The sequence below is a fragment of the Arvicola amphibius genome, chromosome 11 (genome assembly GCF_903992535.2).
Source record: "Arvicola amphibius chromosome 11, mArvAmp1.2, whole genome shotgun sequence".
Classification (NCBI taxonomy): domain Eukaryota; kingdom Metazoa; phylum Chordata; class Mammalia; order Rodentia; family Cricetidae; genus Arvicola; species Arvicola amphibius.
In genome coordinates, this window is record NC_052057.2 from 93,644,135 (window position 1) to 93,788,313 (window position 144,179).

Sequence of the window (144,179 nt, forward strand, 5' to 3'; positions counted from 1 at the left end):
TTTCAGCCTCACACTGAGTTGTATCAGCTCCCCTGTTTTTGAAGTCTGAAGACTTGGACTGAGCCACACTACCACATCACAAGGTCTTCAGCATGCCGATAATCTGTGACGAAACTTAACAGCTGCCAAACCGTGTGAGCCTATTCCCCTCATTTCCCCTCTCATTCATCTGCGTGTATATTCTACCATTTCTGTCTCTTTGGAGAACCGTGACTAATATGCTATTATTTGTAGTGAGCATTATTTATAGTGAACTTTTGAAAAAGAAATCTATTTTTACCTCTTACTAGTAAGAGGGTCAGATAGCCCTGGTGAAATTGGCCCAAGGTTGGTGATTCCCAGTCCTGGGTGGTTGGCTACATCACCTGGAAATGGTGAATGAGCCGAGGCTACATGCCATGGGCTGCCCACAATGGTCTCCAGATGTTATCTTCAGTCCAGACCCGTGTCCTGACAGCAGCACAGACATCAGCGTTATGGTGATGTGCAGCATCAAGCTCCCATTGTGTCTTCGCCTCTCCTCGCATCTCTGACTCAAGACAGTGACAGTGACGACCTTGCTTTGCCCTGAGCTCGGGAAGGATTTCAGAAGATTTTCTCAAGAATGACAGCAACGGGCAGACTCTTTCAGGATGCAAACATCTCACTTAAGTCTGAGTAGGCACGGTGAAGGCAAAGCCTACCGAGAACTCCAAAGAGTCGTTGATGTCAGAAGATCTCAGACAGGAAGGGAAGAGGCACCATCTTAAACAGCCAGCACCAGCCGTAAAAACAGGCGAACTGTAAATTCTTCCAAATGTGGGACTCCTCAAACAGCAGAGGTAGAAATCTTCCTAAAATCCTCATACATGAAAAGTCACTCAGATAAATCCTTCTTAGGGGACTGGATGAATGGAGGAAGAGCATTTGCTGGCTAAAAGCCCATAACACACAGAGGTTGTCTCCTGACAGGGTACTTGTTAAAAGAATCCATTTGCAGCTCCCGTATTCAGGGTCAGTAATTTCTCAGAGAAAGGTTAATGGAAACAAAACAGAATTCAGGGCACATTTTTTTTTTTAACCAGTGTGCAGAAATGTAGGCCAAAATGCACCCTGTTGGCATATCCTCAGGTGATAGACTGCAAAATTTTTGAGATATTCTTCCTTTTGTTGGCAATGGATACAGTGGAGGTGAGAGGAAGTCTGGTGGGGGAGGGACCTCTGAGTGTGTGGTTAAGCAAATGGACTCAGTAACTTCCAGTCACTTCTTACCTGGTTTGCGATGGTTCCTTGTTTGAAGGAAGAAAGCTTGGGTGTGAATAAAACAAGTGGCTGGAAGAAAAAAATACTTCCTCAGGTCAGTTTCTAGCCCCAAATACTGTTCAGAACATAAAGTATGCTTGTCACAGACTGACAGACACTGGGGGGCCATCTAAGGATAGAGCCATCAAACCTGAGAGTTGAGTTCTGACTGTGTTGTTTTGTTTTTTTTTTTTTTTTGGTTTTTCGAGACAGGGTTTCTCTGTGGCTTTGGAGCCTGTCCTGGAACTAGCTCTTGTAGACCAGGCTGGCCTCGAACTCAGAGATCCGCCTGCCTCTGCCTCCCGAGTGCTGGGATTAAAGGCGTGCGCCACCACCGCCCGGCATTCTGACTGTGTTGAAAAGGAAAACTGGTGTGGGCAGTAGTGGTCTGTAAAGGCTTGGGGCAGTAAGACCTGGCTTATGCTTTATGGCCCAGAGAAGCCATAATCTCTGGACCTCAGGAGACAGCGGCTACCCAAGCAAGATGGCAAGAGAGAGATCGGAAGAACCACAGGACACTGACATTTTGGAGGTATGGAACAGAACAAAGAGCAAGCGTGAGGCTGGGGTGAGTCTTTCCAGAAGGAAATGACAAGGTGAGCTATTTAATTCACTTTTGAAAAACACACCAATGTGCTGAACGGATTATACACAGATGTCAGCTTGAGTCAACCACAGAAGCCAGCGTGTGTCATTTGACTGAAGGCGTTGATAGTTCGGGATGAGCCTGGATAGCTGTTATTGATCAGGGCTAAATGTTGTGCAGGTGACATAGTTTTCAGTCATCATAGCATCCCTCTGTCTATACCAACCCTCAGTTAAAGAAATAATATCAAAGGCTGTGGAGACGATTCAGTTGGTATTATAATAATGATAATAATAATTGCCATACAACCATGAAGGCCTGAATTTGGATCCCTATCACGCATTCAAAAATTTTGGTGTGGCCCATGCCTATAATCTCAGCACTGGGAAGTGGAGATGGGAGAATTCTGGGTCTTGTTGTCTAGACAGTCTAGCCAATCAGTAAGCTCCAAGTTCAGTGAGAGAGCCTTTCTTTAAAAGTAATAAGTGGAGAAGTGATTAAGGAAGACACACGGTGTATGTAGCCTCCACATATATCCATACACGTGTATGTACACAAACACACACCCATGTAGGGTGGGTGGAGATTGTCTGCCAAGCATTGATGGATTCTAAATTGTTTCTATTGATTAAACTACAGAATCATAAAACTATACATGTCTAAAAAAAAAACTATACATGTCAAGGAGCTGCTGAGATCCTCATGCCTACCTCTTGAAGAAAGTGTCTGGGGTGCATGGTGTTCGCCTGTCCCATTTACCTGATCTCCTTTCACGAACACTGTGGGGCTGGCACCAGCTAAAACTGTAAGAGTTAGTCACACGAGAAGTATGGGCATGTTTACTATGAGGACACTGTTTGTTATGTTACACCCTATAACTTCCTCATGATTTTTAAGGGGTATAATTTCTAGTCTCAGTACTATCGGTTGTATGACCCCTTGTCTTTATGTACAGACATGGGACTGTACCAATGGTACTGATCCCCCACTGATTTCCAGGGAGTTCCAATACATATTTATTGCCCAACTTTTCTTTCTAAACTTAGTTATTTGGTTATGTTTTATCTTTATTATAGTATAATTTTTTTTGGTTTTTTGAGACAAGATTTCTCTTTGTAACCCTGGTTGTCCTGGAACTTGCTCTGTAGATCAGGCTGGCCTCAAACTCAGAGATCCACCTGCCTCTGCCTCCCAAGTGCTGGGATTCAAGGTGTGCTCCACCCTTACCTGGCTATAGTATAAAATTTTGTACAACATTTTATATCCCTTTTATTTCAGGCCAAGTAAGCATTCATATATACATACGTATTCACAATCAAAAGTGGAATGGCCAAATTTCAAAAACAGTATAAGCAATAAGAGTTTCGTGTACACTTAATTGAAATTAGTGAAATTCTTGTCCCTAGTTAATACTACTTCTTGTTAAAATTTATAAGTAACCCAGTTTTTCTACTTCTCATTTTTATTAAGGAAATTATTTCAACTTGCCAGAAACCTAAATTTCTTTATTCCTCAGAGAAGGAGCCAAGCTTTCTGTTTTCTATGGAACAACTTCTCCATCTATTGGTGTGATTTAATATAGCAAATACTATCTTGGAATGAAATGTTCCCTTGTAACTCTATGGAGACAGGTTCTTCATCGCGTCTCTCAAAAAAAAAAAAAAAAAAAAAAAACTCCACTGTCAGTAATTAAATGCATCTCCCAGCCTTAAGCTTTTCTGCCTCTGGGAGTTTATAAATCTATACTCAAAGCCAAGGAGCTGCTTAGATCATCACCTTCCTCTTACAGCCAAGCCAGATTTTCCCCCAAATAAGATACAAAAGCACGAAACAGAATGGTGCATAGATTTAATGGAGAATAACTTAAAGTGTGATACTCATTTAAAATCATGTCTTAAAGGCTTAGCAAAGTATTGGAAATGTCAACATGCCAGTCCTCATTTTTGGAACAGGTTCTATGTGACGAGACCAATGGGAAGTCAACGGGGCCGGTAGGTTTCATGATTATGCATCAGAAACTAATGTCACATGGGGAACCTGAGCCACTCTCACCACTCCGCCCCCAACAACAAGGCTTCACCTCGAGGGGACTCACTTCTTCTGACAAGCTAATCCTGTGTTCTCTAAAGCAAAATGCTTCACCCTTGAAAAGTATCAGACTGGAAAATGTTCTAGAAACTCCTGTGATGTTTGAGCTCTTAGTGACTCTCTCTTGTCTGTGGTGTTATATAGGATACATATACTCTTCCTACCTGAGGTTAAAATCCATCTCTTCAGAGCTAGAGATACGGCTCAGTGATTAAGAAAGCTTGCTGCTCTTGCAGAAGGCTAGAGTTCTGTTCCCAGCACCAATTCACACACACACCTCTTTGCACTCCACCCCATCCTCCCACCCATACACACACAAATAAAAATAAATCTTTAAAAAAACAAACCCAAGCCAGGTGGTGGTAGTGCATGCCTTTTATCCCAGCACACAGGAGGCAGAGGCAGGTGGATCTCTGTAAATTCAAAGCCACTAGTTCCAGGACAGCCAGGGCTGTTACACAGAGAAACCCTGTCTCAAAAAATAAGCAAGCAAACAAACAAAAAACAAATCCAGCTCCTTGATTAGTGACTAGCCTTGAGCTGGTCACTTCTCTCTTCCTCATGAGTTTCTTTCTTCATGTAGTAATTGTCTTACTGTTAAGTCAGATAATATTTTAAAAAATAAACACCACTATATAGGCACTCAACAAATGGTGGCTTTCTACCGGGGGGTTATTGTCATTATAAGAAGAAAAGGTTTTGCTATGATTTTCCATAATTCCCTTCTTCACGAAATCTCTGGCCTAAGGAGTCTAAGAGGACCAAAAGAGCAGGGAAGTTCACAACAGAAAGAATTAATAAGGCTCCTCAGGAAGACTCTGAGGACAGAAGCAACAACAACTGAGAAGGAAGCCCCTTCCTTACCCAGTCTTTCCAGCTCCACTAAGCCCCACAGGCTACTGGTAGAGCCTCACAAAGAGCAGCCAGCACACCAGAGATGAGAACAATGGGTCCTGGCCACCGCAAAGCAAGGCAGAAGGATGGCCCTGCAGGGCAATAGGACAGGTTTGTTCCCATAGAAAGACCAATAAGATACACCTGGAGACTGGGCTGAGCATGTGAAGAACTAGGAGTCATGACTCTTTCCTAACAAGAAGCTAAGAGTAGCAAAAGAAAAAACTTCAGGGACTCCTCCTAGATCCTTAGAGAAATAAGGGCTCCAAGCAAGCCATGCCCTCAAAACTAGAGAGGCAGATGGACAGGAAGATTCAGAGAACTGCAGCTTCAGGGGAGCAGAAAGCAGAAACTGGCAAGCTGGAACCTCCCAGGGAAGCAGCCTAATGGGAAACCTGAATTTTCCAAGGTGGCAGCTGAGTTATAAGCAACTATGGGGTGCAGTTGGTCTCAGAGGGTCTCAGTTTGTCACTGTGTTGGTCAGTGAACACACTCCATGAGCTTCCAGCAAGGAGAAGGAAAAGATAACAATTTTGAAATATGCCAAGATTTGCCCTCAAGGAAAAAGATATTAAAATATTACCAGCTTCTAGACTGCTTGTAGGTTATCATAGCTAAACCTTTATAGAGAAGAGATAAAAGACCTCTGTCCAATCATCCAAACCCACTCACTGCAGAAAAGTCCTAAGAAGCCCTGGCAAGATGCCAGCCATGATTTCCTAAGAGACCAGAGCCTGACCATGGGACTGCAGAAGCTTCCCCTCACCAACACACTACCAAAGTCCTGTGTCCTCTATGTTTTTAACCCAGTCCATCAGACTTACCATTCAGCCAAAATGAACTAGGAATGCTATAAATCAAATAAAATAAAGTAAAATACAACTTGAAGAAAAAAAGTGTGAATTGGTTGAGGTTTTATAATCAACAGATTCTAAAGTTTGTATAGCGTGGTAAAAATTCAGAAGAGTCTACTTAAGGGTGAACAAAGTTGGAAGCATGGTAGTACTCAAACTCAAAAGACACTATAAGAAACAGACAATGAAGACGAATGCATGAGCAAATCAAACAGCTTGGCAAGACCAGAAACAGACCCAGATGCACCTATTCAAGGGATTGAGACAAAGGAGCAAATGCAAACCATGAAACAAAGGCAGCCTCTTGAAAACAGTGTCAGAAAAACTGGACATCCATATGCAAAATGTGACTCGAGCCACACCTTAGACCTTCAACCAAAAATAACTTAAAGTGGATCATAACAAGAAAACCAACTAACCTTAGGTATGTTGGTGACCTTTTAGATACACCGAAGCCATGGTCTATGAAATAAATAATGCAGAATTGGACTTCATTAAAATTAAAAAGTTCTTCTCTGTGAGAGATAATGTCATGATAATGAAAAGCCACAGACTGGAAGAAAATATTTGCAAAAAAAAAATACTTTGGTAAGGGCTGTTAACAAAAATATACTCGAAACTTAATGATAAAAGAATAGCCCAGTTTTTGGAAAGGAAAAAGACCTGAACACCCAGGGATGAATATGAGCCTGGAAACAGCAAAATGAATCCCATTGTTTTTATACTAATTATTATTTTTTAAAAAAATCCTGAACAATGGGACTGATGGATCATGCGACCAAACCCGTCTCTCTGAGTGTGGCCAACAGCGGGGGCTGACTGAGAAGCAAAGGACAATGGCTCTGGGCTCTGATTCTTCTTCATGGACGGGCTCTGTGGGAGCCTTCTCAGCTTGGTCGATCACCTTCCTGGACCTGGGGGGAGTTGGGAGGACCTAGGTCTTAGCATAGAGTGGGGAACCCTGATGGCTCCTTGGCCTTGAGAGGGAGGGAGGGGAGGTATGGGTGGAGGGGAGGGGAGGGAAGGGGGAGAAGGAGGGGAGAGAAAGGGGAGAAGGAGGGGAGGGAGGGGGGAGGAGGAGGGAAGGAGATGGAAATTTTTAAATATAAAAAAAAATAAACCATGAGGAAAAAAAAAAAAATCCTGAACATCACAGAACATACACAAAAGCTGTGCAGGGCTGTCCAACATAATATGTCATTAGGGGGTTACAGGTTAATACCAAAGTGAAACACTATAATACAAAAGGGAAGCACATTAGTACAAAAGTGGAACAGTATAGTATGTGTGTGAATTGTGCATTCTTGGTGTGCCAGTGTTTGATCATGGATGGCAACAAAGGCAGCATTGTGGTGCCAGATGTCAGTAATGAGGAGGTAGTTAGGGGTGACACATGACACCTGTCTGTATTTTCTACTCAATTTTATTGTGAACCTAAATGAAGAATAATAAAATTACTCTTAAAAGTTCATTATTATTAAGTTCCTGCTGGTTATTCTAAAAGGTGATAATAAATCAAAAAAAATCTTTTTTTTTAATATTGTGAGATGGATCATGAGGGAAATGGCAAAGAAATCATATAATCAGTTACGCCTGGGGTCACACTGGAGGAGATCAGAAAGGTGCCCAGAGCCTGCCATGTGAAGAAGAGCAGGAACCTCAGGGTGGACCACGAACCAGGCAAGAGTGAGCATCAACGAGACAGGCAAAGCCAACGTGCCAGGAAGAACCATGGCATGGGATATATCAGAGCAAAACTCAGATGCTGTAGGAGCTCACTGAAGACCAAGCATTTGGACTGTATCCAAACACAAGCAAAGCAACAGGGAGACACAATATGAAACAATGCAGCCTGGTTTATATTTTAGAAGGAAAACTCAACGTTTCATGAATTGTAGTGGGAAACGGATGGAAGCAGACCGAGCAGGTAGGATGCTATTGAGTGGATAGAAAGGACCTATGGGTGGACTAAGGGAAGGAGGTAGTTGTAATGAATAAGGGGGAAAGTAAACAGATGGGGAGATAGTTTGGAGGGGAAACTAACAACCCTTAGACAGATGGGAGGACTCTAGGAACAGATGAGACAAGAATGGTTCCTAGGCTTCAGCTCAAGCAAGGGAGGGCCACATAGTTTCTGGAGATAATGAAGGCTGGGGAGATGTAAGAGCAGGCTCCTGAAGGAGGAAGGGGTGAGGGTCTCCTCTGGACCCATTAAATGTGGGTGTGATTTTAGTTCCTGAGAGAAGAGCTCGGGTAGGAAAAGATCACATGAATTTGGAAATTAAGAGAGTCTAAATTTGAGAGATAATTTTGGCAGTAATCAATAAATACTCTGGATAAGATCACCAGAGAAAGAGAAGGGAAGAAGAGAAGCCCCATAGAAGTATCCTAAGACTCTCCAATAAGCCAAGCAGATGTCAGTGTCAGTAACAAACGAGGGAGAATCTCCAAACACAATTCATTTATTTGGGAATGAATCTTGTAATAGAAATATATGTAGGAATATCCAAAGAGGCAAAATAAATCAGAGGTTTTAAAGATAAGACAATGTGGTACTTTGAATGTAATTGGCACCCATAAGCTCACAGAAAGTGGCATTATCAGGAGGCATGCATGGGTTTGTTGGAGGAAGTGTGTCACTATGGGGATGGGCTATGGGATTTCCTATGCTCCAGCAACTCCCAGTTCTCAGTTGACTTCCTGTTGCCTGTGGATCAAGATAGAGGACTCTTAGCTCCTTCTCCAGCACTATGTCTGCTGGCATGCTGCCATGTCCTGCCAAGATGATAATGGGATAAACTCTGGAACTGTAAGCTATCCCATTACGTGTTTTCCTTTATTGTCTTAGTTAGGGTTTTTATTGCTGTGAAGAGACACCATGCTCATGGCAAAGAAAACATTTCATTGAGGTGGCAGCTTACAGTTTAAGAGGAATCCATTGTCATCAGGATGGACAGCATGGTAGCTTGCAGGCGGATGTGGTGCTGGAGCTCAGAGTAGTATATCTTGACTCAGAGGCAACAGGAAGTCAACTGTCATATTGAGGGAAGCTTGAGCAAAAGAGAGCTCAAAGCCCACCCCCTCAGTGACACACTTCCTCCAACAAGGTTACACCTCCTAATAGTGCCACTCCCTTTGGGGGCCATTTTCTTTCAAACCACCACATATATAAGAGTTGCTGTAATCATGGTGTCTCTTCACAGCAATAGAAACCCTAACTAAGATAGAAGTTGGTACCAGGGACTGGGGTATTGTTGTGATAGGTCTGACCTGTGTTTGTTTTTAGGAATCTGGACTTTTGGGTTAGGATGCTTTAATTATGGACCATATTAGTGAAAGACAATGAAAGACAATGGTGTTGACCATGAATTGATGAACTATGGAGGGCTTGTTCGAGAAGTTACAGAAAAGAAGAATATTAATATGACGCCTAGAGATTGTTCTTGTGATATTTTGGAGAAGAAAGTGGTCACTTCTTTATCCCAAGAGTCCTCCTGAGGCTAAAGTGAAGAGTTTTGGATTAAGTCCACCGGCGGAAGAAACCTCAACATAGCCTACTATAATCCCCTCCGTGTGGACCTTAGTGATAATTCTAATGGAAAAATTATAATGAAAAGTAGCAAGCTGAGCAGGGCAAATTACAAAAGTAAATTTTGAGGAGAAAAAGAGCACCATAAAGGGAAACGGTGTTAAATCCTGCATTCAAAGAGATGAAAGGACTAAGAAATGGAATAAAGGGAATGGTGACCTCAGGGGCAAAGTTCCACCGAGATCCCCAGAGACCCCCATAGGGACCCCAGACCCTGAAGGTTTATTTTGATCGACCGTGGTAAATCTGTGATAGAAGTCTTGTCTGTCTGTCTTCCATTTTTGTCAGCCCAGATCTTGGAATCTGAATATGAATCTGAACAAGTCAATTTGCCCTGGCAGATGTGTTAGAGGGCCAACCTGGAGGAATCAGGAGACATCCCCTTTCCTCATCTGGATGGGGGTCTCTCATCTGAAACCATCCCATCAGGGACCCAGTCAGGCCCCATCTGTGACTCTGAATCTGAAGTCTCTGGTGATCAGGTACCCTTACCATCCCCGTGGTTTTGGTCTTGTCAAGGCTGAATCTCTGGTCTCTCAACAAACTGACCATCTGGTATCCTCAGGGGTATGTTTTGGGCCCTTTGACTAACTGTTGTGTTTGTCGGTCTTGTGTGTTTTGTCTTTGTATCTCTGTTGATGTCTGACTTGACTGGACACACCATGGGGACTGCTCCTTCTTCCCCCTTGGACCTCACCTGAGCCCACTGGAAAGATATAAAGGACATGGCTCATAGCAACAGTGTTGATGTAAAGAAGTGTAAATGGGTCACTTTCTGTTCTTCCCAATGGCCCTCTTTCAATGTGGGCTGGTCCAGGGAATGACCCTTCCACCTGAATTTGATTCCTAAGGTTGAAGACATTGTTTTTCAACCTCACCCAGGACACCTGCATTAGATTCCTTACATGATGAGACCTGGCAAGGTCTCATCCGCAGAGTCCATGACCCCTCCCGTGGGTTAAGCCTTTCCTTCTGCCTAATCCAACTGCACACCCTTTGCCTGTCCAGATTTTTCCCTTAAAACCCTGAGAAGAGGCCAAGCCTGTCCTCCAGGGAGGATCAGATGACTCAGATGTCTTCCCTCCTCCTTACTCTTCCCTTAGACCTGAAGCCCCCCCCCCCCGGCTCAGCCTCCCCACAGGCAGACCCACCTGCACCCACAGAGCCACCCCAAGGACCCACACAAGCCACTAGGAGCCAGAGGGGGGCAACTCTACAACCCAAGCTGGTTGCCCTCCCACTCCAGCCAGTAGGTCCTCCTGATGAAGATGGGAACACCCACCCTTCCACTATTGGCCCTTTGCCATCAGTGATCTTTACAAGTGGTGCACCCAGAATGTCCCTTTCTTAAAAAAAATCTCCAAGATCTTAACCTCTTAGAGACTGCTCTATTCACCCATCAGCCCACGTGGGATGATTGCCAGCAACTCCTGAAAATCTTGCTCACCACCAAGGAATGGAATCAGATTCTGGAGGCCGCTCAGAGCAAGGGGCCAGAGGAAAGCCCAGCAGTTTATTTAGAGCGACTTCTAGAAGCTTTCTGCCAATACATACTGTATAATCTTGAGAGAGAAGAGTCAGCCCAGATGATAATGTTCGCCTACATAAACCAGGCAGCACCAGATATTAAGAAAAAGTTACAGTCTTTAGAAAGGTTAGGGGAAAGAATCTGAGGTGGAAAAGGTGTGTAATAAGAGAGAGACACCAGAACAAAGAGAGGAAAAGAAAGAAAAGAGACAGGAAAAGAGTATTGCCAGGATCCTAGAACAACAGCAAGCTCAGCACAGGGAAGACTTGAGAGAAATCCTCATGGCCACAAACTCCAGGAACATGAAGCCAACTCAGCGGGATGAGAGAGAACAACACCACAAACCAAACACAGGAAAGAATCAATGTGCCTGTTGTAAGGAAGAGGGACACTGGGTCAAAAATTGCCCAAAGAAGAAGGGACCTCCCAGACAATCCAAGTCCTGCCAGCCTACATGGGAATTGAGGACAGCAACTAGGGGAGACAGAGCTCAGATCCCCTCCCTGAGCCTAGGGTAACTTTAAAAGTGGAGGGAAAACTAATTGATTTCATGGTAGACACAGGGCAGAAAACTCAGTGTTGCTGAAACCAGGAGGACCCATGTCCTGGATTCTTTCAGAGACGACCTGTAATCTGAGAGTTGAAAGATCATAAACCATTTGTTCTCCTAAGTTAAGTTTGATTAGTGTTTTGTCAAACTACAGAGAAGCCTACCTAAAGAATGCACCTATACAGTTTTATGAAAGTACATAATCAAAATGATAGGTGTATCTATCACCTCCAGAAATACCCTCATGACTCTTTGAAATTCATTCTTCTATTGTGTTTCAGTCCCCCAAATACTCCAGATCAACACATTGGTGCTGCCACTACAGACTGATTTGTATTTCCTGAAATTTATGTAAAAGAAACACACAGAATGTACTCATGTGGGACTTTTTTACTAAATAATTAGATGGAAATAGAATTCATGTTGATGCATGTATTGAAAGTGTGTTACTTTTCATTGTTGACGGGTATGTTATTATGTGCCCATACCACAACAATGCAAAAATTGTGCTTTCAATTAGATTTCAATCACCCAACGCTTCTGATACTATGTGTGCTGACTTAAATAAGAATGACCCCCCCCCACACAGGTTCATATATTTGAAGGCTTTGTCATTAGGGAGTGGCACTATTTGGGAAGGATTAGGGGTGTGGCATGTGGCCTTGTTGGGGGAAGTGTATCACTGGGGGGTGAGCTCAGAAGTTTCAAGCAGCAAACCCAGGCTTTCTCTCTCTGCCTACAGATCACCATGCAGCTCCCAGGTGACTGCTCTAGCACCTGCCTCCATGCTGCCTTGCTTCCCACCATGATAACAATGAACTAAGCCGCTGAGACTCTAAGGAATCCCCCAGCTAAATGCTTTCTTTCATAAGAGGGGCTCAGTCTTGGTGTCTTTTTACAGCAACAGAGCACTGACTAAGACATTACGTTTACTTAAACTACCGATTATGTATTCCTCACTTAGAGAGACAAGCTGAAGCAAACGTTTTGGCACTCATAGGTCATCGATGGAATATAGGATTGTGCGTAGTTTTGAAGAGTGTGTGTGTGTGTGTGTGTGTGTGTGTGTGTGCAAAGTCTTTTTCAGTAAATATGTTTTAGTCCTGTAATGACAGAGTGCTATGCAGAATTGCACCTAATTTCACCTCTGTTCAAACCCACTCTTACTACGTACCAATAAATGTCTCCTTCAAGAGTACTTCACTTTTTTTCCTCTCTAAAAGTTGCAACAACAACTAAGAGAATGAGCAGTTTAATTGCAGTAATAATTTATTGGCTCAGCTTAGGGAATCAGCTCACAGAACTTTTCCCTGTGGCAAAATAAAAAATGCCATGCACAGAGGCATCGTGGTGCTTATGCTAACCCTGGCATTTTACACATTTGAGCTCATTATTGGTCTCATTAATTTTGTGACTGTTAATAACACTGCTATTTATATGTAAGTTAGCCTTTACAGATTTCCATCCAACACAGCAAAACCCAGTGGGCAATATATCTAGAATGTTAAGCATGTGTCTGAATAATTTTCCTCGGCAGGAAATATTCTTTGAGATTTGACATATGTGAACTACTGGGACGCCTAAGAAATGTTTTAATTTACGTTTTTGACTCTTAGGGCAAGTCTGCTGAAATGCATTGGTTTCCTCCACTAAGAATAAGGAAATCTATATTTTCTAAGAGGATATCAAATTGAAGAGCAGATAACACATGAGTTAATTTTTCTACTGTGATTTTTTTAAAACCCCAATGAAAGCAGTTTAAGGTGGAAAGCAAACAGGTTTGGTTTTGCCCACAGTTCAAGGTTAGTTTATCAGCTAGTTGTGAGCCACCTTATGTAGGTGCTGGGAACCGAACTCAGGTCCTCTGCAAGAGCAGCAAGCCTTCTTAGCCACTGAACCATCTCTCCAGCCTTTGGTTTATAAATTTTCAAAAAGATTAAAAAAAAATAAAGTTTCTGCACGTTTTATGTTGAAAAGAAAGCATGGCTCCCCAGAAAGTGTCTCTGTCACTTCCACAATCGAGGGTTTAGCCCATCTTGCTCACTGACAGAGTAACTTGTAATCGCCGTCTCTGTCAGCTGTGTCTCTATATAGTTGTAAAGTTGTGAAGAATAAACATTCATTCCATGTATGAGTAGCTAAAACTATTTTTTGTTATTATTCTATATTGTCCAACCATGTGTAAAAGCAGGACAATTACCTATTGGCTAATGGCAAAAATCTAATAGCTAACAAAGCATTAATTGGTGATGGAAATATCTATATTCCATTATTCCATTATTCCATTATTCCATGATTGGGAATGTTTTTGTTTTACTCTGGAGAGACGGAAGATATTATTTTGTTTTTAGTAGTGGCAATTGAGCCCCATGTCTTATGTATGCCAAGTATGCATTCTGCCCTTGAGCCACATCTCTGATTCCTTTGGAGGAAACAGACATCAATTATGGAAATAGTATGGCATTTTCCCCCCAAAAAATGGAACTATCTGTGATTCAGAAATCCCAATACCAGGTATATTCCCAATAAATTTGAAATAATTATGTCAAAGACATAACTATATTCTCACAAAAGGGAGGACTAAATTAAAGAGGTCTATTTATGTGTTGGTGACACGCTTAAAATTTCTCAGAGTAATTTTAAGTGTTTGTATCACCAAGATATACATGAATAATCTATATTACATGACTTAATTATCTATTTCTCTGTCATACATAGTGTATTCATACATCAAAACATAAGGGTATAACTTTATATACAAATACATACTATTTTGCTTATAAATTAAAAAATATTACTTCATATGGAGACTTGTACCTGTGGAGATTAAATTGTTGCCTCTCAGATTCAAATCTATTATTTTATACCCTGATTTTGGTGTTGAACTACAGTTCTGTTTGGCCAGATACCTCTGAGTTAAACTCTGTTTAAGCAAAGAAACAAACAAAAGCCAAATGTATTGTTTCTATAGAGATCAACTAGACAGCAGTGAGTCCCACAGTGCTCAGACTACAGTCTTTAAAAACCATTTCCCACTAAAGGGAAACAGGGCTTCCTGGAGAATTGGCAGGTGCTATGTCTGGGAAATACATCGAACAAAACGAGTGAGAGACGGAAGCAATTAAAGGTGACTGTGACATCAAAAGGATTCAGGAGCCAACCTGAAAACAGTCCTACTGAGTAAAACTAGATTAATTTAAGCATCAGTCAAAATGATGGTGCAGCTATTTGAAGCCAACATGCCTAGATTCATGAGTTCATCCTGCTAAGAAAAGCACACTGGTCTCTTCCAAAACTCATAGGGATCCAGCTTATTATTCTGAAAACTAGCAGTATATGAGTAATTATGATTGATGAGAATGATAAAATGTTTATTTGTCTTTTCTAGAAGAATTAGACCTAAAGAGAACCAAGTAGTTAATAAAAAGCTAAGAAGCAAGTAGCTAATAAAGATATTCAAGTATTGACGAAGAAAGAAATAAAATTCAGATGCCCATCAAGGTTTGGTATTTTCTCCTCTTGCAGTTGATAAAACCTGTTATTATTTCATGAATCTTGAAGAAGGTGCAAGATGTCTGAGTCCTGGGAGTCTTTACAGGAAGGTACAGAAAGCAGCATGGATATCCTATTGCTCCGGCTCTCTTTGTCTGTGATGAAGTGGAGGGATCTAGGAGAATACAGCACATGCAATGGCTCTGTGTCTCATCAGGAAGCACTGAGGTGACCACACTTAACTTGGCCAAAGGAATCACATAGCTGTGACTAGAGTAGATCAGGAGGGGTGAAGAATAAGGATAATCTCACTGGCATGGGTCCAAGTAATCCCAGAGAACCTTATTATCAAAGGAGAACAAGAGAGCCAGAGCTGAAAGAAGATGTGGAGAGAGCGAGGTCAGAGATGATGGCCACTGCTGGCTATGAAGGTGGAGGAAGGGGCCACAGCAAAGAACACACGGGGTTACTGGCGGCAGGAAAGGAAAGGGAGTGGGTTCTCCCTGCGCACTCTCGATGGAATATAGTTCTGCCAACAATTTGGCCTCAGCCTACTGGTCCCATTTCACATTTCCACTGCACAACACATAAGACAAAAATTAATAGTGTTCTGACCTTCTAAATGACTGGTAATTCATTACAGCTTTAAGAGGAAACTACTATAAAGAAGCAAAAGGATTTTTTTTTAATTTTTGAATAATCACATGTCTTGTCCCTTAACCCAGGAAATGTCAAGGAAAGTAGGTCATTATTGTGAACTCGGAAGTATACCAGACAGATGTTTACCGTCTTCATGTCACATGAAGAAGATTTGTTCTATTTTGGTTTAGTTTTTGGTTTTTTGAGACAGGGTTTCTCTGTGTAGCCCTCCCTGGCTGTCCTGGAACTTCCTTTGTAGACCAGGCTGGCCTCAAACTCACAGAGATCCGCCTACTTCTGCCTTCTGAGTGCTGGGACTAAAGGTGTGAGCCACCACCGCCTGGCTATGAAGAAGATTTTCAAACCTTATGAATATTGTCATAGTTAACTTCTGTCAACATGACATAAACCTAGATATAGCTGGAAAGAGGTCATCTCAGTTGAGAAGTCGCTCCCATCTTATAGGCCTGGGGACAGGTCTCTGGGTCATTTTCAGGATTGCTGATTGACGTGGTAGGGGCCCAGACCACTATGGGCAGTGCAATGCGTAGGCACTTGGGTAGCTGAGCCAGTCTGGGAAGCAGGTCTGTAAGCAGCATTTCTCCCTGGTTCTCCCTAGACACGTGATTATTCAAATTTTTTTTTAAAAAAAATCCTTTTGCCTCTTTAGTTTCTTTTTAGAGCTATAATAAATTACCAGTCATCTGACCTCCCCAAGGAAGGACTGTGTCATGGAAGTGTAAGCCAAGTTAACCCTCTCCTCCCCACATTGCTTTCGGTCAGTGCTCTACCATAGCAACAGAAAGCCAACTAGAATGGACTTCCAGCAGAAAAATTAACGAATTCTTAGCAATGTCAAACTAAACAGGGAAATAAGACAACCGATTATTAAAAATATCCCAGAGAAATTAACCTTCAAAGAAGGGAGATTTAAACTAAGAGAAGACTTCTCAACAAACACTATGGTAGCCAGAAGGTCTGGCCATTTTTAAGAGCTGAGGAAAAAAAATAATCGGGGACTAGAGTTGTCATTCAGTCCATAGAGTGCTTGCCTGGCACGCATGAGGCCCTGGGTGTGATCCCTGGCACTACATAAACCACAGTACAGGCCTGTGATTCCGACAATCGGGAAGTAGATGCAGGACTGGAAGTTCAAAGTCATCCTCAGCTACGCATTGAGCACCATGTTAACTAGCCTGAGTTAATCCTGTGGAAACAGAAAAAAGGAAGGGATGAAGGGAGAACAAAGATGGGCAGAGGAAAGGAGGAGGAAGGGAATTACTCCTCAAAGGAACCCCGTGAAAGACTGCTAGCAGTAAACAGATATTAGAGAAAATAGTAAGAAATATTATTAACTGCATAGGAGCCAAGAACCTCTGAAGGAAGCTGGGCATGAATGAAGAACAAAGCTAGACAGTATGTGTGTAAGTCCTAATAAATATTAAGCACATAAAACAATAATAATGCCTTGAAAAGTTAGCATCTAAGGGCATAACATACCAGGCAATGATGGCACAGAAATGAAAAGGGGAATAAAGTGGTTAGGATGTGGCACAAACCAGGTATTACCAGGAAAAAACAAAAGTCACAATCAACGTTAGATTTTGATATGTCAAAGATGAACACTGCCCAAGCTTGAGTAAACATTGAAATGGTAAACAAAGGATGCAGGGAAGATAATAACAGCAATAACTCTCCCAGTTACTAATTAATGTAGTCATAATCATTCTGGGACCCACAATACCAAGCTCTTAGCAAAGTCAACTTGCTGACCAAATGTTTTTATCTCTAGTCTGACCTTTGGGACAGTCAGTGAACAGTCTTAAGGGACAGAAAGTTCATTAATCTGTTAATATCTATTCTTTTTAAACAAGTTTTTTTTTTAGTGTGTGCATGGGTGTGTGGGTGCATGCATGTACATTTGGCTGAGATGTGTCCATGAAGGCCAGAGATGTTGGATCCTCCCAGTATCTGGAGTAACTGGAGCCACTCGACGCAGGCGCTAGGAACTGGACTCAGGTCATGTGCAAGAGCAGTATACATTCTTAAGCATTCCCCCCAGCTCCCATTAACGTTTTTGTTTTAGTGTTACTCTCTTGATGCTAAAACTACACTCGGCTTTTCCCCATGGCAATGTGTTTACCACATGTTCACATTCCGTCAACAGAGGGCAGCAGATGACCGTGCTGCTGTTTTCTTAATCTTGGTGGCTTCATGGATGAACTTGGAATAGACGAGATGTTTTATTCTGTACTGCAGTTGTTACTTCGTGCCACCAAGAATGGGAGGAGAATGATGAGAAGGTCCTTCCATGTCAAAAATCACTCTGCTAACTGAGCTGCACGACCAGCCCCCAACTATTTTTTCTCCCAGCACTTAAACCTACATGTGGAAGCCATTTTTCACGAGCTGGGAATAGAAATGAGCCAGGTAAGCAACAAATTTGCCAGGTGTTCTCTTTTTATTTGTCAGTGCTACCAAATTATTTCATTGGACACATAAATCAGTAGCAGCTGCCTTGGGTCATGGCATTGTATCTCAGTGCCTGGACAGATTTGGTAGATCAATCCTGACATTTTCCTATTGACATTGGAAAAAAAAAAAGACAAACAAGCATGCATTTACAAAGAATCTAGCAAATTAACACACATGAAGGATACTAGACACTTAGGAATATATAACAATCCTGAGATTCACAGTTGAGCTGCCCTTCGTTTCTAACACCCCACCACTCAGGAAGACTATCTACCTGGGTGCCCCTAAACTACAAGACTACGGCTAGGTTGTCTCTACTACAGTCAGAGAACAAGCCTGAAAACAGGTGAATAAGGTATTGTAGATTGCATGGTGACTGAAGTCCATTCCCAGTTTATCTGATGCCTGCCTGTTTCTATAAGTAACGGTGGGAATTATAATACTCCACAATGCCAGAGCATCTGACTATTTTGTTTCATAAAGCAAAGCTTTATTTTGTTTCATAAAGCAAAGCTCTGGAGTTAAGATGAGTCTTCATGCAAACGGAGATCACCAGGAGGAGTTTGGGGACATGAAGCACTAGCATGGCCACCCTGAACCTCAGTTTTCCTTGTGAAACAGTGCTGGTAGCCACAAACAGCCGTTGTTTGAATGGACATCTAATAACACTTTTTTTTATTAGTTATATTGAGGGAAATGCTGCTCTATTATCAGTTGCTGGCCGGGGGGTTCTGGGAAGGCCTCACGAGGTTCCAGGGACTTAGACAGTAAGAACGAGTACATGGCAAATGGGGGGTCAGGGTTGAATTTGAATGGCACAAAGATGACGCTGAGCCCTGCCTTTCCTTAAGTTTATAGCTTTTTGGGTTTTAGAAGAACAAAAAATAATATTCATTTTTTTTTCTGGCATGAAAAAGACATACAGAAAAATGAAAAAAATAGATATTCTAGTCTCTTCAGATAAAGAAGGACTACTTTATCCTTCATTCATTGGCAAACAGATTTCATTCCTCTGTGTTACACGAGAAAAAACTGAACAACGTAGAGGCCAACAAGAGTCAGAGAGCAAGCAGTGGAGAGACAGACCGCAGGCCAGAGGCAGCAAACCCTTGCTGGCACGTGATGGATGGGTCAAGCTCCATGTTGAGGAGGAAGAACAAACTACCATGGCTGCCTGGCCTCATGCAGTATATCGTCCTAGGTGGCAGGACCCTGGTGCCAATCTACATATATGCAAGAACAGAATTGTGGGTGGTAAATTTTAGCCTCCTCAGAATCTGAGTGCAGACTCCACCCCCACAGGGATGAATCAGATACTTTAGGACAGGGTACCTGGAAAGCTACATTTTTAAGGTGTCCTCATGATTCTGAGAAGTCAGAATCTCCACCAGCGCTTCTCAAAAGGTGAGCTTTAACTACCTCTTGTGTCTACTCAGCCTCGCTGTGAGTGTAGTGTGTGTGTTTTCAGGGCACTCTGAGGCTGGAGAAGCAGCATACACTTTCTCTGATACCCTTCCTTCCTACGAAAGGGACGTGAACGTGCACAAAGGAAAGTGCTCTATAAACTGAGAAGCATGATGCCACGTCAGCTAGATATAGTTCTTAGGATCCTTCAGCAAACTGAGAAAGCCCTGAGTGCACACGTCCAGTAATGCGCCTTGTAACGTTTTAACCCTCAAGAGGCTGTATCCAACAATGGCTGCATACCATCCCAGCACCTACTGATGTTCAAGAGATCTGAGGGGTGCATTTCTCAGTATGTGTCCCCAAGTCAAATGTCACCGCAATGAAATCCATGTGTAGTTGTTTTTTTTTTTTTTTAACTCTTGTGGGGCCCACCACCCAGCTCCCAAATAAATACACACGAAGGTTTATTCTTTCTTATAAATACCTGTCCTTGGCATGGCTTATTTCTAACCAGCTCTTCTTAACTTAAATTATCCCATCTACCTTTTGCCTCTGGGCTTTTTCCTTTTCTAACCTCTGTGATCCTGCTTTCACTCTTGCTCCATGGCTGGCTGTGTAGCTAGCTGGTAGGCAGGCCCCTGGAATCCTCCACCTTCTCTTGTTTCTAGATCTTCTCTCCCCAGATTTCTCTTCCTAGTTCTCTCTGCCTGCCAGCCTTGCCTATCCTTTCTCCTGCCTTTATTAGATCAATCAGGTGTTTTCAACAGGTAAAGTAACACAGCTTCACAGAGTTAAAGAAATGCAACAAAAAAGGATCCAACACATCTTTGCACCATTAAGCAAATGTTCCACAGCATAAACAGATATAACACATCCCAAACTCATTCATAGTCTACAATATCTGTGGCGAACACAAAGAGGCAGTCCTTAAAGCTTAACAGGTGTCCGGCTGGGCTATTAGTTTTTGTCAACTGTACACAAGCTAGGGTCATCTGGGAAGAGGGAATCTCAATAGAGATAAAGCCTCCATCACATTGGCCTTTATGGAGGACTGTGGGAGTATTTTCTTGATTAATTATCGATGTGGGAGGGGAGCCCACTGTGGCTACCCTAGACAGGTGGCCCTGAGTTGCACAAAAAAGTAAGTTGAGCAGATATGGGGAGCAAGAGAATAAAAAGAATTTCTTCATGGCTTCTGCTTCAGTTCCTACCTCCAGGTTCCTGCCTTGACCTCCTTCAGTGACGAACTCTTACCTAGACTTCTAAGATGAAGTAAACCCTAGCTTGCCCAACTTTGTTTTGGCTAGTGTTTTATCACAGGAACAAAAAGCAAATGAAGACACCCATAAAATCTTTATTACTCCTCTCATATAGAAGGCTCTGGAAGGTAATGTTCCTCCCAGGTTTCGCCAGGCATGCTTACCTGTCTTCTTTCTCTTTACATCTGGGATTGGATTATTTCCTTCACTGGTGATCACTTATATCCATATTGTCACAGAGCCTTGAGATAAGGCTGCCTCAATACAAGTAAAGCCCGCTGGACCTGTCCTCACCCTACTCCCAGCCTTCCAAACACACTCACCTTACTCATACCCTCCTTGATTCCCTGGAGGATGCTAATATTATTTTCTTTCAGAGGTTGTGAACATCTAACATCCGGTGGCCATTCAAGAAAAACTGTTCACTGAACAAATTATACCTCCCCTTCAAGATGAAATACAGTATGGGTAACACTGTGTAGCATGATAGGAGAGGGGTGTATGGAAGCACAGGAGTCAGATGCATTGAGGACTGAATCCACCGTGGCACATCTCATACCTGCCAGCTCTTCAGTGTGGGTGGAAGCGCTGAACTGAATGGCATGTATAGATTCAACCATGGGGTTCTATGCCATTGGACACGGTACATGGTAGCAGTATTACTGAAGGGACACGAGGCCACTTGAGTATGTGACTCTGGTATGCCTTGCCCTTCACCCCAATTCCTTCTGTTTTGCTAAGAAACCATTAGATTGCTTTTCTTAAGCTAGCCACCAAGTTCTATTTCCTTATTTGCGGCCACTTCCTCCTACTGAGGCTGACTACCAAGGTCCAGCTATCAGAGTATTGGGGTCTAGCAATCAGAAGCCTCCATTTAAGGGCCCAGTTAAAAGTAAACATCTCATCCTAACACGGGGGTTCCCCCTTTGCTTTTATAAACTACCCATTTGCCTATGGGCCATGCCTGTCTCCTCTCTATCCAGAGACAGTCATTCGTCCCTCTGGACAAATACCCCTGCCCCCTTCCCACTGTTCCCTTCCCCTTCTCCCCCATCCACTGTCTCCCCTACCACAGCATCCTAGGTCATTCTAACACAGACCTCCCCTCTTTTTTTCTGCCCTTCAAATTTACACTTACAAGGTCATTTTCTGCTGTTTCTCTGCCACAGTTAGAAAGTAGCCACTTTAACTTTCTTCCTTGATTACTAGCACTGTGTGGGAGTCCCCTTCAATTACTGTATAGACTGGCCAGACAGCTGCGAAGGACCAACTCTTCCCCCATGGACACCTGGCTAGAGTTGAAGCACGGTTAAAGATCAATTTTATGACTTTATCGCAAGCACTTTTCAAATGCTTACTTTCCCTAAAGTAAAGCTGTTAAGGGCCAGAAAGCTTTGATCTTTCGACTGACAGCTATCAAACATGTTCCTTTGTACCCAGTTACCATGGGTGGGGATCTACCTACCAAGCAACTCATCTCAGCAACTGACAGGCTGTCCTCGAGGCATTGTGGCTGCTTTAAATGCACCATAGATGCCACGGGAAAATGCTGAGACACTATTCCTGGGCAGATGAGAACAAATGCCTACTCATGCCAGACAGGAAACTGATGAGAGACCAAAGGGCAGATACCGTCAAAGTCCAACTTGGTGAACCAATTAGTTTTATTTGTGTTACTTACAAAGATATGTGAGGGGTTACTTATAGGAGCAGAAATGACTCAAAGACAGCTGCATCACCAAAACCCACCCTCACATGGATGACAACTCACAAAAGCCAGAGTCCTGGAACACAGCACACAGCTTACAAGCAATTCAGAGGTTTGGAGAGTGTCATTTCTAGGTGGCGTGGCTGGTCTGAATCTCTGCTGGTCTTTGCTTCTTCCAGGCAGCTTGGCTTGTCTGAGAATGACTTTGAACCATTTTTACTGCTTATATATGCTGGTGTGTGAATCTGCTCAGTTTCGGGGACTTCCTGAAGCTGTTCTGAGTTGTCTGCTACCTGTCTTAAAACACTCCCTTTCAGAGTTGAGTATTTCATCTCCCTGTAATTATCCTGTTGTTTTGCCTTCCCTTCTATTATCTTATATCTTAAGAAGTTACTCTCCAAAGTGCAAGGTTAGGGAGATATGGCTCCTCAGTTGGTAGCTATTCCCCAGCTACAAGGAGTGCTGCAACCATTGGCTGTTGTTGAAGCTACGATTTCTGCCCTGGGAGGCCCTGCTCCTGTCATGATCTTTTCAGCAAACCACACTGGCTTCGGAAGACTGCAAGACAAAGCCAGTAAACCCTAGATGATCCTGCTCACTGGGAAGCTATTCTTTTCCAGACTACAGAGGAGAGTAACTCTTTACTGGCTCCAGAAGAAAAATAAACTGTGATTGGTGCAATGTGAGGCTTATGATTAGTTTGTAAGTGATACTTGTCATTCTGTTTATACAGCACTCGTGATTGGTAGAACTATGCCCATGCAGGGCTATAATTGGTGGGTTTACAATCCATACACAAGCATGCCATGCCCCTCTTCTGGCTATGCAAGCAGACTGTTTCCCTTAATTGTCTCATTAGTCTGAAAGGATTCTCTCCTGTGCACTGCCTCCTGGGATTGTGATATTAGGCACAGTAACAGCACCTCATAAATAATCTCTTGCCTACTTATAGCCTTCATCAGCCTGTGCAGAGGGAAACTAAGACTTCGAAACATCCATATCTGATGGCAAAGGCAGCAGCACTGGCGCCGGCAGAGAAGATGTAGCTGAAGAGCCAGCCCCAGAGAGACACCATGTGCCAGGGAACTCAGCCAAAGCTCAGAGCACTAACACAGAAGGCAGTTAAGAGTTTCAGAGCCCTCCAAGAGCTCTGAGCCATAACACTAGGGAGTGGCTAAAGGGTTCCAGGTCAGGGAGGCACTGCAAAGCTTGGGTTCTTTGACAGCAATTCCTTACACTGAAATTCAAGAGTTATAAGTCTACCTACTGTTTGCTGGGCACTCTAAATCCTAAGCAACGGGCCTCTGCCTTGAGTACCCAAAGCGATAATAAGCCTCCAGCTTTGACAGCTTGGAACTGAAGCCCAGCCTAAGAGTTCCTGGAACTCCCGGGTCTTCAACACTAAGGGAGCAACCTAGAGCAGCGGAACACCCATCTCTGGCCAGGTGTCTGTCCTTAGATCCTAGTCATTTACTCTATATTTTGCTCATTCAAGCAATACTACAAATTAACTTTATACATAGAAATTGTGCCTTTCTGAGTAAGCCACAGAAGTGTTGAGGTCCTATTTCTACAGATTATTCCTGGTGTTCACTTCCCATGCCTTGTCCAAGTAAAATACAGGGAAACCGTCTTTTTCAAGGGTTGGGCATGGTGGGGGCACACCTGCAATCCAGCACTTGAAAGGTAGGTGTGTGCAGGGAGTTCAAGGTCACACTGAGTTCCAGCAAACAGTGAGCTCGAAGTCTGCCTTGGCCCCGTGGGATTTTTTTCTCAAAAATATACCAAAACCCCAAAACAACTAAAATCCCACGAAGAACCCTAAACTAAACAAGAATTGGGGTGGGAACAAGAAATTAAGGACAAGGGAGACAGGGAGATGATTGGTTATGCAGTGTACTGAAGCACTCAGAAAATGAAGTCTGTACTGACCGCCAAGCTTTTAAACGAAAGGCAGGGAAAGGATACCTTTCTTCTTCGGACTCCCTGTGCCAGTCAGGCAATTACACATTACACCCTGCGCCACGTGAGCGACAGTCAGCCTTCTCCACGCTCCCGACAAGGAAAAGCCTTCTAGTCAGCTATGCACTTCCTGGGACTGAGCCACTAGCAAAGCTGCTCGCAACCCCAGGTCCAGTTTCTCCCGCCTATGGGGCGGAGCCGGGAGGTTCTAGGGTCAAAGCGCCTGGGCCGTCAGTTTCAGGCCCTCAGGTCTGGACTGTACGGAGCTGGGCGGAGCAGGTCCAAGGCTCTGCCCCCGCCCGGGGCCCAGATTCTCGGGATCTGAGAACTGGGCCGGGCGGGCTCAGGCTCCGCTATTCAGCAACATCTCTCCGGACCGGCCCTCGGGGCGGGGTAGATCCCAGGCCCCGCCCCTCGATCATGGCCTGTCTTCGGGCTCTGGGAAGAAGAGGTGTCCCAGGCTCTGCCCCTTGGTCTCAGCTTCAAGTTCAGGCCTTTGGGGCGGGATAGGTCCTAGACTCCGCCCCTCTTCCTTGGCCCTTAAGGAAGGATGGGGGTCCAGGCTCCTCCTGAGAGGGAGGAGGTGTTCGGACCCCGCCCCCTCTGGGCGTGGCGAGACCCCGGCCCCGCCCCTCGGGTGCAGCAGCTGGTTCCGGCCCGCTCACTCACGGTCCCGCCTCGCTGCTGCAGCGTCCGGAGGACCGCTCAACGGGAGGAGCGCCGAGTCGGCCGGGGTCCTTGGTAGCAGCCGGCTGTGTGATTGCGGAGCCCCACTGTGAGCGGTGAGTACCATGCGGGCCCGGAGCGTCCGCGCAGGCCTTTTCACGTTGCAGACCGCGGGGACAGAGGACGAGCTGGGGGAGGCCGCGGAGCTCGTTCCTGGGGTGACCTCTCCGCCCGCTCCTCAGCTAGCGTCGCTTTGGGCTGGGAGTGGCTCTACTCGGCGCCCCGGGAGTTCTCGCCTTGGCTGTGTGAGCCGCGCCGGGGAGTCTGCCAGGCCAGGCCTATGGGATAGAGAAGGCTGCTTGTGCCGGCAAATGAGGGAGTGCCCAAGAGGGGGCGAATGGAAGTGGCGTGAGGGCGAGAGATCCCCTCAGTGGAATGGTTGGGCTCAGAACCCATGGTGATTGATTGAGAAACCCAAGGAGAACGGGACTGTACTAGCCGGCCAGGCCTGTACACTAGAACCGCACATCTCCCTGAAGCACGCTTGACAGCCTCTAAGCAGAAGTTGCTGAACTTTTGGACTTAGGACCTTTTGAGCACTTAACAGAACCTTTGTTATATGGGCTGTACCTATTGATAATTGCCGTGTATAAATAACACTTACAGACACTTAATATGCTTAATAATTCAGAACATAACACTTTCTAAAATCCTATATTTTCCAAAACCAAGTTATGACGAATAACATTGTTTTACATTTCTACAAATCTCTGCTTAGAAGAAGACAGGTGAATGTTTTTTTTTTCCCCCAGACAGGGGTTCCTCTGTGTAACAACTCTAGCCGTCCTGGCACTCACTCTTTGTAAACCAGACTGGCCTCGAACTCACAGAGACCCACCTGCCTCTGCCTCCGGAGTGCCACCACCCGGCCTACAGGTGGAGTCTTATACCTGTCTGCTTCTGCTTTCAGTCTGGTGCAGTGTGGTCGTGTCATGTAGCTGCTGGAGACTTTCAAGTGTACTCCTGAAAGTGTAGCATCTCCGGTTGGTTTGGAAGTGTTGTTGGCCTTGCGGATCCCTAGATGTTCTCTGCCCCACACATCGAGTAGCTTGGGAGGCATAGTTCACTAGGTTCATTACCTTGTTTATGAACCTTCCACCCAGCACCATGGAGAGTGTTCAGTGTTCCATCTCTGATATTCAGGGCCACTCTTGGCCTCACTTTGGAACTAAGTACTGGATCCCCACACTTGATGGTGGCTGCGGCCTTCTGCAAACTCAGTAATGTTCATGCGTGCCTTGGTTGTTACTGTGCTTGTGGAGTTAACCCATGTAAGCATCAGGATTGCAGGACTGATGTGGCAAACTGGACCTGTGGGTTCTCAGAAGTGTGTGTAGAGAGACCGTGCCAAATGTATAGGGGTTGGTGTAAGATTACCAAGTAGTTGAGAGCTCATTTTTAAAATATCAGCGTAGTGAGCTGGATAGTGGTGACACACATCTTTAATCCCAGCACTCGGGAGGCAGAGGCAGGAGGATCTCTCTGAGTTCAAGACCAGATACTAGGTATGGAGTGTTAGTCAAGTCTTCCAAAATGTTTGATAGAAAAAAACAAAACAAAACAAAAAAAACCCTGTGTTTTGAATATGCTAATATGGATCAGCAGATTTCTTGCGTAAAAGAGCAGACAGCAAAAATTACAACCATGCAGTTCTCATACTGCTGTGTGTATGTAGCCATAGGCAATATGTCAGGCCAGCTCTGATCGACAAAGCTAGTTCCAGGACCACCAGGGCTACACAGAGAAACCCTGTCTTGAAAAATCTAAATAAATAAATAAATAGACTAACAGGATGACATGCTTTTGCAGCTCCCCCCTGCCCCCCCCCGCTGTGTTCAATTCTGTTTGTAGTTTCTAGCCTTCGATTTCTTGAGCTATGCTTCCCAGTCTTTGAGTTCTTTCATTTCCATGTTCCTGGCTATCACTGTGAGTGGTCTTCTGTTGTTTCTCATTAAATTCGTGATTGTGCCTTAAGCAATTGATATCCTAATTGCCAATTTCAACTCCATTGCTACCAGTAGGGTTTGGCTACACTGGCTGCATCCAGGTGGGAATTCTGTTTCCTCAGGCACTGGTTCTATCGGCTACTAAAGGGAACTTTATATAGATCTCTATCACTCTATAAAACTCAGACTTCAACGGTTGAGGTGAAATCCGGCTGGCTTAAAGAGGCTGAACAAGTAGCTAATCTTCTCTCTTAGCTCGCATCTCCCCTCAATACAGGGTGTCCTTCTGCTCCGCCCCCACTTAAGAACCCTAGGTACTCATGGTTCCTCCTTACCACTTCCTGTCAGCTAGTTGCTGACTCAACCTCCTGACACCAAGTTTATTTTATTTAATCAAATGTAAAATGTCTTTGCATCATTAAACGAATATTCCATAGCATAAAGGAATGTAACACGTCTCAAATTAATATGCCACAACAGTTCTGTCTCTGCCCCCACAAGAAAGCTGTTGTCCGGAGCATTTGTGTGATGGATAGAATCCTTCATTAGACTCTTTCCTTTGCTTTGTGTTCTGTCTATACCAGTTTGAGATAGAAGTTGTATTCGTATTATCAACTACACATATCAAAACAAAGAGATTTCTGTATCCTCTACCCAAAGAGGCTTTCGTGTTCTAATGGAGCAGCGTCAACACTTGGGCTGATAGAAGTGATTTGTGCACGACTGTAGTTCCCACAGGTGGGAGAAGGAGGTTAGGATCTAAACTTCCAGCACTTGTGTTCGTTGTCTACAACTCGACACTGCTGGTGGAGCCTCCCCTAATCACCCCTTGAGAAGGTATTTATCTTGTTCCCAACTCTTCTGGACCTTGGGAACTTAATGGGTGTAGAAGATGCAAGGCCTGTCTGGAACGTCCAGTCAAGAGCATAGGTAAGGACTGTCCAGTTGAGACAGTGCCCTGTCTACGTGTGTACATGAAACACGGTCCTGAGAGAAGAACAATACCCACTAGTAAAGAGCACTTCAGACGCATACGCGAGGGAAACCAGAGGCCTACACCGTGAAGCTGACAAAACCAATATTTATTACCATGTGCCTGGCAAATAATATCTTTCATCTTATTTCGTCTTTTCTGTCCTTTAGGAGGAAATACCTCTTCATGAGGCCGCAGGAGTCTGGATAGGAAAATCCCTTCCAACCTGATGTCAGTTCTTGGACTAGCCTTGTAGAGCATACTGGATTTCTCAGAGCTTTAGTGTCTCTGACTTCACAATTAGGCTGTTGTTAGTAGGTGTCCCAAGCACTCCTGATTTTCTGAAAGAGATTTATGGTAGCTTTTGTGCACGTTTCTTCTCACCTCTGTGCCCAGCAGTGTTGCATTTCTGCAGCTTGAAATGAGCCATGATGACAGTATCTACACCATGGAAATCTTCCAGTGCACCATGTCTGAGCTTTTTCTACCTGGGGAACAAATCGCTAGACATTTATCAGCACATTGCTGCTGTTGTTGGAGCCAAGGTGCATTTGGTTTGTTTGGCTTCTTTTCTGTTTTCTTTTCTTTTCTTTTTTTTTTAAGCAAAACCAGACCCTTTAGCCTGAACAAAGATACAAGGTATGGGATGTGTTATTTTTTTAAGAAAAGGAGATTCTTCAGGAATTCTGAGACTGGAATCTCCAAGGTGGATATATGTGGAAGTAGAAACTACAGAGGACTTAGAATCAATCATAAAAAAAATCCAAAGTAGGCTGTTCACATGGCATGCCCAGTGAATGCGAATCCTTCCTCCCGACTCTCAGGAGGCATCATACACTGGGTGGATGGACCTGCCTTCTAATGCAGTGTGGATTTGGACTGTGAGCCCCAAACAGTAGCATCTCTAACACCTATCCTCACTGCAGGGGAGGGACAAATCTTCCTTATACATGTGTGTATGTATAAATATAATTATAATCATTATTATATGTTATATATACATATATGTACATATTTGTACACATACTATAGACACATGTTATTTGTTACCTGTATACATGCATAAGTTGTATTCATGCGTGATCTCACACCCGTGAATTTAAAGTTGCCCCAGAATCGTAGAACAGAAATACCAAGCCATTAAGAGTAGCTATTGCGGAGTGGTGAGGCCGGGTGAAAACAAGTGAGGAACCCTTTCCTTCTTAGTTTTGGTATTAGATGCTCACCCATCCTGTAACACAGGGTGTTTTTACATCCCAACAGCCTATGCCTGTAAAGGGAGATAGGTAATTTATTTAGTGAAAGGGCTGCTCCCCACAAATATCTATTCTTGTGAAAAGACGTCCGTATGGCCACCTCAGAGGTTTAGTGTCAGAAGTTTGGTCCGTTATCACCATGGCAACATGGAGACGCTGAGGGAGACGTGGTGCCGGAGACATAGCTGAGAGTTCTATATCAGATCCTCGGGCAGCAGGCAGAGGGAGACACTGGGCCTGGCTTACACTTCCTCCCTCAAGGCCACACTTCCTAATCCTTCTTAATAGTGGCACTCCCTGATGACCTAGCATTCAAATATATGGGCCTATCGGGGCCATTCTTATTCAATCCACCACATCACGTGACATTGTCACATCACATTTCTGAACTAGTATATGTGATGCTGGTATAGACTAACTCAGAAACTTCATTGCATTCCTAGTGTTTGACTTAAACTCTTGCCGGAAGGTAGAAGTCCTAAAATCAAAGTGTTCCTTGACAGGCCCTTTGCTACCCCTTGCACTAGTGTTGCAAAAATCTGCTGCGTGGTTTTTAAAATTAAAGGTCTGAAAAGACTATTTCCCTCTTATTCTCTGTTTCTGAGGCAAGAAAATGTGTGTTCACATGCATACATAGATGTGTGTATGTGTTCAAGTGGGTGAACATATGCATGTGTGCATGTGTACGTGTGTGTGTGTTCAAGTGGGTGCATGTGCACATTTGTCGTATGTCTGTGCATGTGTTCAAGTGGGTGAGTGTGTGCGTGTGTGTGCATGCGTGTGTCTGTGTATGTGTTAAGTAGATGAGTGTTGCATGTGTGCGTGCATGTGTCTGTGTGCACTCACCTGGGTAAAGATACTAGGTTGCCACGGTACTGAGTGGGTCTCTCTTGGTGATACGGTTAACTTGGGTTTTGGATTTTCCTCAGCCTCACTTTCAGCACTTTCCAGTACCGATTCTAAACTTGCTTAGATCAAAGCCAGCCTCTCCAGTTGTTGGAAAGAGCTGCTCCACCCTTATGCTGAGTTACCTACAGCCTGCCTGGCAGCAGAGCTTCACAGATCTTTTTCCCAGTGGGAAGAGGGGAAATAAGAGCCCTAGGAATGGGGAACTAAAAGCAGGCACGCTGCCTGCTGGAGTCACATGTGCTGTGTGGACTTCCCCCTGGAATCTACTGTGACCCTTTGGCCTTTTGTCTGAGAACTTAGAAGGCTCTTCATAGGTTTAGTGCCATCGGCTGACCATCTTCCTGTCAGGTGCTCCCCCGCCCCTGTCTCTGCCTCTGCCTCTCTTTCTGTCCCCCCACCCCTGCCCTCTGTCCTACCCCCTTGTTAACTCATGCTCTCATTTTTGACTATTTTATTAAGACATCTGCGGCACACGGCATCTCAGGTTCTGAGCATTGCCTGCTGGCCTGTCTCACTTCCATCCATATCCTCTTCGCCTCCCTCCCTTCCCTTTCCTCTTCATTTCCAGGTACTTAGCAGCAACAAGAAAGAGCACAGTCCTTGCTGGGTTCTCTGCCATTTGTTTGTTATTCTCCTTAGACTGCCCATTGTGAGCCGGGTGCAGCTGGTGACTTCTTCAGCCCTGCTAGCATTCTCAGTTTCTGCCTTTGCTCTCCCTCTGCCCTAGAGACTCTGCCTTTCCTAAGGCCTCCCTCAAATCCCAGCTGTAGCTATTTTTGTCTGCTGATCTTTCTCCTGGCCCTCATCTTGCTGTAATGAAACGTGTGCTGGTGTTATTCTTTTCTCTTAGGTTGTACTCCTCGTAGAAGAGGTGTGTCTTTTTGTTTTCTTTTCTCCTGCACTACCTAGTAATTACCGCAAAGAAGATACTGAAGAAATACACACCAAACCGCGATGGCACTGATAAGACTCCCTGGAAGGGGTCTGGAGAGGTAGCGACTTAAGAGCACAGGCTGACCTTCCAAAGGACTGGGTTCTGTTTCCAACACCCACATTGTAGCTCACAACCACCTGTAACTCCAGCTCCCATGCCTCCTCCTGACCTCTCCAAATGTACCAGGCACCCAAATGGTGCACATACGTACATGAAGGCAAAACCACTCGTGTGCGTTAGGAATATTTTTGCAGTGCAGTGGTGGTGCATACCTCTAATCCCAGCACTTAATAAGCAGTGCCAGTTGGATCTCTGCGTTCAAGGCCAACCTGTTCTGCAGAGTAGTTCCAAGACAGCCAGGGCTACCCAGAGAAACCCTGCCTCCCAAATTATTTATTTATTTAAAAGTTGGTTTTTTTTTTTTTTTTGTAAGAATCATTGGAGAAAAAATGAGTATAAAAGATACATTTTCAGACATTGCCTACTGTAAAGTTTCTCCCATCTGCATAGATTTTTGAAAGTTTTGAAGAATTGTAATGGACCAGTTGTTTGCCTTCTTTGTTTTTAAGAGTTTTCTATTTTTTATTTTTTAACATCTGTCTAGCGCCTTTAAGTATCCGACCTTACAATGCTTCTTCCCACCACAGGAAAAATGCCTAAAAATGTATCTTACTGGGTCACTTTTAGATAAGAGTGGTTCTTGAGTCTGCTTAGTGAATGTGTTTTCAGGTGTAGATTCAATCTTTAGTAAAGGGAATAGTCTACTTTTCTAGCCTACCAAGCTCTAGGAAGTAGACATTGGTAGGAGATTGGGTGACAATCTCATCAGTTACTGCTACTCATGTCATAGAGTTCCCAGAATTCACTGTGCTCAGTGTGGTAACTCAGTTATCCCAGCACCCCCTCCATCCGAGCAAAGATGTACAGACAGGCATTGTGACCTTAAAATATGCAAAGAAGCAAAAGGAGGTTTAACAAGCTAGAAAGAATTCTTGTCTATAGCCCTTAGGGACCGTTGGGCTAATGTGCAGATTAGAAACCAAAGAATTGGGGATTAAATGTTGCAAACTTGCACGGACATGAAACCACCTTGCTGAGCACTATATGTCAGAGCAACTCAGCACTGGTTCTTACGTCTAAATGCGTTATAGCTACAAGCTGGCATCTCATTCCCTGAGCCAACTGTTTCTCGGACTTGGCTGTCAAGAGTTTACCTAAGTACTCTGATGACTTTGCAATCAAAAGTTTACCCAAGCTCTCTGACGAGTTCGCAGACGTAGGTGAATGCACCTACTCCAGTTCCCTCTCATTCTCTCCTGACCTCTGAGCAACTGGGCCAAGCTTGTCTTTGTGTGGCTTGCCTTGGACCATTGCTCCAAATGACTTATACAAGAACACTTAATTATTCATTGTCCTCTTCATCCTTCGTTGGACCATTATAGAATTACAGAACAGGTTACAGGTTGTGGCATGGTTCACGAAAGTGTGTCTCCCATTAGTTGATTTACTAGTTTGAATTTTTGGTTGAGAAGAGGATAAGGGGATAGACTTGGTCTAGAACTGCCGAGAATCTGCCATGTTTGCTGTAAGGAAGGCGAGAGAGCCCGTGCACGTTCTGTTCTCCAGCCTTAGGACTCAGGAAGGTGTTGCCTTAGTGCTGATGCGGTTATTGTCATGTCAACCCGTCCTTTCAAAGTTAGGTAGTATACAAGTTTTGCCCAAAATTAAGGACATTTGAGGGAGCTTGAGGCTGACTGTCTAGTCTTCACATCGATGCCTTAGAGTCTGAAGATTATTTGTGAGTTTAATTTTTTTAAGCACTATTTAATTTGGACATGTGCATGTGAAATGACCCTGCTGGTAGCTGAGAGGTTGTACCCTAGGTGCAAGAGAGTTGACCATAGCTGAGTTTAGCTCTTAGCTAGGTTACCACCCAGAGGCCTCAGCCGGTGACCTGACCCTTCTTACTGTCTTATCACCTATAAAATAAGAGAGTGGCACCTTTGTGGATGGGTTGCTTAAAGATTTTATCAGCACTTGTGAGGTGCCCAGTGCTGTGGTGGCAGCCTGCACATCCTCAGGTAGAAGCTGCTCTGGTCTGTAGTTCTGCAGGTTGTTAGCGTTCTTCCCAGCTTCCGCTCTGGCCCCACTCACCTCCCCGGCTCCCAGCCTACCAAGATACCTCTTAGGCTTTAATCAAATAAGGGACAGTAATGACCCTGGACCCATCAGCCCTCCTCGCCGATCCTGCTCCAGTTTTGTAGCTCTCCTGGATCTTACCCTCCTGCACCCTACCCCCATTTCCAAGCTCAGTGTTGTAAAACACCTGTCTGCCTGACACCAGTCTGGCATCATGGCCGAGAGGATCTGCCCAAAAGCCTCCAGCATCGCCCGTCTCCAGTGTGATTTCGGACCTTTGGGCGGGGTCCCTCGTGACCTAGACCTTGACCCTCCCTTTCTCTCAGTCTTCTCCCTGTGCCCCCATACTTCATTTATACAGAAGGGCTTTGTGATTCCGACGACATCGCTTTTTTGTGTCTCTGCCAGTATGTGCTGTCCTCACTCCCCTGCTTTGGTGGGAGTCTAGAAGGTGCTTGGTGTCACCTGTCCCTAGGAGCCTTCTCCCACGACAGACTAGATGCTTCTTCACCACCCTGTACACACTGCTGTAGAGTGGGAGACAGGAGATTCTATACTGGCTGTTGTGCTTATTCTCCAGCCTTTCTTTGACTCCGAGGGATGGGAACTTCCTTACCCCTCTAAGTAGCAAATGCTTGAATGAATCCCAACCATTCCTTCTCTCATGGCAGAAGGTGTTGTAATATGGTGGTGATATCTCCAAACGTACTGGGCCACATTCCTAGCTACCCTAAGACACGTGTGACCCACAGACCACAGGTTGGGCATCCTTCTTTAGCCATCCAAAAAGGCACCGATACCAAGGTTTAATGTTACTCTATTGCTTGTCGCATCTTTGTAGGTGAATTTTGTGAACTCACAAAAAATGACATGGAGACATTATTAATTTTGAAAGCTTGGCCTATATCTTAAGCCTGTCCCACTGTTTTGCCGTGTGACTTTTTGCCTCTTTTCTATCTTGTACCTGCTGTTTCTTTCTGTGTCCTCTGGCATCTCTCTCATGCCTGGATTCATTTCCTCATCTCTCTCTGCCTGGAAGTCCTGTGTAGTCTCTTCCTGCCTAGCTATTGGTCATTCGGCTCTTCATTAAACCAATCAGAAGGCACCTTGGCAAAGACACCAGGGTAAAAGCGTCCCTGTGAGATGGCTGGAGGCTGCACATAGCCTTTTGGGGTGATACCCTTCTCATCATACAATTTAAGTCTAAAGGGCATCCCCACATAAACTCGGGACTTGAGGAAATCATTCAGGTTTCTTAAAGAATGAGTCTGAGCGGGCACTACTATGGAATGCTCTCCTCTGCTCTTTCTCGGAACTCACACATGAGCCGGCGTGGCACAAATAGCCTCAAATTCTAGCATTTGGGAAGCTGAGGCAAGAGGATTGAGAGTGAAAGGCCAGCCTGGGCTGTGCGTCAGCCTGTCTCAAAAGACCACACGCACACATGCACATTCTCTCTCTCTCTCTCTCTCTCTCTCTCTCTCTCTCTCTCTCTCTCTCTCTCTCTCTCTCTCTCTCTCTCACACACACACACACACACACACACACACACTTCTCTAACTCTTTCACACACACTTTCTCACACACTTCTCTCTGTGACACACACACATTCACACACACCTCTCTCTCTTACACACACACATGTACACACACTCACAACTTAGATGCAGAAGAATGTTGTTGGAGTCTCTGTAGGTATCACTAAGTCCACTAATGACCATAGAAACTACAGGGTGGAAACCCACATATCCTGAGGAATTGAAGGTGACCTTACCAATCAGAGAATGAGGCAGGCTGCCGAGAACCTGCGGAGCTCTGCCTCAGAGCTTCCGCTTTCTGGATGAGTGATCTATGTCCCAGGGTGGCTGTTTTTCTAGATTGTCTCAAGAGTCTATAAATGCTGGAATTCGGCTGCATGTTGTGAAAGTGCTATTATCTCCTCTCCCAATGATACTAAACGCAAAAATGAGTCTTCTGTTGTCTTGATTCGCTTCAACTAACTTAAAATGAATTAGCTGGGTTAACTATATGTCTCTGAGACCTGAGTATGCACACTGCTCCCTCCAGGACTGGAAAGCCCCCAAAAGGAGAGAGCTTGACAGGCACTGCTAAGGCTTGTCCTGTCTCCCAAATTCTGACAATATTTGTGGAGCCTGTGCACATCGGCTAAGTAAGACATGATCATTTCTGTGCCATGTCAAAAGAATTTCAAGAGTTACTTAGGAATGAGCTTCAGAGAAACAGAGGTTAGGTTAGATTTAGGAAGGAGCCACATTTTAATTATAATCTAATATTTTCTTACTGAGTTCATGTCTCATCAAATTTTAAAGAACTTTTATGCTGAAAGCCTATAATTTAAACCAGCAAGACAGCCAGGAATGTCTTTATCAAAGCCCTTCTGATGGCTGAAAACCCTCAGGTAGCCCCTGCTACGTTCCCAGTTTAGTACTGTCATAGGGCCTTTGCATGGAATCGCACCTTCTTGCAGACTGCTCAGACCTTGAATTGAGAATTGCATGTAGGAGCTGGTGGCTTCAATGGAGACTCTCTGGTCACCTGACCGTCTTTCCATTGCCCCTGAGCTGCCTGCTGTCCTGGCTCTATTTACCAAGAACAGGTCCCTACCCTACATTCCGTTTGCACACTTACTTACTTGTTTACTCAGTGTGTATACTGGTCTATAACGGTGGGAACTTTGTCTCTGTCTCTTTGCTGGTGTCTCCCGGGGACCTATCACAGTCCCTGATAGGCGTTAGATAATTAATATAAGTATCCATTGATTGCGCAAGTCAGAAAGTGTTTTTCCTTAGACATGACTTTTCAGCCCATTGGCCAACCTTATTTTAGATCTGCAGTCTACCTTATTTTATGAGTTTTCTATGCAAGTGAAGCACAGGGATGTTCGCTGCCTAAATGAAAACTAATTATTTAACTAATTATTATAAAACTAGTGAAATATATTGTCAGATATCTAGGATAGGCCAGAAGACCGAAAGGAAATAGATCAATAACTTCTAAATGTAACTAGAAGAGACCTCCTGGGGGCCAGGCTTTCTGAAGATACATGTTCACGTCTATGGCCACCCCACACCTGGCATATAGTTAATTAATTAATGCTCAGGGGAAAGCTGCTGCCAGAGCTGATGACTATTTTATTGGTTTTGTTGGTTGGTTGGGTTTGTTTTTGTTTTTTGGGTTTTTTTTTTTTTTTTTGAGACAGGGCCTCATTGTGTAGCTTTGGCTGTCCTGGAACTCACTATGTAGATTAGCTGGTCTTGAGCTCATAGAGATCCACCTCCACCTGCCTCTGCATCCCAAATGCTGAGATTAAAGGTGTGCACTACTACACCCAGCATTTTTTTAAAGATTTATTTTTAAGTTTATGTGTATGTGCACATGCATGTGTACGTACGTGTGTGTGCATGCGTGTGTGTGTGTGTGTGTGTGTGTATGTGTGTGTGTGTGTTGGTATGCAAATCTGAGTGTATTACCTGCAGCGAGCAGAAGTGGGCATTGGGTCAGCTGGAGTTACAGGTGGTTGTGAGACGCAGTTGCTGGGACTCAAACTCATCTCTGGAAGAGCAGTAAGTGCCCAGAACAACTGAGTCCTCTGTCCTGCCTCAGCCCTGACTCTTGTCATAGAGCCACTGCTTCTCCAAGACTTTGTCTGCTCCTCTCTAGTTTTCTATTCTCTCCCAAAGTAGATAATTGTGTTGGCTTCTCTTCCTGGTTACCAGTGTCCTACACAAGACCCATGGTCTTAGTTCTAATTGAAAGGGTTCCGTTTGGTTGATATCACTTTCACAAATAGCTGGAAAGATCAGAGCTGCCCTGTCACAAAATCCACCTCCCACGGGCACCCACGGGCACCCATGGGCATCATGGGCACCCATGGCCCAAGGAACAGCAAAGCCTTTCTAGAGCTCGGCTTGTAGAAGAGCCCGGGGCGAGAGACGATAATTTTGCCTTCCTGGACACATCTGAGCTCCGTTTATTCTTACATAGACATCCTTGGAATCTTTCTTTTAACACAACAGCAACAACAACAAAGTTGTTTTAAATAGTATAATGTTTAAACACAGGACCATCAGTTTGGAAATAGGACCAATTAATTTCTCTTTAAATAGAAAACAGAAGCAGCAGCAGTGGCATAACTGTCTTCCCAGTGAACTGGAGTAAACTCTAAACACGTGCTGACTTTGACCTTGGAGTCGAGAGCTGTGGATATGATACTCAGGCTGTGTGCTTCTAGAAAGGGCTAGGAAGAGAGGAGGCCACACAGCAAGCAATTTTGAGGAAATCTCTTCCTGTTGTCACATAGACCTTAAGAATCTGCAATCTGCTCTTGTTTTTCTCTGGGTGTCCCAAGTGAGCAACCCTGAGGGTGTGTTGTCTGTGCTTCAGACCCCAGGGGGGTGATTCCTACCCTATCAGGCTTGTACAAAACATGCAGTTCCCAGGAAGTGGATGCACTGCCCCCCAACAAAACCCCAAAGCCCCATCTCTGCCTTCACCCCACTACTAATGGGGCTCTCTTGTGCAGGACCATTTCCTCTTTCTCCCCCTCTGAGGGTGCAAGTGCAGTGTTGGCTGTCGGGCCTGTTTAGACACGAGGAAGCTTGACTCTGTCACTGGGATGTAACACGGACGCTGGAGTCAGAGCAAGAGGAGGCAGTCTTTCTTTTTTCCCTCTAACCCTGCCCATCGGCAGTTAGCTGATATGTCACCTGTTCCAAACAAATATGCCTTTGGTGGACAGCATGTGCCCTTTGGTATCTAGAGTATGACTCAGCTTGCTTTTCAAGCAAAGAGTGATGGTTTGGTCTCCTCTCATAAGCAATACTCAGCCTTTCTCATACAGCCCTCTTGTGAGATTGCTGCTTGGGTAAGGGACTTTGGTCTGGAGACACACAGAGCATAGCACCTTGGCCTAGATAGACAGGCATTTGGCCCACATTTTAAACTGATGAGCTCTTATCTTGCTGCCAGCCATGAGGATCTCAGTTGTTCAAGTCCAGAGTCAATTGTATAACACATTTTAGAGCTTCTTTATGCAGGGAAATCTAACAGAGCTTGGGGCCCAAGTCCAGAGAAGAGCAAGGACCATTCCATTCTCCCCATACAGAACTGACTCTTGCCTGCATTGGGTTCTCGCTTACATCCCTTGGAGATGAGAGCATTTGGTGACCAGAGACCATCTCAGTTTGTCACGCAGCTTGACCTTACTTACTGGCAGATAAGCAGTTTACTTCATTCATTCATTCATTCATTCTGGTTTTGCAGGGCAAAGTTTCTCTGTGTATCCCTGGCTGTCTTGGTACTCATTTTGTAGATCAGGCAGCCGTCAAACTCACAGGAAATCTATCTGTCTGGGACACACCCAGCTGAAGAAATCCACACATCGAACAGACAAATGGGAAAGATTCAATTTTACTTGCTGTTAAAGAAATGTAAAGATTAGCTTCTTATCTCTCCACTTGGCGAAATGTGAGGCAATTATCTTATGTGATTTGTGCCCCTCCTTTCCCTGCTCCGAGAGGGACAGCCTTTCCTGGGTGCTTGGGGAAAAGCAGAGGCCCACAGATCCTTTCACCTAGCTGTCCTGCTTCTAGAAACTAACAGCCAACAGTTTATTAAGTGGATTGGGGCCTGCTAGAGTTCTGTGGACAAAGGTGCAGCACTGTTTGGCGGTATGTGCAAATAACCAAGATCAAGGTGTGCCTAGGTTGTGGGGAAGCTTAACCCGTGCTGGATGTGCACAAGTGAAGGCTCCAGATCCCCACAGCTATCCTACAGTGAGGCCGTAGGGCAGTTACCAGAAAGACTACGGAGCCCAGACTCAGAACTCCTCACCTGCATGGCTCCCCCTTTCGATGTCAGATTCGGCTTCTTGTGCCTGATGTTTAGGTTTTAGGTTGCCTGTTTTGTGACTTCCTCTAAAACTCCGTGTCTGTACTCCACTCTCCTGTGTAGACCAAACTGTGAGAATCCTGATGTGCAGTTCATGCGGCCATCACTTCAGAATAGGCTAGCTTTGAACCACCCTCCTACCAGATAATTATCTTTACATTCAGAATGTGGGGACAGGGAAGGGCTTCCCACTTAGTGCAGGCATCCCTTTGTAGAATCCCCTTGTGTAAGAACTCCTAGCACTTTCTCTTGACTATGCAGCCAGAGGTGAGTGTCCTATAGTCCTAAGTATTCAGCTAAGCCTCCAAGGAGGGGGGTCCTAAGTGGTTGCTTTAGCGTTGCTCTTAAAGATAGTGTTGCCCATGCTCTCTCTTTTTTTCTTCTCACCTATTTAATCATTTGCTTTTCCTCTTGCCTCTACTACCATCCCATTCTGTGAAACGGAAATGGCAGCAGTCTACATATGCTGCCTTGTGTGCTGACTCTCCCCACCTGCCCAACAGAAGAAACTAGAATAACATGCTGGCCTCGCCCCCAAATTCACAGTTCACTCTCTGAGTCCAGTCCTGTCTTGCGGTATTACTATATGCAGATTAGCTAGATAAAACAGAGAAAAGAGGCTGAAACACAGCCTCAGGGGAGAGGGCACAGAGAAGAAAGCTTGGGCCTGTGTTTGCTAGGTAGGGCCCCCTGGCTGGCTGGTCAGCTTCCTTGGCAAAGCTGCAAATCGTTGGCAGTCTGGGAGATTGTGAGAGCATGGTAATCCTTGACAATTAGGAATGAGTTAGCGTTTGACCAGGGAAAGGTGCTGACCTAGAAGGCATTGGCCATGCCTAGAGCCTGTGCTAGATCTGGACCTATTCCCAAGCCAAAGGACTTCTCCCTCACTTCCTCGTTGAAATGTGGTCATTTGAGATTTCTTGTGCAATTACCAAACCACTGAGACCGCCTATGCGGAGGTTTGCACCAAGACCGGTAGTGTGGGTGGAGCCTTGGAGTGCCCCTGGATTCTTGAGTCCTCCAGATTTATGGAGAGGGATTATTTCCCAACTTCTAAGCAAAACCAGTTTTTAGTTGCTAAAACACAGTTACTATTGTTTTTGACCTATGGCTCAGTAAAGATGGGCAGTGACATGTAAGACATGGCTCAGAATAGGTGCCAGAGGAAAGAATAACTCCGCCATTCAATACTGAGCTCGTCCTCGAAGATTCTGATAGCCGTCTTCAGCTAGGGGCGGGTAGGTGGCCTGGTCACGCCAGCGTCACTGTCGCAGCGGGAGTCCTGGTTCTACCCTTCCCTGTGATAAAGACACTGTGCGGTCCCTCAGAGCTGCCTTTCCTGCAGACGTGAAACGGAAATGGCCACGTGCTCCTCGGATGACGCTCTCGCCAGCAGTGCAGAAGGCAGTAGAAGGGGTGCTTGACGATCTCTACCTCCAGGCCCCTTTTTGCTTGGGGGATTTTTACATGACTTTGAATATAGGTGTAGAAAAAGGCATAGACTCTAAACACTTACTTAAATATAAAGAAATGCGGTTTAAAATAAATCTTTGATATTATGTGTATTAATTATAATTATATATAGATAATTTTGGTATCTATTAAAGAAAAAGGAAAATTTTCAACAGTAATGGGATGGATACTTGTTTTGTTTATATAAAGAATTAAATTTTGGCTGAATATTTGATACTGCAGAATTAGAGTTTCATTGGTATCCTGATTTTATAACCGTCAGTGCTAAAAATGCTGCTTCACATAAACGCAGACTATAAAATGGCAAACACGTGCTTAGGGACACTTCAGAAGCTGTTAGACACTCTTGAAATCCCAATCCAAAATTCATTTAATGTTTTTTTTAAATGAAATTCAAGTTAACAATCAAATTGTACTTTTTAAAATCAAACATTTTAATACAATGCTGCTCAAAGATACACTAATTAGATACTTACAAAAATGATGGTAGGAAATATAAGGAGTCTTTGTTTTCCATAATTAAATCACTATGTTTCTATAAGAACAGAAAAATTTGACTGCAGTTCATAATATACGACAGTCGAATCTGAGCTGAGGTACCAGGCAACACTGGTGTTGCGTGAGGTAATGACGTATGCAGTGCAGCGAGCACACGTGTGTTCAGAGCCAAGGTTGCAGAGAAGTCACTCAGTGCAGCTTGGGTGAAGACTGCCAGAAACACCTCAGATTCATTATGCCAATGCATAATTTTGATTTTGAGCTCGTTTTCCGTAGTTGCATTAAATCTTTCCTAACCACCACGTATAGTTATGAGACCCCACGCAGAACTGCAGCCCACTGTTTGAGAAGCTGGGGTTCTCAGCTTGGTGCCGTGGTAGGAAGTGCTTCCTTTCTCCTCTACTGTCTACAAGTAGGGTTTGCTTTGTGGCCATGGTACTATCAGAATTGCCAATTTCCTAAAGTAAAAGGGAGGCAAACAATAAAAGTTCTTCATACAAGCCAGTTTCTGCAAGAGCTTGGTCGCTGCAGCCATCCTGAGATACGCTGTGGCTGTGAAGGGTGTGAGAAGCAGGAATCCATGAGGACTAGTGTTACTCCCGGGCATCTGAGAGCAGTGCTTAAGAACAGCAGCTGATTGGCCCGCACTGAATGATGGGGCCATTTAGCAGTTGATTTTTCGAGACCAGCCTGGTCTACAGAGCTAGTTCCAGGACAGGCTCCAAAGCCACAGAGAAACCCTGTCTCGAAAAACAAAAAAAAACAAACAAAAAAAAAAAAATAGCAGTTGATTTAATTTATAAACTTCTTGCTGGTTCCAGACATCTTTAGGAGTTGACACGGAGACAAAAACAATTCAGAATTTAAGACTATCTGAAGAAGCGGTGACTCCTTTTGCTCAGTCCTTTGAGTGTTTGCCAGCACTTCCTCCAGCTGTTGCCCCTGGAGATGCTCTCCTGTTGGTCCAGTTGTTTTCTGGGCAGGAAAAACAATAACTATCACTGCAGTTGCTACCGTGAGGCCAATAGCAGGGACAACAGATCCAAAGGATGTAGCAGTGTGGTGTTTGTAAATGGATGCCTTCTTCAGATCGATCCATCTCATTTTCAGGGCCCAGAGACTGGCAACCTTCTTCTTTAGATAAGTTTCCATGTTTCTTATTTAAAAAGAATATTGATGGTTCTTTAGACTTGGTTGGTATGATGGTTTTTTAGACTTGGTTGGCTCCCCACTTACTAGGGCAGGCTAACAAATCTGTTGAATTTGTGTGATACTTTATCTTGCATGTACCCTCACTTCGAAAAACAAAGCCACAAGGCTGGGTGTGGTGGTGCATACCTCCTTTAACCCCTGCTCTCAGGAGGCAGAGGCAGGTGGATCTCTAGAGTTCAAGCCAGTCTTATCTACTTGGCAAGTTCCAGACAGCTGGGGATTAACAGTGAGACCCTGTCAAGAAGAGCAAATACCAACAAAAACGAAAGCCACTCTCCCTGTCCGCTTCTTGTACAGACACCTTGGCATGTGTGCTAGTTTCCTGTCAGCTTCTTATACACTAGAGTTATCTAGTCTGTTAGCTACTTTTCTCTTGCTCTGCTAAAACACAGAACTGGGGCAACTTATAGAAAAAAAAGTTTATTTGAGCTTCAGTCTCCAGAGGAATAGGAGTCCATGATGACAGTGTAGAGACATAGCAGCAGGATCTGGAAGCTGAGAGCTTACCTCTTGAGCCCTAAGCAGGAAGTAAAGGTGGCTGGAGAGGAGAGGAGAGGGCCTGGAAATGGCCTGGGGCTTTTATATCTCAAAGCTTTCTCCCTGTAACATACTTTCTCCAGCAAAAACACACCCCCTAAACCTACCCAAACAGCACCACCAATGGGGGTCAAGTATGTAAGCATCTGACCTCTGGGGGGACATTCTCACTCAAACCATTACATCTGGGAAGAGGGACCCTCAATTAAGAAAATATCTCCAGCTGGGCGGTTGTGGCACACGCCTTTAATCCCAGCACTCAGGAGGTAGAGGCAGGTGGATCTCTGAGTTCGAGGCCAGCCTGGTCTACAAGAGCTCCATCAGTTTGGCCTGTAGACAAGTCTATTGCTGGGCAGTGGTAGCTCATGCCTTTAATCGCAGCACTTAGGAGACAGAAACAGGTGAGTTCAGTGCCAGCCTGGTCTACATATAGTCAGGGCTGTTACACAGAAACTGTCATTGTGGGTGGTGCCCAGGCTGCTGTGGTGGTGCCGTCCCTTGGCAGGTGGTCCTGGGGTGTGTAATAGAGGAAAATGAGCACACCATGGGGAGCAAGCCAGTAAGCAGTACTCCCTTTGGCCCCTGCTCAGGTCCTTCCTTTAGGTTCCTGTGCTCATCTCCTGGGTGATACACCATGACCTCCGAGCTGTAAGATGAAAGAAACAAGCTCTCTGTTCTCCCAACTTAGTTTTGGTCACTGTTTTGTTGCAGCACCAGGAACCCAGTCTAAGACAGTGTGCCTTGTCCCTGCTGTGTTGGTAACTCTTAACTGCTCCCCAAGACTACCTAGTCCATTTATAAAATGCTTCAGACCAGAAGTGTTTCAGACTTTACATTATACCTGGGCAGGGTGGCATATATATAATCCCAGTACCTAGGAGTCAAGAGAAGGATTGCTGGCCAAAGTACGAAGCTACCTGCCTTGGGCTACATGGTGACTACCAGGCTAGCCAGGGCTACATAGTGAGATACTGGTCAAAAAAATTTTTTTCAGAATATTTTGAGTTTTTAAATATTTGCATATGCACAATTAGATCTCAGTCATGAAATGAAGTCTCAATATGAAATTCATTTATTTATACTTCATATACCCCTCACACACATAAATCTAAAGCTAATTTTGTGCATTATTTGTTAGCACACCTGGTTTTAGTTGTGCCCAGTCATGCGAGTTCAGTTATGAAATCTATGGCATCCTCTTGGTACACAAAAGTTACAGGTTTCCAGTCTATTTAAATTTAAGATTTTCTTGTTTGGGCATACTAGTTCTGTGTTAAACTTTGGATAGTTCAAATAGTATCCTGTCCTGAACTTTGGGTAGTTCAAACTTTGAGTAGCACAAATAGCTGTTTCTCGTAAAATTTGTAACTAGTTTTTTTACTAAAGCATGAGAATTGCATACACGAACAAAATATGTTTTGATAAAATTTACCCTTCCCTTAACCCTCCCAATTATTTTGTTTCTCAGGGACACGTGACCATCATTAACCATGAAGAACCCATTTGCACACCTTGCTGAACCCTTGGATCCTGCACAACCAGGAAAGAGATTCTTCAATTTGAAGAAATTGGAAGACTCACGATATGGTGGGTGCATCGCTCTGTGATAGACTTGCTCTGGTAGCAGCTAATTCCACGTTTGTATAGTTGATATGAAGCTAATTTCCCTGGGGGAGGGCGGCTGGAAGAGATCATAGAAGACAATGGTGAATGTAGGTGAAACACACACACACACACACACACTTCTCCAAATAAGCTTCTTCCTATCTTTTCTAGTTCGTAGTAGTAATTTTTATATATTTCAAGATAGAATTTTTATTTTGTAAGTAAAATAGATTTTTTTAAAATAAATTATTGGTTATATACAGTGCCCATGCTACATTGTGTTTCGGATGTTTAAGTATAAATGGGTCATTTTCTCATTTCTTAGGAATTAGTTTCTTAAGAAATACTATTCTACCTATAAAATTCATATTACTTGAGACATACCATGCAGTGAGAGTCCAGACAGATGGTGAACTGCGGTGACTTTAATGGGAACTTTTTCCTGTTACTGAATTCAAAATAAGCAGCCATTTAACATCGATAAATACTAATTCTTTTAGCCTAGTCTTTGAGTATTTTCAATTTCCCGATGTCTCTGAAATCCATCCCCTGTACATGGTTTTCACCATATGTGCATTTTAAACTGTCCATCACTTTACCTTCTTTCCCTATTGGAAGAAGAATCCGATGTCTTGTGCCATGTTTATCTACAGATTGGCTTTAAAGGAAGCTGAACAAGAGGTGTCCAGTTTGTTTTTAACATTTTCTGCCTTTCCTCCCAGGGCGCCTGCCGTTTTCCATCAGAGTTCTCCTGGAGGCAGCCATTCGGAACTGCGATGAGTTTCTGGTGAAGAAGAATGACATTGAAAACATCCTGGACTGGAATGTCATGCAGCACAAGAACATAGAAGTGCCCTTTAAACCTGCCCGCGTCATCCTGCAAGACTTCACGTGAGCCTGTCACTCCCTCTCCCACCCCCCTGTCAGCCTCTCGCGAGAGTCTGTACTTTAACAAAATGGTATCCCCAATATCCGGGAGACTCTTACCCAGGATAAGAGTAGATTGCTGTGTCTCCAGCAGTACTCCCCGCTCACCTTGAGAAGGCTACCTGGGCCTGAGGCCTGAGTACCCCGGGGTGGGTAGAAGGCAGCATGCAGGAGGCCTTGTGGCGGGTTCTGTACAGGAGCCAGTTTTAGGCTGCCGTGCCCGCACACACCTGTGCTGTCTGAGGAGAGAAGGGCGCTTCATGAGGCCTGGCTTGTCACCCTCAGCTCGCAGTCTACCGCTTCTGAAATTCATGCCACCAGTTAGGGCACAATTTCTCAGACGTAATCGTCCCATTTTGCAATGATGTTCTCCCATTCCCTTGGTGGATCCAGTTTCTCTGTGTAGAAGAAAATCAATAGATCATATATGTATGTATGTATGTATGTATGTATGTATGTATATAATATTATATATATAATATTATATATTATGTATATAAATTTTACGATCATTGGTGTTTTGCCTGCATGTATGTCTGTGTGACAGTGTTAGAAGCCCTGGAACTGGAGTTACACACAGGTGTGAGCTGCCATGTGGGTGCTGGGAATTGAATTCTGGAAGAGCAGCGCTCTTAACTGCTGAGCCATCTCTCTAGCTCCCGGACTTTTTATTTTAACGATAATAGAAGAACTGACTCAGTTATTATAAATCTGATTGGAAGCCCATTCTTCTGAATTCTAACTACTACTTTTTTCTTTTTAAATTGTGTGTAATCCCTGTAGATGGTCCATTGATACATAAGGGAGTTTTCAGGTAGTAGGTAATTGAGCGTGTTGTCTCCAGCCTCCCACTGCTCCTTTTCTTATCCCTCCCCACCCTGTAGTCCGCTTTGCTCTCCTAAACATCTACTCTCATGTGATATGCACGTAGATAACTTCATATATCTACATAAAATTTAGGAACCACAAATGAGAGAGGGCATATATTTGTCTTTCTGACTGGCATAGTTCGCGCCATAGATTATTTCCAGTAGCATTCATTTTCCTGCACACGATTTCATCTTGTTCTTTCAGGCTAAACGTTCATACTGTGTGTGGTGTGATGCTGTTCCTATCCACTTCTCTTTCTTAGACACTCAGCTGCTGGCGCAGGGCTGCAGTGGACACTGGAGTGCTGTGTCTCTGCATAATTACTTACCAGGAGGGTTTGGCGGGGACATGGTATGTGGGACATCTAAAACTCATGGAGTTTTTAAAGAAATCCCCGTGCTGACTACGATTGTGGATGGACTAATTTACATTCCCACCTGCTGTGTCCCTTTCATCCATGTCCTCAATATGTGCTAATATTTTTCTTCGTGACTTCCTTTCTGACTGGAGTGAAATGGAATCCCAGTGTAATTTTGATTTGCTTTTCTTTGGTGGCTCATGAGGAATTACACATTTTTATGTCTTTATTGGGCCTTTGTATTTCATCTTTTAAGAACTCTTTTTGTTTTATTATTCTGTTTATTGATTGGGTTGTTTGCTTGTGTAGTTTTTGAGACCTTTGTACATTCTAGATGTTAGTTCTTTGTCCACTGTATCGCTAGCAAAGATTGTCTCCTGCTGTGTGAGCTGCCTCTTCACTTAATAAACTATGGCCTTTAGCATGCAGAAGCCTTTTTGGTTAAGGAAGTCTTACTTGTCAACTGTTGGCCTCATTTCCTTCCTGGATAGACTGGAATCCTACTGGGAGATGTCTTGCCCACGTTTAAATCTTAAAGTGGTTCCCCCACTTTCCTTCTAATGACTTCAGAGTTCCAGGTCTTACGTTAGGTCTTCGATCCATCTGGAGTTGGTGTTTGTGCACGGTGAGATGTCGGGACCTGGTTTCTCTTTCCTGCAGACAGCCAGTTTCCCCACAGTTTCCCCAGATTTGTTTATCTTTTCGTTAATGTAAGGCGGCGTTTTCCCAAAAACCAGGGGGCAGCACTTTGTGAATTTATATCTGGGTCCCCATTGTGTTTTATTGATCTCCGTGTCTGTTTGGGGGGCAGGGCTGTTACCATCGCCCTGCAGTATGACTTGAGATCCGGTATGATGAAACCCCCAGTGTTAATTCTGTGCTCCGTGTGGTGGTTGCTGTTGTCAACTTGACAGAACCTAGAATCACCCGGAAGGAGGGTCTTTGAGAACATCTGTGGTGGATCGTCCTGACCACATTCATTATAATGATGACAGGGGAGACTGTCTTCACTGTGGGTAGGACCATTCCCTTGGCAAGGAATCCCTGTGTGAGTGCTTCAATCTCCTGCTTTGACTGCCCCACTGTGAAGGGCTGCACCAAGGACCATGGGTTACAGTAAGCCCTTTCTTCCCTAGTAAATGGCTTTTGTCAATAACTTACCACAGCGTTGAGAAAAGAAGCTAAGATACTGGGGGTTGCTTTGGCAGCCTGGGGTCTTTTGTGCAACCATGTGTATTTTCACATTATATTTTTCTCTTTCTGTGAAGAATAGCATTGGAATTTTGATGAGAATTGCATTGAACATGTAGATGATTTGGTAATGTAGCCACTTTTAGAACACTGATCCTTTTAATCCATGGGTATGGAAGTCTGTCCATCTTCTAGTGTCTTCAGGTTCTTTCTTTGGTGTTTTGATGTTTTCATTATAAAGACTTTTACTCCTTTGATCAGTCTTATTCCAAGGTATATCTATTCCTTTAAGTTTGGTCTAAAGTTGCAGGGGTGTTCTTGGAAGCAATCAGGGTTCCTGGGCATAAACATCCAGCTTCCCCATGGTTCTTGTGTTCAAGTTAATTTACCGGTGGAGTTCTACTCAGTCATACCGCTTACCTCCTGTGTGACTTATGCTCAAAGGTATATGCTTAGAAACTTACACTTTCCTAAGTCACTCATCGCTAACAGCTCTGATGAGATGGTCGCTTGTCAGTATTAGCATCAGCAAAACCTGCCAAATCCAGCCACGCACACTTAGAGCTGTTCCCTGCTTGCTTCTTTCGTCCCTCAGGGGTGTGCCAGCTGTGGTTGATTTTGCAGCTATGCGTGATGCCGTAAAGAAGCTGGGAGGGAATCCAGAGAAGATAAACCCTGTCTGTCCCGCTGACCTGGTAATTGATCACTCCATCCAGGTGGATTTCAACAGAAGGTGAGGAGGGCTGGGAGGGTTTCCGCGGTTTTCTTCCTCGTGCAAAATCTCGGAATACACTTTATAAAAATATGTGTACGTGTTGGTCCAATGATAGCTCAGCAGGTCAGGGTACTTGCTGCCAAGTCTGAGGACCGGAGTTCCACCCTTGGGCTCTACATGCTAGAAGGAGAGAACCTTACATACAAGAGTCCCATGGCATACACGTGCCCACACTTACCTACATACAGACTAATAAGTGAATCTAAAATAATTTTTTAATATGCATACGTATATAAGAATATCTGTAAAAGTGTTGCCAAAAAAGTTTTTCCAATGATATTGGGAGAAATGGATTGTGTAAACCCTGTCATTGCTTGTCTGTTTGCTTTGAATGTGTGGTCTGCATCTAGTAGTTTGACTCCAGCTTGAAGAATAACTCAGGACACGTGTGTGCACCGTGAGAGCTTATCAGTGCAAGTGCATGCCTGGCTTTGGGGTGTTTTAATCCACTGCACCTTTATTCCTCTTTTTTTTTTTTTTTTTTTTTGGTTTTTCGAGACAGGGTTTCTCTGCAGCTTTTTTAGAGCCTGTCCTGGAACTAGCTCTTGTAGACCAGGCTGGTCTCGAACTCACAGAGATCTGCCTGCCTCTGCCTCCCGAGTGCTGGGATTAAAGGCGTGCGCCACCACCGTCCGGCTTCCTCTTTTTTTTTTTAAATCACAAGTAACCATTCTGTGTCCGGCTCCCTGTGCCCGGCTCCCTGACCTAAGCATAATGCCTACACTAGTTTTGCCCTCCATCTCTTCTGTCTGGGATAAATCCTCACCCCACTCTCTCCTGCCAAAGTCCTAGCCGGTCCTCTTTCCTAGCCGGTCCTCTTTCCTAGCCGGTCCTCTTTCCTAGCCGGCGTGAATTCCCGCAGGTCAGAAGCCCTCATCGTCTAGCCTTATCTCGTGATCTTGCCAGATTCCGAGTGAGGTGCCCAGTCCACTGGACTGGAGCTGTGCATGTCATAGGCCTTTAACATAACTAAAGCAGGGGGCCCTGAAATCACGCCTAGGTTAAGTGAGAAGCTAAGTTAACATGACTGAGATACCTGCACATGGGGACAAACCGAATCCTTTCACCTGTCTCTCCACCTTTGGCATCCAAAGGTGTGGGCAGTACGGTGGCCTTGTAAAGAAATGGACATACTGCTTTACAGTTGCAAACTCGCAGATTAGCGATGACTTCTTAATAAATATTTAAAAGGTCAATACTTCTTAAGCAAACTATGTGTTGCATTTATAATTCTAGCTTGTTTCACAGATAGCTAAGATTTCTGTTTACAACTCAGGTAGTGCTGGTCAGTTTTCCCGAGCTATTTATTTCCATCTTTATTCTCGTTCTCCAAAGCCTTTGCTTAAATTGGAATCGTCGAGAGTGAGCCTTTGAGCTAGATGGCATCCAGACAGTAAACATCGCTGTGCGTTTCCAGTCACTTTATGAAGTACTGGAAGTTGCAGAACACATCCTGCACCACAGTAGAATCCAAGAAGTGCACTTGGCACATCATGCACTCAAAGAACATTTGAAAAACTTAAGCAGGAGAAAAAAAAGAAACTAGTTGCCTCTGTCCTTTGAATCAAACTGGTATGGACAGGCAGGAAAGGGGTAAGAAGAAATGTGATTATTTGTTCTTTTCTCCAAAAGGCAGAGTTTTATACCTTCAAACTATGAAAGTTCTCATGCAAAGATAAACAAAAAACAGCTATTGTTTCTGGCGGTGGTGGTGCACACATTTAATCCCAGCACTCAGAGGCAGAGGCAGGTGGATTTCTGTGAGCTCAAAGCCAGCCTGGTCTACAGAATGAGTTCCAGGATAGTCAAGGCTACACAGAGATACGCTGGCCTGCGGGGGGCGGGGGGGTGGTATTCAACTATTGTGTGAAAATAACTCAAGCATCTCAGTGACAGTCAACATGAGAATTCCTTTCTGACATGTCTGCAGGTTGGTTGGCTGATGAGCTGACCCTGATAAGGGCAGTTGGGCAGTTCTGTCTCGTGGCAGTGGCTGGGCTGGCTGGGAATACTGAAATGCAGGGTAGCTGTGGCAGCTCCATTCCCCTTGTTTTGAATAATAATGAAGTAAATTTTAAAATTTGAATTCTAGGTCTGTTCATTTATTCTAGAAACCACAACAAGGCTCTTTGAGCCACTCTTAGGACGATATGGTTTTGTTTTTATAGAGTTAGGGTTTTACCTGAAATCACTATAGCTTGGAACAGCCTGCGCATTTCTGGCTTCTTATGATTTTGCCCACCATATTTGGGGGCATGCATCCTCTTTCATTCCCTCCTTGGGTTCCAACAGCCTCCTGATGCCGGAGGGTGAAGTCCAGAAGTTCTCGTGTGTCACAGAATAGATGGCACCAGCCACACGAGTCAGAGTCTCACCTGCACTGGTAGAAACAATGCTTGGAGATCCCTTCTCTGGTGTTTGGTTTGGTTTTCTTTTCAGAATAAATTTAATAGACCTGAGTTGTACACATATTTATTCAATAAACTGGTAAATTTCAAAGGGACAGTTTAATCACTGTATAACTTTAATGCAATTGCTCAGTGTGGTCAACTCGAGAAGGTGCAAACATCCTGACTTGGGAACCAGAAGGCTCTCCAGAGGCCACTTGATCAGGGTCCTGAAGCACACAGATCAAGGGCGGACGAGCCAAAGAGTCCATCCTAAGGGGGCAGAGTCAGCATCATGTGAGAGCTGCCATGTGGCCACCCTGGGAGCAGAACTGGCGAATATGAAGGTTGAGATCAGGCTGAAGAACTTGGGGTTTTGTAATAAAGGGCATATAGTTTATTGGAATACGGCGCTGGTAGTGATCTGGGTTTGTAGAAACCTCAGTGCTAGTGATGCCCTGAAAGGCAAGTTTAAGGAGCTGAGAAACTGGCGGGGCTGTTTACGTAGATACTGCTGTGGCTGTGGGGCTGCATGGGGGGAGGAGAGGGCTGGGGGGAGGGAAAAGATGCAGGAAAGAAGGCAGATGCACCAGGGCCTGGAGGGACGGCAGGAGCCAGAGGCCTGGAGTCCTCGGGAGGAACAGGGATAGGTGGGGGTGAGGAACAGCTGCATGCATCCAAGGTTGCCCCAAACGGCATGCTACGCCATGGAACATGAACACCTCCATGAGCCAGCGCATTTGCCATATAAACTGGCAGGGTCATCAGATAGGCAGCTAACAAAAAGCAGAGAACTCTGATGTGCTTAGCTTTTTGGATGGTGGAAGCTAGTGGTCTGTTAATAATACATCCAAAGGCTTTACTTGATAGTCAGAAGAATGTCAGGTCAGAAACAGGGGGGTGATGTGTAGCTGTTAGAGGAGCTAACACTGGCCTAAGATGGTCTTAGCTCTAGGTCTGCAACATTCCAGCTCTGCCTGGTCAAAAGTTCTAAGCAGTCTATCACTGTGCACATCCTTCAACACTGGTGGCTTTTCCATGGAACTCCAGTTCACGTCTTCTTCCCAAGGAGTGTCTGTCTGTCTGATTTTCCCTGGCTGGCTCCCTTCTTCCTTCTACCTGGATTGATGCCATTTCCTTTGAGAAGCGTTGCTGATCTATGGCCCTCTCTGCACACTCCTGTGACAGAATGTCCAGAGTTAATAACACATCATTATTGCTTGGTTCCTTCTCTTTCCCGCCAGGCCCTGAGCCCCACCCCAGCCATGAAAACGCAGCCTTTGCCTTCCCAGTAGCTGATTTGTACGGGAAAGGAAGGGCTGAGCATGAAATGGGGACTCCAGGGACAATCTGACTTGTTAGGAGGACAGCCCTAACTGGTCAGCCATACGACCAGGACAAGCTGCCAGCTTCCCTGTGTCACCGCTGCTGCTGCAGGTGGAGGGAGGAGAGTTGTGATGGTGACATGGGGAGATGATGGTGACATGGTGAGATGATGGTGACGTGGTGAGATGATGGTGACGTGGTGAGATGATGGTGACGTGGTGAGATCATGGTGACGTGGTGAGATGATGATGGTGACGTGGTGAGATGGTGATGGTGACGTGGTGAGATCATGGTGACGTGGTGAGATCATGGTGACGTGGTGAGATCATGGTGACGTGGTGAGACGGTGGACACAGAGCTGAGAGTCTGGGCACTGTGTGCCCACTGCTGTTACTGTGGCAATAGTTGCTGTCGGAGGCGATAGTGGAGGAAGAGTGGACTCTGATCTAGATGCCCAGATTTCAGTTTGCTTTTCCCCATTTACTAGCTGTGTAGCGCTCAGCAGCTTTCTTAACTTCTGCTCATCTCATTTTGCTGATATGAAAGTGTATATTTCGTAGTGCCCAACTCAAGGTATCATTATGGAGACTTGATAAGAAAATTAATCAAGCAGTTAGAATAGTGGTTGTGTCCTAGGAATGTCAATAGTTAGTGATTATATAACGAGTGGAGCTTGACTTGGGTTTTAGCTGTATATTTAGTGCCTCCTCCATCTGTCGTGTGCAGATTATGTGCACCTTCTCTCTGCTGCACTTGCAGAATTGTGCCTGTGCCTTGTTCTACCTGGATTACCTGGAAGAAACTTCTGCATGTGCTCTGGGTTTACAGTTGTTCATGGAGAGCAGCCATCTTCATAGATCCCCGTCTGAAAGATAGGAGGCTGAGATTCTGAAAACAATGGGCCCTTGGCCTAGCTGTTCTCTGTCTCCAACATAAACACAGGAGCATGCCTCCCATGTGTGGCTCAGCAGAGAGACTGATGGGGCCACCGATGAGAAGCAGATGCAGAGCAAGGGTTCCCTTAGTGTCTCCGCCGCTCTTGCTATACGTGTAATGAGTTTGTCCCGAGAGTCAGACTTGGGGGTGAGTTTTCAGTGGAATTCAGCTCATGTTTTTCCACTGTACTTAAGGGCTTTGAAGGAATCATTCGCATCAGGTAATTTGTTACGTGTTTTCTGCAGCTTGCCTCAGTTTCCCATCTGTAAGAGTGAAGTGTAGACCAGCCTGCAAGCTTGCAGGTGCCTGTGCTGTTGGCTTGATTCATCACCAGCAGATTGGATGGGTCACATGGGAAGCCTCACAATTTATACATTTAGTTTCTCTCTCTGACAGGACAGACAGTTTGCAGAAGAATCAAGATCTGGAATTTGAAAGAAATAGAGAACGGTTTGAATTTTTAAAGGTATGGGCCAGAGTTTTGTTGCACCATTTGGTTTTCCATGTGAAGCTTAAGGAGGTGTGCAGATGACCAAGTAAAACTGTCTTCCCTGTATCCTTTTTGTTGTTCAATCCTAGTGGGGTTCCCAGGCCTTTTGCAATATGCGGATTATTCCTCCTGGCTCGGGAATAATTCACCAGGTGAATTTGGAGTATTTGGCAAGAGTAGTGTTTGATCAGGATGGATGTTACTACCCAGACAGCCTCGTGGGCACAGATTCACACACTACCATGATTGACGGTCTAGGAGTCCTTGGCTGGGGTGAGTCTTCTCGTACATTGCTGTCATGTATGTTCTTTGGGAACACATACCACGTTCACTGCACGTGTCTGCATGGTCGCAGAGTAGGGGGGTTCACTGCACGTGTCTGCATGGTCACACAGGATAGTGGGTGCCATGTTTTTCATTGCCTAGAAAACAAGACCCTTTCTATCTGGAAAACTAAACTGAATTAAGTTTAAGGACATTTGCATAAATGAAAATCAGCTAGGTGTTCATTAACAATGGAGCCTCCTAAACCTATTCTCTATTGAGTTGGGCACTGAAAAGATTTGGATCCAGGTACTGGGGGAGGGCACAGTCTGTAGAGGGAAATACTGCTCTGTGCCAGATGAGTGTGTGGCTGAGGTGAGGGCTATGGAGCATTGCTCTGCTGTGCTGTTCACTGCAGGTGTAGGTGGCATCGAAGCAGAAGCTGTCATGCTGGGTCAGCCCATCAGCATGGTGCTTCCCCAGGTGATTGGCTACAGGCTGATGGGAAAGCCCCACCCTCTGGTAACGTCCACGGACATCGTGCTCACCATCACCAAGGTAAGGATATGTGTATGTATATGCGTAATATATGATACACACACAAACACACACTGCATACTGGAAAGCCAATGACAAACGGAATAAACTTAATGGAGTCAGTGTGCTCTGAAGAGGCTAGGATATAATATGTTGATAGATTATGAAAATAAAATAAGATTAAAAAGAGTTCTTGTGGTTAAGTTTAGTTGGTTATCTTCATTCTTAATTTTTAAAATTGTGACATAAAGTACCCAAAAATTAAGATCATGTCCATATTCCTGTCACCAAATTTTTCTTTTTTCTTTTTTTGCCCCAGGACAGGGTCTCTTTATGTAGCTCTGGCTGGCCTAGAACTTACTATGAGGACCAGGCTTTCCTCAAACTCACAGAAATCCTCCTGCCTCTGCATCTTGCCTGGCTCCTGTCACCGAGATTTAAAGAGACAATAATGTCCTGTCAGATTTGTTTCTGAGGCTGTTTTTATGAATTAGCATGTATTTATAATTTGTGCATGTCTAGAATTAGCACGTATGTATGGTTCAGAAGATCCTATCCCTCCCAGAAGTAATTGTTCTCTTGAGGTTGAAAATTATTCCCACACATATTTTACACTTTTGCTAGTTTTTCCACTTGGTTGTTTTTCTCTTGAGTTTTATTACGTTTTTATCTCTCTGTGAGGCATGGCATGTGTGGAAGACCAAGGAGAACCTTTGGGAGTTGGCTCTATCCCTTCCACTTTCCAATTTTATACTTCCTTCTCTTATTAAAAGTTAAGTTATTGAGGTAGATGTAACTACAACTTACAAGTTATTATTAGGGCTTTCTCTTGAACTCTCGCAAGTATCCTTAGGTGTGTAGATGTGCGTGATTCACTTGCTTTACGAAAAGTACTTTCACCTGGGTTGTGGTGGCCCACACATTGAATCCCAGGACTTGGGAAGCAGAGGCAGGCAGATCTCTGAGTTCAAGACCAGCCTGGTCTACAGAGCAAGCTCAAGGACAGCCAGGACTACACAAGAAACCCTGTCTTGGGGGGAGGTAGTTTCATGGTCTTTATTCTAAATAATTTTTCCGTTGGTTATATAGTGTAGAGGCCCTTTGTATAGACCCCATGCTGAAAAGGCCAAAAGGTTATCTTTGATTCAATCTTTATGGAATTTAGAATTGGATTTATTAAATACCACAGATTGTCACAGTAGTTTTCAAAATTGCACTAACAGCGCTCACCCCAAAAGTGTGGTAGAATGCAGGTAGCTGCAGGGCTCCCCATGCCCTCAGCTGTCTGTGAAGCCGGCTTCTTTGTCAAGTTAACTGACCGGTCCTGGAGCTTCAGGCCTAGCTGAGGCATATTGGGGAGGCAGGAGATGTGCAGTGTGTGGCCTTGGTAGTAGTGAGAACTAGGTGTTCACTGTGTCTTTAAAAAGAAATCCTTTATTTAAATACTGTGGTTATAGAAGTACTAAACTTATCTAGGTTGAAAGAATGTAATTTTTTAATGCCTTCAGTGTTTCATTCTAACGGTTGTCATTTAGAATAACGCATCTTGGTGTAATTCGTATTTTTGGCATTCTTTTCCTTTCTTTTCCTGTGACTCTGAGAGTGTACCTTTTTGGTACACTCTCAGAGTCACAGGAGAGTTGTGGAGAACTAATAGAGTCCCTCCCCTTCTTCCCAGTCTCCCATGTCCACGTCACACCGGCCTTCTTAGTGCTGCTACAGCATCCCCCATCCCTGGGGATGTCCCTTTGCCATCCTGGAATCCAGTCCTTTTAGAGAGCATTGCCAAGAGATGGCTGTGTTATAGATGTGGACTTTCAGCCCTCAGACTTTCCTATTGTTTCTGCTGTATAGCACCTCCGGCAAGTTGGGGTCGTGGGCAAATTTGTGGAGTTTTTTTGGGCCGGGAGTGGCCCAACTGTCGATCGCTGATCGAGCTACAATTGCCAACATGTGCCCAGAGTACGGCGCGACCGCGGCCTTCTTCCCAGTGGATGAAGTCAGCATTGCGTACCTGCTGCAGACAGGTACGTGAAGGGCTGAAAGCAAAGCCCCTGAGCATCTGACCCTGCCTTCCACCTCTGCCCACGCCATGTTCTTGTGTTAGACATATTTTCCTCTCTGTGGAGACAAAGTATGTTGCTGGATTTAAGGAGGTGTGGAGTGGACCTTGATAGCCAAGCAAAACAACTCTCCTGGCACCCGGAACCCAGATGTGTATACTGCTCTTCAAACGCTGATTGTTGTCTGTTGACATAAGAGGCCTTGTTGGTAACAGGAGGGCCTGTCAGATAGCAGGCACTGGTATCCACTTACTGTGTCCCCCTTCAGGCGTTGATTGGGTAAATTGATGGGTTCCTTGTTTAAATAACAGGAGAGAAAAATCTAGAAACAGAGCAGTGTAATTACCCAAGGATAATTAGTAAGTAGCACAGTCAGAATCGAAGCCTGTGGCCATCATATTCAGAACAGCAGTGAGTTCAGGGTTGTATTTCTGGCAATAGGGCGCTGAGGAGTAAGACTTTAGACTTTGGGTGCAAATTTGGGGTCTTTGTTCTGCCCTGTCCTTGCTGTATTCCTTAGAGAGTTACCTACTAATTTTCCTTCACTAGCATTTCCTCATCAGTAAATGAGAATAATAATAGTACTTGTCCCGTGGGATCATGATAAAGACCAGGGTGTGATGTATGTAATTCATTTGAAGCATTGCGCACACAGCGCCAGGTTCACCAAGTGCTTATGGGCCAGAAGTTTGAGGCGGTTGGTAATTATTTTAGCAAAGTAGTGCCAAGAGTGAGTGTGGTAAATTGAGGACAGATGAATGGGTGCCCTTGAGCAGGGGGCTCAGGCTTAGGATGCTGTTGAATAAGAGCTGTCACCAAAAATGTGACGCCCATCTGTAAGGAGAGCCAGGATCTGTTCTATTCACATCACTTTGGCAGGAATAGCAGATGGCGCCCGATAAATAGCAGCCCAGGAGCTGAAGGGGCAGGGGCGTTGGTGACGGCATGACCTACAGAACCGCAGGTGGACTCTCACCCGGAAATCGTAACGTGTTCCCCTGTTACTGGTGCCCTTTAGGTCGCGAGGAGGACAGAGTAAAGCACATTAAAAAGTATCTGCAGGCTGTAGGCATGTTTCGAGATTTCAGTGACCCTTCTCAAGACCCAGACTTCACTCAGGTACGAGAGCACCTTCCAAACCACGCTTCTTCTCTCCGAGGCTGCAGCTGTGGTTGTCTCTTTCTTCATGGTGGTGCAGTGGTGGGAAATTAGTCCCTGGGTTGCCATTGTAAAGGAACAGGTGAGGTAGTGGGAAATGAATAGGTTAAAGACATAACGTATCAAAATAATTCTAAATGTGACTACTGACCTAAACTTTGTGAGTTGAGTGTTCCCTCCCCCTACTACTACTGGTTGACATTTACACGTGGTAGACTTTATGAGGTAGCTGGAGCTATTTAAAAGCCAAGCTTATCATTGTTACAGTCCTGGAAAGACGTGAAGACATGAGCCGTCAGTAGTTCTGTTTGCCCCATGGTTTGCTTTATTTTCGAGAGTAAACCAGTCTTAGGGGTCCCCGTTTTCAGGCATCATCAAAGAAGGAAGTACTCATATTGAGTTGACAGCGTATCTTCCGCAGTGATGGCTTGTGGCTGCATCCCTCAGTAGAAAGCCAATCTCAGCCTAAAAGCCACGTGTTAGCTTCTCTACAGAGCAGCAAGTGGAAGATGGCAGACAGCCGGTGTCTACCCCATCCCTCTAAAGCAGCAAAGAGTCCTGCCAGTCCCATGCTACTCCCGTGCCCATCTTAATATTGGGGAGTTAGTTTTTAACGCGATGAAAGGATCACTCACTCCCCTGATTTAGAACGTGGCAACCTGTTCAGCTGTTTATTGTTGGGATGTTCTAAGGTCTCTGGTGTGGTTGTGCTGTATCTTTATGGATTCTGTTATTGCTTTTGGTTTGGGCCAACAGGTTGTGGAGTTAGATTTGAAAACAGTTGTGCCTTGCTGCAGTGGACCGAAAAGACCCCAGGACAAAGTTGCTGTGTCTGACATGAAAAAGGACTTTGAAAGCTGCCTCGGAGCCAAGGTAGGGCCTGAACTCTACCCTGCACTTTTGTGCCCAGGCTTCCAGCTTGTTATAATGCTTTCTGGACCCCGGTGTCAAGGACATTTCTCCTCCTTCCTAAACTCCTTCATGAGGCCCCCATGAACTATGGGCCCAGCAACTTCCCTGCAGCCCATGCCTGTCTATAAATGAAACCCCTGTTCGTGCATATATCCTTTCCTGCACCTCCTGCAGTGTCAGTCCTCCTGATTGCACAGGCTAAGTCCCCGGACTTTTGTGCATGCCTCTCTGCGCGTGCATGTCTCTGCTTCCTCCCTGACATCCCCTTCTGCCCGATCCTCTAAGTTCTATCAGATACTGTGTTCTGTAATATGGCCCCTAGCATCTCCTAGCAGGAAGACCTCTTCCTCTCGCTCCAACTCCATGGCACTCTCTAGGTATGTGTGAAGGCGATGCTCAGATTTTCACAGACTGCCTCCCAAATGAGAGGCTGACAGGGAGTTTACCCATGAGGCCTCGGCTGTACCAGATGTTTAGCTGCATCTTACATTACTGGTCAGGTTAGTTGAAAGTGATATTAAGACAAGTTACGTTTCCCCAAATCTCCATGAGATCAGAATCCACAATACTATATGCTTTGCGGGCTGACTTTGAACTGCTAATAAAAAGAAATAGATGTTTGCATTTTCTGTTTTATTTCAAAATTTACTCATAAAAGCATTTGTTCTGTTAATAATTGGCACTTAAAATTGCTATCACGCTTCTTCCAAAGTGAGGAATTTTGATCACGCATATTTTTTTCTTCTTTGTGTGTGCCCTATTTTCTTTCTTCGTGCATGTAATATTTTCAACCTTCTCTTCCCACAGCAAGGATTTAAAGGTTTTCAGGTTGCTCCAGACCGTCACAATGACCAGAAGACATTTATCTACAATGACAGTGAATTCACTCTTACTCATGGCTCTGTGGTCATCGCTGCCATCACTAGCTGCACAAACACCAGCAATCCATCCGTGATGTTAGGAGCGGGTGAGTGTATCTGGTTCCGTCCTCCCGATCTCCTGGATGGGGGAAGAAAAATTTTCATTTTACAGATGTACGGAAAGATTGGCCCAGAACATTTTACACAGCCAAAAGCATCCAAAGCAAAATATTTGAAGTAATATTCATAGTGTATGACAGCCTTTCCTTTGGTAATTGGCACAGAAAATAAGTAGAGGAGAGCAGAGGAAGCGCCTGGAATCCGGGGCCCACCTGAGAAAGGACAGAAAGAGAGCCTCTTGTCCTGTCACAGGCTTTGCCCCTGTAAGCCGCTGTCTTGTGCACAGGCAGTTGTGGCTGGACCAGGGCCCAGGGCCCTGGCGGCTGAAGCTCGGCGTGGCAGCTGTTGTGCAATGCCGCAAGGTGGTTAATAGTTACATGGAAAGTTCCATGTTGTAGGATCCTTAATTCCAATGTTTCATCACCGTCGAGAACGTCCCTTGGGTCCAGTGACCAGGGTCTGTAGTTCTTTCTTCGTGGGCCTATAAGGAAAACCTTTTTAGAGCTCATATTTGCCATCTGAACTTTCCCTACTTATCTGGAACAAACCTTTCTTCAGGGAGCGCCAGCAGCCGCCGTGGCCTTTGTACCCTTGTTCTCTCCCCTCTGCCTCATTTCTCCCCCTCAGTTGTCATGCTTCCTGACTCAAAGCATGAGCGGATCCATGACGGTCCTAACCAGTGCCCAGGGCCACTGACCTTCTGCTTTGGGAATGTCTGTGGTCCAGACGTGCTGTAGCCGCCTGTGGTCCAGACGTGCTGTAGCCGCCTGTGGTCCAGACGTGCTGTAGCCGCCTGTGGTCCAGACGTGCTGTAGCCGCCTGTGGTCCAGACGTGCTGTAGCCGCCTGTGGTCCAGACGTGCTGTAGCCGCCTGTGGTCCAGACGTGCTGTAGCTGCCTGAGTTCCTTTCCGGTCAGGACACAACTTATGTATCTCAGAAAAGGCCCTAACCATCATGATTTTCATCTAAATCCAAACAGTTAATTTTAGAGAATTTTCCTTCTAAAAATTAAAAACTCACAAGATATCCCTAAGTGGTTTGGGATTTATTTATTTGTTTGCTTGATTAGTTTTGGTTTGGGGAATTTGCTCTGTAAGCCCAGGCTGGTCTAACTCACAGAGGTTCTGCCTACCCTATGCTGGAATTAAAGATGTGAGCCACCACACCAGGCTGAGGTTCATCTATTAGGAAGAACAAATGCCCGCCTGCCCCTTGCTTCATTTCCATGACTCATTTGGGTTTGCTGCATACATGAATTGGCTCTGGGTAGTGAGCTTTCTATCTGTTGGTCGAGAAACGTAGCTGGGAAAACCCAGGCCTTTCCTAAAGTAAACGCTCACCCGCTGTCTCTTCCCCATCTCGCAGGACTGCTAGCGAAGAAAGCTGTGGAGGCGGGACTGAATGTGAAGCCCTACGTCAAAACTAGCCTGTCTCCCGGGAGTGGCGTGGTCACCTACTACCTTCGAGAGAGTGGAGTCATGCCTTATCTGTCCCAGCTAGGGTGAGGGAGAGGGGTTTTTGTTGTTTGTTTGGTTGGTTGGTTATTTCATTAACACCTTCGCCATTCATTAATGCCTGGTCCCCTGGCACCTGTGTCCTTGTGTAGCAAGCTGTCACCCGATCCTGTGTATTTACACAGCATTTTATCATGTGGCAGACAGACTTAAACCCTGGCTTTCCGATTGCAGGGGGCCCCTGGGATGGTTGCACTAGTTGTTCCTTTTACAAGTGACCCCTATTCCTTGTGGCAATCTCTCCTTTCCCCAGAAGAGGGCGCCTTTCCTCGCTGGCACTGAGAAGAACCGTGGCCTGGCGGTGGTGAATGTGCAACTGAGTCTGCCTTTTGGCCTGGGAATAATGACTTACGTGGCTGCAGACATTCTAGTCCTTGAGGCAAATGCGTGATTAGTCCCCATAGCAGTTTCTCCAGTTGCTGTGTAATTTCCTAGTTTCCATAACAGCTGCTTCCTCCATGTGTCTCATAAAATCCCGAAGTCTTTGGGAATGCACAATGATAGGAGATGGAGATATTAAAAGGCACATCGAGTTTCAGCTTTTAAATATTCTAGATCATTCAGTTCCTTATGTTACAAGTTTAAGAATGTGGGTAGCATCCTTCTTAGGAAAGGAAACTCTTCGGAATGGCCCTGTCCCAAACTCACTCCACTACCCCTGCTTTATGTTCCGTGGCCTCTGGGAAGTGTTCCTGCAGAGGGGCTCACTGAGACAGCCTTTTTCTGTGCTGTGTTTGACACCTAGGTTTGACGTGGTGGGCTATGGCTGCATGACCTGCATTGGCAACAGCGGACCCCTTCCTGAGCCTGTGGTGGAGGCCATCACTCAGGTACTGTCAGGAGCCTGCGTTCTGCGGCCTCTAGTTTGGGTTTCCAAAACACTCGGAAGATTCTGGAAGCTGTGAGACCGGTCGGTGCTCAGAACCTGGATGTGGTAACAGGGGTGTGCGCTTAGAACTAAGATTCTAAGTCAGTGCTCGGAACCAGGGTGTGGTAACAGGGGTGTGCGCTTAGAACTAAGATTCTAAGTTCTAGAAACCACGCGCCGTGTGACACTGGGCAGGTAAATCAGCTGGTTTGTGCCTTGGTCTCCACAGCTGTGAATTGGAGGTAATAGTGCCTGATTCTGAGAATTGCCACAGTAAGTGGAAAGTGCTCTGGGCAATGTTGGCACCCAGGCAAGTGTTCAGTGCGTGCTAGTTCTAACTGCAAAGGGTCCTAAAATTGTGTTTTGCTGGTCATTTGAAACCTGGTTCAGATCGGACAACGAATGCAAACTGCATTGTGCTGGCTTGGTTTCTGTAACCCGGAAGAGTACTCTTGGATCTGTCACTGCGGCTTCCCTCAGCTCGCAGCTTCTGGTCTTTCTGGGTGGTCTCTCCTGGTCTTAGACTCTAGCAGCAAAAGCTATGATGTCATATGCTGACCTATCTGGTATTGTCCCAAGACCAGAAATCACTGACCACTGCTCTCTGACTTGACCTGGAGCATCTCCCCCTGGGATGCCGCTCCCTTCTCTCCTCCCTGTAGCAGGAGACGGAAGGGAAGGATGTCTGAAGGCTTTGTCCACGTGACGCGGAAGCTGGTTAGACACGAGAAGTCTGGGCAGTGCCTTCTTTGTGAACTGAGGACTGTTGATAACCGTGAACTCTTGCCTCACCAGGGAGACCTCGTAGCTGTTGGAGTGCTTTCTGGGAACAGGAACTTTGAAGGTCGAGTCCATCCTAACACCCGGGCCAACTACTTAGCGTCTCCCCCATTAGTAATAGTGTATGCAATCGCAGGGACCATCAGAATTGACTTTGAGAAAGAGCCTTTGGGTAAGAGTTTGGTTTTCTAACTGCTTGTCTTCTTCCTGTGAATTGAAAAAATATGACCAGAAGGAAGTTGCTGCTTTGGTTAATACAAAATGAAATGCAGAATCCAGAGAGTCGGACATGGTGGCACATGTCTTTAATCCCGAGGCCTTGAAGGCAGAGACAGACAGATCTCTAGAGGTGGGCTCCAGGATAGCCAGAGCTACACAGTGAGACCCTATCTCTACAAACAAAGACTCTAGAGAGTGTTAATCCCACTGATCGAGAATAAGACCACTATGACGATTTAAAGCCAAATTTGAATACTAGCCAGGTGGATGGGCTCTGGCCAGACCCATTTCTGGTTTCTCAGAAGAAAATGGCCCCAAAGCCAGGCAATGTTGGCACACGCCTTTAATCTCATCACTTGGGAAGCAGAGGCAGGCGGATCGCAGTGAGTTCATGGCCAGCCTGGTCTACAGAGTGAGTTCCTGGACAGCCAGGGCTACACAAAGAAACGGTCTTGAAAAAAAAAAAGGCCCAAGTCACGGTTTTCAGTGACTTAAGTATTTCCCATCAGGTCCAATCAGAGGCAAGCATACATCCTGACATAGTTCCTGCCTGTGTGTGAGCCTCCAGCCCTCACATGATAAGCACATCCGGTGCAGATGGGTCAAACAAGCTGGTTTAGGGGAATGAAAACTGTGGCTTGTTCTCCCATAAGCAGTGGCCTCCAGCATTTCGGGAACTATCTGTCCTTGGGCAGGAGGCCTGCAGATCAGAGGCATTTTTGTTTCATGGCTCTCTAAGGTGTAGTAATTAAAACTTAAAATGTAATTTTGGCTCTCAGAAGAGGAGACAGAGAAGTCTTTTAACTGTTCTTCAGTGTACACCCAAAACACAAAGGGAAGAAACAAGATTCTCTGGGGGCAGTAGGCGGCAAAAGGACACAAGGTCCAAACATATTAGCAGTTTGTCGTTCTGGGGTTTGCTGAGGTCCCTGCCCGTTGCCCCCTTCCGAACTCCTGAGATGGGCTTCACTTAATGCACACCCTGTAGGAACACGCTCCAGGTCAGATTCTCTCTCAGTTGAAAGTTCTGTTTGTCTGCATCCCCTGGGCTTTCCCCTTGATGCCTTCCTCACTCCAGCCCAAGGATATTAGATAGTGTGAAGGGCACCCCTTAGATTTGCTTTGAAGAAATTGGACTCTTAACTATCCTGCTGACCCTTATTGGTCTTGGATCCTACATTTACAGTTATGCCTACTCCCTAAAATGTGCTTGACCCTCAGTCAGTGTTCCTGGTGTTGTCATGGCCCTTCGCAGACATGAGCACAAGGTGGCAGCTGGGTCACCCAGTACACATTCCGTCTGACACAGTCAGACGAAAGCACCACTCTGCCTCCTTGTCCGTACGTCCATAAGTACGCAAAGGCCCTTTTCATCGCTTAGTGCCAGTTCTTCACTTTTTATCTACTTTTTGTGACAACTTTGCTCTTTCAGACGGGCCTGGAGCATAATACTGAAATACATACATACATATATATATATATATATATATATATATATATATATATGATATCCCTGGCATTGACCCAGGCTTCATTCAGTTAGGAATCAGTGTGCTGTTGGCTCTGAGTCCCCAGTTAATGACAGTATCATACAGCCTTCCCTGGTGTCCATTGGAGCAGTGACATCAGGGACCTTTGAGGATACACAGTGACCCCTGCGCCTAACAGAAAATGAAGAAGTATTTCATATATGCACAGACCGTCCCTAAGTCCCCTTTACACCTGTGACGGTACCAGTGCTACATAATGCTATGTAGGGAATAATGAGAGGGGCAGGACATATTCGATACGGACACTTTCTTTTCTTCTGTTTTCAGGATGTAGTCAATTGAATTAACAAATACAGAACCTGTAAGTTGGGGACCAAACTGTCCATAAATGCCTTTAAATAAGAGAGCACACACTACCAGGCTGTGTTAATCCACTGATGGAAATGTGACCCATAAGAAGAGGTTCAGTCTTGGTTTTCACAACCCTGGGAAGAACAGACCTGACTGTGATAATGAAATGGGTGTGAGAGGCAGTTTCTCACTGGTCACGTGTTTTCCCAGGAGTGAATGCACAAGGCCAGCAAGTATTTCTGAAGGATATCTGGCCAACCCGAGATGAGATCCAGGCGGTGGAACGGCAGTATGTCATCCCTGGGATGTTCAAGGAGGTGTATCAGAAAATAGAGGTGAGGCACAGCACAGTGCACACACGCACAGCACAGTGCACACACAGCGCAGTGCACACACAGCGCAGTGCACACACAGCACAGTGCACACACACAGCACAGTGCGCGCACACAGCACAGTGCGCGCACACAGCACAGTGCGCGCACACAGCGCACACAGCACAGTGCGCGCACACAGCGCACACAGCACAGTGCGCGCACACAGCACAGTGCGCGCACACAGCACAGCACAGTGCACACACACAGCACAGTGCACACACGCCCTGGGAGATGTTGGCTTTGGTCATCTCTGCAGACCTGAGGCCAGCAGAAGCGTGGACCAGAGAGACATTTATTTACTCCTCTGCCCAGGGCAGGGTTACGGGCCACTCGTCTCCCATGACTCACGTTTTTACAAAACCCACTTGCTACACAGCCTCAGTAACGGGCTTCAGACCCATCTCTCCCCCATGGCGGACATTGTGTTTGTCACTGGGGTGCAGTCAGTTGGTTGAATGTACCTCTCAAGAGTCAGAGTCATTTGAATGTTAAAAACAAAAAAAAGGATTAAGATCAGGATGTGCCAACTTGTTGGGATGAGAAAAGTTGTACATTTTAAAATAGGAAAAAAGCCAGGCATGGCCACTCATGCCTTTAATCCCAGCACAGCACTGGGGTAGGGGGCGGGGGCGAGCAGAGGCAGGTGAATCTCTGGGAGTTGGAGACTGGCCTGGTCTACATAGTGAGTCCTAGGACACCCAGAGTTACATAGTGAGACCCTGTTTCAAAATAAATGAATGAATAAATAAATGGGAGAAAATGGGTGGGGTTCAGTCCCCTTTCCCGAGCCTCCGTACACTCTGCCCTGCTGGCCAAGGTCTTCTGACAGGGTGCTGGTTTGCAATGAGAACAGGGCACTAGGACAGGGGTCGTGGGCATGGGATTGTCCGACTGCGCACTCCCACGAGCTGCTCACTGGGAAACAGTATCCAGGAGCTTGTCAGCCATCTGACGGAATGTTGCTGCGAGGACCGAGGTAAAGGATCTACAGAGAGAGCTCAGGCCACCTTAAATACATAGCGGCTGGCATTTTGCTCTTCAGTGTCCACGTGACCCGGAAGTTTACATTTTAAATGTATATATTCGTTATATTCATTATCCTTTGGTTCCATCACGAAGAGGGGCAGGACTCACGAGGCCCCGTGCCTTCCTGAGGAGCAGTTGGCGATGACTAATGCTTGCTTGGGGAAGAGGGGCCACTTCCTTCAGGAGTGCAGCCAGGTAGCCAGGCTCCAGTAAATCAACAGACCCACGCTCGTGCGAGCAATGCTGATTAAACTCAGCAGAGCAGAAAAGAAAAGTCATGAGGACAGAAGTGGGATTAGGTGGGAAGAGGGGGTGCAGTTAGAGTTGGAGGAGCCGCGAGAAGGGACACTGTATGCATGTATATGAAATCATAAAGAGGAATGTATGCAGATATATTGGAAATGGAAGTAACTAAATTTTAGCAAGTTGAAACAAAAGCATCTCGTGTCCATGAGTGCAGAGCCAGTGGGGGCCTCGGCCGGCACAAGCAAAAGTCATCCCCTCTGGACTGACATCATCTACTGAGGGCCACCCTGGGGACTGGACTGAGGTCCCCAATTCCACATTGGCCCTTAGCTGCCGGCTTCCCACAGCTCTGCCTCCATGGCTTCCTCACAGTCTCAGGGCAATGGTGAGAAGACCGTGTCGTCGTGGGAGGGGTCATCTGAGGAATGAGTCCTGGGGTGGGGCGCATAGAGGGTTTCTGCCTTTCTACCAGGCTTGCTGAAGGTTCCTGTCACCTAGCAAGACAAAGGAACCAGAAGCCACCTTGTATTTCTTCTTAGAACCAAAGTGACTTTTAGTAGACCTCTTTTGAATGCTTTGTATTTGTATATGAAGTTTTTCCTGGCCTGTATATGGTTAATTCTTTCCCTTTTCTTATTTAAGACTGTAAACAAAAGCTGGAACGCCTTAGCAGCCCCCTCAGACAAACTGTACACATGGAACCCCAAATCTACATACATCAAGTCACCGCCCTTCTTCGAAAACTTGGTAAGATTTTTATTATATTTTTAGATATTATGTTTTATATATGTAATAATTTTCATTATTCTGCATATATGATAGAGTGTGAGCATGGGTGTGCCGTGACACAAGTGTGCAGTCAGAAGACGATTTGCTGAGTCTGTTCTCTCCGTCACACTGGGCTCCAGGGTCAGACTCAGGTCACCAGGCTCGGTGCTGGTGGCAAGAACGTTTACCTGGGGCCATCAAACTGGCCTAACAAGTTGTTTAAATGTGACGAGTCGTTGGCTCGCATGTATGTCTGTGCACCACAAGTGTACAGTGTTGGGGGGGGGGTCAGAAGAAGACATAGGATCCCCTAGACCTAGAGTCACACAGTTGTGATGGAAATTGGAGAGCAGTTGGTGCTCCTGACCTCTGAGCCACTGCTCCAGCCCCTCACTTTTTATTTTTTAACATAAGTGCTTTAAAAGCTGTTTTTCCTTGTACAGTCTTACCCCACAGCCTTGTGCTGGCTGCCCACTACAGTAAATCCTTTGCGTACTCAAGCATACTTTGCTGGGAGTGTTGCATGAAGCTGGGAGGTTTAGCTGCAGCCACTGTTTCTCTGGGCAGGGGTTCTGTGTGGCAGTGCAGAGACCTCCTAGTAGGTAGACACCACCTAGAGGAGGACCAGCTAAGATCCTCAGGACCTGCCGTATTTATTTGAATCTTATACTCCATGATGGATTGCTATGGAGGGGGCTGGGAGGAGGAGTCAGCAGCCCAGCTGTCCTTGGCATGTGAGGGATTACCTGGAGATGCAGCAAGGATGTCCCTGCAGCTGCGTTCCCATCGCCTTTGAGGGTCAGTGCCAATACGTCACCTTCTGTCCAAGGTTCAGACGTGAATGATCTGTTTACCTTCTTCTACTTGTGAACACCATCACGCCATCGCTATAAGCCAGCAAACTAGAATCTTCCTTGCACTGATACAGAGTTCTCAGTCTGGTGCCCCTGGATGAGCTCAGCTGGTGACCTGTCGGGAAATCCTGGGCAAACGCTGACTTATGCACTCTTCTGCAGACTCGAGATCTCCAGCCACCCAAGTCTATAGTGGATGCCTATGTGCTGCTGAATTTAGGAGACTCAGTCACGACAGACCATATCTCTCCGGCGGGGAATATTGCGAGAAACAGTCCCGCTGCTCGCTACTTGACCAACAGAGGGTAAGCATGGGGGAGGCGGGAAGACAGACGGCAGAGGGAGGGAACACGATGAGGCTGGCGTTCTCTTTTCACGGGCCACCTGTGGGATCACACTGCTCATGAATCACAAGTGGCCAGGAGCGGAGCTTCCTAAGCAAGTGTATGTCTTAGGCTCAGCATCAGCCCCCTCCCAAGCCATGGCAGAGCCTGCTTGAGGGCCAACGACAGCGATAAAACCTGACATTTATTGTCACGTCCTGTTGGGACAGTGTGGACAGAACTGCCTCATGACTGTGCAGCTCATTCCCACTCGTCCTCTCAGACCTGTCAATATCTATAGCTTCATCTGCATCATCTGCCTGCTGAATATAGATGAGTTCGGGGATTCCCTGAGACTCACGTGAGGAGAAAAAAAGTCCTGATTTCTGCCCTCTTCCAAATCAGTTCCCTCGGAGAGAGGGCTCAAAGCAAATTTGAGAAGCAAAACAAGCACTTTTTTCTCTGGGGGTGATTGTCTTGACATAGGAGCTGTTTAGGGAAATGAATGCAAGCAATTATAATGTCCTCCTCCCTGCAGTGCACAAACCAGCAACATTTTTGGACAGGGTTTCAGAGAGGTCCTGAGGCATGCTTGCCTGCTCCTGAAGCCCGACCAGAAGCTCTCTTAACCACCAAATACAGGTCTAACAGTCCAGTGATGTTAGCACCCACCAGCATTGTAGGAAACAGGCCAGTGAGCTGGCGACTGTGTCCATGAAACTTGCTGTCCTGGGCCTGTGAAGTTCCTTTCCTTGGTTCTCACGCACACGGTAGATACGGGATTAGACATTCTCTTGTGCCTCATTGGCCCTGCCATGATTCTTTTCCTCTGGACGGTTGTGTGTCATCTTGCCACCACGTTGCCTCACTTTGCATTGAGGCCCTGATTGTTCAGGGACAAATTCAGGCCACTCCTGGTTAGTTTATGGAGCATATTTAGTCGTCTCCCATTCTCCGGTCCACCTGGCTGCCCCCCTATTTTTTTTAATATTTATTTATTTATTGTGTATGAAATATTCTGTCTGCATGTATGCCTGCAAGCCAGAAGAGGGCACCAGACCTCATTACAGATGGTTGTGAGCCACCATGTGGTTGCTGGGAATTGAACTCAGGACCTCTAGAAGAGCAGGCAATGCTCTTAACCATTGAGCCATCTCTCCAGCCCCCTCCCTATTATTATTATTATTATTATTATTATTTTTTGGTTTTTCGAGACAGGGTTTCTCTGCAGCTTTTTTAGAGCCTGTCCTGGAACTAGCTCTTGTAGACCAGGCTGGCCTCGAACTCACAGCGATCCGCCTGCCTCTGCCTCCCGAGTGCTGGGATTAAAGGCGTGCGCCACCACCGCCTGGCTTCCTATTATTTTTAATTCAGTTTTGACCTTATATGTAGCTGTGTGAGCTTCCTCCTGTGTTAAGAGGATAAACACTCCTTACAGAATTCCTTCTAATTTTCTATCCAGACCTGAATGGCTCTTGAGTTGGCCCTGGAGAGCACTGATCCCTCCCTTCTCTGCCTCTGGTTGGTTCTCCCAGCTGAGGCTTTGAGAACAGTCTGCAGAGCAGTACCTGGCAGGCTCGGTAACATGCTGGGTTCATAGCATTTTCTCGCCTGTGTGTAAGCTAAGTTTCCTCTTTACTCATGTCACTAAAGATCTCCCCCGCTTCTGTTATCAGGCTGACGCCACGAGAGTTCAACTCTTACGGCTCCCGCCGGGGAAATGACGCCATCATGGCACGGGGGACATTTGCCAACATTCGCTTGTTGAACAAGTTTCTGAACAAGCAGGCTCCTCAGACTGTGCATCTTCCTTCAGGAGAAACCGTGAGTACAGTCTCTCTTCTTTCAGAAACCAGTGTCTGTCAGGCTTCGGAGCCTGGCTCTTCACAGTGGCTTTCCTTGTCTTCACAGCTGCGGCTTGCCTGGTGTAGGAGTGGGGAGGCTGCTTGTCGGTTTCCGGCTGCTTAGTCATCCATTGTGATAGATTCTGGGTTAGGGATGTGGACTTGTGTGCATGTTCCCTGTCTGCACTGGGACTCTATCTGCTGCAGGCTTTGTGTGTGTTTTCATGGTCTCTCTGAGTTCATATGTGCATCCTTCCTGCTGTGTTTCTAAGCCTTGTTCACTTGGTGTCCTCCAGCCCCTCTGGCTCTTACACTCTTCCGGTCCTCTGTAGCGTGTTTTGTTCTTTTACTCTTTGGCTTTTGGGACTTTGTTGGGGGCCTGCCACCCAGCTGCCAGATAAATCATACATGGAGGCTTATTCTTAGTTGAGTGCCTAGTCTTATCGTGGCTTGTTTCTTGCCAGCTTTTCTGAAATTTTCCCATCTATCTTTGCCCTTGGGGCTTTTATCTTTCTCTATTCCTGTATACTTTTTCTTTCCTTCTTACTCAGTGTCTGGCTGTGTAGCTGGATGGCTGTCCCCTGAAGTCCTCCTTGTTGGAAGGACCTGCTTATTAAAACACTTCTTGGCCCATTAGCTCTAGCTTCTTATTGGCTAACTCTTATATTTATTCATCAGCCAATAAAAGCAACACATAGACAGAAGGCCCTCCCACACCACCTCCTCCTTCCTTTCTCATTCCAAAATCCTCAGATCCCTTTCTCCCAGATTTCTCCTCATAGTTACCCTGCCAGCCCCACCTGTTTCTCTCTCCTGCCTCACAATTGGCCGTTCAGCTCTTTATTAGCCCATCAGGTGTTAGTCAGGCACAGCTTCACAGAGTTAAACAAATGCAATATAAACAAAAGTAACACACCTTAATAATATTCCCCAATGATTGTTCTCTTCTGCAAGCTTCCCTAAGCTCCGAGGAAGGGATTTAATGGAGATATCCCATTTAGGAATGAGTATTCCAAGGTCTCTTACTCTCTGCATTCTGCCTAGCTGTGGGTCTCTGTTTTTGTTACCATCTACTGCAGATGAAAGCTTCTCTTATGATGACTAAGCAAAGCACCTATCTATTAGGACAGCAGAAGGTCATCAGGAATCATTTTATTATTACATTTCTTTAGCAGAATAGTACTGTTTGGTTTTCCTCTCGGTTTCTGAGCCATCTAGTCGCTGGGTGTTGATCATAAAACCAGTGTCAAAGATGGGTTCCATCTCATGGACTGCTCCTTAAATCAAATCAAATGTTGTTTGCTGTATTAGTCAGGGTTCCCTAGAGGAACAGAATTTATAGAACAAATATTATATGGGGGATTTATTAAATGGCTTACAGGCTGTTGTCCAAATAGTCCAATAGTTGCTGTCTGTGGAAGGTCCAAGAATCCAGTATTTATTCAGACCACAGGCTGGATGTCTCAACTGATCTAAAGTAAGAGCAAGCAGGCAAAGAAAGATCAAGCTTTCTTTTTCTGTGTCCTTTTATATAGGCTGCCAGCAGAAGGTGTGGTCCACATTAAAGGTAGATCTTCCCACCTCAAAGATCTAGATTAGAAAAAGGTCTTCCACTTCAAATTATTTAATTAAAAAAATACCCCACAGGTCCACCCAGCCATTTGGGTTTTAGTTGATTCCACATGTAGTCGTTGACAACCAAAAACACCCACCACAAGAACACCCATCTCAACAACTCCTGTCCCAAGAACACCCATCACAAGAACATCTGTCACAAGAATATACCCATCACAAGAACACCCATCTGTCACAAGAATATACCCATCACAAGAACATCTGTCACAAGAATATACCCATCACAAGAACATCTGTCACAAGAATATACCCATCACAAGAACACCCATCACAAGAACATCTGTCACAAGAATATACCCATCACAAGAACACTCATCACAAGAACACCCATCACAAGTTCAGCCCAGGTCAACTTGGCAGGCAATGATATGTCATGTTAATCCACAAGCTAGTAATTGCAATGGTGGCAGGTAGCTTGTTTCCTTCTGACCCTGCCTGTTTGCTTGGACAGAGAGAGTCACTTCCTCCTATGTAGCAATTTCCATATTCATGAATTGTATCTAATCAAGAGATACAGAATCTTTCCTGATTTCAGTGGTAACAAATGAAATTAATCCCAGGCCCAGCCATCCACCAAGGTGTTAACATGTTTAGGTAAACCCTGTTTTAGAGTTTAACCAAAGTCTTGTCTTGAGCCCCTCCCTCAGTCACCAGTGTCCAATCAGATGTCTGGGGAATTCTCAGCTCAACAGACTATCCTGTGAAAAGCAGATTTGTGGAAGATGTTTCTCATTACTAAATTAGCTGAGCCCTCCTGGCCTGCTGCTCCATGCTTCTGCTGCATCTGCCTGGGCTGTGTGGAGAGGGCAAGAAGACTTTGCATTTGATGTCATTTCTAAACATACCACCTTGTCTTGCTACCTTTCAGAACTGACCCCTGCTGGGCTTCTACTATTGGGCCAAAACCCAGGCTTCATGGGGTTTTGTCTTTTAAGTTCCAAATGGTTTAGTCAGTAGAAGAGAAGGAAAAGAGAAATGGACTTGGTTCCCTTTGTTCTCTGATGCCCTCAGATTTGAATTTATAATACTGGGCAGCAGTAAGGTTCAGTCTGGGAGAAATGAGTAGATGAGAGCTAACTGGGGACTCATACCCTAGACATGGCCAGGTTTTCAGTTGCTCATTGACTTAGCTGTCTTTCTTCTTCCTCAGCTTGATGTGTTCGATGCTGCTGAGCGGTACCAGCAGGCTGGATTTCCCTTGATTGTTCTGGCTGGCAAAGAATACGGTTCAGGCAGCTCCCGAGATTGGGCAGCCAAAGGCCCTTTCCTGCTGGTACGGATGGAGCAGAGGCTTCCTGGTGGGGCAGCCTCTAGAACCAGGGCGGGGGTGGGGAGGGTGCCTGGGAAGAAGTGCTATGGCTTTGTTTCCAAGACATGAAAGAGCAGGTTGTGGACGCCCATGATATTCACCCAGCCTGCTTCTCTGTGCATCTAGACTTTTCCACTCGGAAGAGAACAGTTCAAGGAGAACTGGCTCACATGGATTAATTAGGTGGACTTGGGACCAGCAGCCATTGACTCTGGGTATCTGTAGATAACTTTGGAGGAGAGAAAGCCTGTGAGGGCTAACACCTTCAGAAGTGTGTGTGCAGCTGTAGAATTGTCACCGCTCTAGAGGGAGTGGGACATGGAAGAACGGAGCCAATAAATGAGGTAGATTAAAGTCCCACCAGACAGTTTATACTCTGAAAGTTAAGAAGGGTCACATTGGTAAAACTCCTATGAGTTCAAGCTGTATTCAGTTACGAGGACAAGCCGCATGTGGCAAAAACATGTTTTCTCATAGAGATATATAAAGGATAATTTAAACATTTAGTTGAATTGAATCATAAGAGCAAGCAATAATGAGTAATCTGAAATAAACTCACTCCTATCCAGTGCGCCTGGGAGGAACAGAAAAACATCCCAAGAGCAATTCCATGTTTTAAAGAAACTGAGGTCACAAGACTCTTGTGTTTCTTGGAGTGTTCTCACAAGCACTCAGAACTCTCCTCACGTGACTCCGTTCTGGGACCATGTCCCGACACATAATTGATTAAGATTATTGTCCTCGGTGAATATAAGGCACGAACGGCAAGCTGTACAGGAGCAGTGAGGAGTGGGCTCCTTTAGAGGCTAGGTTAAAGTAAGAGTGGATTCTTTTCTTCTAAATGACATGTGCTCAGTCCGTTCATTCATGTGTATGTGTACGCAGGTGCACACGCGAGTACCCATGCAGCCACAGGTCAGAGGACGGATAACTTGCACTTGATTCTGCCTTGTGGAACCTAGGGCTTGATGGCAAGAGCCTTAACCCACTGAGCTACCTCACCAGACAAAGGAGATGTACATTTTATATCCCTGAAATCCATTCTGACAGTGTTTCTTGACTTTGGAACATTTGGGGACATTTTCGGTGTTATGCTTGGAAAGTCCACTTCAAAGGCCTGGATACTGGGATTTTAAAAACCTCCCTGGTGATTCTTACATGCAGCGGTTCAAAACCTACTGCTTTACAACCAGGTTCTTGAAACTCAGATGAAACCTCTCTCTCTCTCTCTCTCTCTCTCTCTCTCTCTCTCTCTCTCTCTCTCTCTCTCTCTCTCTCTCTCTCTCACACACACACACACACACACCTACACCTCACACCCCTGCAAGGTTCTGGTGCAGCAGATCTGAGATGATATCTAAGAATTTATACCTAGAAGGAAAGCCTACCTATCCAGTTCTCTGCTGTATTGGTTACTGTTGTATATTGCCAAGTACACCCGAACAACAAAGGTCCTTCAACGGAAGCTGCATAGCACACTGTTCAGAGCAGTTGGGTCCTGGAACAGGAAGCGTGAAAGGAGTGCACACCGATCATTCGCTTGGGAGTCCATTTTCTCTTGATTAGACCCCCTTGGAATCTGCTGATGTGTGCCCACAGTAAAAGAAAACCCAAGGGAAAGAGCGACTTTTTATATTGTGATATGCATTGCAGATACAAATTAGCTGAGGGATTTTGTTTCTCAGTGGCAAACTGCATGGTCCAACAGCATGGGTTCAAATACTACATCAAATACTATAAAACTCCTTTAATAAGAGTGGCAAGTAATAGCATCTGCTGCTCCCAGAGTTGGTGGAAGGCAGGAAAGAATCCCTGATTGCTGTATATTGTGGGCAGCCAGATAAGACTCACTGCTCAGTTATTTGTAACTAGAAGGTAGCAGCACTGTAGATGATCGGCTAGCAGGTACTCAGAATCCAGCTGTGAGCATTTCTGAAGAATTTGTGTATCTCCTAAAGAAGAACTTGGAGCTGTGTCCAAACTTCTCTCTTGCCTCACTAGGGAATCAAAGCTGTGCTGGCAGAGAGCTATGAACGCATTCACCGCAGCAACCTGGTCGGGATGGGGGTGATCCCCCTTGAGTATCTGCCCGGCGAGACTGCAGACTCGCTGGGACTCACGGGTCGGGAACGGTACACTATCGACATTCCTGAAACCCTTAAGCCACGCATGAAGGTTCAGATAAAGGTGAGCAGAGCGTCTGCAGGCGGGACCTGAAGCCAGGGCCTGCTGTTTGTCATGAGCTGCTAGGTAGGAAGAAATTGATGGAGGAAGGGGCGTTAACTCTGGGCGACATCAGATGCCAAGCCTGCTGGTGCTGCCCACCTTCCTCCCAGCAGAGGGGCTCTTGACTCACAGCGTTCGTCAGTTCATTCTGAACTCCCGTTCTCTCAGTTTCTTCCAACCCAGAGAACAGCGATGCGAGTCCAGAGGTGATACTTCTCCTGTTATCAAAATTTTCCTTTTTTTTTTCTTTTTTAATGAAAATATGATCAACAGATCCTGTATGCACTCCCTCCATGAGCATCATCCGAGGCTCCAGGCTTTAATTAGCCCCGTGGTTGTGGTTTAGTTGAGAAATGTCCCCCAGAGCCTCTGGTGTTTGAACTCTTGGTAACCAGTGGCGGTGCTGTCTGGGCCATCTGTGGCCTGGTGGGGGAAGCGTGTTACCACATTACCGGGGCAGAGCTTGAGAGCCCAGAGTCTCACAGTTACAGTTCCCTCCCTCAGGTAGTGGAGGACATGAGCGCTCAGCTTCCTGCTCCCGTAGCCGTGCCTGCCCCTCGCTGCCATGCCTCTCCCCCCCTACCCCCGCCGCCGCCCCCCCCCCCCCCCCCCCCCCGCACCATGATGTCTTATCCCTTTGGAACCACAAGCTGTGCTAACGGCGTTTTTTACAAGGCAACAGGAAGTAGCTAATATAGAGGTGGTGACACATCCTAAGGGGAGGCGAGAATAAAGTGCCCAGCACCAGAGTCCCAGGGGGATTTAGCACTACAGAGGCCGCTGCTGAGGTCGCCCCCCGCCAGATGACCCCAGGCAGCAGCTGGAGCAGCTGCCTAAGGAACAACCTCAGTGAGACCCCTGCTGTGCAGAAAAGACTTAGGAGAAAGCACCACAGTGTCAGTCATACCTGCTGTCCTGGGAGGCTACCTTGTTCCCGCGTGCCTCTCACCTGCATTGTTAATTCTGCATTAGTCCTGCAATTCTCAACCTTCGGTGGGCACATAGATCCCCAGGGCTCTTGTTGAAATGCACACGCTAACCCAGGAGATCTGGCTGAGTGCAGAGACCGCGTGTTCAATACGCGGCTAGCACTGCCGCCGTTTGGGCTGCACCTCAGCTGAGGCTAGCGGGCAGCCAGGTGGAATTTCCCTGAAGCAGGCGCTCGGCCCCTCCTTCAGCTCACTCTGCCCCTTTGCCTTTGCAGCTGGACACTGGGAAGACCTTCCAGGCTGTCATGAGGTTTGACACTGACGTGGAGCTCACTTACTTCCGTAATGGAGGCATCCTGAACTACATGATCCGCAAGATGGCCCAGTAGGAGCTGGTCTCCCAGGAGACCTGCCCCATTGGTGCTGGAGCCAGTGAGGTACCAGGCCCCAGCAGCTGAAGCCTGGTAAAGCAGCCACCTCTACCTCTAACGAGGGGGCTGCCAAGATGAGCAAGTGGGCACTGCCAATGCTGGAGGCACCCACTGGGCCAGGACTTTCTACATTCTTGATTTGTTAATCTTTTTATCCTTTTCTATAATTTGGAATCTAGAATCATGGGAAGGTCAGTAGTACCAAAAAGAGAACTAGCTTGTCTTTAAGTTACTGATCACCGGACATTGATTTTTTTTTCACTCTGACTAATCTTCAACCGAACACTAGCCAGTATTCTCAGAAGTATCTTCTAGCCTTTTTTACTGTCCTTCTCTGCTCAGTGAACCTTTCCTCAGAGAGCCCGTTCCTCAGAGAGCCCGTTCCTCTATACTTTACACCAGTGTTGACTGACATAGGTAAGAACTTCACCTTCAGATCATAGCAGTGATATCATCCCCTCCTTCTAAGTGAGCACAACCCTGGTGGATAGGTCAGCCATCAAAGGGGTTTATGTACCTTTCAATCAACATGAGAAATCGTCCTGACCATTTTCAACATTTGTTGAGAGGGGGGCCTTTGTCTGAAAGTAACTGGGAAGAGGGACAGGATTTCTAATTTGAATAAGATTAAATATATTTTCATGAAAATCTGTTGGCTTTGGAATTGAATTCTGTTGGGAATGTGACCACAGTGCTGTGACCCAGAGAGCCATATGAGCCCTGAGAGGTTTTCATATCTGCTCCTTCTACCACTCACTGTACCTGGACCACAGACACAGAGGGACTGTCAAGGAGCCAGTGTGTGAGCTGCCTGTTGAGAGCAACGGGAAAGAAGGGTCCTTCTTCCTTGGTTGCAGCAGCAGCAAGGAGCAAACCATGGCCTCTTGGTGTCCTAAAATCTGTTCACTCATTTTCACAGCGGGGATTATTTCTTGGTGTGCCATAGACTATGAATCATCCATCCCCATCCTGTTCAAGAACATGTGGGAGCTTGCACATGCATGCACACACATGCACATGTGCGCACACGCACACACAAACACACACACACACCTCTCTGGAAGCTGGCTTGCTGCCATTTGCTTGGCTCTCACAGTGTGAGCCTGGTTTCTTTGGGTCTGAGAACTAGAGCTGAGGATGTAACTATGCTATGCATGGCCTGACCCCTGAACCTCGATTCCAGACTAGCTAGTGCCTCTGTTATGGATTAAAATTCCCACTGGGGGAGGGGTTGCCTTGTGTCCCTGTGGCAGTTTGAATGCAATTGACCCCACCATAATCTCAGAGGGAGTGGCACTATTAGGAGGTGTGGCTTTGTTAGGGTGGACATGGCCTTGTTGGAGGAGGAAATCTATCACTGTGGGTGTAGCATGAATTCTAATTGGTTTTAATAATAAAAACCCAGAGTCAGATACTGGGGGTGAAGTCTGAAAGATCAGAGAAGTACAGCAGCCAGCCACTAAAGTTCTTACCTCTGCAAAATCCTCAGACCCAAGGGGGCAAGATCCTGTCTCTATGGATCCTCAGACTGAATGGGGTGTCCTGTCTCTACAAGTCCTCAGACTGAATGCCTTGAGCTCCTATGTCCTCCTGCTCAGCCAATCCTTTCCTGTCTCCACCTCCCTAGTGCTGGGATTAAAGGTGTGTGATTCCCAACTACTGGGATTAAAGGTGTGAGCCTCCACCAGCTGACTCTGTTTCTCTTTAAGACTAGATCGGTCTTAAAATAACCCAGAGATCTGTCTGCCTCTGAGTGCTGGAATTAGTGTGTGCCACCACTGCCTGACCTCTATGGCTAACTAGTGGCTTAGCTCCAAACTCTTCAGGCAAGCTTTATTTGTTAGATCACAAACAAAACATTACCACACTGGGGGTGGCCTTTGAGTTCTCTTTTTCTCAAGCTTCCCTCCATGTGACAGTCGACTTCCTGTTGCCTCTGAGTCAAGATGGAGGACTCTCGGCTTCAGCACCTCATCTGCCCGCAGGCCACAATGTTCCCCATCCTGACAGTAACAGACTGAACCTCTAAAACTGCAAGTGAGCCACCTCAATTAAATACTTTTATTTGCTGGACAGTGGTAGTGCATGCCTTTACTCCCAGCACTCGGGAGGCAGAGGCAGGTGGATCTCTGTGAGTTCGAGGCCAACCTGGTCTACAAGAGCTAGCTCCAGTACAGGCTCCAAAGCTACAGAGAAACCTTGTCTCGAAAAAAAAACAAAACTAAACAAAATGCTTTTATTTATAAGAGTTGCCACGGTCATGGTGTCTCTTCACAGTAATAAAAACCCTACCTAAGACAGTCTCTTCATTTTTTTCAACTGAAAAATAAAAAATTGTATTTACTTTGTACATGATTTATCTAAATATATAAACATTGTAGAGTGACTAAATTGGGCCTCACATTCTTTCTTTTTATGGTGAGAATACTTCCAAGAATGTATTTTGAAAAGAAGTGTATAGGTACGAACAGCCGTCAGCATGCTGTACCACAGAACTCCCAAGTTCCTTCCTCCTGAATGAACTCCCGTTCCCTTTCATGTTTTCATGCGAGCTTGTAGTGCTTTCTCCCATGTCTTCCATGGCTGACTCTTCACTGCTCCCTTTTTATTTCGATGCTCGTCTTAGCCCCTTGCTAAAGTGTCATCAGACTTTAGACATGATGAGGTCGCGCAGTCATTTGTCTTTTGTGCGTGGCTTTTTCACTTAACATCATGTCCCTAAGGTCCACCCACAGCGCCACACGTGGCGTATTTGTGTGAGCGCACATGCACCCTCTGTTTTCTCTATTGACTCAGCCGTGGATAAACACTAGACAGGAGGCAGATTTCATACCTTGGCTTTTGGGAATGATGCCGAAATGGATGTTGGGGCAGGTGTCTCTTCAGCATGCTGCTTAGATCCCTTTGGATGCGTACCTAAAGAGGAATGGCTGTGTCCTAGCATGTTCTTCTTGAGTTTCTAGAGGGTGCCATACTGTTTCCATGGTGTCTTTACATGTACATATATGTACATATATGTACATATATGTACTCATGCCCCCCTCCAGGCTGTCACCGTTCTAACCTCTCATCTTTCTGATAACGATCATGCTCAAGGATTTGAGGCGAGAACTCAGGGTTTTATTGGCAGCTCCCTGATGATACATGATGTTGAGTATATTTTCATATACACGTTGGTCATTTTGTAACTTCTTTTGAAAAATGTCTCGGGCCTTTGCCCATTTTTAATTGAATTTTTTGTTTTGTTGTTGAATTTTAATACCGCATATTCTAGATAGCAACTATCAAATAGATTCTCCTATTTTGTAGTCAGCTTGACTTTTGGTTATTTCCTTGGCTATAAAACTTTTATTTTGAAGCAGTCTGATGGGCCTATTTTCACTTTCTTTTCTTTTATCCTTGAAGCTCTGGCTCGATCTATTTTTAGTTAATTTTTATATATAGTATAAGATAAGGGTTCGACTTCATTCTTTTGCATGTGAGCATCCATTTTTTTCCAGCAGCATTTATTGAAGAGAGAGCTCTTTCTCCATGTGTGTTCCCGGCTTTCTTGTCAAGTCATTTAGACAGCCTGTAGGTTTTTCTTTCTGGGGGTCTCTGTTCCTCTCCGTTGGGTTCTGCATCTGTTTTTGTGTTAGCACCATGCTATTTGTATTGCTGTGTCTTTGTAGTGTCTTTGGAAGTGAGGTAACAGTAATGACTGTAGCTTTGTTTTTGCACTCAGCTCATCTTTGTCTGGAGGGAGTCTTGTGGTTTCATGTATATAGTAAGATGGCTTTTATTGCTTAGAAAAACATCATTGGGGGGAAAATAGCACTGGAAAGTTCATGGGATTGTGTTGAATCTTCAGAGCATGGAGTTAGTGCAGACATGTTAATAACTTTAAATTTTCCACTGCATGGAACTGAGTTTCCTTAATTGTTCAGGAATATAAATATTTATGCGTTTTTACACATTTCTAAAATGCTCCCTGTTGCTGGTAGGTGAGGACTTCCTTCTGTGTAGCTCTGGTTGCTTAGCAGAGATGTTGTCCCTTTGTCCCTTTGTCTTCTCACACCTTCCCGTGTGAGCAGGTGATGTTCTTCATTGGCGTCTTTTGTGTGCCGACCAGAGGACTGAAGTGTGCTCACCTGGAGGCCCTCAGGGGTCATGTGATACTGCAGGCTGTTTTAAAAGCCAGTGACACTCTGATCAAATATTAAAAAAAAAACTCCTTCCCAAATTTTGTATTTTAATTCCACACTTGACATCTTTTTATATCGTGCATCTCTTACCAAATGATTGTAACTGTTGAACATCTTAATAGTGTTAACTTTAAACCTTTAAAATGGAAGTAAATGGCAGTAAAAAATCTACATCTTTTACCATGTTCTCGAAGTGTGTGCTTGCTTTCCCTGTGAGTTTTGTGCTGTTGTGTCTTTTCTTGTTCCTCACTTCAGCTTGAAGAGCCGCCTGTGGCATTTCCTGTGACAAGTCTGTTGGAGATGACGTGGTCATCTTACGTTGGGAAAGCCTTTATCTTGTCTTCATTTTAGAATAGATGTTCTAAGAACAGTATTCTTGACTGGCAGTTTTGAGGGGAGAGGGTGTTTGACCTTGGTCTCGGCCTCTAGAAATGTCTGTGCTTACGCTATCCAGATGCTGTCACAGCAGCCTGAGTGGACGAGGACACTGGTTGTGAGAGCAGTGTCTTATGGCTGTGACTTGGGCCCTTTAACTCTATCCAAAGATATCTTCTTTTCTTTCCACTTCAGTATTCTTGGCCTGTGCCCTATGCTCGTCCAAAATAAGACTGTACAACCTTTTACCCGAGTTCTTGAGGTGGCGCTGGCCCACCTACTCTCCAATTGGAAGTATAGCTCCTGCTGGTTCCACCCGCTTCTTCCTCTTGGAAAGGAAGGATAATCTCATTGGTGTTTATGACTTTCCAAGTGCACCACTGCCTTATTCTTCCTAAAGAACAGCCATTCCTTAGCATCCAAAATGAGTTAATTGGTGAGTTTACTTAACAAAGCAACAAAATACATGTACCTTTCGTTGTGTGTATGTGTGTGTATATATATATACAACGCAAAGGAAGGATATGCTAGTCATGTCAGTTTTAAGCAAAAGGGGAAAAAAAACTAAATTGGCCCATGTAACTAAAAGGCTAATGACATCATGGCCTCAGGCTTAGATGATTCTAGTGACTTAAACTCAGGCTCCTTACCTATTATCTCCCCTCTGAGCCACGTTCTCATGGGCTCTGAGACAGCATCTCTTTGTTCTTCTGAGTCCCTTCATGGGTCAGGGTTATGGCTAGCATACTATGTTTACTGTCACTTAATTCTTTGCAAACAGTTGCCTCAGGCATAGGCAATAGGACTTTCTGTTCATCGGTGAAGAACCTTAACTTTGGACTAGCTTCCTCGGGACGGTGTCTGAGTTACTCTGATGTAAGAATACACCTTCCTCGGGATAGTATCAGTGCCTGAGTTAGTCTTCTGCTCCTGTAGGAATACACCCTGACAAAAGCAACGTACAGAAGAAGGGCTCATGGTAGAGAAGACATGGCCGCAAGAGGCAAAGTGAACAGGAAGTGGAACCAGTAAAGTCTCTGGATCGATCCCCAGTGACTTACTTCCTCTGGAGAGGCTCCACCGCTTCCTGTTCCACAACCTTCCTAACAGCGCCACCGTGTTCAAACTGGGTGCCTTCAGAGCAATAGTTAACATAGTGTGGGGCAGCCAGCCCACGGGTTGTACAGGAGCAGCACAGCCCTGCTTGTGAAAACGCTAACTGTGGTTCCACTGGCTGCTTTAGGAAGCTGTTAAGTGTCATCACCACAGATGAGACTTAGCACTCGGCTGCTTTCTGTTCTCAGTCAAATTGCCATAAACAAAGGTAATCAGAGCTGGTATTTTTATTAGGTGCTTTCAAAGTTTGCACCCAGTAAGCCTGTATGTGCCTATTAAATACAGATTTGTAGAGTGAATTGGCAGTTATATTTACGGTGCATTAAAACTGATTACTGACATGATCCAGAAGTTTATAGTGCACTTTGATCTCACCTGTCTGCCTGGTATCCTGGCCATAAATCTATTCCTGAGTTTCTACAGGACGCTAATTAACAATGTCCAATGAACAGAAGTGTTTCCAGAACCACTGGTTTAAATGGATGTGAGTGTGCCAGCAGCAATACAATGATCACATGTGCTATAAATACCAAGCAAGGACTCCCCGGCTACACGGTGCCCACCCCAGAGGCCCCCCGCAGCACAGACCCAAAGGACTTGCTCACAGAAACAGTGCCGTCTGCTTAGCCTGGCATTTGAAACCTAGTTAATGCTGAGTCTGTCTTAAGAACAGGAGTCAGGATTTATCGACCTTATTGCACAATGAGGCCTTTGAAGACTCCGTTTCAGGATGAAAACGCTGCAGGATCAGCACTGACCACAAAATAACAAGGTCTGTGATTGTAGAACAAGCTGTATCTGAACTTCAAAAAGGACACATGCTGGCAACCGCCAGGACTCTCGTGGGGACCAGTCCCGTGTCCATGGGAGAGTCCAGATGCAGCCTGCCATTAGGAAGTCCAAAGAGCAACATGCTGGCATTTCTCAGAACCTGCCTGATTTATTCATGCAGTACTCACTAACCCAGGGTTCGCTCCATCCCAGGGTATATCTGGCAGTGGCTTAACTCCGTGTACAACTCAAATTCTCAGTTCAGTTTCTGCTTCAGTCTGCTTTTCCCCATTGGCAAAGAAAGGGCTGTTCCACTTCAATTAACTCATCATTGTCAGGGGCTGGAGAGAGCTGGCTCAGCAGTTAGAACAGAGCACTGGCTGCTCTCGCAGAGGTCCTGAGTTCAAGTCTTAGCACCCGCATGGCAGCACACTGTAGTGTGGGGTTGCAGGCCGGCTTCTGGCTGCCCTGCTCCCGCATGCTTAGCTTTACACGCGAAATAACAACACACAAATTGTATTCTTTTAAATACTGCCTGGCCCATTATTTTCAGCCTCTTACTCACATCTTGATTAACCCATATCTAATAATCTGTGTAGCACCACGAAGTGGTGCCTTACCGTTTAGTTTCTAGCATACATCCATCTTGGGCTGGAGCTTCATCGCATCTGGCATCTCTCTGAGGAGAGGCACGGCAGTCTGCCTAACGTAAGAGAGGCGTGGCATCTGACTGAGCCTTCTACCTCACTTCCTCTTCCTGTTCTGTCTACTCCACCCACCTAAGGGGCGGTCTATCAAATGGGCCAGGCAGTTTCTTTATTAGCCAATGAAATCAACTCAAACAGAAGACTCTCCCACATCAGCACACTACCATCAGTAACTGCAGTCTGAGGGGTCCAATGCCCTCTTCTAATGGGCATGCGTACATGCAGACAGAACACCCATATACACAAATATATAAATGGTTTCTAATTAATTGAATCACTAATATTTAAGGGGTTCTTTTCAAATAGTTTCCAGTAGATCTCTCATACACACTACAGAGTTCTGAATGGTAGCAGCAAAGAAAGACATCACATGTTAAACATGAAGGATGAAAGTCAGCGCTCAGAAAATTCGTTTAACCACTTTATAGCATCTTAAGAATTTTACCAGTAACCATTACCAATAACTACTATATAGATCATCCTTTTTCATATATTCTGTCAATCAAAAGCCTAAATCCCTGCAGTTTGTTTTTTTCCAAAAAAAAAATATGTTACTGGTTAATTACTTTGGACATTAGAACAAGTGGGAAGTGGGATACTATCCCATGTCATTCTGTTGACCTCCAGGGTTGATTTGGGGGGCACACTGTGCACTAGGGGTAGTCTTGGGGTAGTATTCAAATATATAAATGTCATGTGAAAAGAGTTATATGGTCACATGATCTCTGCAATTTCGTTCAGGCCATTAAGGGCGCTGATGGATTACAAATAGCTTTTACAAAGGTGTTTAAATCACTGCACTGCCTCCAAATCAGTACAGTTCCTGCCCTAAACTGAAGACAGTACCTTGCTGTGTGGGCAGTAACAACACACAGGCATGTATCTCTTGATTTGAAGAACCCCATCCTAAATTCTCTGATGCATTAGTAAACCTTGACAAGAGGTACAGGGATGCCAAAGTATATATTATACTATATATTATTATATATAATATTAAGTATTATTTATTTAAGAAGACAGAGCAAACCTTTCGTCACAGCACTTGAAGGGCAAAACCAGGCAGATCTCTGAGATCAAGGCCAGCCTGGTCTACAGAAAGAGTTCCAGGAATCTAGTCTCAAAAAGCAAAAGAAAAGAAAAAAAGCATTAACTAGAAATAGTCCAAGTGTTAAGTAGGCTTTAGTCTTTATTGAAAATAGCTAGAGCTGAGTATGATTACATAAGCCTTTAATTCCAGCACTAGGGCGATAAGGGGAACTGTGAATTCAAGGCCAGCCTGGTTCACATATATAGTTTCTGGTCTACAGGGAGATCCTGTGTCTCAAGGGAAGAGAGAGGCAGGGGCGGGGGCATGGTTTAAGATGTCTAGTCAAGGAGGGGAAACAGCCCCAGTTAGGATAGATCTTAGAGTAAGATGCATAGCAAAGGAGCAGAACAGAGGTACCTTCTCAGCTGTCTGCTATAGTGTTCTAAATTTTAAAGGTATATGTCACTTCAGTACACACATGTGTGCATATTGAACCTTGCAGACATCTATACTTGTGTCAGAATGTGAGTGACAGCCAAAAGCAGGGAAAGAGTCCGGTACAAGAATCAGAAAGTACCCATTGGACTTGGCAGTCTGTCTGGTGGCCTTGAAAAGAACAAAGTCAGAATTCAGTAGATTGTTAAGGGCAAAGGCAGCTTGTGGCAGGCACTTCATCCATGATGGGAAGTTCTGAAAAGTATAAAAGGGAAGTTTTTAACACTCCCCCACCCCACTGCCACGTGCTATGAGTTACTGATGACCAAAGTATTCAGTGATGCAGATCATGCGCACGTGCTTTGTGTGGACGAGAACTGCTTGGAACAAACGTCAGGTTATCTGGCATTCCACACAGTGTAGGCTTGTGTAAGACAGGATTGGGTCATCATTGCTCCCTGGACTGCAAGACTCAGGAGCCCCGAGGTCATTTGGACATTTTTTTCTTTTTTCTTTTTCTTTTTTTTTTTTTTTTTTAGGTTTTTCGAGACAGGGTTTCTCTGTAGCTTTGGTGTCTGTCCTGGAACTAGCTCTTGTAGACCAGGCTGGCCTTGAACTCACAGAGATCCGCCTGCCTCTGCCTCCCGAGTGCTGGGATTAAAGGCGTGCGCCACCACTGACCGGCTTTTCATTTGGGCATTTCTGCAGGATCAAATTGTATCCTTTCAAAATGAAAGTCCTTCCACTTTGCATGCCGCCTCTGAACTCCACTTGCGATATCTTCCACCACAAAACTTTCAATTTTTATGACTGGAATCTCGAACGTCTTATATTTCACATGGATCCCCCAGTCGTGGCAGCACTTCTGTATGGCACAGAATATTTTTGCTTTCTTCTCGAAACTGTCATAGATCTTTGGTTTAGGGTGCGGCTTAGACACAAAGCGCTCCTTAAAAGCATTTCCAAGCACAGTGTAGTGGGATTTCTGTGAGGAAGAGATTGAACACAAAAGAATATTAGAGCCGGGCGGCGGTGGCGCACACCTTTAATCCCAGCACTCGGGAGGCAGAGGCAGGCGGATCTCTGTGAGTTTGAGACCAGCCTGGTCTACAAGAGCTAGTTCCAGGACAGGCTCCAAAGCTACAGAGAAACCCTGTCTCGAAAAAACAAACAAACAAACAAAAAGAATATTAGAAACAGTTCAAAAATGGCTTAAAAACTGCTCAGTAGTCAAGGAGGAAGAGTGAGTGGAATCCCTTTATTTTACAGATGGAAACAGAAGAGACTGTGGACAGAGTCTCCTGCAGGCCAGAGCTGGATCCACGCACTGGGCTTCATGCACGGTTAGGGGGAGGTGCAAGGGAGGAGCACTGAGCACCTAAGAAGAGGGTACAAGGTCACCAGAGGCCAGAAAGTCACAAATCAAAGCACAGGGATGAACACCCAAGGGCCGCTGTGTGTGTGAAGAGGCTCAGGAGCTGGACTGTCTACAGGCCCTACCTATAGTTGACTTAAGAGTGTACCCTGCAGCCGGGTGGTGGTGGCGCACACCTTTAATCTCAGCACTCGGGAGGCAGAGGCAGATGGATCTCTGTGAGTTCAAAGCCAGCCTGGTCTACAGGAGCTAGTTCCAGGACAGGCTCCAAAGCCACAGAGAAACTCTGTTTCGAAAAAACAAAACAAAAAAAAAAATGTACCCTGCAGAAACAAGGCAGACCCAACATCCCATCCTCCAGGGAAATGGTGTCTCAAGGGACCACTGTGAACAAGGAGGCATTGAAATCGGAGCTGAAAGGACCTTCTACATCTAAAGGATCAGATTCAGAAAATGGATGTTACTTGTAATAAGTAATATGCGTCTAGTCCAAATGGTTCCAATAACCCATCCCTAGCTAGGCCAGCTATGCACCACCCTCCATTGATTCCAAAATTACACCAGCATTCATCTCCGGAAGTTTTGCCAACCTTTAATTAAAAGCTTGTTGTTGTTTTGTTTTGTTGTTGTTGTTTTTCCGAGACTGGGTTTCTCTGTGTTGCTTTGGAGCCAGTCCCGGAACTAGCTCTTGTAGACCAGGCTGACCTTGAACTCACAGAGATCCGCCTGCCTCTGCCTCCCGAGTGCTGGGATTAAAGGCACGTGTTACCCTCCCCCCTCCCCCGCATTTAATTAAAAGTTTTATGGGGGCCAGACATGATGCTGCATGCCTTTAAGTTCCTGCACAGAGATAAGTGGTTCTCTATGACTTCAAGGTCAGCCTGAGTTTCAGGATAGCTAGGGTTTATATAAAGAGACCCTGTCTCAAAAAAAAAAAAAAAAAAAAAAAGTTTTAAGGGGAAGAAAGTTGAAGGCTAACCTGCAAGTGTTACTTTTTCTTTTCTTTTCATTTTCAAACACATGGGTTCTCTATGTAGCCCAGGCTATCCTGGAACCCACTCTCTCAAACTCAAGAGGGCCACCTGCCTCTGCCTCCCAGATGCTGAGAATAAAGGCGTGTGTCACCACCACTGCCCCCAGCTGTGCTGCATTTTTAAAATAAGGTGTTTTGTTTTCATTACAGAAATGTTCTGTGGAGCCGGGTAGCAGTGGCGCATGCCTTCAATCCCAGCACTCGGGAGGCAGAGGCAGGCAGATCTCTGAGTTCGAGATCGCTCTACAGAGCAAGTTCCAGAACAGACCAGGCAACACAGCGAAACCCTGTCTTGAAAACCAGGGAGAAAAAAAGAAGTGTTCTCTGTCCCAAAAAAAAGAAGTTTAGAAAACAACATAGGAAGAAAGAATTTCTTAACCAGAATATAACATTTTTATATACTTAGCCTTTATCCTCATTTTTTTTTTTCTTGACGAAGCTGGACCCCAGGTTGGTGATCAGACCAAGATATTGCTGCTCATGGTGCATGCAGGAAAGCACCTTTATAATTATGTGTTTGGTTTATTTCCCACTGCACCATTAGTTTCCTGACAGGTTTTCACTCTACCATGTGTGCTTCAAAATCTCAGCCTAATTGTTCCTTTGGTATCATTTCTGACGTACGGTAAAGTTGCAGAAAGGGCTAGGAAGACGCTTTAACGGGTACCCGAGACTGCCAGGGCGGCTCACCTCCACCACTCGGATGTCAGCCGTGTAGCACGCAAAGGCCTTGCATTTCCCACACAGGAGTTTCTTATTTTCCTTATCAGGGGCCGGTTGTGGCTTGCGTTGACGATCTCTGATGAATTTTTCATCCGACTGTATGCGTTGAACCTACATGCCAAAGGAAAAGTCTCTTGAATGAACATAACTAGCACATGAAGGTAAATGCACAGCCACAACACGCACACACATACACACACACTCACTCAAATATAATTTCCATGAGCATACGACTCCTATTCGTACTGTTTGGTTTGTAAAAGTCAGTCTCGTAACTCCTTCGGTTCTAACTCTTCAATCGTCAGGGTTTAATCCATCCTCCATTAATCTTTCAATTGCTTTCCCAAACACGCCCGTCAAATTGTCCCATGAGCCATGCTTTCTACTTTCTACAAAACCTTAGAAACCCTTCACAAATGACCCATCATATGCATGCTTCAGGCATAACATCAGCCGAAGGAACGGATCTAGAGGAGAAAGAGTCCTCTGTCTGAGACCTCTCCTGGGGCACAGGACATATTGCTGAAGTCCAGCACAGTGGACAACCGGCACAGTGCAGCTGGATTCTAACTCAGAATGTCGACTGACTGAGAAGAGAAAGAACGGGGCATTATGACAAACCAAACGAAAGATTATGAAGAGTGAGGGGAGGGTGGACCGGCCAGAAACACTAGGATCCTGGGAATGACATGATGGTGGGCTCCCTGGGTTTTCTGTTCATCTGCTATGACAGACTTGAAGCCAAAGCGGCCGACATCAGAAATGCCCAGAGGTAGAAACAGAAAGTCCCCCAGAAAAGCCTGCTGTCCCTCAGCAGCTGATAACTCTCTGGAGCTTCAGTTCCAGGGGATCTGATGCCCTTTTCTGGCCTCTCTGAGCACCAGGCACGAGTACTTGATGCATGGGCGTATATGCTGACAACACATGCATACATGCTAACACTATATATATTTAATATATATTATGTTATTTATATATATATATATATATATATATTTAAAAAACTAGAACAAATTACCCCAATCAAACCACACAAAGAAAACAGACTAAAAAACTGAAACAAATAAAAAAACAGACTCTTTGGGACGTATGACTACTGAAGAATTTTTTTACATCTAACATTTAATATCATTACAGTCCAGAAATGAAGAAATAGGATTTGGAAAGTCAGAGAAATTATGGCCAAACAATTTTGAAACGTGGAAAGCAGTAGGACCTTAGATTCACAAAGCCAACCAAGCCCCAAACGGGATAAAGTAAAAATGATCACTCCAAGGTACACGTTAAAACTTCTGGAAACACAAAATCTCAGCAGCATGGGAAAAAATAAGAAAAAGAAAAAAGGAAAAAGAAAAACAAAGCTACTATCTCTACAAAGGAAAAAGTCTGAATGACAACAGCAGACAGTTCTCAGAAGCCACACAAGCCAGAAGGAAGAGAAACAGTTATTTCTCAAATGCTAAAAGAATTAGCACTCCTGCCCATCAAAACCGCCTGGTGTGGAGCACCTTAGATATCCAATCCTCTTTCATTCACTTCTATGCAATGGCTTTTTTAAATCATTCACTAAAATTTAATTAAAATACTAGTCATCTCAAGTATCTTTGTTGTGCCCAGAGTCTGGACCCCCAAAAACACCATTAGACCAGATCCGATGCAAAAGCAAAGAGGTTTATTAATTATGAGTTTACTCGGGTTCTCTGTCCATCTGTCTGACACAGCAGGTCGAGTAGAAAGACACCGGGCTGCTGTGGGGCTTGGATCTTCAAGTTGCATAGTAACGCTCTCAGGATTGGTGCACCTCCAGGCTGGAGGAACCTGTCCTGAGCTGATTGGTCAGCTGCAGCTGTGGAAAGGTTGCTGTACCTGGAGGCCATCTGGGGCCGTGGCTATGTACATCCTGAGCCCGCTAACCTCCGATTGGTTCCTTACCACAGGGAGGATACCTGGCAGTTCCTTCCCAGTAATCAGGGCAAGGTCAGGCCAGTTCTGGTGGACAAGTTTGGGGGCTCAGTACATCCTGCTGAGTCAGGGGCCTCCATATTGCTGGGTCTTTTCTGTCTGTCATGGCAGCCAAAGCTCGGAGGGGCGGGCACTGCCCTCATTAAAACCACAAAAGAGGGTCTCACCCCAGAACCACATCTTTTTGTTTTTCTTTTATGGCACTTTCACACAGAGCTGTCAGCCCTTCTGTTAGTATTGCCACCTCCCCACACTGAGTCATCTCTAGCTGGTCTTCCTCCCCCCTCTCCCCATATGTCCTCCCTTTCACATCCCATGGACTTGATCACTCCCTTTTATCTCTAATTCCAACAACTGAGAGGTAGAAACAGGAGGATGTAAAGTTCAAAATCACCCTCAACTTCATAGCCAGTTCAAGTTGAAAGCCAGCCTGAACTACTTGGGACCTTCTTAAAAAAATAAGACACACACCATACACACACACACACACACACACACCACAAATACACTCACAGACACACTATGCACACATATACATGCATACACACATGCACACTCACAGACTCACACACACATACACATACCATACACACACACTCACACACACATACCATACACACACTATACTCACACACTCACACACAGAGACACACACCACACAGACACATACACTCACACATACCATACACACACACTCACACACACCATACACACACATACACATAGACACACACACCACACTCACACTATGCATGCACTCACACACCATACACGCACATGCACACTCACACAGACTCATGCGCACACACCTGCATATGCACACACACCACACACCACACACACACACACAGCACCACTATGCTCATTTATTATTTCTAGTCAGATTCCAAGAGCAGCCCAAAAAAAAAAGACTTACCGTTTTCTCAAATTTCATTTCATCCCATGTCTGAAGCATTGAAATGGATTCATTCATTATTTTTTCCTTGAACATGTTCACCTTTTCTTTCTCAATGACGTCAGCATTGCTGGTCAGGAGGAAGCACTTGCTGTCTCTTGCTCTTCCCCTGCCTGTCAGGAAACAATTGGTTTGTACTTGGGGTGTAAAACCCTGACGTGATGTGGAAACACACAAAAGTGTGAGAAGGATTCCTAGGATTCACCGCTGATTCACGGCACCCTGCTTTCTAGGGTCGCTGGACTGAGGAACACACTCGAGTGCAGGCTCCAGTCTGCATGGCAGACATACAGATAAATCAGGAGCCACCTGCAGCTCGTTTCCTGAGGCTCTCCGGTGACGCAGTGTGATCACAGCCGGATTATCAGAAACACCGATTTCAAGATGATCTAGATGGGTCCTCAGCGATGACGCCATGAGCACTCCCACCTGAACCCTCTTGCAATGCGGAGAGAGGTTTATAAGCCCTGGGATGCAGGGGAGACACGGTCAACGCTGTTGCAGAGACAGATGGAAAGGGTCACGGGCATCTGAATGAGAGGTTATTCTGGCCGAGAGACTTGGGTTATGTGCAACGGAGACAGAAAAGGACATAAAATGCGAAGAAGCAGTATGTGAGCAATTCGACATCAGGAAGAGTCTGGTTGGCTGAACTGGATCATAAGCCGAGGAGAAGGATGGAAAGTGGGTGGGAATAGGGAGCGACACACAGATGTTATTCAGAAGGGCAAAGTGGGGCTGTTCTTGGGGAAAACAAGAGAAAGGAGGGAAGAGCCTGGTCCAGGTGAGACGAAAGGACTCTGCAGTACACGGAGCTACTCACCACAACCATGAAAGAAAGGTCTACTTGCTGAGTGGCAAAGCCTCAGGCTGAGTGGATATCATAGTTTCATAAATGTGTCAGTGAATGCTGGGCAGTAGGCACTACCATTGTGAAGTGTCGCAGTGGAGCACTATGGGTAAAACTATAACCACCTACTCCTGACCAGGGAAGTCAACTTTTAGCCTAAAAGTACCCGAGTCGAGTGTGCCTTCAATCCCATACGACAGCTCAGTAAAGAAGGAAGGACAAGCACCCACACGCCAAACAAAGCAGGGGCCGAGAAGGAATGACGTCAGCTGCCCTCACCTCTGGTTTGGATCATTTTGATGACATTGCCCACATACTCGTACAGGATGACCAGGTTGCACTGAGCGATGTCAATGCCTTCGTCAGCGACCGAGGTAGCAATCAGGATGTTGTTATCTCCGCTGGCTCTGAACGCTTCCAGCGCACACTTCTGTGCTGGGAGTGTCATTCCTGCGCCGGATAAAGAGGTCACTGTACAACTCACTTGGGAAAGAGTTTGCTCTTGGGAAACCAGCCACTAATTAGAACCATTTAAAGGTGGAAAGTTATTTTTACCTTGAAAAACAAGAAAAGCACACAGTCGATCAGATGTCACCTACCTTGGACCTCACCGTTCACATGAACCCTATGACCTCACCGTTCACATGAACCCTATGACCTCACCGTTCACATGAACCCTATGACCTCATCCCAATTACTACTTTTTCCATTTGGCAGATGAAGAAAGGATGGTATAGAAGTTATAACATAATTTCCAACCTAGGAAATAAAAATGCTAAAGATAAGGGAATTTAAAAATGTTCAGATGGCAAACAACCAGTAGCTATTTTTTTTAAGTTCACATTTTGGGGGCTGGAGAGATGGCTTAGTGGTTAAGAGCATTGGCTGCTCGTCCCAGAGAACCTAGGTTCTATTCCCAGGACCCACATGGCAGCTTATAAGTGTCTGTAAATCCAGTTCCAAGGAACTGCTTGTTTGTTTGTTTGTTCCACATCTGTTTCTTTTGTTTTTTCTTTTCTTTTTCTTTTTTATAATTGATTTTATTGAGCTCTACATTTTTCTCTGCTCCTCTCCCTGCCTCTCCCCTCCCCTTCAACCCTCTCCCATGGTCCCTGTGCTCCCAGTTTACTCAGGAGATCTTGTCCTTTCTACTTCCTATGTAGATTAGATCCGTGTATGTCTCTCTTAGGGTCCTCATTGTTGTCTAGGTTCCCTGGGATTGTGAATTGTAGGCTGGTTTTCTTTGCTTTATGTTTAAAAGCCACTTATGAGTGAGTACATATGATATTTATCTTTCTGGGTCTGGATTACCTCACTCAGTGTGATGTTTTCTAGATCCATCCATTTGCCTGCAAATTTCAAAGTGCTTATTTTTTTCTGCTGTGTAATACTCCATTGTGTAAATGTACATTTTCTTTATCAATTGTTTGGTCAAGGGGCATTCAGGTGTTTCCAGGCCGTTCTGGCTATGACAAACAATGCTACTATAAACATAGTTGAGCACATGTCCTTGTGGTACGATAGAGAATCCTTTGGGTATATACCAAAAGTGGTATTGCTGGATCTTGAGGAAGGTTGTTTCCTAATTTTCTAAGAAATCACCATACTGATATCTGGAGGTGTTGTACCAACTTGCACTCCCACCAGCAATGCAGGAGTGTTCCATTTTCCCCACAACCTCTCCAGCATAAGTTGTCATCAGTGTTTTTGATCTTGGCCATTCTTATAGGTGTAAGCTGTTTTGATTTGCATTTCTCTGATGACTATGCATGTTGAACATTTCCTTAAGTGTCTTTCAGCCATTTTAGATTCCTCTGTTGAGAGTTCTCTGTTTAGGTCTGTACTCCACTTTTTTATTGGATTATTTGCTCTTTTGATGACTAATTTCTTGAATTCTTTGTATATTTTGGAGATTAGTCCTCTGTCTGATGTGGGATTAGTGAAGATCTTTTCCCATTCTGTAGGCTGTTTTGTCTTGTTGACCGTGTCCTTTGCTTTACAGAAGCTTTTCAGTTTCAGGAGGTCCCATTTATTGTTTCTCTCAGTGTCTGTGCTGCTGGGGTTATATTTAGGAAGTGGTCTCCTGTGCCAATGCATTCAAGTGTACTTCCCACTTTCTCTTCTATAAGGTTCAGTGTGGCTGGTTTTATGTTGAGATCTTTGATCCATTTGGACTTGAGTTTTGTGCATGGTGATAGACATGGATCTATTTTCATTCTTCTACATGTTGATATCTAGTTATGCCAGCACCACTTGTTAAATATGCTTTCTTTTTTCCATTTTATATTTGGGACATGAGCTGGCTTTCTGAGGCACTGACTGGGTCAGGCAGAGCTACGGCTGCAGCTGTTCGTGTAGCTGTTGCCGTGAAGGGAACCTGCAGACGTGGTTCAGACCCCTACTCAGTTGACACTGAGTTGAATGAGAAGTGAGTTCACCTAAGTGGGCCTGACCTATTCTCATGGCCTTTTAAACAAGAGCTTAGGCCTTCCCTGACCCCAGAGACTTGAACAATTCATGTGCTGGGGGTTCCCGGCTATTCCTAGTCTCCTCTTCCTGACTAACTGCCCCGCAGGTTTCAAGTTTGCAACGCCAGCCTAACCGTGTGTACATTTTTAGGAAATCTCTGTTTACAGACATAAATACACATTCATACCACAAACTTGCGTGTAATCTCCTAGCAGCTTTATCTCTCTGGTTCAACGCTGACTGATATAGCCACAAAATAATGAAACATGGTGTATATACATTTTATATGCATACCATACTAAATCTACTTCACTATTCATAAATACCTGTTGTCTGGTTTGTTTTGCCACGTCCAGTCAATATGCCAGGCTTTAGAAAGCCGAGTGCAGGATTTTCTTCAATCCATTTCTTTAAAGCCTGAAAGTGAGAAGCAATGACCAGTTGGATACTATTTGTAAAGATTAAACCTTGTATTAATTCATTATTGTGTGTATATGCATGTATATACAAAGTTATATATATATATATATATATATATATATATATGTCATAAAGCTGAACGTGCAGATAGATTTCAGACTAAGTCCCAAACAACAATGAATTCTAGTGGTCTGCACCTCTGTGGTTCATTGTGGCTTAATTTGCGAGATGTTTGGAGTGATTAAAGACAAGATTCAGAACACCGGTACACAGAATACCTGGATTTAGCAAGACATTGAGATGCAAGATCAATATGTATAAATCAACTATGATTACATATCAGACAACTGTAATTTGAAAAATCTGCGTGTTACATGCGGGTATACATGGCTGATGATGCCTGGGGGTGTGAGCATGTGTGTGCACGCGTTACGGAGGGCTGGGTCAACCTCAGGTGTCATTCCTTAAGAGCCGCCCACCTTAGTTCACTTTGAGACTGAGTAACTCCTTGGGGATTGCCCAGTGGGCTAACCTCGCTGGCCGGCCAGCCCAGGGTCTGCTTCTCTCTCCTCCCCAGCGCTGGGGTCACAAGTGTGCACTGCCATGCTCAGCTCTTCTGTGTGGGTGCTGGAACTGCATCCACACCCTGATCCTGCACTTCCAATGCTTCCCTCACTGAGCCATCTTCCCAGCCCACAATGCCAATTTGTTTTGTTTTGTTTTCAAGACAGGGTTTCTCTGTGTAGCTCTGGCTGTCCTGGAACTCACTCTGTAGACCAGGCTGGCCTCGAACTCAGAGATCCGCCTGCCTCTGCCTCCCGAGTGCTGGGATTAAAGGCGTGCGCCACCACCGCCCAGCAATGTGAAACATTTTAAAATACGATTTCTCAATTGCATCACTAAAACTATCATCTAGGTGTGACTCTAAGAAAACGTATGCATGACCTCTATACCAAAATGACAAAACACTAATAAAACACAGCAAAGGGGACTGCAGAGATGGCTCAGGGGTTAAGAGCACTGACTGCTCTTCCAGAGGACCCGGGATCAAATCCCAGCACCCACATGGCAGCTCACAACTGTCTGTTCACTGCAGTTCCAGAGAATATCATGCCCCTTTCTGGTCTCTGTGGGTACTGCATGCAAAATACTGATACACATGCAGGTAAAACACCCATATGCATTTTTTAAAAAAGACTAGAAATGTTCAGTGTTCAGAGACACTATGAAGATCACTAAGTCAGGCAGTGGTGCCCACCTTTAATCCCAGCACTCGGGAGGCAGAGGCAGGAGCATCTCTGAGCTCGAAGCCTACTTGGTCAACAGAGCAAGTCCTAGAACAGCCAGAGATAGACAACACAGAGAAACCTCAAATCTCCTGTCTCCCCGAGGACTTTCTTTGATCATCCTACAAAAAGAATCTTAAGAAACTTAACAATAAGGTAGCAACCTATTGTTTCCCAGAACTAGGGCTAAAACTACTCATGCATGTTAGATGAGTGCTCAACCACTGAGCTATATCCAGCCCAAAACCTCAACTTTGACATTGGTTGTAAAATCTGAATAAGCATTTTAAAGATGATCTCAAGACAAACTTCTAAAGCATTTAAGATGTCCAAGCATATTAGTTACTAATCAAATGTAAATCAAAACCTACAGGATGGCTGAAAGTGAACATTTTAATGGGAAGGTCTTAAAAAGGATGAGGTTGGGGGCTGGAGAGATGGCTCGGTGGTTAAGAGCACTGGCTGTTCTTCCAGAGATCCTGAGTTCAATTCCCAGCAACCACATGGTGGCTCACAACCATCTGTAATGAGATCTGGCGCCCTCCTCTGGCATATGTGCATACATAGAGGCAGAATGTTATATACATAATTAACAAATAAATCTTTTAAAAAAAAATGAGGTTTTTACTCTACAGTGCCAAGACTTACGACTATGGGTAAATAAAACAAGGAGGTATTAGCGTAAAGATAAACAATCAGAACAGGCCCACACAGGTGTGGATACTTGATTACAGGGTAGTGAGGAAAAGGGCAACCTTGTCAATAAAGTAGACACACACACACACACACACACACACACGAGGCTTACATCCACAAGTGCTCTGGTTTTCACAAAAAGAATGGTTTTGGTCTCCGGCTTTAGGTGGTACTCTTCTTGTAAGATCAGGTAGAGGTCTCTGAGTTTGGGATTCTCGTTGCTGGGATCCATGGAAACTTTCTCTAGTTCCTCCAGCTTTTCTGCAAATGGGGAGCATTTTGCAAAAGGCTTATGAATGTAAACGCTTTAGAACTTGTGGCCTTCCATTGCAAATGGCTAACCGCTCCATTGTTAGCCAGAAATCTGAGAAGTAAACACTAACTTCAACTGGTGTAGCCCTTTAGGAAAGGAGTTTAGCAATACAAAGCTCACACCATCTACAATCTACAGCTAGGGATTTGACTTGCAGTTCTGTTTAGAAAGCTGTGGAGAAGATTCCTAGGACAGTCACTGAGACTGTGAAAACTATGAAAGAAGTACAGAAAATAACCCAATCACTGAGTAACTGAGAAACTGCTCAGCAGGTCCTAGGCTACCCAGCTGGTGGAAATACAGAAAATATCCCAATCACTGAGTAACTGAGAAACTGCTCAGCAGGTCCTAGGCTGCCCAGCTGGTGGAAATACAAGGCTGCTGTTAAAAGTAAAATATGATGAACCTGCCAATGTGGAAAGATCAAAAGAGCTTTATATTTATATATTTTTATTTGTCTTTTTGTTTATTTGTTAGTTTGTTTTTTGAATCAGGGAATCTTTATGCAGCCCTGTCTGTCCTGGAACTTGCTATGTAGACCAGACTGGCCTCGAACTCACAGAGATCTGCCTGCCTCTGCCTCCCAAAGGTTGGGATTAAAGGGGGCTTTCAATAGGATATTTTAAGTTAAAAAACTGGAATACAGGATATCTTATCATTTAAAAGATGTATGGTATACTAGAGTCAGATCAAACTGGATTATGATGGTCATTGTTGAGTTCCTAAAAATAACCTTAAAAATTCAATTCTATATCCTTGCAGCTCAATGACTTATACTCAAGACAAATACAACAAACAGACCTGGTCATTAATTTCATAATTCATTCTATCACACTATGAGTTAGCGCTTGAGTTATTGTGTGTGTATGTATCTGGGGGGTGTGTGTGTGGTGGGAATGTTAGCGTGTGTTACTGTTCAGTTTTACACAAGTTCTATGAGACATTGGTGGTGGGAAAACTGAGCATAGTAGAAGCCCTTACACATGGAAATGAAGATAACACTTGCTTCATCCTTCGTGGGCAGTCCAGACTTTGTAAAACGCTAAGTCTATAATGCAGGTGAAATTTAGCTGCTACTTATGAGTCAAGTCAAAAGGCAGCAACGGACTCCCTGTGTTTGACAGCTGTTACCTAGTTCAGAAGAAAAGCCGCTCACTGCACTGAGAAGTCAGCGGGACTCCAGCACGTCTCTGTTATTTCACTAGGTCTTACTCCTAGCGTTAATAGAAAACAGACCTGGCATCCATATCAGAACTACATCTATCTGGGGATTGCAATCTGTGGTTGGCTATGGATACAAGGGTCCTGCCAAGACCACCAAAAGCATTCCGTGGGCCACACATGGCTAATTCTTCTTTACAATGAAGAATTTCGTGTTTGTCATTTGTAAGTTCTGTGCGACATTATCCCCCATATCAGTAAAACTTAAACAGTCATGTATACATTTTCCCCCATATAACTGACTGTATGTTTATCAACACAGCACATCACTGGCAATACATATGTATAGCAAATAATTTAGTATAGACAGAACAGTTATTAGTAGTGATTGCTACTAGATAGTAAATGTTCCATTTACTATGTTCCCATGTTTGGAGTATAATATAAGGGCAGTAGGGACATTTTTCTCATTATTAGAAGTATCCATAAGCCAGGTGTAGTGGTTCATACCTTTAATCCCAGCACTTGGGAGATAGAGACAGACAGATCTCTTTGAGTTCGAGGCCAGCCTGGTCTACAGAGTGAGTTCTAGGACAGCCAGGGCTACACAGAGAAACCCTGCTTCCAAAAAACAAAACAAAGAAATATCCATAAAGCATAGTTTTCTTAACATCATTAGAACACATGTTGGTGTCATTAAACATTTTTAAATTACTGAGCTAGACAGAATACCACTACTTATTAACTGTGGGAAGCAGCCTTTTCAAACCCCACTGTTTTTCCTTTTCCCAAATTAAAGGTGGAGAAGAAACAGATGTGCCTACGGGTATTAGATTTTTCTGAAGCCAAACCTTCCTGTGCCCCCCACCCCCACCCCTTTCTTTTGTTTGTAGTGCTGGGGTTTCAAACATGCTAAGGTCATGCTCCAACACAGCCACTATCATGTCCCATCTTAAACCCAGCACAACCACATCAGCAAATAAATAGACGCTAAGTATAACATGCACGCTGCCAATCAAGCCGCCAGCCTCCAGTGACGACGTCTGAGTCACCCTCACCTTCAAACCTCCGTGTAAGATCTTGCTCAGTCTCATCAAATGCTGCTTCTTTGACATCGCGGAAGAAGGCTTTGAGGTAATTAAGAGCATCTTTCATCTGGGCATCCTCACTGATGATGAGAGCATCGTTGTATTTCTGTTTCAAACGAAAGGTAAGTCTCAGTACACTTCCAACTCCTCACGTCCACTACACTGAAGTCCAACTGGCTGTACTGAGATCAAAACCAGTTTCAAGAAAATCTTTCTCATATTGCACAGCTGAGATTTAAGAGGTGAATAGCCCCTAGTGGGTCTATGATTAAAAAAAAAAAAAACTCTGAACCAAAAGCTGGTTTCCTTTTTTGTTCCAGTTAGCTAGAAATATTAATTAAGTAGATTCACTTCATATTGTAAAATTCCACCTTCAGGAGAGGAATAGCAATGGCTCATAAGAAACAATAATAAAAGCAAGTCAGGTTTGACATCCTCCTGCATCGTGGTGCTGACATTCCCCTTAAATTCCAAAGTCATAGCTAAGTCCCCATGGGCCTTTCAGAATGAAGGCCCTTACCACCAACTCTGAAAGTCCATTAAGCCTGAAAATTCCGCGAACACCTGCTATGGCCCAAGTCTCTAAATATTTCCCACCATGTTAACAACAGAGTGGCGGTTGTACTGCTAGTCCCTTCTTCTGTGTTAACCAGAGCCCCGAGTGTTCTAAGTATGTGACTTTAACAAACTAAGACCACACAGGCTTCAGGATGTGGCAACAGGAGCCACGTTTTGAACTAGGAGATGGCGGTTACCAATCACAAATCTAGAGCAGTAGGGTTTTAGCATCACCCAGTGTTCTCCAACTACATAAATAAGGCAAAGCTGGAGGTCTGACACAGACTCTGAGCCTCTCTTCCAGTCTTGTAGACTTGCTATTAAGTTTCAGAAGACAAATGAGGTTGGGGACGACTTCCTGGAGAGTTTTTAATTCGGCTAGGATGAGAAGCTAATGTTCTCTCAGCTGCCACAGGGCAGGTCCCAGAAGGGGCAGGGATCGAAGCTTGTCATTCACAGCAGCAACCTACCCGCAAATGGGACGTGTACAGAAAGAGCGCCCTGCAAATGCTGCTCTCCTTCTCTTTGTCCGGCATCTGAAACACCATGCATGCTTTGTGAACTGCAACGATCCACTGTTCGTATCTCTGCGTGCCAAATTCTCTGTTTTGAATCTGAAATAATTTTCCTAGAGGGCAAAACAAACAAGCAAATGGTTTTTAAGCACTGGTGCTAACATGCCTCATCTTATAATTTTCTTTCTTATCCATTATAAATAGGATATTTATCTTGAAGACTGAGATTTAGTAAAATGATTATTTACTAAGTGGCCCCAAATCAGAGCGCTTTACATTTATAATTGCATTTAATTTTCTTTCTTATTTCAAGAGGTCAATAGTTCATTTTAAGAAGAGGAATTGGGTTCAGAAAGACTGAGCATCTCCCCTTGAGTTAGCACAGACTTACCGAGTTCCTCAGAGACATTCTTTGCCAGTTCCTCTGTCTTCTTCATCAGCTGAGATATGATGGATTTAAATGTGTTGGTAGTCCGCGATTCCACCTTCCTGAAGACTAGAGTCAAAGGAACACGACTTGTTTGAAAGAAGCACGGGTCAAATGCTGCCATTTCCAAACCCTTCTCTGCCCTTGTGACATTCTCTGGAAAGGCACAGGCTCCACATTCACTAAGAAGTGGCCCAAATCACAGCAAATGCTCAAAAGTCTTGAAACAGCCTCACGTTGCTTTGTGCGCCAGCCTAACGTCTCTCCTGCCTCTGTGTAACCCAGCCTCTCAGCCTAGCTTTCCTGGAGCCTCTACTCTGACGGTCTGGCTGCCCTTGGGGTTCTGTGGGGTTCTGAAAGCGCCACACCACACTCCATCCCTGGCTTTCCTATTCTCTTTCTCCACACCTTCTGCCCCCTCCCGAGAGTGTTCTCATTGGTCTTACTATTCATTTTGTGTACTTCCGGCAGAAAAAGAATCACCTGTCACATGCCATGCTCTGGCAATAGAGGACTGGCAAGAACTACCGAATGCTACACGGAAGGCTGGTTCTTGGAGGGAAGAAAGGCGTGCTCCGAAACTCAGCCAACCGAGTCCTGCAGTACAGGCACAGGCAAGGCATTAGGGAGCAAGGAGAAGGCAAGTCAGTCTCCCTGGGGAGGCTGCTGTAAAAATAACACGGGAAGGAGAAAGGCAGGAACAGGAGCAGCCATGCAGAGGGCACAGCTGGGACACAGGCTCAGGATAACACATGGAGAGTTTGCAGAGTCAGGGAAAGCAACACAGTCTTTGCAAGACTTGGAAGCAGATGAAGTTCAAAGGCAGAGTGATTATTTATGCTTTAGGAATAAAGCTTGCCTAAAGACCAAAAGATAAAACTAAGCCGCTAGAGGCCAGGCAGGGGCGGCACACATCTTTAATCCCAGGATTTGGGAGACAGAGGCAGGTGGATCTCTGTGAGTTCAAGGCCACCCTGGGCTACACAGGATCAGTGCAGAAACAGATCCAGGTGGTGGTGGTGCACACCTTTAACCCCAGCACTAGAGAGGAGTAGAAAAGTGGGATGACATGGGAACTCGCTCTCTTTCTAAGGACATCTTAGCGGAAAGACCTCTCTAGTGGCTTGACTGCTTTGCTTTTCTGATCATCAGGTTGAAACCCAGTATCTGTCTCTGGGTTTTATTATTCATGCTACACAAAGGGCTCAAACATGGGTGGGGTGGGAGGCACCTTCTTCACAGTGTCCATGGGGGACACTCAGAAATAAACAGAGCTGGGCCCTCCCATTCCACTACAGGCTAACATGAAGCCATGTGTGACTGCTATCCCTCCCTGCTTACATGGCTAGTTAATCACTAGTAATCCTGCGAGTGACTCTCATTTTTTAAAACCTGTTCTGGCCTTTTGGTGAGAGCTATTATGATTTAGATCATTTCAACTACAGTTATCAGATACATACAGGAACAAGATGACCCCGTAGTATCTAGCTAGGGCATGGAGCACAGAGGCCTGACCCAGCTGCTGACTATCAACACATTTAAATTTTCTCACTACCCCCTTCACTCTCTTGCTGGTGCTTGTGTTAGGGTTTTGGAGACAAAGAGCAGGGATGCTTGTCCCTTTCAGGCTACTTTTGAGACTCAGGAGGAGGGGCCGATTAGGGAGAAAGAGAGGAAACACGCCTATTCCTAAAGTGTGGGGTTAAAATGCCTCTGCCAAACAAATACAACATCAGAGTTCATCCTCTGTCTCTGAAGGAGGAGGAGCAGAGTCACAGATTCCCAAGGGGTGTGTTCTGAGCCCCACTTACATTTCTGGGGTTTATAAACAACCTGCTCCAGTTCCTCCACGTTGTCTCTGACCGTGGCGATCACAGACGTGTCAAGGGCGGCGCAGAGTTTGCAGATATGCAGCATGGCTTCCTCTACAGTTTTGGCGTCTCCAACACCCACTGAGGCAGTCAGTCCGATGACCTGTAAGGAGAATCCCCATCAGTGGCTCTCGGACATTCTCCAGGATGTTGTGAGCAGAAGGGCCCCGAAGTGAAGCACTAATCAAATCTTATCATCCAGATACTAACGAGAGAGTAAGAGCGGAGAGGAAGCCTTCTCCGGGCAGGGCTACTCTTTCCTTTCTCCCCGTGTCTCCTACTGAGGAGGAGAACATCAAGATGTGAATGAAAAGGAAAGGCGTGTCCGTTCCAGTCACACACATGGCCCGTTCATCTTGTGTGCTTTGACAAGAGCCTTCAACATTCAGTGAAGGGGAAGCGGCCACTGAAAACAAGCGCTGTGTAGATCCAGTGGGACGGCGTCCTTCAGCCACAGCTCGACATTACTGAATGATTGACTCACCAGTCAGGCATCTGTTTACCACCAACGTTACTTGAAAAGAACAAGCTGTGGGTACCACACTAAATGTCCTTCAACCTGCACTTCCGAAATGGGCAATTACTGGAGCGAAAGGACTGCATACAACGCATGGTTTACAGCCTTGTTCGGGGCCCCTGATATTATACCATGACTCTTTATTGTGCCCATCTCGGTTCTCATCCACGGTTTCAGATCTTCCTATCCTCTCCAACTCCCTCTCCCATTTCTACGCTGATGATTTTTAGGAAAGCACCTGCCTCTCCTCTGATGGAGAAGAAGGAGAATTTATACACAAGCCTCCCTTCCTTCCTGTCCCGTCTAATAATACCCCTCTGGAGTGATTGTTGTCATGTGACGTGGGACGGGGTGCTGCTCGTTTCCTGGGTTAAGCCATAGACCCGCCCACTGTTGCTCTGCCCTCCAGATGTCTCCAGGGGCATCTGTCATAACCATCAGCTTTACCAGTTGTCCCCCTTTCCCGTTCTGCGTCACACTCAAGTGACATGGTAGGGTTCTAGGATTGTGGAGCATGCTGGGCTCTTTCATACCTCGGTGCCTCTGGACACAGAACCCTTGTACTGAAATTCATGAAGCCATCTCCCTGGAAAACTCCTCTTAGCTCCCCACTTCTCTATTAGGTCTTGCCTTGCTTTTATTTGCGTCATGACTACACCCTTTCCCCGTCTCAGCAGCAAACCTCGTGGTGAGCTGTGACATAACTCCTATGTAGCTGGCTCCCCGTGCAAACTTAACTGTATGAGAGCCAGCACTTTATCTTCTGTAGCAGTGTCCCCAGGGCCTAAAACAATGCCCAAGGTACATGGAAGCCCATGATTCACACAGTTGGCCCTCAAATCCAGATGTTAGACATCTGCGAATTCACACAACCATGGATCAAAAATACTTTTTAACTTCCCAAGTACTAAACACGTATAAATTTTCCTACCTTCATTCCCTAAGCAATACAAGAACTATTGATATAAAATTTACATTATACCGTAAACATTAGTAATCTAGAGATGATTTAAAGTATGCAGGAGGAAAGCATGTAGATTATATATAAATGCAATGTCATCTCAGACAAGAGACTTAAGCAGCCTTGATTTTGGTTTCTGTAAAGGCTTTCCACCCTGGATACCAAGGACAACTGTTTGTCAAATGAATGAACCAAAACTAAACAATGCGTTGCTAACTGACAGATCTAGAACGTGAGGAGGATGACCTCAAATGTGGCTACAAGAGTAACTAAGTGGAATCTGGATGACTAGGGCTGCTCTGAGACGTCACTTGACTGGAACTACCTGAGGCAGTGGGCCTGGCGACCCTCCGAGTTTGTGATCTAGGTATCGGAACATGATCTGATTGTACGGGTGGTGTTTACTGGTGTTATGGCATTCGTCGAAGATCATCAGGGTGAAGACAGACAGCGAGGGGATGGTTCCATCGTTGAGACTGTTCACAAGAATCTGGGGCGTGAGGATGATGATGTCTTTGTTCTCAATAATGTCCTGCACGGAGACATTATCAGTTGTTGCCCCAGAAACACCCGCTACGCTGTACCTGGGAAATGACAGAAATCCCTTATTACCAACTGCGATGTGAACAAGGAAACAAAGGTGAGATACCAGATCAGAGCAACCATTAATGAAGCTCCCCCTAAGCCCAAAAGAATACAACCGGGGAGTAGTTTAAGATAACACTCAAACCTGACAAAAAGCCAGCAATCAGGAAATGCAAGTTGGTTATAACTGACCACAATATACTTATTCTTTCAAGTCATTAGGAGATGAAAAATTCTTCAAAAAGTAATGTCAAACGAAGTATAAAATCATTAAGAATGACAGGTGTTATCACCTAAATATTAACCTCAGCCTCAAAGTCATTCACTCTGCAGAGCAACCCATGAGCACTTAGCTCTGGTGGAGCTGAACGAAAAATATTATTCCACAAAGGAGTTACCTCTAAACCTAAGTCTATGGTAATTTTCTCCGAATCATATCTTTTTTAAAAAACACAGAACAGGGGCTGGAGAGATGGCTCAGTGACTAAAAGCACTGGCCACTCTTCCCAGAGGACCTGGGTTCAATTTACAGCACCCACATGACAACTAACAACTGTCTGTAACTCCAGTTCCAGGGTATCCAACACTCTCACACAGACATAAAGGCAGGCAAAACACTAATCCACGTAAAATAAAATATATAAATTATTTAAGAAACAACACAGAACAACTAGGCATGTCAGTGTACACCATGACACTGTGACCCCAGCACTCAGAAGGTAGACGCAAGAAGATCATATCTTCTAGGTCAACCTCAGCTACACAGTGAGTTGGACAGGTCTGGCTATATGAAACCCTGTCTAAGAAAAGAGCAAAAGAAGCAAACAAACAAAAAAGAAAAAACTCAAGCGAAAAAAAAGTATATTCATTGCATGAAGCTAGAATTAAAAAAAAAGAAAAAAAGCAGTTAAACTGATTGTAATACATACCCAAGTCTTTCAAAATAGCGTGAGAACACAGTTGCCTGTTGTTCATACACAGGAATTTGATTAGCAAAAAAGACGACTTTCCCTTTTCGTCCATGTGGCAATGTTTTCAGATGATGCTCACATATAAGAAGCGACACAAAGGTTTTCCCACAACCTTTCAGTATGGAAGGAAACGGAAACAGAGAGCCAGTGTCAGACGCTTCTCTAGGATGTCCTTACTTTCCACTTCTCCATCACCATTGGGACAGACAAACTCATCAGCTGGTGTGGGAAGCCCTTCTGTATATGTGTTGCTCTTATTGGTTAATGAGTAAAGAAGCTGCCTTGGCCTGTGATCGTACAAAGTAGAGCTGGGGGTGGGAGGACACTAAACTGAATGCTGGGAGAAAGAAAGTGGAGTTGCGAGAAGCCATGTCTATGGCGATACACAGATTAATAGAAATGGGTAAGAGCCAGCTGGCAAAACGTTTAAGTGATCAGCCAAACCGTGGTTTAAATAATATAGTTTCTGTGTGATTATTTCGTGGTCTAGGCAGCAGGGAACGAACAAGCAGCTTCCGCCAACAATCAGCTATCTGCAGGGACAGCAACAGTTTAAATGATGGCTAAAAACTATCAAGCTACTTCCTAGGTAACTTGAACTCAAACAGCAAGAACCGGAAGTAAACTAAGAAGGCATTTCTCTTGCTTTGTCCATGTTCTTTAAAAAAAAAAAATACATTGTGTTGATGGGTCAGCTTTCACAATGGCAAATGCGACGGGAGAAAAACTTGAACTTCTTCATTTTATCACAGCACCCCAAAAATAGAAGAAAAAACAAAGAGAAAACTGCATAAGTTACCACAACCGACTCACCAGTAGGAGCACATATTATTGTATTTTTCCCTTTCTCAGCAGGCAGAGCAAGCTCCAGTTGGTAACTTCTGGGTTTCAACGGGCCATTAAAATTATTAGACGATGCCTCTACAATATAGAAGGAACAAAGTTAGCAAGCAGCCAGTGTTCTATCTGTCGTTCAGTGGACCTGAGTTTGGACTCTTGCAACAAGGGCCCCATTTAGGAGGTTTGGAATCCAGCCTCTTAATAACTGTCCCACTTCCCCCGTTGGTTTGACACATATACCTGTCTCTCAATGATAAAGCAGCAATAACAAGGAAATAGGAAAGGCCAAAGTAGATTCTTTCTAAAGCACGGAAACTTAATTAAGACAAAAAGAAGCAAGAATGGTCTAATTCAAAGCAAAGCTACTCAGAACAAAGAAACAACAGACCCCCCCCCCCCAAGACAGCTGAGAAGAACCAGGCTGTTGGCATCAGGTTCTCAAAGCAATGTTAGCAAGGAGAAACCATGCTGTATGTTCCTCCAGATCCCAGATGGATCAGCACAACCGGGAGGTTTAATGATCTGAGGCTTTATCTCAGGAACAGGTCAGCGTACAAAATGTCAAGAGACAGAACAGCCTGAAACTGCCTCATGTGTCTAACCTTCCCACTGTAAAGAAAGAGACTTTCGTCAGGCAGTGATAGCTCACACCTTTAATCCCAGCACCAGGAGGCAGAGGCAGGTGGATCTCTGTGAGTTCAAAGCCGGCCTGGACTTACATGAGTTCCAGGACAGCAGGACTATTTCACAGAGAAATTTCACAGAGTCTGTCTCAAGAGGGGGATAAAAAGAAAAGTAAACGAGACTTTTTAGAAGGTTGAGGAAATCAGCGTTGCTTTTAAGACACGTATGGATCATTGTATGTCTGAAACATTTAAAACCACCCATACTGTATCACTCTGGCACGACAGAAGCCTTGTTTCATTCAGTTGCTGACTTCATTTGTACGGTATCTTTTTTATATTGTTCTAAAAAATGATAATGTTCTTTAAATACTATTCATTATTCATCTTATTGCCTTCCTGATACATTTTGTTATAAATATGCTTTGGTATGTCTTACAACCTTCTGGTCTCTTTATGATGAGCACATATTTCAAGGAGCACTAGAGGCCTTATCCAGCCATAGGCAACTGGCACCATGTGTATGAGAATGAGTTGATCTGAGCCCTCCACACAGATGCCGGCAAACAGAGAGCATACATCCTGCTCATCCACATGTGTGACAGCCCTGAGATCCGGGCAGGACACTGAGCAAATGGCTCATAAACAGAGGTATTGTTGTAGAGCACAAGGCTGCTTTGGGATGTCACAGACACTGAAGTTCTGGGATCACCATAGTCATCAGAGGACACATACTGGACATACACTCTCAGGGGTAGAAGGCAGATAAGATCAGCAGGGGCCGCAAAAGACAGGACAGTGGTTCTGATTATGAAATCACTATTGCCACACAAATTCCCTTTCCTTTCCTAATCATCCTTTAAAAAAATAAATAAATGAAAGGATTTTTAAAAGGCATCATATGCTGCAGAAAGCCCATTATGGAAAAGAACAAAGGATGCCTGGTACCTGAAGGTGGGCAGGGATTCTGAGAACAAACGATGCCCGGTACCGGAAGGTGGGCAGGGATTCTGAGAACAAATGATGCCCGGTACCGGAAGGTGGGCAAGGAGTCTGAGAACAAACGATGCCCGGAACTGGAAGCTGGGCAGGGAGTCTGAGAACAAACGATGCCCGGAACTGGAAGCTGGGCAGGGAGTCTGAGAACAAACGATGCCCGGTACCGGAAGGTGGGCAAGGAGTCTGAGAACAAACGATGCCCGGAACCGGAAGCTGGGCAGGGAGTCTGAGAACAAAGGATGCCCGGGTACCTGAAGGAGCGCAGGGATTCTGACTGAGAACCTGGCATTCTGGCTCCTCTTGTATGAAAATCTGTATGCTGGACATCTCCATTTCATCATCTTCAACAGCTTTACTTTCGACCCTTTTGAAACCTTTGTGAGATTGAAAAAAAAAGCTTAGAATCTTAATGTAATCGAACGATGGTTTTGGTTGTGAAAGCTCCGAAAAGTCCTAACACTAAAAACCCAAATTTCCATTGAGCTTTTACAACCATGCCCTTTCACTTCCTTAACTATTTATTTATTTATTTTTAATTCTTTAGTTTATTAATGAATTAATTGTGTGTGTCCCTCGGGGCACAGAGCGTATGTGGAAGGCAGAGGATAACTTTTGGGAATTAGTCCTCTCTGTCCTGTAGGTCCTAGAAGCTAAACTTGGGTCTTCAGGCTCAGTGACAGGAGGGAGCTTCTCTCTGCTGAGCCATCTCACAGGCCCCTTTCATTTCTTAAAGCAACAGGAAGAATCGTCTCGAGTTTGCAGCTCAGTTTGGTGTTTGAATGCCAGTGTCCTTTAGAACCACGTGACTCCAAGTGTGGACTGTGCCACTTACGAGCAGTAGGCATGGTGAAGCCCTCCCCACTCAGCAGTTTGTGTCAGGAATCCTTGCAAGAGATTCATTCCTGAGCACACGAAGGAGACACTCATGGCTTTCGTCTCTGGCTGATCCATCACCAAAGAAACAGACAGTTCCTACAAGAATTTATGCTGTAAATAAAACTAGGTGAACACTAAAACTAGAAACTCGGGTATTTATCAAACTCAGATTCAAAGCAAGAGTGAGTTTACAGAAGCCACATAATACTGCCTTAATCACAGCAAATTCTTCATCCACTCCTGCTCTCTTGGTTCCAAATGGCTTCCAGGCGAAAGAACGAATGACTATCTATCGTCCTTAATATTCAGCTTCTACTCTGGTAGGGAGATAAGTCTTGCAATTTGAACCATTAGGTCTGGAATTTTCAAGTTATTTCTCTGATAAATTTGTGCTGGGAACCCTTATTTTTCCTTCCTCAGAATCTTTCGGCTAGCAGGCTAATTCCCTCCCAGAACTCAGCCTCCCAATGCTCATTCCCTAAGGATGCAGCCTTTGGTATCTGAAGAGAGCGTCTTTCATGAAGAGTAAATTCTGGTAGAATGTGGCAAGTCCTAGGAGGATGGTGAGGGGCACAGTATGGTCCAAGGCTCTTTCCTGGAGCACCCTACCTTCAACAATCCACAGTTCACTGAACGTGTTGTTTTCTTTCTCCAAAGCAAATTTCAAAACCTTGGGCCAGTTCTCCTTATCCGATCTGAGAAGACATTCAACCATCTTCTCCGCACCTGCCATCATCCCTTTGGTGAAACAGATCTGAGCGAGACAAATGCAGCACACCATGGATCAGTTAGCTCTGTCTTCGCTGAAGAAGTATCTACTCAGGTAGCATTTGACCAAAATCACCGTGAAGGATGGTTCAGTAGGCCTTGGTTCACATCATTTTGCCCCACCCAGTACTAGCTTCTAAGATATTCTTTCCTTCACCTTTGTCCTTTATATGTGATATCAATAGATCAAGCCAAATGTTCTCATCTTCTGAATCCTGACATCCATTACCACCAGCAATCCCAGGGCAAAAAAGCTAACCTGTATGACAACCATTCACACAAAGGGTATCAGCATACAGAGCTATTTGAAAGGCTCCAACCGCACAACAATAAATATTTTACAGAGTAGGTATTCTATGACTCTTATGTCTAATGATAACTAAAATGTACTGTGTATATGTTATTATGCATCAAGCTGACATAAGCAATGTATGTGCAATACCTCATTTAACCCTACCAGCATGTAGTTAAAGTACATTTGTCTTATTTTAGACGTGGAAAAACAGATGCTTAGAGAAGCTACAGGAATTGCCCAGGATCACATTTATAATAAATGTATCTATGTCCAAGAGCCTACCTTTTTTCTTTTCATTCGCTATACTGTTCAATGTGATTTGCATGTGCATAAAACACTATTGGGAGAAAGAGTAGCAAGGCAACTTTAACTGAGAACAGGCTAAACTTCAAATAGCCTAGCAGAAAAATGACCCCATTCACATTAAAAATTCTTTTCTAGTCATTACATTTTCTAGTTGAGGTCTTTTATGGGTATCAATTATCCTTTGAGGGCCTAAAATAAGACAGAAAACAGGAGCCATTTCCATGAGTCTCAGCATTTTTCTCTAAATTTGGTCTTTTGCATTAATTTACCTGTCTGATTTCCTCACATTCCTGATTAATCAAGCATTCAGACAATTCAGGAAGGATATCTGTTGGGTTGATTCTGGTCTTAAATTCTGGCTGTAAACGCTGTAAAAGTAATCTGTGTTCCTCTAACTTTTCAAGTTTTTGGAAATCCCAACTTTCGATGGCTTCATAAAGTCCACAGTAACCTGAAAAGAAAGAAAAGTGGGGATATCTTAAATGAGCCCAACATAAAACTCTTTGACCATCAAAATCATAGGAATTCTGTTTGAATCAATGGTAAGAGACCTCAAATACATGGTGCCAGACCCACGTGGTTTTTGTCTTTTAAATGCCCTCAGGCATTTAGTCACAGCGGTGAAGGTCAACTAATACAGCTATCCATGATTTTCCACGGAGAAATAGCATTTATTTTTGGCACCCAAAATTCGTTCAGGTCTTCCCAAATTCATTATCTTTCAGGGTAAAGTCCTAAGGACAGATGTGAAGCTTTATATTTGCCCTTAGTATTAAATCTTCAAAATGCCCCCATGCACGTTAACAACAACCTGCAATTTACTTTTTAAAAATATTATTTATTTATTTTATGTGTGTCTATGTGTACCATGGGTGTGTCTGTTGCCTGCGGAGAGCAGAAGAGGGTGCCAAATCCCTGGAACTGGAGTTACAGAAGTTTGTGAGCCATCATGTGAGGGCTGGGAACCAAGCCTGGGTCCTCTGCAAGAGCAGCAAATGCTCAGAGCCACAGAACCACATTTTCAGTCCCCGATTTACTTTTTAAATTAGTCAAATTCATCATGTTTACCTTCTTAGTAGGAACTAGTAAAAAAAAAGAAATATGAATCTTACTTCCTGCTCTTGAAGATCCTTCCTTCCACACCATTTCAAGAAAAGATTATGCCAATGGGCAAATCAAGGGGGGAAATGGCTTCCAATTAAAGTAACCCAAGAATGTCTCCTCCCTCTAAGGTGCCTGGACAGAACCCCCAGGCTTCCCTGCCTCTAAGACCCACATTTACTTCATTCAGTAGCCTGGGAAGACAATGGGTTTTATTCCTACATACCCAGGAAACTAACAAAAGAGCTCCAGGACAGGGGAGAAGGTCCAGTAGGTGAAGAGCTCACCACACACACAAGCATGAGGACCTGAGTTCAATCCCCAGCTCTCTCATGTCAACAGCCAGGTGGAGCAGCGTGGCCCTATAATCCCAACCAGTCTAGCCAAAATGGTTAAACTCTGGGTTCAATGAGAGACCCAGGTTCAAAACCTAAGGTGAAAAGCTCCTGAGGAAGACACTTAATGTCAACCTCTGGTCTACACAAGAGTGCCCTCAGACGTGTACACACACACACACACACAAACATATGCACGTGTTCATCCCCTACCTTCCCCAACTGACCTCCCCGCTCCCACACACAAAGAAGCTTCGCCATGACGAAAAGGAATCCGCTGGATTCTGTTAGGACAATCTCAGTATGCTATCGCCCCTGCAGTGTCTTTTCAGGCTGCCATGAAACGTTAGCAAGAGAAGAAAAGAAATGTGCATAAGCCATATCCAGCAAACACCAGCACTCATGACATGTCTGACGCACAGCTACATGCTGAGGCACGGCCACTACATGCCTGACGCACAGATACATGTCTGACACACAGCTATATGTCTGATGCACAGCTACATGTCTGAGGCACAGCCACTACATGTCTGACATACAGCTACATGTCTGATGCATAGTTATATGTCTGACACATAGTTACACGTCTGAAGCACAGTTACATGCCTGATGTACAGCTACATGTCTGATTGACAGCTACATGTCTGATGCACAGCTACATGTCTAATGCACAGCCATTACATGTCTGATGCACAGCTACATGTCTGATGCACAGCTACATGTCTGATGCACAGTTACATGTCTGATACACAGTTACATGTCTGATGCACAGTTACATGTCTGACGCATAGTTATATGTCTGATGCACAGCTACATGTCTAACGCACAGCCACTACATGTCTGATGCACAGCCACTGTATGCCACTCATTTTTGGAAAGCCGTAAGTGTTCAGCAGAGTGCACATACCTCTTCTGCAACATTTTTCATAACCTCTAAAGTTATTCTATATGTGTTTAAAAGGTTCTTATTTACATATATTATTTAGAAAGTTCAGAAAACTAGTAGAGGCTAATAAATTTAAAATATATAATTCATGGTTTATTGTAGTTAAAAAATTATAAAATTTACCACCTAACCACTTTTAATTAAGTTCAGCAATGTCGAGTAAACTGATTATGACAAAATGAGCTCAAGGGTGTTTTCCTTGTGTGAAAACTGTAAGTCTATGCCCATGAGCAAGGCCTTTGTCCCTCGCTCCACCTCCTGCAAACACCATTCTGTTCCTATGGCTCCGAGTCGGAGGCTGGCGTGGGTGGAACACTTACAGCACTGTGGCTCACTTACCTGGTGCAAACCGTCTCAAGGCTCACCCACGTGGTAGCATAAGTGAGCTTCCCTTCCTCTGGAGAACTAGAAAGGATTCTGCTGTAGGCGTGTACCATGTGTTTTTCTCCTTACATTTTATTTGTTTTTTAACTGTTTATTCATTCTGCGATGCTGAGATATGTTTGAGTCTAAGGCCTCACCATTACCTGGGGGAGTGCTATCACCCGGATGGACGCTATTTGGGATGAAGGCTATTTGCACGGCTCGTATTTTAGCTGTGGTGGGAAGCGCAGCTATGAACACGAGTGCAGAATTCGCTCTTCAAAGCTTTGTTTTAACTCTTTAGGGGAAAATTCCAGGAATGGGTCTTAATGCAATGGGATTTTTGTTTGTTTGTTTGTTTTATTTTCCACAGCAGCAATAGCACTTTAGAGTCTGCAAATAGTGCACAAACCTTAGAGTTTCCCCACATCCTCACAGGAGTAATGGGTGTGCAGCAGTAACTCGCTGGAGAGTTCCTTCCCATTTCATTGAGGATGAGTTGACTTTGAGCATCTTTTCACATGTGTGATGGCTAGTTGTATGTCTGGAGAAATGTCAAACCCTTTATTTTTATTAGGAGTGGGACAGGGCGGAGGCACCGGAGTGCCACAGCGCATGTATGGAGGCTGGGGAGTTATCTGCAGGAGCTGGTTCTCCCTTTCCACCTTGTGTTAAGGCAGGGTCTCTCTTTTTGTTTCTGCCATATACAAAGCTAGCTGGCCCAATAGCTTCTGGGCCACCCTTCTGTCTCTACCCCATCTCATGTAAGAATGTTGGAAATTCAGATGCACACAGCTGAATCCAGCTTCTTCGCGTGGGTTCTGGGAACCCAATCCTGTGCAGCAAGCCCTTTCATGAGCTGAGCCCTCTTACCAGCCCACCTGAGCAGCCAATCCACTTTGTCTATTATTTTAACCAGGTTTCCTCTGTTGAGTTACAGGAGTTCCTTATATTATATAATATATATCCTATATATTATAGATAATAATCCCTCATCAAATGCATGGTTTGTAAACATTTTCTCCCATTCTACGGGTTGATCTTCCACTCTGGCAGCTGTGACCATTAATGTACAAAGATTTTCAGATTTTATGCAGCCTCATTTGTCTCTTTGTGTTCTTCCTGGCTATGTGCTTGACATCATGTGTGCAAACGGACATGCTTCACCCCTCATGGTCCAATATACATGTTTTAAAATTCCCATAATGTAGATGTTTAACTTATCAACTCCTTCCCTTTTGTCAGAGTAGTCACAAGGCATTTGTTTGCTTCCCTAACAATGTGTTTAGTTTGGCTCAGGTGGAACTTTATAGCTATGGCAGCTTATGATATAAAATTTAATACCACATGCCTACAATTCAGCAGAATTGTCATTCACGTTCACACAGCTGCACTGGAGCGTAATGGGCCTCTGTGTCAACACTATAAAACTGACTTGCTCGTTCTCCTCTTAAAAGACATGGGTATTCTAGTAACACGGACGCCTCTTCCCCCGTTAAAACAATCCTGTAGGTTCCTTTGGATGTTTCTGGTAGATAATTCTATCATCTGCCTGAAAATGGTCTTTACTTGTCCTTGAACAATGAGGCACAAACTACATACAGACGCCTCAAAATTAATCCCTTTTCCCTTATTGCATTCAAACTCAGCAGAGTAAAGTAAGTCTGGTTTGTGAGTGAGAAGAAGGAACCAACCTGCATTGTACAGGGCATCCAAAAAGGCCCGGAACCAGCCTTCCGTCTGCAGCTGCAGCAGGTACTGGAGGAACAGGGAGGCAGCTTCCATGGGGCCCTTGTTGTTTTTCTCAGCCTGGATGAACTGGACCTCCTCTGCAATCAGAAGCAAGAACAGGTGAGCAGCCTGCAGAACCACTCCTTACTGGGAGGCGAAACAGGCCAGCCCCTCCCACCTGGGCTGGAAGTCATAACCACACAACAGAAGCAGCTTTGGGAAGCAGCAGACTCTGCTCATTCATCAATACACACTTCCCATCCTTTACACAAGCGGGTGCAGAGCTCCAAGGGTGCACTCTGCGAAAAGAGTGCCTTCAAGACTTTTGAAAATAGATAAATAGATAGATAAGCTCCCCAAAGTTGGCAGAAGTCATAGTGGAAGGTGTTACATAGAAGGAAGCAATGGCTGGACTGAGAGGGTGGGGTGAGACCCCATGGCGTCAATAACCTGTGCAGCAGGCGCAGTAAGCAGCTTGAATTAAAAGTACGCTTGTGATATTTTGTTCTGGGTTCCTGCTAAGAGTGAAAAATACAGCAGAAAAATGAGGGAGCTAAAGAGACCAGTGAGAGCGGGGGCGGGTGGGTGGGCAGGAAACACTAGCAATTGCTAGCTTCAAAATGAGGGTATGGGTGGAAGGGACGGGAGGGAAGGGGGAGGAGGAGAAGGGGAGGAGATGAAAATTTTTAATAAAAAAATGAGAAAAAAATGGTATTCATTTTGAATAGACATGCTAACTCTACCTAGGAAGTAAACAAACCACTCTCCGACTGTAGTCCCACATAGTCATTTTTTTCCATAGCAGACAGAGTACAAATTTCAGAGGAGAGAGCCAGTTGCCAGTGTGGTTTTCTGTGCATTCTTAGAGACTAGGAGACCTGGCCTGCAACACTTAACAAAGGTATCGGGAAAGAGCAAGGAGAGGAAGTCGTCTGCTTTAGCTCTCATTTAAGGATCTCTATCAACAGCAAAGTTCCTGTTAATAGTCACACTTTCTCTAGTCAAGGGAAGAACTTGACGGACTTTAGAGCCTGGACTCCATCCCAACTATTGAATTACAGTAAAAAGAAGCCCTTTACCTACAGCGCAACCCCTCTGTTCTCTCTTCCCTTTGCACTAAACAGTCACTACCCAACTTCACAGATTTTAATTATTCGGGATTTTTCAGGCCTTGCAAGGCAAGTACTCTACCACAGAGCTATTGGCCCGGCTCCCATCTGGACATTAATGTAAATGGTTCCATGTAGCATATAGTCTTTGCAACTGGCATCTTTTGTTGAACATGTTTTAAGGTTCATTCATCTTGTACATGCTATCATTCTTTCCTTTAATAAAAAGATATAAGAACGTAACAAGCCAATGAAATCCCATCGCTCGGCAGGCACTGGGGCCGTGTCTACTTTTTGGGTATTATAAATAGAAATGCAACGAGTGCTTCTCTTGCTGTGAAGAGACATCATGACCGTGGCAACTTGTATAAAAGAAAGCATTAATTGGGGGCTGTATCGGGGAGTAAGCCCATTGTCATCATGGCAGGGAGTAGGACCTCACGCATGGTGCTGCAGCAGTACCTGAGAGTTACATCCTGATCTGCAGAGAGAGAGAGAAAGAGAGGGAGGGAGGGAGACCGGGGTTAGCGTGGGCTTTTGAGACCTCACTCAGCGACATTTCCTCCACCGAGGTTACACTCCCACAAGGCCACACTTCCTACTTCTTCTAATCCTTTTAAACAGTTCCTCCACTCTGGTGACTGAGCACTCAGATATATGAGCCCATGGGGGCCAGTCTCATTCAAACAGCCACAGTGCTCATAGACAGGTTTTGTGCAAACGCGCTTCTCGTAGGTACACTTATAGATATGATGAGACTGCTGGGCCATGCAGTAGCTTCGCTTGAACAGAGTGCAGAATTGATACACCGTTTTCCAAAGAAGCCGCACAATTTTGCAATCCCACTAGCAACCTGAGATTTATTTTCTACACATCCTAACTGGTGCCTGTGACCATCTTTCTCCTTAAGCCATCTGTATGAGCTGCCTGTGGCTGCGGCGACACTTTGACACCCACCACATAGCTTAAGGCAATAGCGACATTTTTTTCACAGCTCCAAGCCTGTACATCTGAAATCAAGGTGTTGGTGGGGCGATGCTTCCATCGAGGACTAGAGGAAAGCGCTTCCCTTGCCTCTTACAGCTTGGGCGGCCATCAGGGTTCCTGGCGTCCTCCTGTCTCTGCATCTTCACACTGCGTCTCTGCAGCTGGCTTGAGGTCTCCCCCTACACCTCACCTCTGTCTTCACAAGGTATCTTCTTGGTCTTTATGCCTCCACATCTTATAAGGGTATCAGTCACACAGCATACCACCTTACTCCAATAGGACCCCACTTACCTCTGCAAAGACCCCCATCTCTAAATAAGATCATGTTCTGAGCTACCTGGAATTAGCACCCCAGCATAATTCAACTCACAACAGCAACCAATCCGGTCACTTCTAGCTTCCCTAGTCCGCAACCTTACCTCTTTGAGTCCTAACATCTGTCCTGTTGCTCACAGCTGTGCTCTTACCTTCTGTGACATGACCTTCCCTTAGACCAGCGGTAGCTGATACACCACAAGGCCCAGACTTGTCCCAGACACAGCAGAGGCCTTCCAGGTTAAGCTGTCTTGTCAGATCCTGGGCAGTTCAGACTCTGCACTTTGTAGGGCTCATCCTGCTGCCTATCACACCCAAGACGGCTGCTTACAAGTCAGTGATAATCCCATCAAGATCGCCAGGTTTTCCACGCAGAGAAAATCAACAGTTCCCACCGTTTACTATTCTGGGGCCCCCATGTGCTGTTATCCTCAGCTACCCAAGGTAGCAGCTTTTAAAGCTCCTCTATGTGGAGCCTCTGGCTAGAACACTTAGCGTTGTATACAATAACTATGCGCTTATCTTCTCCTTTCTAACACTGTTACGTGGACAGTTTTCATACTACTAGACACGGTGCCTGGCTTATTCATGTGTCCAGATGGTGTCACTAAGAAATGGATGCTGAGAATACTATCCACCCAGTGCTCCCCTAGGGTGGGGGTGAGCACGTGACTCCAAAGGAACTCTGAAAAGATCCTATAGCCCACACCTACATAGGGAAGCACATAGTTTTCTGGAAAAGATGTGTCAATAGTTCTCTCACGAGATGGAGCCAGTGCCCACAGTCATAAATGCAATTTGAAAGGGTTATAATGAGCCGGACAGTGGTGGCGCACGCCTTTAATCCCAGCATGCATGCAGGAGGCAGAGGTGAGTGGATCTCTGTGAGTTTGAGGCCAGCCTGGTCTACAAGAGCTAGTTCCAGGACAGCTAGAAAAGAGAAAGAAACCCTGTCTCGAAAAAAAAAAAAGTAAAGGTTATAATGAAAGAGAAGGACATGGAGCATGTATGAGTAATTCCCACTGTCTTCTAGTACAGCAAAAAATGTAAGTCAAAAATCTTATACCCGGCCATACCTGCTGTTTCACAGTCATGTGTATTGGGGTCTGTGTGTGGGTTGTGTGCATGTGAAGAGGATGTCAGATCCCATGGAACTAGAGTTATAGGCGACCTGATTCAGATGCTGGGAACCCACGTTGGGCCCTCTGCAAGAGCAGTACGTTCTCCCCACTGCTGAGTCGTCTCCAGCCCCTTACCACCCTATGTCTTAAGTTAGATCTCTTCCTCTTCACATCCCACACCCTCTATTTTGAAAGGGTGGTTGACTCATTTGGGGAACTCAATTTGTAAGAACCCTTTGTGTCTTAGGAAAAGGCTGCATTTCTAACTGTTTGTTCTGGACTGTGAAAAACATAATGCACCTTCCTGCAGGAGGACTGAAGGAGGCTTAGCTGACAGCTTAAATGTGGAATGTGGGTGTTGATTGGTAGCTTTACTTTTAAAAATGGCTAGCAATATTTTGATTTTCTTTCGGTTAAGTGTTATTTAAATGTACTATTTTGTTATTGCTCTTTATTTCTTTATTTGCTTCTTTGAGTGTGTGTGTGTGTGAGAGAGAGAGAGAGTGTGTGTGTGTGTGTGAGAGAGAGAGAGAGTGTGTGTGTGAGAGAGAGAGAGAGTGTGTGTGTGTGAGAGAGAGAGAGTGTGTGTGTGTGTGTGTGTGTGAGAGAGAGAGTGTGTGTGAGAGAGAGAGTGTGTGTGTGTGTGTGTGTGTGTGTGAGAGAGAGAGAGTGTGTGTGTGTGAGAGAGAGAGAGAGTGTGTGTGTGTGAGAGAGAAAGTGTGTGTGAGTGTGTGTATGTGTGTGTGTGTGTGTGAGAGAGAGAGAGAGTGTGTGTGTGTGAGAAAGTGTGTGTGAGTGTGTGGGTATGTGTGTGTGTGAGTGTGTGTATGTGTGTGTGTGTGTGTGTGTTGCATGTGTATGCCATGGCAGATGTGCAGAGATGCCAGGGAACAATTTGCAGGAGCTGGTTCTCTCTTTCCACCATATGGGTGTCCTTGGCATCAAACTCAGGTCATCAGGTTTGGCAGGAAGTGCCTTTACCTATGAGGCCATCTTGTGGTTCCAAAGTATGATGTTTGGAAATTATTTAAATAATTTTTAAAAGTCCTATGATTAATTCTAGGGATATAGACTACTTATCAACAATTTAGTATCATGGACATGTATTCTCAAAATTCTCAAACATTATTTCCATCATGTAGACATAGAAACTGAAACAGATTTAAAACATTTTTCGGGGTCGGGGGGGCTGAGCCTGCAAATTAAAGAATAAATTTATAGAAGCCATGCTTCAGAACCTTTGCTACGTACTTATGTAATACAGTATCTGAGAAAGCTTATACACTGTGCGCCTTTAATCCCAGCACTAAGAAGGCAGAGACAGGCGGATCTCTGTGAGTTCAACACCTGCCTGCTCTACAAGAGCTAGATCCAGGACAGGTACCAAGGCTACACAGAGAAACTCTTTCTCGAAAAACCAAAAAGTCTAATTAAATGCACAAAATCATTAGGAGGTACTTGGAAAAATTGTACTTAAAACTAACTAGAAGAAACTGACAAATTCCTAGCCACTTGTAGCCCATCCAAATTTAATCAAGAGGATATAACCAAACAGGTCTATACCAAAAAATGAGATTGAAACAGTAATAAAAAAGAAGTTTCCCAACAAAGAAAAGCCTAGAACTAGACGGATTCACTGCTGAATTCTACCAAACCTTTAAAGAAAAGCTAACATAAATATCCTTCAACATATTCCATAGACCAAGGGGAAGGGACAGACATTCTACGAAGCTAGCATTACTCTGATAGCGAAATTAGATTAGTACATGGCAGGAAGGAGAGAGGGAAGGAGGAAGAAAAATCCTTTTTTCTGACAAACATACAAGCCAGTAGCTTTCTGACATGCTTTTAGCAAACTTGGCGAGAAAGACACCAGAATAGGGGGTTACTAATCACAATAGCCTCAAACAAGCCCTAGCCAGAGTTCAAAGACTACTACAATGCAAGCGTCCAAGACCAAAAAAACAAAGAACAAAGCAAAACAATAGCTTTCATCTTAGAGGGAATAAGAGATAATAAGACAGTTTATTCTGGAGCCATTTTGAGTGACCGCGGCTCAGGAAAACAGATTTAGGTTACCCCAAACTCTATGTTCCAAATGGAAGCAGTCTTAGGAATTTCCATCCATCCATCCATCCATCCATCCATCCATTCATCCATCCATCTATCCATTTACCCACCCACTGATGAACTTTTAGGTTGGTTCTATCTCCAGCCATTGTGAATTATCAGGTGTCTCCCCCAGGTTGTCCCCACTCCATCCCCCACGATTCTCCTCTCTTGCTTCTCCCTGCTATTTTCTCTGCTCCAAAAAAAGTTGCCATGGCGAGGCCAGCCTGCTTCTTTGTCTCTCTGCTCTGGACTCTCCCAGATACCTCTGTTTGCTCTCTCTCATATCTATAATTTAAAAAAAAAACCTTCCCCTAAGCGTAGAGCCGTTATTTCAGGGGTTCTCACTGTCCTCGCTGACATGAAAAAGTGCAGAGATAGACACAGGTGTGTAAGCCTCTCTGTGCTAGTTGGATTTTGAGTTCTTTTTTTTCCTTTTGGTTTTTTTAGAGACAAGGTTTCTCTGTGGCTTTGGAGCCTGTCCTGGAACTAGCTCTTGCAGACCAGGCTGGCCTCGAACTCACAGAGTTCTGCCTGCCTTTACATCCCAAGTGCTGGAATTAAAGGTGTGTGCCACCACCACCCAGCTTCCTCCACATTCTTGTGGAGCATTTGTTGTTACCTGATTCCTTGCTAGACAGCCGAGCTGATTAAGGTGCACTGTCCTTCTGTTAATGATAGATTTGGGGTCATTTGTGCTTCTTTATGTATTTTTTTGAATATACAATGACAAGCCTACAGACACTATTATTCTAAATAGGAGAAATTTAGAGCATTTCCTCTAAAATCTGGAACGAGACAAGGGCGCCTGTTTCTCCTCTTATTATTCAATATAGCGCTTGAAGTCTCAGCTAGAACAATACAAGAGACATAAATAAAACTGACCCAACTAGGAAAGGAAGAAGTCAAATTATCTCTATTTGCAGACAATATACCTAAAAGGACCCCAAAGACTCCACGAGAAAACTCAGCCCTCACAAAAACTTTCACCAGGGTGTCAGGATACGCAGCACACATAGAGAAAACCGTAGCTTTTCCTACATACCAATGACAGCCTTTCCTACATACCAATGACAGCCTTGCCCAGGAAGAAATGGGGAAAGGAGGGGGGTGTCATCCACAATAGCTTCAAACAAACAAACTCTAACCAAAAGAGGTGAAAGGCTACTACAGGCTAAACTTTCAAGACACCAAAGAAAGAAATTCATGAAGATAGCAGAAGATGAAAAGAGCTCCCAAGATGGGCAGAATTAGTACTATACAAATAGATATAGTGCCAAGAGCAATGTACAGATTCAACATAATCCACATAAAAAAATCTCAGTCTTCACATCATCTTTACAGACTATTTAAAAAAAAAAAACCTAAAATTCATGAAACTGAGAGGACAGGAAGATTCCTTAGACGGGGAAGAGAGGGAGAGAGAGATGGAACACGTGTGGTGGGCCATGCCTTTAATTCCAGCACTCAGGAGGCAGAGGCAGGCGGATCTCTGTGAGATCAAGGCCAGCCTGGTCTACAGAACAAGTTCCAGGACAGGACCCAAAGCTACAGAGAAACCCTGTCTTGAAAAACCAAAAAAAAAAAAAAAAAGGAGGGAGAGGGAGAGAGGGGGAGGGGGAGGGGGAGGAGGGGGGGGAGAGAGAGAGAAGAAAAAGAGAGAAAGAGAAAAGAAGAGAAGAAGAAAGAAGAAGAAGAAAGAAAAGAAAGAAAGAAAGAAGAGGGACGGAGGGAGGAGGGGGGTGTGGAGGCGAAGAGAGAGAGCGTCAGAGAGAGAGAGACAGGAAGAGATACGAGAGAGAGAGAGAGAGAGGATGTAAGGAGAGAGAGAGAGGAAAGAGAAAGGAAAATGAAAGCAGAGCAGGGGTCATTTGGTGGAGGGAAGGAAACTGTCCAGAGAGGAAAGAATGGTAAGATTAAAAGAATGGTAGTCACACCACTTGTAAGCTAAGAGATGTCTTGTGTGGGTTTCCTGTCCTCGGGGTTCAAGGCTAGTCCAGTCATTAGGGTGTCTTTTTCTACTTTTCTCTGGCAGAACGGGGAGTGGGGACCCTGAGGGATTTTCTCTGCCTCACTGAACATCCTGTTTAAACTGCAGAGCAAAGAAACCCCGGGATTAACCTGCAGTTTTTACCGCCGTCCAACACCAGGAAAGACAGCAAGCACTAGTCAAATGAAAAGTAACAACTGTCACCCAGTCGCCTCCCATCACCCCTCGGGGGACATCTGTTTGCTCATCTCGGGTGGAAGCCCTCATAACAATCTACAAAGTGTCTCAATTAAATCTCAAAAAAAAAAAAAAAAGCTGGACGTGAAACACTGTACAAAACTCTAAACACGTGGAGTCTGGGGAAAGTTTTCCTCCACGGGCTTCCCCTTAGCAACATCGTTTGACAGCATTTTGTGTGTGTCATGGATCAGTCCTCATGTTTCATGAGCCCCTCACCTCCACCTTTGCCCCAAAGCCTTGCTCTGTACAGCAATCTGGGGGGGGGGGGGAGAGGGGATTCTTACTTCTTAATCTCTCATGCCAGGACCAGAGAGTCACACAGACGATTTCCACAAGTTACTATACACTTTGCTTGAACTCTGTCCCTGCCCATCAAACCCAGACGCTGTCTAGTCTAATATGCCCTGCAGGTCTGGCACAAACCCAGTGTTCCTAGGTTAGTTACACAAATTGGCCTAAAGAAAGTAAAAAGAGTGTGTGTGTGAGGGGGGGGGGGGACAGAACCCCAATTAGTTTTGGCTTGAGTGATTTAAAACAAAACAAACCAAGAAATACACCAACAGCCTGAGAGGACAACTCACCATCCTGGAGCCAGGGACCCATGTAGCTGAGGATGTAGGTGGGGTCCAGAGTCTTCCTGACATAGTCTCTGAATGCTTGCAGATTCTGCCGCTGTTCAGCTGTCATTCTGTGGCTCCCCGCGAGCGATGAGCGCCCTGGCTCCCCCAAAGTCGCCGCGGATTTGAGCGCAGAGGGGACTTTCCTAGGCTAGGAGGCACCCTAGGGACAAGCGGCCAGGGCCAGTGCCTGGAAACCGAAACTGCCTCACAGCGCTGGGGGCGGGGATCCAGTTACGTTTCGTTTCGTTTCTCATCCACAGAGCCGCTGGCCTGGAGGGACCCAAAGGCACCTTGGCAACTGCCTTGAAGTTTGCGCATTGCTTTCGGACTGGTGCGGTTTGTATTATAAAGTACGCACAGTTGAAGTGTACAGTTCAATGAATTTCGAAAAATGGAGACACCGGTAACCACTTCTGCCAGATCAGCCGGGTCCTCCTGTAATCTGTTTTCCCTTTATTAAGAAACTACCTCCTCTTTTCCAAGGAGGGAGGGGGGGGGCATGCCAGTTTGCATCCCCACTCATAGAATTAAAGAGCTAAAGTTGACATGCATCCGCTAGGTACAGATAACCTTTCTTCCTTCCTTCCTTTCTTCTTCCTCTCTCTCTCTCTCTCTCTCTCTCTCTCTCTCTCTCTCTCTCTCCCTCTCTCTCTCTCTCTCTCTCTCTCTCTCTCTTCCTACTTCATTTATTTATTAGCTTATTAAGACAGGGCTTATCATTTGTTTCTTTGGGTTTTTTTTTTGCTTGTTTGTTTTTATTTTGTTTTGTTTTTTGGAGATGGGGTTTCTCTGTAGTTTTAGAGCCTGACCTGGAAATAGCTCTTGTAGACCAGGCTGGCCTCAAACTCACAAAGATCCACCTGCCTCTGCCTCCCAATTGCTGGGACTCAAGGCGTGCGCCACCAGCTCCCTGACCCCCCACGGGAGGGTTCTGATTTCTCTCATCAGCACCCTACAGTTCCAGGGGTACAAATCTTACTTATGTTCCATGAAATTTATTCTATGTTCTTTTTTATTGATATTTATTGAGCTCTACATTTTTCTCTGCTCCCTTCCCTGCCTCTCTCCTCCCCCTTCAACTCTCCCCCAAGGTCCCCATGCTCCCAGTTTACTCAGGAGATCTTGTCTTTTTCTACTTCCCATGTAGATTACATCTATGTAGGTCTCTCTTAGGGTCCTCATTGTTGTCTAAGTTCTCTGGGATTGTGGTTTGTAGGCTGGCTTTCTTTGCTTTATGTTTAAAAAACACCTATGAGTGAGAACATGTGATAATTGTCTTTCTGTGTCTGGGTTACCTCACTCAACATAAAGTTTTCTAGCTCCATCTATTTTCCTGCAAAATTCAAACTGTCATTTTTTTTCTGCTGTGTAATACTCCATTGTGTAAATGTACCACATTTTCCTTATCCATTCTTCGGTTGAGGGGCATTTAGGTTGTTTCCAGGTTCTGGCTATGACAAACAAAGCTGCTATAAACATAGTTGAGATCGAGGGGTATTTAGGTTGTTTCCAGGTTCTGGCTATGACATACAAAGCTGCTATGAACATAGTTGAGCACATGTCCTTGTAGCACGATTGAGCATCCTTTGGTTATACCCAAAAGTGGTATTATTGGGTCTTGAGGAAGGTTGTTTCCTAATTTTCTGAGAAATCGCCATCCTGATATCCAAAGAGGCTGTACCAGCTTGCATTCCCATCAGCAATGTAGAAGTGTTCCCTTTTTCCCACAACCTCTTCAGCATAAGTTGTCATCAGTGTGTTTGATCTTGACCATTCTTACAGGTATAAGATGGAATCTAAGAGTTGTTTTGATTTGCATTTCTCTGATGACTATGCATGTTGAACATTTCCTTAAGTGTCTTTCAGCCATTTTAGATTCCTCTATTGAGAGTTCTCTGTTTAGGTCTGTACTCCATTTTTTTTATTGGATTATGTGTTCTTTTGGTGTCCAATTTCTTGAGTTCTTTGTATATTTTGGAGATCAGCCCTCTGTCTGATGTGAGGTCAGTGAAGATCTTTTCCCATTCTGTAGGGTGTCTTTTTGTCTTGTTGACTGTGTCCTTTGCTTTACAGAAGCTTTTCAGTTTCAGGAGGTCCCATTTATTAATTTTTTCTCAGTGTCTGTGCTGCTGGGGTTATATTTAGGAAGTGGTTCCCTGTGCTAATGTGTTCAAGTGAACTTCCCACTTTCTCTTCTATAAGGTTCAGTATGGCTGGCTTTATGTTGAGGTCTTTGATCCATTTGGACTTGAGTTTTGTGCATGGTGCTAGATATGGATCTATTTTCATTCTTCTACATGTTGATATCCAGTTATGCCAGCACCACTTGTTAAATATGCTTTCTTTTTTCCATTTGATATTTTTTTGCTTCTTTATCAAAGATCAGGTGTTCGAAGATGTGTGCATTGATATCCGGGTCTTCTATTCGGTTCCATTGGTCCTCCTGTCTGTTCTTATGCCAGTACCAGGCTGTTTTCAGTACTGTAGCTCTGTAGTAGAGTTTGAAGTCAGGGATTGTGATGCCTCCAGAAGTTCTTTTATTGCACAGGATTGTTTTGGCTATCCTGGGTTTTTTTGCTTTTTCCAAATGAAGTTGAGTACCGTTCTTTCTAGGTCTTTGAAGAATTTTACTGGGATTTTGATGGGCGTATTCTATGTTCTTTAACACTAATGTAAATGGAATTGTTCTTGAATTTTCATTTTCAAATTGCTGCTACCATATAGAAATATAGGATTGATTTTGTTTGCTGACCTTATATCATGGAACAGTGCTAAATCGATGCCTCTGGAGTGCTGGGATTAAAGGTGTGCCCCACCACCACATCTGGCGACTTTATGACTTTTATTAATTTCCATGTTCCCAGTCTTTGTGCTTTTTATTTCCTTTTCTTTTTTTCTGCCACCCTGAGGTTCTAAAAGAAAACTGAATAAAAAAAAGTGATGAGAACTGACCAGCTTTATCCCTAATCTTGCTTGGAAATGAGCAGAGATTTTGGTGTAATCCACTTATGTTGCTGTGATAAAACAGTGGCCAGTGGGTTTATTTGGCTTCCTATTTTCAAATCTATCACCAGGGGACCCAGAGCAGGAACTCAAGGCTCTGAAGCAAAAACCGTGGAGGCGAGCAGCTTACCGGTGAATGCCTTTCTTAGAGCCCAGAGCAGCCTGCCTAGGGATAATATGCTTCAGGTGTGATAGGCATTGCTCTACCAGCCAGTATTCAACAAGTACCACGCAGAGGGGCAGGCAGAGCAGGCTGCTGGAGGCCACTCTGAGCTGAAATTCCCTCAGTCTAGGTTTCTGTCAAGTGGACATAAACTAAGACAGACGCTCTCTGTCAGATTAATGACATTTTCTTTCATTTCTAGTTTTTAAGTTTTCTTCTTCTTTAGCATGAATGGGTGTTGACTTTTTTTCAACTTATTTTGTTAACATGCCAAATTTTATTGATTTTATTTTGTTTTGTTTGAGACAGGATTCTATGTAGTCTAAAACGGTCTGAAACTCACTATGAAGCCTAAGATGACCCTTGAGCTGTTCCTCCTACTTCTGCCTCTAGAATGCTGGTGTTGAAGGTTTGTGCTAACATGTTTGTCTCATTGATTGACTTGTGAAAGTTAAACAGGCCTAGAATTCCTGGGATAAGTCTCTCTTGGTGACGATGTAACATCTTTTTACTATACTTCTGTATTCAGTTTACTAGTATTTTCATACAATGGGTCGTTTTTAATTTGTCTGTGTTCATAAAGGATACTGATCTGCAATTTTCTTGTAATGCTTTTTGTGCTAGTATCCTAGGAGTCTCTGTCCTAGTAACATGTTCACATTCAGTATTAACGGAGTTCAGCAAGGAGGCCGTTTACACTGTGAGTCAGTTGTTGTATTTGTTTGAATTCAATTTCTTTATTACACATAAGGCTATTCATATGCTTTTAAACCGTATCTTGAATCAGTTTTGGTAAATTGTGATCTTATTTTCAAATGCCACAATAATTAAATGAGAATCTATTAGACTGGAGCAACTTGAAGGCCCAGAAAAGGGGCCTTAAGAACAGAGGGGAGACAAGCTCGGGCAGTTGCAGGCTCATTGGCGCCTCAGGGTGGCAGAAGGAAAGAAAAGGAAATGAAAAGCACCAAGACTGGGAACATGGAAATTAATAAATGTCATAAAGTCACCAGACGTGGTGGTGGGGCACACCTTTAATCCCAGCACTCCGGAGGCATCGATTTAGCACTGTTCCATGATATAAGGTCAGCAAACAAAATCTACCTGTGTTTCTGTATGGTAGCAACAATTTGAGAATGAAAATTCAAGAATAATTCCATTTATCTTAGTGTTAAAGAACATAGAATAAATTTAATGTAACATATGTAAGACTTGTACCCTTGAAACTGTAAGATGCCGGCTGGAGAGATGGCTCAGAGGTTAAGAGCACTGACTGCTCTTCCAGAGGTCCTGAGTTCAATTCCCAGCAACCACATGGTGGCTCACAACCATCTGTAATGAGATCTGGTATACAAGTATACATGCAAGCAGAACACTGTACATGCAGTAAATAAATAAATCTTAAAAAAAAGAAAGAAAAGGAAAGGAAAGAAACTGTAGGGTGCTGATGAGAGAAATCAGAGCCCTCCCGTGGGGGGTCAGGGAGCTGGTGGCGCACGCCTTGAGTCCCAGCAATTGGGAGGCAGAGGCAGGCGGATCTTTGTGAGTTTGAGGCCAGCCTGGTCTACAAGAGCTATTTCCAGGTCAGGCTCTAAAACTACAGAGAAACCCCATCTCCAAAAAACAAAACAAAAACAAAAACAAACAAGCAAAAAAAAACCCCAAAGAAACAAATGATAAGCCCTGTCTTAATAAGCTAATAAATAAATGAAGTAGGAAGGAAGGAAGAGAGAGAGAGAGAGAGAGAGAGAGAGAGAGAGAGAGAGAGAGAGAGAGAGAGAGAGAGAGAGGAAGAAGAAGAAAGGAAGGAAGGAAGAAAGGTTATCTGTACCTAGCGGATGCATGTCAACTTTAGCTCTTTAATTCTATGAGTGGGGATGCAAACTGGCATGCCCCCCCCTCCCTCCTTGGAAAAGAGGAGGTAGTTTCTTAATAAAGGGAAAACAGATTACAGGAGGACCCGGCTGATCTGGCAGAAGTGGTTACCGGTGTCTCCATTTTTTGAAATTCATTGAACTGTACACTTCAACTGTGCGTACTTTATAATACAAACCGCACCAGTCCGAAAGCAATGCGCAAACTTCAAGGCAGTTGCCAAGGTGCCTTTGGGTCCCTCCAGGCCAGCGGCTCTGTGGATGAGAAACGAAACGAAACGTAACTGGATCCCCGCCCCCAGTGCTGTGAGGCAGTTTCGGTTTCCAGGCACTGGCCCTGGCCGCTTGTCCCTAGGGTGCCTCCTAGCCTAGGAAAGTCCCCTCTGCGCTCAAATCCGCGGCGACTTTGGGGGAGCCAGGGCGCTCATCGCTCGCGGGGAGCCACAGAATGACAGCTGAACAGCGGCAGAATCTGCAAGCATTCAGAGACTATGTCAGGAAGACTCTGGACCCCACCTACATCCTCAGCTACATGGGTCCCTGGCTCCAGGATGGTGAGTTGTCCTCTCAGGCTGTTGGTGTATTTCTTGGTTTGTTTGGTTGGTTTTGTTTTTTTAAATCACTCAAGCCAAAACTAATTGGGGTTCTGTCCCCCCCCCCCCCCCCCACACACACACTCTTTTTACTTTCTTTAGGCCAATTTGTGTAACTAACCTAGGAACACTGGGTTTGTGCCAGACCTGCAGGGCATATTAGACTAGACAGCTTCTGGGTTTGATGGGCAGGGACAGAGTTTGTTTGAGACTGGGTTTCTCTGTGAAACCCTAGCAGTCAAAAGAGCTCCCTACACCAGACTGGCCTTGAATTCAAAGATTTGCCTGCTTCTACCTCCGCAGTGCTGGAATTAAAGGCACGTGCCACCACCACCCGAGTTGTACTAGCTTCTTAAAAGAGGATTCTGGATTACGCCTTTCCTATAGTTGTCCCTGTATTTTTTAAAAGCACGTGAGTCATTTTAAGTTTCCTTTTTCAAATGGTAATCTGCAACATTCCGTAAATCTTGATGTTATTTCCATGGAATCCCATTAGCAATAGTTTCTAGTGTCCTCGTGAATTCTTCTCGCCCTCTAAATAAGAATGCTAGGATTTTCTTAAATAGCTCAAAGCTACTGACTTCTGATTTTAATCTGTTGTGGTCATATACACTGCAATGCTTTAGCCTTTTGAAATTTAATGAAACTTGTTTAGGGCCTGGGCATTTGAACTTTTATGAAATCCATTCCAGCGGAACTTAAGCTTAACAATTGGAGTTTGAGGGACTGGAGAGACAGCTCAGCAGTTAAGAGTATTGACTGCTCTTCCAGAAGACCAGGGTTTGATTCCCAGCACCCACATGTAAGCTCATACCTGTCTGTAACTCTAGTGCCCATGCATATAGTACACATACATACAGACATAAAATAAATACAAAAAAATAAAAACAAATCGTTCAGCCAGGCAGCGGTGGCATACGCACCTTAATCCCAGCACTTGGGAGGCAGAGGCAGGTGGATCGTTGTGAGTTCGAGGCCAGCCTGGTCTACAAGAGCTAGTTCCAGGACAGGCTCCAAAGCTACAGGGAAACCCTGTCTTGACAAACAAACAAACAACCAAAAAAAGAAGAAGAAGAAAAGTAAGAAAGAAAAGAAAAACAGAAATACTTAATACTTATTGGTATGGATTTAAAGTTTTGATTTTGTTGTTTGTTGTACCTAATTTTATTCTTCTGTATTTCATTCCTTTGAATTATTCAAATATAAATTTTCCTTTTCACCTTTAGTCATATTTCCTTCCTCATACATGTGTGCATGTATTTGTGTTTGTGTTATTTACTTGATGGTTGCACCAAGGATTCCTCACGCGGCATTAATTTATTTCAGTTCATTTGGATTTCAAACTGTACTTCATCAAGTAACAGATCCTTATAATCACAAAATTCCACGCTACCCCTCCTGCGGGAAGGTTACTATCAGAAACCCTTCCATGTGGTTTAAGACACAGTGGACAGTCATGAACTAAGAAGAACATAAGCCTTTCTGTAAGAAAGTCACAGTCATCTTTCCGACACCCCATTCTGCTCCCACCCCTGTGCTGGCCAAGGGTTGTTTCACTTTTCGTTTCCTTTCAATTTTTTAACAGCTCTAGGATTTCAAATAGGTCCCTCCCTCCCGTTTCATTTCCTATGCCTCAGCTTAAAACCTCTATTTGCTCATTCATTGTAACCACTTTGAGTTTACATTACACACACACACACACACACACATGTATTTATTTCTTTTCAGTTTTTTCGAGACAGGTTTTCTCTGTAGCTTTGCAGCCTGTCCTGGAACTAGCTCTTGTAGACCAGGCTGCCTCAAACTCACAGAGATCCACTTGCTCCCGAGTGCTGGGATTCAAGGAGTGTGCCACCACCACCCGGCATGTATGTATTTCTAATAATATCTTTAAAAACCCAAGCTAGGCCTGGTTTGGCCTACCTGAGAGGCTGAGGCAGGAAAATATTAAGACCAGTCTGAATAATTTAGTAATTTGTTTCGAAAGTAAGAGTGAGTAGAGTTAGGGATGGCTCTGGGTAGAGCATCTGCCCAGCACGTACAAGGCTCTGGGTTCAGTTGATCCCCAGTACTGGAAAACTAAATCCTGCTCGCAAATTCCTTCACGGGGTTACTGTTTTTTCCCTTAACTCTGTGTTGCCTCGCATGTTTAATAATTTTTTAATTTTATACTGGGCACTGTGGATAATTTACAGAATCTCTAGATTCTATTACCTTAATCTTGGGAACATTGCCTTTTGTTCTAACACACTAAATGATTAGTGCTTCACTTTGAAATCCCAGAAACTTCATTTACTCATTGTGGAAGCTCTGTTCTGGTTTTCCTTTAATATGATTTTAACCCTTAGTCCGGATCCAGTGTTCCCCAGTCTTTCCAGACTGTCTTCCAGGATGTCTTCGCTGTGAAGGCAGCTCAGAGACCTCAGGCTTTCACCCTTCCAGCTCTTTCTCACGTGGACCTTGGTATAGCCCCCGTACAAAGGCATCTCAGAGACAAAAACTAAAGCGAAAGCTCATGTGTAATCTCAGGGCTCTCACTGAGAGCCTCCTCTTTCTTCTTCTTTTTTTTTATTTTAAGATAGGGTTTCCCTGTGTAGCCCTAGCTGTTCTGGAACTAGCTCTATAGACCAGGCTGACGTCAAAATCAGAGATCCACCTGTCTTTGCCTCCTGAGTGCTGGGATTAAAGGTATTACCACTGCCTGGCAAGTGTCTCCTTTCTGAGATTTCTTCCTCAGAATCGTCACCCTGAAAGCTCCAAGGTCCATCTTATAAAAACAGTAATTGTGGCTTTCTCCTTAGAGTCTATCCTCCAACTACCCTGAGGAAGACTCTTAGAAGAAAAGCCAAATGAACTATTCTTATACAGAGAGGCTCCTATCTTCCAAAGGTTCAGTTCTGTCCAATTTCTTTTGGGTTTCTGCTGGTACCTTTATGCTGCTGTTCTTTATATTCTGTACACATTTATGTGTGTGTTACACAAACTCTTGTGCTACTACTTAAATTGTTTTCAGACACACTAGCCTTGAGCTAATGGTTCTCCTGAGTTCTGGGATTACAGGTATGTTAGCACTCCTGGTTTAGGCTTGGGGATTTTTGAGTGCTCAAGGCAGCCCAGATTAGCCTAGAACTTCTCATGTAGTTCAAGCTGGCTTTTAACTCCTAGTCTTCCTGTTTCTACTTGATGAGTGCTGAGATTGCAAAGTATGCCACTAGATTAGGCCCTAACGATTGGCTTTTAACTGAGAAAAACAAGATCAAGACTTGCCTTCAAAAGCTAAGTGTAATGGATCACATGGTGGCACACATCTTTAGCTCCCCACCTTAGGAGGTAGAGGCAGGGAGAGTTCTTTGAGTCTGAGGCCAGCCTGGTCTACATAGTGAGTTCCAGATCAGCCAGGCTACATGAGTCAGACCCTGTCTCAAAAAAAAAGGGGGAAAGGGTAATAATATGCCTTGTTTTATGCTTCCAGTGGGAAGTCTTATATCCTTGAATGGCAATGGATTAAATCATAGTTGTAATCTGATTCCTAGGTAAAATGTAACCATAGCCAGGGAAGAGGTGCCCCAGGATGGTAAGAAGAAATATTTAAATCTTGAACTCTCTCTTTGCTTAGGCATTATTGCTCAACATGTTTTCAGAGTACACACCAAAGCACTTCATAGACAGAACATTAAAAGTCGCCTTTATTCTAGGTTGTTTCCAGGTTCTGGCTATTACGAATAAAGCTGCTATGAACGTCCTTGTGGTATGATTGAGAATCCTTTGGGTATATACCCAAAAGTGGTATAGCTGGGTCTTGGGGTGGATTGTTTCCTAATTTTCTGAGAAATTGCCATATTGACTTTCAAAGTGATTATACAAATTTGCACGCCCGCCAGCAATATCCTCTCCAGCATAAGCTGTCAGTGTTTTTCATCTTGGCCATTCTAACAGGTGTAAAAGATGGAATCTGAGTTGTTTTGATCTGCATTTCTCTGATGACTAAGGATGTTGAGCATTTCCTTAAGTGTCTTTTGAAAATGTGGTACATTTACACAATGGAGTACTACACAGCAGTAAAAAAAAAAAGGTATCTTGAAATTTGCATGCAAATGGTTAGATCTAGAAAAAAACATACTGAGGTAACTCAGACCCAGAAAGATAAATATAATATGTATTTACTCATAAGTGGCTTTTAGACATGAAGCAAAGAAAAACCAGCCTAGAGTCTACAACCCCAGGGAACCTACACAACAAAGAGGACTCTAAGAGACAGATACAAGAATCTATATAGGAAAAAGACAGGGTCTTCTGAGTAAATTGGGAGCATGGGGGTCACAGGAGAGAGTAGAAGGGGAGAGCAGAGGAAGGGAGGGGAACGGAGAAAAATGTATAGCTCAATAAAAACAAATTTTTAAAAAGTTGTCTTTTGGGGCGTAGGCTGGCTGGCAAAGGAAGACACACAACAAAGATGTACAAACAGACATAAGTGCAGAAACAAAGTCAAGTGTGAAGTGGCATAAAGAGTCTCTCAACAAGGGTGAAGGGGTGCCTAACTGAGCAGTACAGACTTCAACAAGTCCTTAAGAATGAGAAGGACTGTGCCATTTCAACATATACAAAAAGAGAGGTGGATGTCAGGTAGGGCGCAGAGCACACAAAAGGGCCAAAATACAGAAAGCCTATCTGGGACTTTGAGAACACTGAGGAGATGTCATGAGGCAGAGTGAGATGTACACAGGGCCTGAAAGACAAGGAGGTAGGTGCAACTGAAGGATTTAAGCAAGGGTAACATACCTAAACAGCATGTTTAAAAGGCCTCTCTGGCTCCTTTCCAGAATAACTAGATCAGTCTGGAAATGACTTGGTAGGACAAAGGTCAAGAGGGTAACAGTGGAGAACCAGCAGTGAAGGAAGGAAGACTGAGAGGCTGGTGGTGTAAAGGAAGAGGGAAACCATGCGGTAAATGTCTGTTTCGAGCATCTGGGTTGGGGATGGCAGTACAAAGGCAGAAAGGAGGGAGACTTCAAGCTTCCCACTTTCTAGAGTGGGAGACGGACACAGAAAAATGCAGCGAGAAGAAATAAAGCAGGTTGATGCAATGGAGTTTAATGGAAGCTACATTTATTAGCTGATTTGGTCAGAAAGACAACCTTATAAAGACAGGAAGTAAGTCTTCTAAGTGAAGAACACTCTACTCACAATGAACAGAAAGGACGAAGACCCCAGGGCACATGAGAGCCATACCAGACTCCCAACACTCTTTCTTGCCTTTGCATCCTACAGAATGAACCTGCTCTAGTCCACTAGAATTGCTCATCACTGACCTCTTCAGGTAAAGCGGATGGTGTAATAATCTAATTGACCATACCACTTCTAACTTCAACCTCCGATTAGCAGAAGGAAGATCTCTCAACAAAAACCATATTACTCCTTTGCTTGGAATTCTTCCCTCCTAAAGAAGTCCAGTCTTTCTTTGGTGCTGAATACTTTACTCGGATACCAACTTTTCAGCTTCAACAGATCCCATCACTTCATACACCAACTACTCTTGAACTTCGTATCGTCTCAACTCCGTCCTGGGCTCACTAATCTGCTATTGCGCAGCCAGTTTCCTCAAACACTACATCACTGCCCTTACCACCTTGTCTTCTTGGCATTGTTTCACCCTTTGGACTCAAACCTCAGGCTGCCTTAGCTAGTTAGCATTTTCTGTGGCCTGTTAACATACTACTTATTGTGTTGTAACACAGGGCCACTTTAACCCTTTCCTGCATGTCCTCCCATTTTCTGTTTGTGTGGTGTGTACATGTGTTCTCTCGTGATCCAGGTCACTTCTTACACTTTTTAAAATAGTTTGTGTATGAGAGGTCGCCTTACACTTACACACACAGCACTCAGCCTGGTGTATGAGGATGTCAGAGAGAGCATTAGTTCCCTGTAATTGGAGTTGTGGTTGTGGAGTTATGCACTATATATATAGTGCACTATAGTTATTCACTATAGTGTGGGTGCTGGGAACTGAACTAGGGTCCTCTGCAAGAACAAGTGTCTTCTGCTCTCAAATTGCACAGCCATTTCCAGAACTCCGCTTCCCTTTTTTGGAGACAAGGTCTAAGTAGCCCTGCTGGCCTGGACCTTGTTATGTAGACCAGCCTGACCTCTAGCTCCTTAGTGCTTGATGTTTAGCTTCCACGTTTTATAGTTTGTTTTCTGAGAAGGGTCTTTAACTGACCATTTAATCTAGACTGGTTAGCTCAGAATCGGACAGTGTCCATTCCATCCAGTGCTCAGACTAAAGTCCACATTACCACATCTGGCTTTTTTTTTTTTTTTAAAAAAAAAATGAGTGTTAGGAATCTGAACTCATGCCATATTTGTTGTGCAATTCTTTACTGTCCCAAGCCACCTCCTCAGCCCTGAGGCCCACACCTTAATACTGCTGCTTACTCTTGGCAGCTAATGTACAAGCGAAGGAACTCGTCTACACGACAGTTAAGGGCTTACAATATGCAGTAACATTTAAAATAAAAAGACTAGGGTGTTCTCTTTACACCAGAGAATACTAAAAAGAATACAGAAGGCCAACTGCAAATGCCCTCACTGGATGACTAGGACAAAATCTGAGTACAGAAACAAGTGAGAGAGAAGGCTGTCAGCCACTAAGAATCTGTAGAACTGTACTAACAGACAAAAGAAAACTGTCTGCTTGCTGTACAACAATCCCCTTGTAAACTGTAAAGGTTTGTAACTCAAATTGGCTTAATAAAATGCTGATTGGCCAGTAGTCAGGCAGGAAGTGGGGGGGGGGGGAAGCACAGGATCATCAAACTAAAGATGGGAAGGAGTAAGGCAGAGTCAGCAGTCCCCAGTCAGAAACAGAGGGAATAGACGAATGTGCCATGCTAATAAAAGTATCCCCACAAGGCAGAGCGTAAATAAGGAATTAAAATGTAAGATCTAGTTAGTAATAAGCCTGAGCCATCTGACCAGGAACTTATAAATATTAAGTCTGTGTGGTAATTTGGTATAAATATTAAGCCTGTGTGGTACAGGAAACAGGTGGCCAGGACAAGAAACTTCCATTCACACCTGCTTATTAAACACCACCTAATAAACTATAGAAAATTATTTTATAATCACCATAGTAATAACCAACTTAGGAAAGAAGCGTGGATAGATTTAGGCTTCCAGGAGGTTGCTTCCAGGATTTCAAAGCCTTTTCCCAAAAATTAATGAGAAAAGAAAACTGAGTAGGGAGGGGAAAGGCAATCTAAGCAAATGGGCAAACCTCAGATGCACCCCAACAGATATACCAAATAGTAATTCTAGCCAAGTCTACAATCTGAATCAAGTCACAACAAAGAAATTAGGGCCACTCTGTAAAGTACATCCTTCAGAAATGCCACTGTGTAACAGACAGGTGCTAGGTAAGCGCTCCAGTCGGAGACTAAGGTACTCTTCTGGACGGACTGACTGACTGAAAGAGCGGGTTAGGACACCTCGAGGACACACTGCGCATCAATGTCGCATTTCCCTGGCGTTACCTCACAGTTACACAAACCCATTCTTTAGATAAACAGAAAAATTAGGATAAAGGGACATTTATGTATGTAACTTTCAATTAGTTCAGAGAAATACTGCACGCATTATTCACAAGGCAGTAAACTTATGGAACTGGCCTACATGCTCATTAACTGATGAATAGATTTCATGTACACACCCCCTCCCCCCCCCACACACACACTGGTTGGCCATGAGAAATAAAATCATATTCTCAGGAAAACACATGGAACTGGCAAATGTTACATGAAATTAAGCTAGACTCAAAGACAGATGTTGTAGTATATTCTCATATATGTGAAATCTAGATTTAAAAAATATCAAAGTAGAAGACTCTTTGGAAAAAGGACCAGTGAAAGAGAGCAGAGATTAGTGTGAATATTTAAAGAAGTATGACCAAATTACATCATATGCATGGATGACAGTGTCACAGTAAAAACCTGTCACTTTGTACACCATAAAAAAATTACCCTTTTGGCTGGGCAGTGGTGGCACACACCTTTAATCCCAGCATAAAGGGGGCAGCTGATCTCTAAGTTTGAGGCCAGCCTGAAACTACAGAGTGAGCTCCAGGACAGTCAAAGTTGTTACACAAAGAATCCTCCTGACCCCCCCAAAATCATTTTGCACACCATATACTTATTGTATACTAATAAAAAATTTCAAAAGTAGAAACAGAGCAAATGTATGCACATAGGTAGAGAGCACCTAAAGACGGAAGCAAGTCTGACAACACATTTGCAGACCGCTAGTGAAGAACCCTTCTGGAAATAATTCGGCAATAGGAATCAAAAAGCATAAAAATGCTCAAAGCCTTTTATCCTCTTCAGGGAACCAATAGGGAGAAAATACATTGAAGTTAAAACCAAGCAGGAGAGAGCTGGGCGGTGGTGGCGCACGCCTCTAATCCCAGCATTCAGGGAGGCAAAGGCAAGGGGATACTGTGAGTTTGAGGCCAGCCTGGTCTACAAAGTCAGTCACAGGACAGCCAGACATACACAGAGAAACCCTGTCTCAAAAAACCAAAGAAACCAAGGAGAGGTGATGCAGTGGCCTTGTAATCTAACACTTACGAGGCTATGACAGGATAGCTCAAGCTGAGGGATTAAGAGACCGACCTCAGCAACTCAGCTGCACTATGTAGCACAACTGGGGAAAAGCTGCATGCAGAAAAGTATTTGTACCCTAAACTGTCATGGAAATCAAAATGCTCAACTGAGGACACTGCATTACAATACACTACATGTTCTTTAAACAAGCTATACTCAATGCACTGCAATAAAAGACTACGTGAACCAGAAAAAAAAAATCGATGTTAAAAATAGCATTGCACTCTAGTGAAAACTGCAAACACCCACTTAACCCATACTACAAATACATACACTACTACGGTGACAGGTGTCATGGTTAACTTGCCAATTTCTTGCAACAAAATCTTGTTGTGCGAGTCCTGAAATCTGTGAAAAACAGCGCTGCACAGTGCTCTGAGCCCTCGTGAGCGGCAGTGTAACACAGCAGTCTGCACAGTGCTCTGAGCCCTCGTGAGCGGCAGTGCAACACAGCAGTCTACACAGTGCTCTGAGCCCTCGTGAGCGGCCGTGTAACACAGCGGTCTACACAGTGCTCTGAGCCCTCGTGAGCGGCAGTGTAACACAGCAGTCTGCACAGCCCGCGTGGGCCTTCCAGACTGATGGGGCGCCGTGGAACTAGTTACCAACAACTGTGCGTAAGCCTACAGGTATACAAAAGCCAAAGTCACCACCAGGTAAAAATGGGGGCTACAAACACACCTTAACATGACGCTCAGCCAGACATCCAGTTCTGGCTGAAGAAAATCACGATGTATGAAGTTTCCGGAGGTGCAAGGAGCAGTAAGGGATTGTGGTTGGTAGAGCACAGCGAGGGAAGGTGAAGACAAATTTGGAGCCTAGCCTCAGATTTCTAAACCATTTTGTCACACTGGATTTTTATCTTATTCTTATGGTCTGTCTAAGGCATCATAATGAGAAACTACTGAAATATTTTCAGTAGGGAAATGGAAACTTAAAAGATTTTAGATTTTTTTGCATGGTATCCTAAGGGTGGGGGAGACGGTTATGAGCAATAGTGGACAAAGTGCAGACAGAGGGCAGCTCAGAAACGCAGACTAGACCAGACAGCAGACCACAGAGACCACAGGAAAGATCTGCGACCAATGAACACAACTGCTTCATAACCCCTCATGAAACAGAAGCAGTCACTGAAAGTCTCCCCCCAAAACAAAAACAGCCAGAGTGTTTCAGCTCAAAACTCTACCACTTTCAAGGAGTTATTGAATTATTCCACAAAACAGAAACAGAAGGGACACTTTACAAGGTCATAAACACTCTGGTACCCAAATCACATTAAGACCCAACAAAAAGAGAATTACAGACCAATTTTTAATCATAGATACAAAAAAAAAACTCAGCAAAATACTTGTGTAAACTAAATCCAAGAACACAACACCAAGATCATCCACCATAATCAACTAGGTTTCAACCCAGTGATGTAAGGATAGTTCAACATACATAAAACTGTAAATGTAATCTACCATATAAAACTGAAAGGCAAAAGCCACATGATCATCGCAGATACATAAAATGCCTTTGACAAATCCAACCCTTCATGATAAAAGTCCTGAAGAGATTAGGGATACAAGGAACATACCTAAACATAATAGAGGCAATTAACAGTAAACCAATAAACATCAAACTAAATGGAGAGAAACTCAAAGCAATTCCACTAAAATCAGAAACAAGACAAGGCTGCCCATTCTCTCCATACCTACTCAATATAATACTTGAATTCTTAGCTAGAACAATAAGACAACTCAAGGAGATCAAGGGGATACAAATTAGAAAGGAAGAACTCAAAGTATTATTATTTGCAGATAATACGGTAGTATACATAAGTAACCCCAAAAACTCTACTACCAGGAACTTCTACAGCTGACAGACATTTTCAGCAAAAGTCAGTACCCTTCCTATATACAAATAAATGGACGGAGAAAAATCAGGGAGACAACACTCTTCACAACAGCCACAAATAATATATTTGGGTGTATCTCTAACCAAGCAATTGAAAAGACTTGTATGATAAGAACTTTGAGACACTGAAGAAAGAAATTAAAGAAGGTATCTGAACATAGATCTCCCAGGCTCATAGATCAATATGGTCTAATATAGTAAAAATGGGCACCCTACCAAAAGCAATCTACAGAGCCAATGCAATGCCTATCAAATTCCAATACGATTCTTCACAGATCTTAAATGAACAATTTTCATCTTCATTTGAAGCATTAAAAACCCAGGATAGATAAAACAATCGTGAACAATAAAGAACTGCTGGGGTCTCATCTTTCCTGATTTCAAGCTGTATTGCAGAGCTACAGTAATAAAAACAGCAGGGCACTGGCACAGAAACACATTGATCAGTGGACTCAAACTGAAGACCCAGACATAAATGCACACATCTGTAGACACCTGGTTTTTGATAAAGAAGCCAGAAATACACAAGGGGAAAAAAGAGATCAACAAATAGTGCTGGTCAAACTAATTGTCTGTATTTGAAGAATGAACACATCCATATTTATCACCCTGCACAAAACTCAAGTCCAAGTGCATCAAAGACCTCAACATAAAACTAGATAATCAGAACCTGACAGAAGATAAAGTGGGGAATAGCCTTCAAGACACTGGAGACAACTTCCTGACAGAACACCAATTGTATAGGCACTAAGATCAACAATAATAAATGAGACCGTATGAAACTGAATAGCTTCTGTAAGGCAAAGGATTCCATCATTCTGACAAAGTAGCAGCCTACAGTAGGAAAAAGATCTTATTAACCACGCATCCAACAGAAGGTTAATATCCAAAACGTAAGAACTAAAACAAGAAAACAGATAACCCAATTAAAAAAATGGGGTATAGATCTAAATAGAATTCTCAAAGAGGAAACTCAAATGGCTGAGAAACACTTAAATGTTCAATGCAAATTGAAACCACTTTGAAATTTCACCTTTCGTCCATTAGAATAGCTTAAGATCAATAAAACAGTGAAGCCGGGCGGTGGTGGCGCACGCCTTTAATCCCAGCACTCGGGAGGCAGAGGCAGGCGGATCTCTGTGAGTTCGAGACCAGCCTGGTCTACAAGAGCTAGGTCCAGGACAGGCTCTAAAAAAGCTGCAGAGAAACCCTGTCTCGAAAAACCAAAAACAGTGAACACTCATGCTTGCAAGGAATGTGGACTAACGGGAAGACCCAGCCACTGCTGATGGAAGTGCAAACTTGTACAGCTGCCATGGGAATCAGCGAGGCGGTTACTCAGGAAGATGGTGATCATCTACCTATACTACACTTGGCATGTTCCTAATCGACACGTCATCCTACCACAGAGACGCTAAACCATACTCATCCCAATAGCCAGAAATTGGAAACAACCTAGATTCAAAGACAGAGAGAAATGGAAATCAATCACGAGAGCTAGGGAAATGGCTCAGAAGAGCACACTGGACACTCTTCCAGAGATTCGGAGTTCAATTCCCAGCAACCTCATGGTGGCTCACAACCATTTCTAATGACCTGGTGCCCTCTTCTGGCGTGTAGGCATACATGCAGGCAGAACACTGTATACATTAATAAAAATCAAATTCACAGATAAATGGATGGACCTAGAAAAGTCATCCTGAGTGAGGTAACCTACACCCAGAAAAAAAAGCAGTTTGTATTTGTTTATATATGGATATTAGCTACTAATCCAAAAACAACCAAGATACAATCCACAGAACTGGAGGCTAGGTAGAGTACAAAACTGGGGGGGGGGGGGAGACATGACAGATGAGGGAAATAATGGGAAGAGACAGCTAAAACTCAGGGGCATTTTAGGGGTAGTATAGAAACCTAAAACAATGTAAGATTCCTAAAATATATACATCTATGAAGGCGAGCTAAATGACCACCAAGTAATGGGACAGACATCCCCAACTGGCCACCTCTCTTTTTTTTTCCCTTCGGTTTTTCTAGACAGGGTTTCTCTGTAGCTTTGGAGCCTGTCCTGGAAACTAGCTTTTGTAGACCAGGCTGGCTTCGAACTCAGAGATCCGCCTGCCTCTGCCTCCCAAGTGCTGGGAATAAAGACATGGGCCCGGCTCATCTCGTCACCAAATGAAGCTTCCAGTACCAGAACTGGGTAACATCTAATTGAGTTGTTGGCCAAAGGGAATCCACAAAAAAGCCAGGCTGTTGCCAAGACAAAAGATTGTTCTTAACTGATGGCAAGGACTCATAGCTGAAGACAGTACCCACACAACTCATTCAACATAGAGACGTCAAGCTGAAGCCTACAGACTTCATCCCTAGGTTCTAGTATTTTTGGTACAAGAAGGTACTCTGTCATGCTATGCTATCAAAAGAGAAATGTACACGCCAATCTAGCCGATGGACCTCTGGAAGTGCAGCCAGGGTTTGTCCCAACTCTCCACGATATGCCAGTGCAATGGTGGCACAAAGCCTGTGGGAGCAACCAACCAGTATGACTATAGTCCCACTCCATGAGACAGAACCCAAACCCAATACTACTTGGGTGACCAAGAATCTGAGACTAGAGAGCCTAACAACCTAGCTAGCCTAGGGAAAAACCAATACTGGTCCTTAAGAAGGAAAAAGTAGCAAATGACTTCTAGTAACATTCTTCTATAATCATAATCAGTTCCTTGAGCTTCCTCCAGCAACAGAGGGAAACAAAGAGACCCATGGACAGAGATAATTCAGTTCTCAGCCCAATACAGGATGTCTCTATCAAATCCCTCAGCCCAGGGAACCCTGCAGAGGAAAGAGTCTAAGAACCAAAGGGGATGGAGGATATCAAAACAAGACCCTCTAAATCAACATGTCCAAACCACAAACATACTCAAGAGATTGAGGCAGCATACACAGGGTTTGCATGGGTCTGTCCCAGGTCCTTTGCTTGTGTGTGTATAATTATGGCTTCCAGTTTAGTGTTTATGAGATTCCTTAATGTGCAAATGAGTGGGTGTTTACTGTACCTCCTCTAGGGCTCTTTTCCTTCTGTTTTGTCCAATTCTGATGTTTTTTTGTGTTATATTATTTTCCTTTAGAAGAATGTATTTTCTAATGAAACAGAAAGGGAGTGGATTCAGATAGGAGGGGAGGATCTCAGAGAAGGGAAAGCAACACCCCCCCCCCCAAAAAAAACCTGCAAAGTCTATTTCTTTCTACTATTTCTCACTGTGAATTTCAAACTGTCAACAACAACTTTAGAATCCTATAATTAAAGATATTTTCTATTGTCTTTTAAGCAAATCTTTAGGATTTTTTTTTTCTTTAGCAAGCCCACTTCTAACATTAGCTAGGCCCAACCCCGGCTTTGGATCACTACATACTCTCTTCCCTTCAGATGCACTGCTGTCAGCTCATTTTCTGCATTCTAACTCAAGAATTCTCTCAAATATCCTCAGTTTGGGTCTCCATTATGTATTCTTCATAAACACACACACAATTATACATATAAATTGTACCATATATGATATATATATGATATATATATATGGTACAATTTATATATATATATTGTATATATATATACAAATTATATATATATATATATATATATCATATAATGGTATCTACTCTCCAGAGAACTTACTATAGTTTGTAGTGCTATATTTACATAATTGTTTTAGCTAAACAATCTGTAAAATACACGAGGACAAGGAGTCTACCTGCCTTGTTCTCCCACTAAAACCCAATACAGACTTGTCAGGCAGCAAGCCTTCCAATTTTCAGTCAAGAAGGAAAACCAGGCAAATTGAAGCTAAATCTGGATTATGTTCAAGTTCTGATGTTCAATGACAAACCTTTTATTGAGCTAGACATAGAGCCATTTTATTTTCTCTAAAGATTAAAAATAAGGAATCACTTGATGTGAAAGTTGGCAAAGAAAAGTTTGGTCAGGGCCTGCATTTTGTAGTAAGCCAAACACCAGAAAAATTTTCCTTAAGAAAATGAAACACGCAATGTCAGTTAAAGACCGGACAAACCACTGAAACTGGGACCTGTAAAAGGTCACCGGTTTTTAAGACTTTGGCTCTAGCAAACTTTAAAGAAAGCAATGTTGCACAGTTAAATGTCTTGAGTTCTTTT

General features: G+C 44.5%; 4 protein-coding genes across 5 annotated transcripts in view; 2 read left to right on the plus strand and 2 right to left on the minus strand.

The window, feature by feature from the left end:
• The first annotated feature begins 24,940 nt into the window (after nucleotides 1-24,940).
• Aco1 (aconitase 1) lies at nucleotides 24,941-77,440 on the plus strand. The gene is given in 22 exon segments (XM_038347365.2): nucleotides 24,941-25,094; nucleotides 44,294-44,412; nucleotides 45,153-45,321; nucleotides 48,372-48,509; nucleotides 53,597-53,666; nucleotides 53,780-53,963; nucleotides 54,373-54,512; nucleotides 56,346-56,384; nucleotides 56,386-56,518; nucleotides 57,573-57,673; nucleotides 58,469-58,585; nucleotides 59,432-59,591; nucleotides 60,971-61,106; nucleotides 61,865-61,949; nucleotides 62,783-62,939; nucleotides 65,038-65,162; nucleotides 67,116-67,220; nucleotides 68,258-68,400; nucleotides 70,095-70,242; nucleotides 73,048-73,170; nucleotides 75,208-75,393; nucleotides 76,637-77,440. Coding segments are annotated over 21 exon segments (2,670 nt in total). The 5' UTR covers nucleotides 24,941-25,094; nucleotides 44,294-44,315; the 3' UTR covers nucleotides 76,751-77,440.
• An 8,528-nt stretch (nucleotides 77,441-85,968) lies between these two features.
• Nucleotides 85,969-124,032, minus strand: Ddx58 (DExD/H-box helicase 58). The gene is made up of 18 exons (XM_038348049.2): nucleotides 123,779-124,032; nucleotides 115,290-115,424; nucleotides 111,120-111,301; nucleotides 110,091-110,235; nucleotides 108,857-108,979; nucleotides 106,957-107,064; nucleotides 106,102-106,255; nucleotides 104,913-105,171; nucleotides 103,050-103,212; nucleotides 101,203-101,307; nucleotides 100,767-100,924; nucleotides 99,709-99,844; nucleotides 97,289-97,437; nucleotides 95,101-95,191; nucleotides 92,585-92,755; nucleotides 91,417-91,568; nucleotides 88,506-88,649; nucleotides 85,969-86,392 (listed from the first exon to the last, which is right to left on the minus strand). The coding sequence occupies exons 1-18, from the start codon at nucleotides 123,882-123,884 to the stop codon at nucleotides 86,096-86,098; spliced, it is 2,778 nt and encodes a 925-aa protein (XP_038203977.1). The 5' UTR covers nucleotides 123,885-124,032; the 3' UTR covers nucleotides 85,969-86,095.
• A 5,145-nt stretch (nucleotides 124,033-129,177) lies between these two features.
• The window catches only part of Smim27 (small integral membrane protein 27), a 26,616-nt gene continuing 11,614 nt past the window's right edge, over nucleotides 129,178-144,179 (plus strand). The window contains exon 1 of the mRNA XM_038346997.2: nucleotides 129,178-129,411. The gene's annotated coding sequence lies outside the window, so the exon portion shown is untranslated. The remainder of the gene's footprint in view (nucleotides 129,412-144,179) is intronic.
• The window catches only part of Topors (TOP1 binding arginine/serine rich protein, E3 ubiquitin ligase), an 11,413-nt gene continuing 11,392 nt past the window's right edge, over nucleotides 144,159-144,179 (minus strand). For both annotated transcript variants that reach the window (XM_038346994.1, XM_038346995.1), the window contains one exon: nucleotides 144,159-144,179. This exon is cut by the window's right edge and continues 3,494 nt beyond it. The gene's annotated coding sequence lies outside the window, so the exon portion shown is untranslated.

Excerpts from the sequence above, each read along its gene's own strand:
- Ddx58 (XM_038348049.2), bottom strand. The coding sequence starts at position 123,884 with ATGACAGCTGAACAGCGGCAGAATCTGCAAGCATTCAGAGACTATGTC. Across the intron at positions 115,425-123,778 it reads GGGTCCCTGGCTCCAGGATG|AGGAGGTCCAGTTCATCCAG; the intron begins GTGAGTTGTCCT and ends TTCTGATTGCAG. Across the intron at positions 111,302-115,289 it reads GGATGCCCTGTACAATGCAG|GTTACTGTGGACTTTATGAA; the intron begins GTTGGTTCCTTC and ends CTTTCTTTTCAG.